At 38.6% G+C, this 144,179-nt stretch overlaps 5 protein-coding genes and 4 long non-coding RNA genes across 11 annotated transcripts; 4 read left to right on the top strand and 5 right to left on the bottom strand.

Annotated features, from left to right (window-relative positions):
* The first annotated feature begins 31,044 nt into the window (after positions 1–31,044).
* Positions 31,045–32,259, top strand: LOC119691126. Its single transcript, XR_005253833.2, has 3 exons — positions 31,045–31,202; positions 31,565–31,704; positions 31,968–32,259. It is a non-coding gene; the product is annotated as an uncharacterized LOC119691126 (long non-coding RNA).
* A 1,473-nt stretch (positions 32,260–33,732) lies between these two features.
* On the top strand, positions 33,733–34,336 carry LOC125489870. The gene is made up of 2 exons (XR_007267300.1): positions 33,733–33,925; positions 34,021–34,336. It is a non-coding gene; the product is annotated as an uncharacterized LOC125489870 (long non-coding RNA).
* An 11,422-nt stretch (positions 34,337–45,758) lies between these two features.
* LOC119694695 lies at positions 45,759–46,860 on the bottom strand. The gene is made up of 2 exons (XR_007267324.1): positions 46,319–46,860; positions 45,759–46,195 (listed from the first exon to the last, which is right to left on the bottom strand). It is a non-coding gene; the product is annotated as an uncharacterized LOC119694695 (long non-coding RNA).
* A 23,946-nt stretch (positions 46,861–70,806) lies between these two features.
* On the top strand, positions 70,807–71,849 carry LOC125489873. The gene is made up of 2 exons (XR_007267303.1): positions 70,807–71,268; positions 71,614–71,849. It is a non-coding gene; the product is annotated as an uncharacterized LOC125489873 (long non-coding RNA).
* Positions 71,728–73,993, bottom strand: LOC105388243 (nucleic acid dioxygenase ALKBH1). Its single transcript, XM_011559120.3, has 4 exons — positions 73,760–73,993; positions 73,320–73,646; positions 72,901–73,094; positions 71,728–72,125 (listed from the first exon to the last, which is right to left on the bottom strand). Exons 1-4 carry the CDS (start codon positions 73,892–73,894, stop codon positions 71,747–71,749), a joined length of 1,035 nt encoding a protein of 344 aa, XP_011557422.3. The 5' UTR covers positions 73,895–73,993; the 3' UTR covers positions 71,728–71,746.
* A 2,259-nt stretch (positions 73,994–76,252) lies between these two features.
* LOC105388244 (N-alpha-acetyltransferase 38-B, NatC auxiliary subunit) lies at positions 76,253–77,273 on the top strand. Its single transcript, XM_011559122.3, has 3 exons — positions 76,253–76,365; positions 76,569–76,701; positions 77,004–77,273. The coding sequence occupies exons 1-3, from the start codon at positions 76,321–76,323 to the stop codon at positions 77,147–77,149; spliced, it is 324 nt and encodes a 107-aa protein (XP_011557424.1). The 5' UTR covers positions 76,253–76,320; the 3' UTR covers positions 77,150–77,273.
* On the bottom strand, positions 77,252–84,068 carry LOC105388245 (cytochrome c oxidase assembly factor 6 homolog). Of its 3 annotated transcripts, none has more exons than XM_011559123.3 (7): positions 83,889–84,068; positions 83,164–83,255; positions 80,894–83,044; positions 80,385–80,532; positions 79,791–79,981; positions 78,870–79,108; positions 77,252–78,772 (listed from the first exon to the last, which is right to left on the bottom strand). In XM_011559123.3, exons 2-7 carry the CDS (start codon positions 83,233–83,235, stop codon positions 77,266–77,268), a joined length of 4,308 nt encoding a protein of 1,435 aa, XP_011557425.3. In that variant the 5' UTR covers positions 83,236–83,255; positions 83,889–84,068; the 3' UTR covers positions 77,252–77,265. The 3 variants fall into 3 exon arrangements, with proteins under 3 accessions (XP_011557425.3, XP_037970010.2, XP_048483267.1); XM_038114082.2 differs by lacking the exon at positions 83,889–84,068 and adding an exon at positions 83,349–83,463; XM_048627310.1 differs by lacking the exons at positions 77,252–78,772; positions 78,870–79,108; positions 79,791–79,981; ... (1 more) ...; positions 80,894–83,044; positions 83,164–83,255 and adding an exon at positions 83,410–83,751 and having other exon boundaries at positions 83,889–84,049.
* Positions 84,069–85,258: 1,190 nt separating this feature from the next.
* LOC105388246 (methylenetetrahydrofolate reductase) lies at positions 85,259–86,595 on the bottom strand. Its single transcript, XM_011559124.3, has 2 exons — positions 86,157–86,595; positions 85,259–85,799 (listed from the first exon to the last, which is right to left on the bottom strand). Exons 1-2 carry the CDS (start codon positions 86,473–86,475, stop codon positions 85,303–85,305), a joined length of 816 nt encoding a protein of 271 aa, XP_011557426.3. The 5' UTR covers positions 86,476–86,595; the 3' UTR covers positions 85,259–85,302.
* A 4,084-nt stretch (positions 86,596–90,679) lies between these two features.
* LOC105388263 (serine/threonine-protein kinase SIK2) lies at positions 90,680–142,099 on the bottom strand. The gene is made up of 9 exons (XM_038113903.2): positions 141,453–142,099; positions 123,100–123,216; positions 119,038–119,101; positions 116,375–116,490; positions 115,298–115,468; positions 113,920–114,043; positions 95,171–95,394; positions 94,066–94,253; positions 90,680–93,908 (listed from the first exon to the last, which is right to left on the bottom strand). The coding sequence occupies exons 1-9, from the start codon at positions 141,582–141,584 to the stop codon at positions 91,406–91,408; spliced, it is 3,639 nt and encodes a 1,212-aa protein (XP_037969831.2). The 5' UTR covers positions 141,585–142,099; the 3' UTR covers positions 90,680–91,405.
* Positions 142,100–144,179: the final 2,080 nt, after the last annotated feature.

Raw genomic sequence — 144,179 nt, 5'->3', positions numbered from 1 at the left:
AAGCCGTCGGTCAGTAATGCCATTGGCACGCTGTGTAATCTGATATTGCATGCATCGTCCGCCGTAGATTAGACGACTTCGCCCCAGGAGGGTCACTCTATACTGACGAAAAACTAAGTTTCGCAGATCAGCGCAAGCCACTGTGCCGATTGGACGACAGCTCTCGTTCTTTGGTTTTTCGTCAATGTAGAGTAACCCTCCAGCGCCTCTCGTGCAATATTCAATGAGACTGCGAGTGTCATTCGTATGCGCTCACACGGCGCAAGGGTTAACTGTAATGGTCAAACTGTAGTAGAAGTGGTCTGCTCGTCAAATTAGGTCGTTGCTTGCTGTTGAATAACTTGCCTACGATTTTGAGTAGGTGGTGGGGTAAACAATATTAGGGTTATGTTAGTGTCAACACTTTATGGTATTCAAATAAGCATTAAAAATAACTACTTATAATTAAGTATTGTAAAATTTTGGAAACTGAAAACCACTACAACATTTTATGCCGCATTAAGTCCATTGATATTTATCATTTTGCGGTATGATTTTACTTTTGAATCCATTAATCCTTACCGTATTCGACTGCTGCCCGCATATTATAGCCGCAGTGAATACTGCCCAATATTGCAAGGGAATATGACCATTATCGTAAGGTCCGTAAGTTAATTACGACTGTAATACAGCTGTACTGTAAATTAGCCGACGTCACAGTTTGTCACGGTAATCCGTCTGAAGCGCAAATGCAACTGGCTGCTATTATAAATCTGGGTCATGCATAGTTAAACCACCTTTGTGCAAGAGTGTTTCATAACCGCTCCAGAGCCGAACAATTTATGAGTTATGTATGAATGAGTCGGCTATCCGATGAATTAAAACAATGGCACCCAGGAAGCGAGGTTACAGCGGCGAAGCCTGCAATGGGGGGTGTGTGAAAAATTACTGTTCTGAATTCTTGATAAGAAGCTCACAACTTTATAAATCCATCTAAATCTTCAGAGCCTTCCTTTCGGTATAAGCTGAGGCGTTCTGACCCTGATTGACTGGGGTTTAATGCTGCCACTGAAGGCAACACATACACTCTGTTTAAGTAAAGAAAAACCACCCCAATTACGTTGGAACAAGGGTAAATAACAAACGAATGTGTTGCGGTAACTCGTGGTGACAGGTTCCTCCCCTCACGTGTAACTTATTGACCTTTTCTTGTTCTCCGGAGAAGTCTGAAATGCATTAGCTAAGAGCGAGGGACTTACAAAGATCAACGTAGTTTGAAACACCAAGTAACGGAGTCGGATGAAAAATTGTGTTAGTATACTTACTTGGAAAGTTACTTAAGCTCAGCTTATTTTCATCGAATCGTGAGGTCAATTTTCTATTAAGTTGAGTTACTTTTCATGTTTATTACTATAGGTATATGGCGTTTCTATTACATTATAGAGGTATTATTTGATAGAAGTATAAATAACGAGGTAAGTTATATCGGTACGGGCACGGTTCTTGCCAAATCATGACATGTTACGCGATGTTGTTCTACATTATAATAATTATGTATATTCAAAATTCCATTGGCCACACCATATACGCTACGACTCTATAAAAATCTTCAATCTAATCAAACCCCGCAAAGAACATAAACTCCACTTAACAAATTAACTGTTAAGTACACCTGTACTCGTTAACATCAGTTAGTGCCGAGACGTCCAGACCTCGAGCGCAAGTGCTCTGTAAAACAAATGACTGAGGCGTCGGTCGAGTCGCCTCCCCCTTGACCCCTCGGTGCCTTGACCGACGACAGATGACATAGCCTAGGGGACTACTCTATCTTGAGGAAATACGCACTTTCGGAACGCCACGACTTTATCTCTTCGATTGCATGACAGTTTTTCGTAAGGACGTATTTCGACAAGATAGAGTAGGCCCCCTGGACAGGACCAAGGAACAAGGAAATGGATTCACGCAACCTGAAAATACAGGCTATTCGCCAAAATCAGTAATGGATTGGGTCTGTGTGTGTCAGTTGTAACAAACAAATTCAGTCGTAAATCTGAAACATTCATCATAATATTCTAGCATTACATACCACCATATAGTATGAAGTGTTTTCTTTATTTTTATGTTTAGTTTATTGGGGAACGTGGAGTGGTTAATTTGTGTCACAAATAATAGTGGGTTTGGCTTTACTCGTTCATAACTTTCAGTAGGTAAAAACAAAAAATCTGTTCCATAATTTTCAAAACATTTTGGTAGTATTCGTGGTAAATCCCACCCCTTGTAATACCTGCATCTACATTTAACTTTAACAGAAGATTCTTTCTAACAATTTACATTCTAATTTATATTACTTATACAATATACATATCACTGCATGCTAACTTCTTCAATCAGTCATGCACTCTCGTGCATGGCATTGTAAAGCTCTGATTACGGTAGGTACATATAGCTTATAAGTACTTAATAAAATATTTAAACTAAGTATACTAACGAGCAATGAAAAAGTTCCAGTGACATAATATGGAACGGCAATGACAGGTTGAACTTTTTTATTGCTCTTTAATGTATAAAAAACATAATATATATAAGTACTTAATGAAACTTAAGAGTTAAGTCTCATAGAATACGAACATAATATTGGTACTTACACTTAGGGCCCCTTGCACCGACAAATTAAATCTAGATTTAGTGTCAAATATCGATTTAAAAAACGTCAGTCCATATAAAATTTGACACTAAGGGCCACTTGCACAAACATTTAAATCTAGATTTAGTGTCAAATCTCGATTTAAGAAACGTCAATCCATATAAAATTTGATACTAAATCTAGATTTAACACTAAATCTAGATTTAATATGTTTGTGCAAGTGGCCCTAAGTCGAGATTTAACACTAAATGCCTTAATATTCTATTTCAGACCTGAGCACAGCTCTCAAGGGTGCGCTAACATGGTGCTAACCCCCAAAACCCCGAAACCCCGGCTCATCTGCAACAACCCGACAAAGTGAGAATGCCGCGCGGGGCCGCCGCATTCTTGAGCGCAGTTTCAACAGCACCTGTGTTTGTTAACTTTGCCGAAACAGTTGCCGTCTCGTGTGAACAAAGCTTTACAGCGGCCTGCGGTAGGCTAACAAGAGTTGCAGCTATGACGCTGTAGTCACCTAGTCACACGTTGTCGGAAACAGGTTCGGGGAAATTTTAATGGATATCTGTTACTGGGCTGCAATGGGTTTGAGATTGGAAAGCTTTTGTGAATGCTTGGTGTCGCTTCTAGGCTGCTGCTCGTACCCTGATATCTCTGAATCATTATTTATTTGAGGTTACAACTACAAAGTGAGATGTTTCTATAATTTTTAAAGGTATTACGTGCAGTGGGCTGCTAAGAAGCCTGACCCAGTGGCAATATCACACTAAGCCTCAATTTTTCCATAGTCGGTTATCTAACCGACCAGGGTGTTGGTTCATCATGAGTGCTATATGTTAAATTAATATTGTAACGATTTGGGTTTTGTGTTCCTGTTATGTTACAATGTGTATGTGTAAATAAATAAATAAAAATAAAAATAAATAAAAATAAAAATAAATAAATCATTGGTTCATTACGTCATCTCCATATAAAATTCTTCACAGATGTGTCAAAAGTCAACCACTAATACCTGGTTATGCTCTAACCGACTATGGAGAAATTGGCACTAAGAGAGGTCAAGTTTCTATTTATTAGATTAACCAACCTGTTACCGACTCGTCTCTTAAAATTTGTAAAAACTTATTATTAACTATAAAAATATACTTATGCAATAACATGTAGCGAGATATCTCTATTTTCCCAACTCGATCGACTCTATCCTGAAATAACATTGTAATCCCTATAGAACAAGCGGTAGTTGAGATAACTAACCCAGTTCCGGTAATCGACTTACAAACTTCTAAGTGACGTCTCGGTAGATATTGGCATCTACGTCATAGGGAATCGATACAATGTACGCAACCTAGTTCTATTATCGTAGCACTTAGATACACTGGATATAGAACGGGTGGTTGTGAAAGTACAGAACTTTAAGGCTTCAATTGAAAATTTGGTTTGCGGCAAATATAAAACATATTTAAATGTACTGTAAGTATTAATAATTTTACTTTTAGAACACGTTGTGTAATGTGTATACATATTTGTATAATATACATATGTAGGTATGTACATTTCATTACCATCAGTATTATTTATTTCGCTCGGAGTTTAAATGTAACGTGTATGATATTAGATATGACAAATTCAAATTCAGACGGTCGAATGGCGTAGAGGTTAGTGGCCCTGACTACTATGCCGAAGGTCCCGGGTTCAATTCCCGGCTAGGGCAGATATTTGTTTAAAGACAGATATTTGTACTCGGGTCTTGGGTGTTCATATTTATACTTAATATGTATCTAAATCTATCTATGTATTTGTGTAGATATATCAGCTGTCCGATACCCATAACACAGGCTCTGCCTAGCTTGCGGATAGCCGTGTGTGAGATGTCCCCACATATAATATTTATAATAAATATTGCGAAAAGAAATGTTCTGGGAACCTTTTATATTTGAAAATGGTTTGTTTACTTTATCCAGAAAACTCTAGTAACTATAACTGACATTCCGGGAACTAGCATTTCGGGTAACAAATAAAATGTCCCAAAAGGACATAAAGGGATTTTTTTCGAATAAATACAGGTTACATGTTAACCAAATGCCCGTGATTTGATAGTCAAACGGAAAATCTTTAAGTTTTTTTGTCGATGTTCCATAAAAATACCTTCTGTGAAATTTTGTATCAATGAGAGATCGAAAGAAGTTAATTTCCTACTGTTTGTTTCTTTGAAAAACTTTTGAACTGTGCAATTTCATCATGATTGTGGTTTAATTATCCGGTATCACCACTTTGCCCTTTATTCAAAAATAATAGTTTACCAAATTTCCTATGGCTCTACATGTATAGATACAGAATAGATTTGGCGATGCATGTCGACCAACATGAATAGTGTGAGGCATAGCTTGCCTATTTTGAGAGCTACAAATACTGGGGGCCGTGTGTCGTATTGTCAATTCCATCCTGGCTGCAAGTGACGTAGCCAGAAGCCACTGAACCGTTTCGGGAGCTGCCCTCATGTCGACTAGGCTCAATGCTGTGTTTTCTATAACTTGCAGTTTGTTAGTTTTGTTTAACAGTAGATATTATATCAATACCTTAATGTTGGTAAATTTGGTATTGACTTTTTTCTTTGCTTTTATATAGGATGACGTAGATGCAGCAGTAAGCACTACTGGCCCTACGACAGCGATACCAAACCGAAAGTGAGTTCGTAGCACTTTGTAGCATGGACATTGTAATGTAATTTCAAATTAATCAGTCGGAATACGACGTTGGTTCTGGGTTGCAATCCTAACAATATTTTGAAATTTAAATATTAATATTTTTCTCGAGTCTTTAATGTTAAATGTCGTGTGATACTTCAACTCACCAGACAAGCGAATACACGTTATTTTTAATGTGTTTTGTCAAGTGATCGATTCGACTCAATACATACATACATATAAGTACATAAGTACCTATATATATTGGAAACAAATTATTGTAGGTATAACTTGTAATTTGCTGTAGATATTTTATCGCACGGTTGAGATATAAACAAATACGGGCGGCCTCGCTGTAATGTATCTGAAGGATTGACAGTGTCATTGCACTATCATCCAGAAGGCGCTCAGGCGTAACTATCCGGTAAGTATTTACATGTTCTATATCGCCCACTCAATCAGCTTTAAAGTGGCATGTTTTTTCAGTGAAGTGGGTATTTTGTTAAATTGATATACTTACCTACTTATATATTTTTTATACATTTACTTTAAGTTACTTTTGCTGGTGAATATTAAATAAGTATAAAGTTATGATTATAATTACAAATTCGTTTTATTTTTATGTCTTCAGTGAGAAAAACAAGATCCACTATGAAGGCTCCCTTTATTACACTATATACATATATTGCTATTGTTAAAATAAGAAGAAAATGTAATCTCGTAAGAAAAGGCTGTGTTTATAAACAAGCCAAGACTACTTCTGTAAGTGTAGAAGGCCAAAGCACGTCCGTGTCTATCCCACCTCAAGAACAGTATCTTACTTACTTTAAAAGAACCAACAACTACTTACAATGGAAACTAAAAGCACTAGCGTAAATAACAAGTTAGTGGGCAGCTCGCAACGTGGCTCGCACCAACTAGTTGTGGCCACCAACTTTTTAATTTTAAAAGGCTCTTTCCTTGATTAGCCCTCGAGCACTTACATTTCCATAAAAACTACATTCTAACACAAATCTTAACTCTGTTTTACTGTGTTATATTAATAGGTTTCGGGTAGACATAAGTTAGCGCGGGCTGCGTCCCGCGCCCCAGTCCTCAGTCGAATAAATGCTTGTTCATATATCGGTTGTCTCAATTATAACAGTGGCGAACGAGTAAATCAGAAAACGCGTGCAAATAAAAAAAAGAAATGGCTAAATTCTCGGTCGGGTCTTTAACGCTATTCAATCACGAGCAGCAAGATTGGACATTATATAAAGATCGTCTAGAACAATGGTTCTTAGCCAACGATATCGGGACAGGAGACGATAAAACCGGTAGCAAGCGACGCGCCATTTTGTTAAGCAGTTTAGCCGAACCAACGTACAAATTAATTCGGGACCTAGCTTTACCTAAATCTGTCGGTACCCTTAGTTACAATAATGTGGTGGAGTTACTCGATGGACATTTTGAAACTAAAAAGTGCGGGTTTGCCGAAAGATGTAAGTTCTACGGTGCCACGCAGGCTCGCGGCGAAAGTCTAGCAGACTGGGCGGCGCGGGTGCGAGGCTTGGCATTACACTGCGATTTTGGCGCATCGACTCTGGAGGAGGCTCTTCGAGACCGTTTCGTGCTGGGCATGCAGTCCGGCCCCGAGCGGGACCTACTCTTCACCAAGGCCATGGAAGGCCTGACGCTGAGCAAGGCGTTGGAGCTGGCGGATGGAGTGCGTGCGGCGCGCGCCGGGTCGCAGCAGGAGGCGCCGGGCCAGGCGGAGCTCGCCACGGCCCAGGTGCTCAAGGTGGCCGCCGCGGCGCGCCCGCAGACCGCGCGCCCGCCCGCGGCCGCCTCCCCGGCAGCACGAGCGGACCCGGCTGGATGTCCAGCTTGTGGCTACGATGGCCACGACGTGTCCAGGTGCAAGTTTACTCGGTACAGGTGCAAGAAATGCGGCGTGAAAGGTCACCTTCGAAGAATGTGTCCGGGAAAAGGCTCGTCGCGTCATCATTTCATTGAGTGTGGTGCCGACGGGGACGGTTACGATGTTGATGGTAAGCGCATAATTTGTAATATTCGTACGCAGCATGGTGAACCAATGAAAGAGACCATTCTAGTAAATAATGTCAGGTTGAATTTCGAAATAGATACCGGATCGGCAGTTACCGTTATTTCGGAGGAAATATTTAATAAATATTTTTCTACCTTAAAATTAAATCCGAGTAAATTAGTTTTACAAAGTTATAATAATTCAATAATACACACGTTAGGCTACGTCTCGTTAAGTTTCAGTTACAATAACCAAAGTCGAAACTTAGATGTATATGTAGTGCGTGATGGGGGCCCGCCGTTATTAGGGAGGGATTTCTTATTGAAATTTAAATTACAAATATCACCATTGAACTTATGTTCGGACGTATTGGACCAATTCGCACAGAGGTACCCTAATTTATTTTCGGATAAGTTAGGTTGTTTTAACGGTGGGACAGTGAACCTCGACCTTAAACCAGATTCTAAACCGATCTTTAGGAAAGCGAGGCCGCTCCCCTTTGCTATTCGCGAAAAGGTAGAACAAGAAATAGACAGGTTAGTGGAATTGGGCATCTTGGTACCCGTGCAATACTCCGATTACGCAAGCCCCATTGTACCCGTTATTCGCGAAGATAAGAAGTTGCGTCTGTGTGTAGATTACTCGACAACAATCAATAAACAACTGTTTATTGACAAATACCCATTGCCGAGGGTCGATGAACTTTTCGCAAAACTTCATGGCGGTCAACAGTTCTCGAAACTAGATTTGTCTAGGGCGTACAATCAATTTTGTCTCAGTGACAGTTCCCAAGATCTTACGTGTATAAATACACACAAAGGCCTGTATAAATTCACGAGATTAGTGTTTGGGCTATCGTCGGCCCCGGCCGTGTTCCAGAGAGCGATGGAGGCGCTGCTATCCGGGCTCGACGGCGTGCTATTATTCTTGGATGACATCTGTGTCACCGGCAAGGATAAAAAAAGAGCATAGTGAAAGGTTAAACCAAGTGTTTGATAGATTAGAAAAGGCCGGCCTTGTTTTACAAAAACAAAAATGTTTATTATTTCAGGACTCAATTTCATACTTGGGATTTGTAATTGATCGTAACGGAATTCATAAGTCGCCGGAAAAGGTTAAGGCTATTTTGAATGCGAAGACACCCACTAATGTATCGGAGCTAAAGTCATTTTTGGGGATGATAAATTATTATAGGTCGTTCATTAAAAATGCGTCATCTATTATGAGCCCGTTACATAAATTACTACAAAAAGGTAGTATGTGGCAATGGTGCCCTGAGCATGAGTTGGCAATTACAAATATAAAAACAATATTGGCATCGGATAACACCTTAGCACATTTTAATCCAAATGCCAAAATAATATTAACCGTAGATGCATCTCCTTACGGGCTAGGGGCGATATTATCGCAAGAGGAAAATGGTGTGGAAAAACCAGTTTCGTTTATGTCACGGTCATTGTCACCCGCTGAAAAACGTTACAGCCAAATCCAAAAAGAAGCAGCGGCCATAGTGTTTGGAGTAAAAAAATTCCACCAATACCTATTTGGTCGTTCTGATCCGTTTATATTGCGCACGGATCATAAGCCTTTACTATCAATATTTAACCCTAGCAAAGGAATTCCAGAAATATCGGCTAACAGGCTCCAACGTTATGCAATTTTCCTCTCCGCGTATAATTACAAGATAGAATATGTTTCGAGCGCTAATAATGCAGCTGATTTCCTAAGCAGATCTGTAGCCGAGAGTAGTTGCGCACTGCGCGCGGCCGCTAGCTCATGCGATAGTGTTGATGAATTATCGTATGTAAACTTCATTTATAATGGTCACACGCTCTTATCGCAAAAAGAGGTAAAAGAAGCGACACACAATGACATCGTCCTTAAGTCAGTTGTGAAGTATTGTTTGACCGGATGGCCCAGAAAAATTACTGATAAGGATATTGTAACGGAACATAGTCCGTCCGTAGCAGACTTATACATTATTACAATATTTATGTATAGATTGGCGAAATTTTTATTATAAGCAAAATAAGACTATACGCTGGTTGGAAAACACAACCATACCGCGATGTAGAAATGCCACACTAGTGCCATCTAGTTGGTTAGACTCGATGACGCATTTCCTTATATGGTAATGTTCGGGGGGTGTTGTGTCGTTCGAATCGACAGATACCTAGAATAAGTACAAGTCTTATTGTTGACGCTTAGAGTTTAAAGAGATATCATACTAGATTCGGTTATATTATGTTTCAACCGTTTATACGGCTCTGTTAGTTATTGTTTGATTATTGAAATGAATGACGCCATGGTGATAAGTTATTATTATGAGGATCAGATTTGCACAACACTAATTTACGCGACACTTTACGTACTACGCCTCCTTGACGCTCAACTGAGTATCTTTTAGTTCTAATTAATCGAATCAGGACTTAAAATTAGTAAATACTGGTTAAATAATAATAATATTAATTATCAATAATTATAGAACAATAGTTCATCGGTTTATTACCTTAAAAATATTTAATAGTTGTGTTATTGTCTAGCTCAGTGGCGCCACCTGTAGTCTAGGATCTGAGGGATGGAGTTGAATCGATAAAGTTCGATGGATGAACCGAAAAAAAAAAAAAAAGAAAAAAAAGAGAAAAGGGAGTCGATGGTCAGGAGAGGCTGAAAATAGGATTCGTGAAGAAAACTCGTTAACTCGCCCTTGGTCTTCTCGTGGAGTTTCGGGTGATAGGATGGAGCGTTTGCAGATGGGAGTGATAGTGGAAGTGTATTTTATGGCGGGGTGGTTTTGCAGCTTCGACCGGCCGGCGGCGGCGCCTCAGGATCCTCAGCTAAGTGTCGATAATATTTTGTCATAACCACTATTTAGAGGTATCACAGCATATCTATACTTCACCCCATTCTTTATATTAGGATATCTGTCTACTTTGTTCTGGTTTCAAAATTAGAATATTTTTCATAACCTAAAAATCCAATTGTTCCCCATTATTTATTGTTAAGCTTCTTGGCCATTTTGAAATTGAAGGCTGCTACGGTACCTAGGCTTATTAGGAGAGACCCAAGGAAACCACCTTTTACTTCATCAATCAGCCTTAAAGATTCTATCACATAAGACAATCAATTTACAAGTATAAGTACATTCAACTATGAGAAAATTACCCCACTTGTTTCATCAAGCTATGTTTGTTTACCTGGAAGGAATAAACTTAGTTACTTAAGTATATCAATATATTACAGATATTGAATAGTATGTTCTATTGAGATGATGACTAATGACTCAAGTATTTAAGTATGTTACTTTTACTCACAGCATTCTATCTATCTGAAATTGTTTCACCCAGCAATCTTTGCCTACCCAGTAAAGAACAGTAATTAGGAAAATACAGGCCATTAGGTGTACCTATGTTTCATTGTGGTGGATCATAATCATAACCTATGTTCCAACATATTTGGTTTACAAACTTACTAGGCCTACACAACAATCTGAATAAGTACCTGAATATTAATAATGGATGATTCATCAGATATATAACATAATTATGTGGAATACTATTCAGTGATAAGTACTTGCAATCTAAGTAAATCTATTAGGTAACTTATTAGATCATTCTGAAATTGTTTAAATTACAAGGAATTCATATTCCTAGGTAGTCTGTACTTATTTACTTATCTCCTGAGATACACAATATAAACATATTTCTACCAAATCCATCTAGTTCTCATGTAAGCATGTACCTACTTATCTATTCAGTCTTGAAACCAGAATGAAGAATATGCTTCAGGTTATTCATACTAAACTATGAATCCATTTAGCAAAATTGTATTCTTATTTGAATGAGCATTTCTATTATGTACTTAATTAATTAAAAAATCTTACAGCTAGCTCAATGTACTTTGATTCTCTAAGAGTGGTTATTATAAACATTACTTATAACTTGTATTCTTAATATTTGAAATGATTTTAAACATTTTTCCACCGGAATAAAAATGGGCCGAACCATATTTTCATAAAATACTATGTTTCTACTTGAATAATTACTGTGTGTACTTGTGTGATTCACTACTTTAATGATTCTCTATGGTTTTATTATGGATTTAGCTACACTTGGTAAATTCAAGTATTTGAAGTATTGTTCATCATCATACTTTAACAATTAGGCAGCAACAAAACTAACATACATTTAAAGGACACCAGTGTGGTATTGTTTGCAAAACAAATCTACTTTCAAAACATTAGTTCAGAACTAAGAAACCCAGATTCTAAATTTATACTTACTTACTAGGTATTTGATACTAGGTACATTGTGTAAAATGTGGGTTTGTATAAAATGCATTTCATCTTCAAACCAGTTAGATGCTAAGCCGGTAGGTTTAGACTATGGGAGAGTAGGTTATTGAATTGAAAAACATGCTATCCTTTTGTATCTCTTGTGTGGTGAATGTTATTGATGTATAGTTGGTGGATCTAGGCCTCTTACTCATTGATGTGATAGATATGATTTTGGTATTTACTTACCCATCTAAGTATGTAAAGTTTGCTTTATTGGAATTCAATAGGTATTTACTTCAGTACCTCAATTACTAGTTATGTATCAGAAAACAGAATAGAATTCATGTAATTTAGTGAGTATTCCTTTTATTCAATGGTTATATTGGCCATAACTTGTACCTGACTGACTGTGACTAAGACAATTCTTATATATTCAGCAAGTTAATGATAATTTATAATACTTAAAAACCTGCATTATACCCTTTTATTAATATAAATAAAGATTGAGTTTGCTTTAGAAAAGATGTTAAGAATATTAAACAAAATTAATAAATAATAGGGTCAATGAGTCAGTTGCCGACCTAGTTGAGCACCAACTTTACTTTTACTAAAGTTATCTACTCGTCTGATTAAATAAAATAAATACCTTCAATTAGATACTTATACCCGTAGGGTCAATGTGTTGGATGGCGGCCATAGGAGCACTAACACTATTTTAAGATAACTGAAATATTTGGAAAAGATAAAATAAATATTTCCATAGTGAATATTCATGCAATTTTACTTTTGAAGGTTAAATGGGTATCATTGGCTATATATTATTGACTGTGACCATGACAACTTTTACATATTAAGTGATTAGTAATAATTTATTATACTTATTATTCTCCTTTAATTCTGCTAATATAAATAATTATTGATTTGGGTTTGGATAAGATGTTGATAATATTAAACAAAATTTATAATTAGGGTCATTGAGGCGATTGGCGACCATAAGAGTTTCAACTGTATTCTATTCTAAATAAAATTTACTAAGTTTTGAATAAGATAGGAAAATATTTTCATAGTACATGAGTTACTTACTACCGATAAATAAATTGAAATGACTTCTTATCAGCTTGGGTAAAGGAAAGCAGTTGCTGAATTGGATTCTTCTTACAAACTTACCAATATACTATATACAGGAGGAGATGATGACAGTTAGTTATTAATAAGTAATGTTGAGCTTGACTGTGATGAAGTTAATTAGAGGCAGGGAAACCACCTCGAACAACTTGTAGGTACCATGGTAGATACAAGCCAGCATCGATAAAATATTAATTGTCACATAACTCTGAGATCTACAATATAGAGATACATTTGAGTGATTGCTCTTGACACAAGCTGAAATGGGAGATAATAATTATATTTTAATTATGTCCATTATTGGAAAACATTGTACTGTGACGATATACATGAGTAGACTCAGGAAATATCCGTGTCGAATAAATGTATAAGTAGACTCAGGAAATATCCGTGTCGAAAATACAAGAGTAGGCTCAGGAACTATCCGTGCCGAATTACTATTACACATTATCGATACATAAGTAGACTCAGGAAATATCCGTGTCGAATAAATGTATAAGTAGACTCAGGGAATATCCGTGTCGAAAATACAAGAGTAGGCTCAGGAACTATCCGTGCCGAATAACTATTACATATTATGGATACAGAAGTAGACTCAGGAAATATCCGTGTCGAATAAATGCTTAAGTAGGCTCAGGAGATATCCGTGCCGAATTGTGAAGCTGAATAAAATATTATTAACATCATCTGGATCCCAATCAATAGATCCTTTCCTAGGGACTGACTGACAAAAAAAAACAGTTTGAATAGAGCCAGTGGGCTAGAGAAGGTAGATGGGTCTGGTGGACGGATCTGGTCGTCCTTCATAGGGTGTGCGAGGCGGGGCGCACCTTCTATTCAAATTAAAAACCCCTTTTTATATATATATATAATATACATTTTTAAATCACTCTCAATTATGTATATTTTTTAAGAAATAACTATTGCTTGAGCTTTGTTCTGTTGTCCTAACAAATAGATAAACTAGGGATTATGAACTAGGGTTCTAGGGATTAGTGCTAGGGTAGGGATTCTCTCAACCTCCTAAAAGAACTTGAGTTACTTCGGAAATGTAGAGTCCTAACCGCTAGACTAGACGATCACGTATTGGCCAAACGAATAATGCAAAACACGTATACCGTTACAAGACTTCTCTTCAGTTCGTTTCAGTTTAGTTAGGGCGAAAAATACGTCTCAAATAGGTAGGTTAGAGTCGGAAGCGTCACTGCAGGGGGGGTATATTACAAATGGTGCCGTGACCAGGATAGGGTGATCAGAATTATTAGAAACAGGATCGGGTTATTAGGAACGTTATTTTATTTGTGTTTTGCATTATTCAAAAACTTAAAAGGCTTTTAGCCTACAAATGTTGCCGTGAAACGGAAGGAGATTGAGAGAAAACGTTAATAGAAAAATCATATGTGTAGGCGTACAATAAAATAGGCATTTAGAGGAAAAAAAAAACAAAAAAAAATAAATAATATAATGTGTACACTTAGGTACCTAATACATTTTGTTTGAACCATTTAAAAGGTCAATAACTGGTAACTTTACCCTTTACATAAAATTAAAAAAAAAAAAAAAAAAACTTAGCATAATATTTGTATACTTGTATACATTTTGCTTGAAACATTTGAAGTGCCGATATGTGGTACTTTGACCCTATTCTATACAAATTTGTTGCATTCAAACTTAGTGTGCTTAAAATACGTGTAGGTTGCCTACAAATGCATTAGTAAAACAATCAAATAGGTTATAGGTAGCGTCCTGTCATTATTATTTTGGTAAAGACATGACATTGTGATTTAGAAGCTGCGCACACTTTACATGGTTCATCTATACCGATCTTACCATGGTGCACTTGAAACTGGTAGGTTTGGCGCATGGATGTTGCGTCATTTTCTGTAATTATTTCATTAAATTAATAAAGGAAAAGGGGTACCTATAGTAAAATAAAGTAGGTACCTACCTACTAAGTAAACGAGAATAAACTAGTAAGGTCAAAGACCGTTCGAAGTTAGCGTGGTAGGTAGCTATAACTAACAGATGTTTTGGTGAATGCAAACTTTAGTAAGTAGGTACCTAAGTACTTGTTTACATATTTAATTTTTTCTACGACTACGATTGTCTAGGGAATAGATTTTTTGTTATTTATACATACATATACACATATTATAGGTAGATAGTAGACACATTTTAATAAGTGTCAGTTTCACAGCGGCGGATGAGATATATTTACTCATGGCAAATTTATTTTGATTGTGTGCATCCGATTTTAGGTTTAATTCCAAGTGTACTGTCTGTCTACTGTTATTTTATACTTCTACTTACCTTTAAATAAAAGGTAAATAAGGATACAACAGAAGAAGTTAGCTAGCTGTATTTGATGTTCGAACCTGTAGATATCAATGATTAATTGCAGTTCAAGAGTTTTAACACAGGTGGCGCTGGTATACATATTAAAATATTTTGCATTGTATAATTTTCTTACTCATTTATTTAGGTAGTCCGTTATGTGGGTTTAATTAAACCATAAAGGAAGAGTGTTGTTGTAGGTTTGGTGTATGTTTATATGCTGATATATTTATACTTTCAACGCTAGAGAAAGGGGTGTAATGAGAATTAGTTATGTATGACAAATAAATTTTGCCAGCATAGAAAAGATAGCATTAGTGTTGGGTCTTATGTCAAGATGACTTTTACCCACGATAGAAGGGGATTGGTGTCATGAATTTGGTATGGATGTAGGTGAGTTCTAGGTACCTAACGTGTAGGTACCTTACGGACAAAGGAAAGGGCTGTTATAAGTTTAGCGAATATTATTGTTATAAGTTTTGTGGATTTTAGTAATAGTATATTCAGCTTTCGTGGGGTTAACTGAATATGTATATAGTTACCGCATTCGTGTCGACAAAATTAAAGACTGTTTTGTACAGGTTCAATGACCTTCATGTATGTACCTATTTAATTAGGCAATGATAGGTAATGTTACTTCTTATTATAATGTCAGTGACAAACAGCTGTCCAGCTCCAGTGATTGTCACTAAGCGTCGGTGCACACGTGCCACAACCACACCACGTCGCAGCGACAAAATGTGGTCAAGCTGTGGTTACGTGTGAATTGTGTGACAGCGGCTTTTTGCAGTTGCGTTGTGGCAGCGACAAAATGTCGATGTGGTTGCGTTGTCGCTGTCATTGCGATGTGGTAACCACGTCGTCGTGTGCATTTAATAGGGAGAGGAGGTGGCCGCGGTGCCGCCGCCGCGTGGCGGCGTTGCCGTTGCAATGTGGTTGCGTTGTGGTTGCGATGTGGTTGCGATGTGGTCGTATTACACAGGTGGTCGATAACAACGACAAAATGTGGCACGTGTGAATTGGATTATTCATTGTCAATACAAAATATACGCCCAACCACACCGCGTGGTTGTGGTGTAGTTGTGGTTGTGGTGTGGTTGTGGTACGTCTGAATTGACCCTAAGGTGTTTGTCACCGTGGTTAAAAGATTATGTAGTGGGATCAGTTGTCGGTGGCTGTTTGCCGATGCCGGAGGCACTGTTCGTGTGTTGGGTACAGTGGATATGTCACTCCTTTCGTTGTACCTACTTCAATGGCATGTATGTAGTAGGTATGCGTTTTGCTAATACGCAGGTATAGGTAATTAGGTATATAATTGGAACTAGGAGGGGGAAATCGATACCTAGCATGTGGAGAAAGAGAGGTTATGATATTATGATCTTATGTTTCTACATGTATGTAAATACTTAGCTGGCTACACTACCGAATGTTGTGGTGGATAGTGACCTTGACTACTGTCTCGAGTTCGATCCTCGGGGTTTTGGTGTTCAATGTGTGTTGTGGTGTTAAATTTATGTGCATGGAGATTGTGGAGGTGGCTCTCTGTTGTTGGGGAATTGGAGGAGGTTCGTGTCCTGCCGTGTATACCTAAATACAGGCTGCGCGTGAGTGCGTGCTAGCTACATATAGTATAGGTACTGGATTGCTAATTGCGTGTAGGTGCGATTGAGTATGGATTGATATTGTGAATAATGTGCACGACATTGGGGATATTATGAGATAGAGGAATGATAAGATTACGGTGTAAATAAAATGAGCCAGTGAAGGAAACTATGTTCGTATTTACATACTTACTTATATCTGATTTTATCAATGTGTTAAATTAGGGTGGCTTGGGTTCATCATCATCGGCCGTAACATCATTAGATTAAAAGTTACACACAAATAGGTATTCATAGGGTTACTTCAATGTCGTCATCACATATAGGGGGTGTTTAGGACTGTTCCCAGGAGAGGAAGCTGGAAGGCATAAGATAGTGGGGGTGAGCCTAGTGAATGTATGTTACAGTTCTTTAAAAAATAGCTTGATTAGAATGACAGCTGTCAAATCCATACATTTTATTTGTCACTTCTTCGCTTTCAAAGGAAACCCAACTTTATTTAGCAGGCATAGGTCAAAGTCAAAGTCAAATGGTTTCATCATCAGCCAATAATCGTCCACTGCTGGACATAGGCCTCTCCCAAGGAGCGCCACAACACTCGGTCCTCGGCCTTCCTCATCCAACCACTACCCGCCACCCGCCTAGGGTCGTCGGTCCGGCGGGCAGGAGGGCGTCCCACGCTGCGTTTGCCTGTTCGTGGTCTCCACTCGAGAACTCGTCTACCCCAACAGTTATCGGTTCTTCGGCAGATATGACCAGCCCACTGCCACTTCAGCTTGCATATTTTGACAGCTATGTCGGTAATCAAATGGTTTAGTCGACGTAAAACTTTACAATTATTTGTCGATAGTCATCTACCAGGAAGATCTGTCAATCAAACGTGGTATATTTTAAAGGGCTCATGCTATATTTTATAAACTATAATATGTGTATTAGATTATAATGATGTGTTAGATTATGATGGCCAAGATTCATAATCATCGGGCGGTTCGACATAATATATATTAGGTAAATGTCACAGAATAGGTATCCTTAGGGCTGCTCCGATTTTATAATCATCATCATCATCATCAGTAGGGGGTGTTTACGAATAGGTGACATAAGAGAGTGGGGGTGTCTCTTAAAGTGAGTAAATATGGGCTGCTCCAATTTTATAATCATCATCATCATCATCATCATCAGTAGGGTGTGTTTAGGAATAGGTGACATATGAGAGTGGGGGTGTGTCTTAAAATTAGTAAATATGGTTTAAAAATGTAGGAATGTTTATGAATGAGAGTGTAGTGAGGTGATTGAATTGAGTCAATCAATACTATAAAATAGGAAAGACGGTTGTGATGTGAATGTGGGTTAAGTATTGTTCTGTTGTTACACACGTGGGGGTGAGAGTATTCATCTACAGAAATAGATAAGAGCTTAGGTTATTTGACCATTTGAATGCATTTTAAATTTGACTGTCTTGGAGTGAACGAATGTGCCTAACTTACCTAAGTATTTCATGAACAATAGATAAATATTTTAGAGTTGTTTAATTTTGGGGGTGATACACCATTTAAATCATTAGTACTCGACCTTTTTTATGTAAGGGCCACAGGTTGAGTATAGCTGATTTAAATTCTCATTGCACTCCTTTAAATAACTAATTGATTTTGTAAAGGATTTTGGGTTAAACTAAAAGTTATGGATTGGAATAGGATTATTGTTATTATGATTAGTGATTAGGAGAGTGGATAAATTCTTAAATCAAGGGGGTGTGTTGTGTACTTACACAAGAGGGATAGTAAATAAGTTTCTACTTGGATTTAAGTTTAGGTACAGGTTATCTGAAGGTACAGTGATGATGGTCACACCGTGTAACCGTGTCATTTATTCATTGGCCCTGTAAATTTTATACTTTTGGGCGCGCTAGTGTCGGTGACTATACTTTGGTATGGTAATGAAATGGAATGTAGTTTTGGAGTACTTCTTCCTATACTTAATAACTTTACCGTGATAGATTACATTTTATAATATATATATATATATATATATATATATTTTTTGTGAAGGTGATAAGTGGTGGTTTTTAAATTCATACCTACTGCTGAACAATTCGGATAAACTACTGATAGGCATATAAGACATTTGCCGAGCTTCTATAAGGGGGCTATCAAATGAGTTATCTAGTAGCATTGCTTATTGGATAATGATATCTTTGTCGTTTTTATTGTCTCGACCGACTAAGACTTTCTGCGATGGTCTACAGTGCGGGCTTTCAACGATCTCATATTTGAGAAGGGAATAGTGTGACTTTGGATCTCAACTCAAATATTTTTCATTAATGAGTTATTATTGATTTGCATAAATCACAAAGACATTGAGGAGGAACTAATTTAAATGTCACTCAATGCGCCGATCGTTCTAAGAAAGTACTGTGAGACATATAGAGCGTCTGGTGAGCTTCTATAAGGGGGCTATCAGATGAGTTATTCATTAGGCTAAAAATACAAGCCTCTTGAATAATGATACTTTTGTCGCCTTCGCGGGAGTGCTGGTTTGGTGGGGCGATATTAATCTGCAGTGGGGGATTCGAAGTTGTTCCGTGTTCGAGGTAGCGAAGGGCACAACGACTGTTATCTCGAATACTTTGTCTACGCTTACCACTGGTTACAATTTTAGTGTGCCGTAATTTATTAATTAATATTTACGTAACTAAGCTATAATTAAGAAGTAAGTACTTCCAGAGATGCATTTCTTTTCGTTAAAAGTTTCGTTCAGTTATTTGTTTTTCTTATAAACTTTTATCCTGTTGTCACTATAGCTTACAGGTTTACATAAAGCTAGGTAGGTTTAGTAAATGCTGAAGGTGATAAGACCCAGGGATTCTTAAATTTACCTTACAAAATTCTGTTGATAAAAGTGTTGTGAAGGTGTTGAAGTGGAGTTAATTCAAGTAGAAAAGTAAAACGATTCGGGTAAACCACTGATAGGCACATAGGGCATTTGGTGAGCTTCTATAAGGGGGCTATCGAATGAGTTGTTCAACAGGACTACTGATAGTGTAAGCCTATTGGATAATGATACCTGTGTCGTAGATGGTGTCTGCTTGACTGGACATTCGGTGGGGATCTACAGTGAGGGCTCTAATCGATCACATATTTGAGAGGGGATATGGGTCTCAACTCAAGTATTTAGTCTAACTTTGTTACTTAGGTTCTTTTCTTGATTGCAAAGACATTGGGAAGAAAACAGTAAGCAATTCACCCAATGCATCGATCGTATGGAGAAATCACTGAGAAACATATAGGGCGTTTGATGAATTCTTATAAGAGAGTTATCAAATGAGTTACCTGATAGGATTGATTATGTGCACGCCTGTCGGGTAATGACACCTTTGTTGTCCTCATTGGGTGCGCTGGTCGAGTAGGTGGCATCTATCTGCAGTAGGGGGCCTCGAACTCGTTGCATATTCGAGATAGCGAAGGGTACAGCGACTGTTACCTCGAATATTCTGTTTTTAATATTACTAAGTGACAATAAAACACTGGTTACAATACTATGAATTAAGTAAATTTAATATGAGAGTATTGGGGTTTATCACCTTCACTAAGATATAGAGTTATCATTGTCTATCAAGTTAAGTAGGTAAATTTTTATCCAATTGCATTTCCTAAAAATTTAGGGGGTGGTTGTAACGAAACTTATTTGTATTGTAAGGTTCTGATATTAGTTTGTTATTTTCATGTACCGTTATTCATGTATAATGTATAAGTCTTAGATAGGTAAATTTTTATCCAATTGCATTTCCTAAAAATTTAGGGGGTGGTTGTAACGGAACATAGTCCGTCCGTAGCAGACTTATACATTATTACAATATTTATGTATAGATTGGCGAAATTTTTATTATAAGCAAAATAAGACTATACGCTGGTTGGAAAACACAACCATACCGCGATGTAGAAATGCCACACTAGTGCCATCTAGTTGGTTAGACTCGATGACGCATTTCCTTATATGGTAATGTTCGGGGGGTGTTGTGTCGTTCGAATCGACAGATACCTAGAATAAGTACAAGTCTTATTGTTGACGCTTAGAGTTTAAAGAGATATCATACTAGATTCGGTTATATTATGTTTCAACCGTTTATACGGCTCTGTTAGTTATTGTTTGATTATTGAAATGAATGACGCCATGGTGATAAGTTATTATTATGAGGATCAGATTTGCACAACACTAATTTACGCGACACTTTACGTACTACGCCTCCTTGACGCTCAACTGAGTATCTTTTAGTTCTAATTAATCGAATCAGGACTTAAAATTAGTAAATACTGGTTAAATAATAATAATATTAATTATCAATAATTATAGAACAATAGTTCATCGGTTTATTACCTTAAAAATATTTAATAGTTGTGTTATTGTCTAGCTCAGTGGCGCCACCTGTAGTCTAGGATCTGAGGGATGGAGTTGAATCGATAAAGTTCGATGGATGAACCGAAAAAAAAAAAAAAAGAAAAAAAAGAGAAAAGGGAGTCGATGGTCAGGAGAGGCTGAAAATAGGATTCGTGAAGAAAACTCGTTAACTCGCCCTTGGTCTTCTCGTGGAGTTTCGGGTGATAGGATGGAGCGTTTGCAGATGGGAGTGATAGTGGAAGTGTATTTTATGGCGGGGTGGTTTTGCAGCTTCGACCGGCCGGCGGCGGCGCCTCAGGATCCTCAGCTAAGTGTCGATAATATTTTGTCATAACCACTATTTAGAGGTATCACAGCATATCTATACTTCACCCCATTCTTTATATTAGGATATCTGTCTACTTTGTTCTGGTTTCAAAATTAGAATATTTTTCATAACCTAAAAATCCAATTGTTCCCCATTATTTATTGTTAAGCTTCTTGGCCATTTTGAAATTGAAGGCTGCTACGGTACCTAGGCTTATTAGGAGAGACCCAAGGAAACCACCTTTTACTTCATCAATCAGCCTTAAAGATTCTATCACATAAGACAATCAATTTACAAGTATAAGTACATTCAACTATGAGAAAATTACCCCACTTGTTTCATCAAGCTATGTTTGTTTACCTGGAAGGAATAAACTTAGTTACTTAAGTATATCAATATATTACAGATATTGAATAGTATGTTCTATTGAGATGATGACTAATGACTCAAGTATTTAAGTATGTTACTTTTACTCACAGCATTCTATCTATCTGAAATTGTTTCACCCAGCAATCTTTGCCTACCCAGTAAAGAACAGTAATTAGGAAAATACAGGCCATTAGGTGTACCTATGTTTCATTGTGGTGGATCATAATCATAACCTATGTTCCAACATATTTGGTTTACAAACTTACTAGGCCTACACAACAATCTGAATAAGTACCTGAATATTAATAATGGATGATTCATCAGATATATAACATAATTATGTGGAATACTATTCAGTGATAAGTACTTGCAATCTAAGTAAATCTATTAGGTAACTTATTAGATCATTCTGAAATTGTTTAAATTACAAGGAATTCATATTCCTAGGTAGTCTGTACTTATTTACTTATCTCCTGAGATACACAATATAAACATATTTCTACCAAATCCATCTAGTTCTCATGTAAGCATGTACCTACTTATCTATTCAGTCTTGAAACCAGAATGAAGAATATGCTTCAGGTTATTCATACTAAACTATGAATCCATTTAGCAAAATTGTATTCTTATTTGAATGAGCATTTCTATTATGTACTTAATTAATTAAAAAATCTTACAGCTAGCTCAATGTACTTTGATTCTCTAAGAGTGGTTATTATAAACATTACTTATAACTTGTATTCTTAATATTTGAAATGATTTTAAACATTTTTCCACCGGAATAAAAATGGGCCGAACCATATTTTCATAAAATACTATGTTTCTACTTGAATAATTACTGTGTGTACTTGTGTGATTCACTACTTTAATGATTCTCTATGGTTTTATTATGGATTTAGCTACACTTGGTAAATTCAAGTATTTGAAGTATTGTTCATCATCATACTTTAACAATTAGGCAGCAACAAAACTAACATACATTTAAAGGACACCAGTGTGGTATTGTTTGCAAAACAAATCTACTTTCAAAACATTAGTTCAGAACTAAGAAACCCAGATTCTAAATTTATACTTACTTACTAGGTATTTGATACTAGGTACATTGTGTAAAATGTGGGTTTGTATAAAATGCATTTCATCTTCAAACCAGTTAGATGCTAAGCCGGTAGGTTTAGACTATGGGAGAGTAGGTTATTGAATTGAAAAACATGCTATCCTTTTGTATCTCTTGTGTGGTGAATGTTATTGATGTATAGTTGGTGGATCTAGGCCTCTTACTCATTGATGTGATAGATATGATTTTGGTATTTACTTACCCATCTAAGTATGTAAAGTTTGCTTTATTGGAATTCAATAGGTATTTACTTCAGTACCTCAATTACTAGTTATGTATCAGAAAACAGAATAGAATTCATGTAATTTAGTGAGTATTCCTTTTATTCAATGGTTATATTGGCCATAACTTGTACCTGACTGACTGTGACTAAGACAATTCTTATATATTCAGCAAGTTAATGATAATTTATAATACTTAAAAACCTGCATTATACCCTTTTATTAATATAAATAAAGATTGAGTTTGCTTTAGAAAAGATGTTAAGAATATTAAACAAAATTAATAAATAATAGGGTCAATGAGTCAGTTGCCGACCTAGTTGAGCACCAACTTTACTTTTACTAAAGTTATCTACTTGTCTGATTAAATAAAATAAATACCTTCAATTAGATACTTATACCCGTAGGGTCAATGTGTTGGATGGCGGCCATAGGAGCACTAACACTATTTTAAGATAACTGAAATATTTGGAAAAGATAAAATAAATATTTCCATAGTGAATATTCATGCAATTTTACTTTTGAAGGTTAAATGGGTATCATTGGCTATATATTATTGACTGTGACCATGACAACTTTTACATATTAAGTGATTAGTAATAATTTATTATACTTATTATTCTCCTTTAATTCTGCTAATATAAATAATTATTGATTTGGGTTTGGATAAGATGTTGATAATATTAAACAAAATTTATAATTAGGGTCATTGAGGCGATTGGCGACCATAAGAGTTTCAACTGTATTCTATTCTAAATAAAATTTACTAAGTTTTGAATAAGATAGGAAAATATTTTCATAGTACATGAGTTACTTACTACCGATAAATAAATTGAAATGACTTCTTATCAGCTTGGGTAAAGGAAAGCAGTTGCTGAATTGGATTCTTCTTACAAACTTACCAATATACTATATACAGGAGGAGATGATGACAGTTAGTTATTAATAAGTAATGTTGAGCTTGACTGTGATGAAGTTAATTAGAGGCAGGGAAACCACCTCGAACAACTTGTAGGTACCATGGTAGATACAAGCCAGCATCGATAAAATATTAATTGTCACATAACTCTGAGATCTACAATATAGAGATACATTTGAGTGATTGCTCTTGACACAAGCTGAAATGGGAGATAATAATTATATTTTAATTATGTCCATTATTGGAAAACATTGTACTGTGACGATATACATGAGTAGACTCAGGAAATATCCGTGTCGAATAAATGTATAAGTAGACTCAGGAAATATCCGTGTCGAAAATACAAGAGTAGGCTCAGGAACTATCCGTGCCGAATTACTATTACACATTATCGATACATAAGTAGACTCAGGAAATATCCGTGTCGAATAAATGTATAAGTAGACTCAGGGAATATCCGTGTCGAAAATACAAGAGTAGGCTCAGGAACTATCCGTGCCGAATAACTATTACATATTATGGATACAGAAGTAGACTCAGGAAATATCCGTGTCGAATAAATGCTTAAGTAGGCTCAGGAGATATCCGTGCCGAATTGTGAAGCTGAATAAAATATTATTAACATCATCTGGATCCCAATCAATAGATCCTTTCCTAGGGACTGACTGACAAAAAAAAACAGTTTGAATAGAGCCAGTGGGCTAGAGAAGGTAGATGGGTCTGGTGGACGGATCTGGTCGTCCTTCATAGGGTGTGCGAGGCGGGGCGCACCTTCTATTCAAATTAAAAACCCCTTTTTATATATATATATAATATACATTTTTAAATCACTCTCAATTATGTATATTTTTTAAGAAATAACTATTGCTTGAGCTTTGTTCTGTTGTCCTAACAAATAGATAAACTAGGGATTATGAACTAGGGTTCTAGGGATTAGTGCTAGGGTAGGGATTCTCTCAACCTCCTAAAAGAACTTGAGTTACTTCGGAAATGTAGAGTCCTAACCGCTAGACTAGACGATCACGTATTGGCCAAACGAATAATGCAAAACACGTATACCGTTACAAGACTTCTCTTCAGTTCGTTTCAGTTTAGTTAGGGCGAAAAATACGTCTCAAATAGGTAGGTTAGAGTCGGAAGCGTCACTGCAGGGGGGGTATATTACAATATTAAACCTTATTTTATGTGCCGAAATGAATTATCATTAGAAGAAGATTGTTTGATACGAGGGTCAAAATTGATCATACCAGAATGTTTACGTAAAAATGTTTTGGTCGAGTTACACAGTGGTCATTTAGGTATTAGTAAGGTGAAGTCTGAAGCGCGCGATAGATTCTGGTGGCCGGGCATGTCGAGCGACATTGAACGTTATGTGTCGTCATGCGACGTGTGCGCCACGCTGCGGCCCGCCCCCCCGCGCGTCCCGCTCGCCCCGTGGCCGCACCCGCCCGCTCCATGGCATCGAGTTCATTTAGACTTCCTTGGCCCGATCAATAATAAAACATATCTAGTGATTGTCGATGCCTACTCTAAATGGGTAGAATGTTACGATGTGTCTACAGGGTATGGATCTAGGATAGTCATAGAAAAGTTATGTGACGTCATGGCTAGGTTTGGCCTTTTTCACACAATATTAACAGATAACGGCACATCGTTTTGTTCGACAGAGTTTAAATCATTTTGTGATAGTAACGGAATTAAACACATAACTTCACCGCCATACAACCCGCAAAGCAACGGTCAAGCGGAAAGTTATGTAAAAATAATAAAAAAGGCTATCAAATCGATAATTTTGTCAGGGTCAAATTTGCGAGACTTAAACATTAAATTATGCGAATTTTTATTAAAATATCGCAATTCGAAGCATTTTACAACAGAAAGGTCTCCTTCAGAAGTACTTTTTGGTCACAGATTGCGTAGCAGATTAGATGTGCTGTGCCCTAGCGGGGCGCAGGCGCAGGCCGCCCCCGCCCCCGCCCCCGCCGACACCACACTCGGTGAAACAGTAACACGGAACCAGTCCTTACAGTGTAAAAATTATACAGGAAACAGGAAAGTTTCCTTCGTCAGTGGAGAAGTAGTGTTGGTGAAAGTGTTTAAAAATCAAAAATGTGAGTGGGCTAAGGCCGTCATTTTAGAAAAACTCGGTTCTAATGTCTATTCTATTCAATTGTTAAACTCTCAGACTGTTTTGAAGAAACATGCTAATCAAATTTTGAAATTTAAAGGGGAGGAGGATGTATCAGTTATACCTAACGAGTCAGAAAATGTTTGCGAATCTGAACTAGTGTTACCTCCTGTAATGTTGTAACGTTTCGCCCTACCGCCTGCCTACTTCACTCCTACCTATTGGATTTACTAAGAAGATATTTGAAAACACCTAACAAAACTAAGTTGAGTGAAATAAGAGTGAAACAAATACTGCTTTAGATTGGCCATGAAACATCTAGGGAACCCCTACGTTGTGTGTTGTAACCCAATAAACGAAAGATAGTGAATTAAATAAAACTATGACCTAGAACTGATTACATACTTCCTACCTGCCTATAGTTATTGACCTATATACTACAACTTTAATGTATAACTTTTATTTGTATGATAACTACATATTTACAGGTAAGTACATAAAGATAATAATATAGATAATAATGTTTTTTGGTGTTGGTTAATAAGGGAAGCCCCTCCATACGCTTTGTAGGCCTTGATCACTACACCCGATTGAATCAATATATAAGACTAAAATAGATAAATAATAGCAAATATTCAATCGGAGCCCTCGTGGAACACAACCATTGACTTGGACATTCCTCCGACCAACTTATTAATCACTTCCCTTGCTCCTAACCTTATATATTTACATGTTTGTCTTTTTTGTTCATGTAAATAAATCAACATGAATACATGTTATCAAAGCTAAGGGGACAATTTTATTTATAATCATAAATTAACTGAAACTAGAATAGTTCAATAATTTATAGTATAGTTAGTAACTTTATTAAATCATGAATTTCATAATAGATAAGTATTTGAAAATATAATAATATGACTCTAATTTTGTAGCCAAGTGGGAAGTGATTTATTATTTTAAAAAATTAAATATACTTATAATATGAAATAGTGAATATTCTTTGATCTTATTGGAATATAGGATAATTGTTATGAAATAGTGAATATTAAGTATATAATCTTATTCAAATATATTATAAATAGTTGTAATAAATATATCCTATCTAACTTTATTCCTACTATATCCTTGCTATCCTTTTTTACATAAGAATTTATTGCTTTAACAAGGAAACAAATACTTCTGTTGGTTAGAATTTACATAACTTTCTGAAAATAAGGAAATTGGACAGGAATCTGATCTACCTTCAAGTTATTTGTATTTATTGAGCAATATAGGACCAGAAATGATTTAGTTTAAGTATCTAGAACCCTTATTTGTGGTATCTTGACACTTTTAGAGTGATTTTCTCCGTTAATCAATTCTATCCCTGATCTGGTACAAAAGCTAATTATATTCAAAATCAAATAATCTTCTCTGCTATATAGATACTACAATAAATCATCTTTGAAAAGTCTATCTGAGTATGTATCTACTTTATTCTTTGAATAATTACTATAGCATAGATTCTATAGAAGTATTTATTTACCTAATGAAAAATCAATAATTTGAACAAAGAACCATAGAACAAATTTGAAGGTAGGTGTATATTTTTTATTTGATAAGAATTTATTATTTTTGAAGTGAGATCTATAGTCAGGTTTTAGCTATTTGATAATCATCATCATCATCATCACCAGCCCGCTTCTGCCTATTTGTATCTATCCAGAAGTCCCTATTCTAAACTAAAATAAGTTGAACCAAAGCTAAAATAAGGGAATGTGTAATGTGTAGGTTTTTCTCTAGCTAGCTAAATACTGAATGAGCGAGGTAGAAGACCTTTAGTGTACCTATCTAATCCCTATACCAGTGTGATGGAAATTGCAGCCGTGGGTTAGCGTCCTTCAAGAAATAAAATGTATAACTTCTCAATCATATACGAGAGACAAAAAGTAAGTAGAAAGGTGACTTAGCTTCGCACACGGTGTTCCGCCTCGGCTCCACGCGCCTGGTCCTCAAGCTCCCACGGCACCGATCACTCCCTCCATCTGACCGTCTGCTCACCACGGCTGCTCACACAAAAGTGAAAAGTGCCCACGCGCTGCTCGCTTACGTGGATATTATCCTCTACCCTCAACTCGCCGATATCAATATTAAGGCTCACCTACACTCAGAATAATTATCTTGATTGTTCTGTGATCCGAAATCGGTACAACGAAGCTTGGCACGAAGTTAGCCGACACCCTGAATGATTTAATAGACAACTTTTCCAAAAATCCCACGGGAAAACCCTTCCAAAGCGCAACAAATCCCTCGGAACATCCAGTCGTAGTTTAAATTCATTATTTGCGAAATAGTTAATGTTTCGGCATCGATGGAACATTACATTCAACCCCTTATATTTTTGTAGTATCGCAAGTATATTATAATTGAGATATGGAAAAAATATACACAATAATATACACCACCCTTTATTTTCGCAATTATCAAATTCAATGAATTTAAACGATGAAAATTTTTTAAAAGGAAATTCCGATTATCACCTCAATATGTCTGTTTGTGTGAGTGTAAAATGACTCAGATGATTAGCCAACAAGATCCCCAGAAATTATCAAAAATCATCGACCATCCCTATTATTATTTATTATTTACATAACTATTGATCGAATACTTAGTAGATTATTCATGCTCCAATAAACCGGGAACAAGGGGATACCCTGTCGATCAGAAGGATCCAATGCTAAATGAGAAACCACAGAACCTTAAATTTATTTTTAAGAATTTTGTAGCATCTTTAACACGCCCTCTTAGAGCACGAACTCTCCCACGCCCTATGTTTTCGACGATGCATCATCAATAGAAATTAATAAAGTTCAAGTCTCATTCTAACAATCCCCAGGAACAATGTCCACCAATCTCCGAGCTTGATGTAGAGTGTAGAAATATCAAGTATCATTTTACCAAAACTAGAAAGAGAATTATTATTGTGAACCATTATTGCATTCATGTTTACAACTGATTCACAACTTTTCAATCCCTCTCCAATTCAGCAAAATGACAAATTTTTGTGTTGAAAATAATGTATTTTTTTTCTTTAAGTAAGTACATGTTGAGTATAGAATATTATGAAGATACTGTACATACAACAGTATAATTTGACTATGCTGTCCTAACCTAACACCAAAATCTTCATAAATATTCTCTTTTGTATAGTGTTGTGTGATTAAGGTGAAATCGGAATCTTTCCTTCAGTGCAGGAGAACAGCCATGATATTTTACTAAAGCCACTCTCACTTAACTATATGATTGTAGGTATAATTTTTTTTCAATACATAGGTAGGTTCTTAGATATTCAATTCACCACAACTCTCATCCTCTTTCTCTGATTCACGCCACTCTAATAAACATCAAGGCCTTCTTCCTCCCCACTGATTAATCAATAAAATATCATGTATCTAATTATTAATTTTCTTTTCTATCACTTACCTACCTAAATTGAAAAGAAAATACATCTAGTTTATTTACACTTCGATCAGAATGTGTTTTTGGTGTAAAGTGTATTTGTTTTCCGTCATGATCAACTTTTGTTATGTAGATATTTTTCTAAGCAAATTGTTTCAAAGTAATTGTTTTTTTTTTGTGTAAAGTGTAGTGTGTCGTGTGGAGTCTGTAAAAGGTACTTTGTAAAAACATCTATAGCCTGTATAGACGTCTCATGTGTTACTGCGTGCATAGCTAACTTCAATAATAAATCGACTAAAGCGTTTGTACCACGTTTGTGCCCGAGTAGAACCGCCTTTCTTCGCCAATTTACTACAAAAGCAAGACTAAGAGTGTATGGTGTGTAAATTACTTGAACCAATTTGCACACTACTAACTGACGGTCCGATATTATACCCATATTGCAGGCTCTGCCTAATTTAGGGTCGGATGGTCGTGTGTGAGATACGAGTATCCCCACATATTATTAAGTTAGTAGTTTTAAAAAAAGTAAACTATTTATTTATAAAAATCTTTTTTTTTCTTTTAAGATTTTACTCAGTATTATTATTTTTAAATTATTATTAAAATACTTATTACATAAGTAGCAATAATTCTTGTATCTACATTAGTTGATCATTTGGAAAATATTTGTGAAATAAAGGTAACTTTTGGAATAAATTTCTTTTTTAGCTAAATAAGTACCTATATAATAGGTAACTACTCAATCAAGTTTTACAGAAACAATATACCAAAGTTTCCCTTATAAATGTGTGTGTGTGTGTGTCTGAACGAAGTATCAATAAACCCTTCATTTGCCAGTTGTATTTGTCATGATTATAAATCGCACTCAATATTAAATAAGTAAAACTTCATTCTTCATCATCCTTTAATCAACTATGTAAGACCTGGCCAGGTACCTTTAACATTCTTATCATTCAGACTTTAAAATGACGTTTAAAGTTCTTTTCTTCCTTCCACATTCTTTGCTCTTTCAATTTTTCGAAACATTATAATCACGACATAATCCCCGGGAAATGGCTTTGTAAATACCCTACTTTTTGTTATCTCTATAAAAGAAAATTATATCAGATCAATTTTACCAAAATTGAAAGTTCCTACTCTCTTGTAACAGACAAATCCACCCCAATATTCCATCGATACCAAAACATCAAAATACCGCCATCTAGTTTTTTTTTACAACCTATTACACTAATACACTATTTATTTTATCAAATATGTCTAACTAAACTACTACTTCTACTTCAACCATTTTCTACCCTCAGTAACTACCTAAGTCGAAAATAATGTTACTAGGTAACTAAAAATATTTCTGAGATATTACAACTCTCCTTCACAACCCCTATTTGAAAAACACGGTCACCATTATCCTTATTCTAGGCTGTTTGTGTAAATGTTCCTTACCTGTCTAACTGTCAAATTTATTAAAACTAAACTGTCAATGTCAACCTGACATAACCTTAACCTGTTTGGCTGTTTTTTTTTTTCCGCACTAATCAAAACAAAAGCATGCGTCGTTGTGTTCAACAACATCGATCGCACGAAGAAATCTAAAGTTTACCCGATTAAACTTACGAAACTCTAAAATAATGAGTGAATCTTACAGGTAAGTGTCATTATTCTTTCAAATACCCTGTATGCATGCTACTAAACTAAGTCCTCATGCCCAAATTATCGTGATTCAAAATGAACAACCTCTGAATTGTTAGTTATTTATACATACAATAGCTCTGTTTTACGGATCTTGTGTTTATAATAGACCTATTGTTATAAAAATCTAACTCAATTAAATATCTCCCATACAGTTTTTAATTGATACTGACAAGACTAACCAACATATTTTAACTTATTGTCAACCCCTCACCTTTTAAATAAGTACCTATCCTAATCCTATCATTTGGTCTCCAACTCCTATATTTACATAATTTTATTTGAATTATACCTATATCATTATTTGTTTTATTTCAGGACCAAACATAACAATGCAAACCCAACTACACTCTTTGTTGAACTAAAACCCATGATAAACCACTGATCAAACCATCCACTGTGACAAAACATTCACAATCCCTCACTAATTATATACCAAAGTTACTATTCTACAATAAGTAAGTACCTATTTCTTTTCTACATATGTTGTAATCCAATTTTAATTATACTACCCTGTACTTAGATTTTGTTAGATTGCTATGAAAATCATACCCCTGTAGATCCAATATTGATTACCATTCATAAAGCCATTCCCTAAATGTATTATCCTATTAGTCTACTTAAGTTATATTGAACTAAATAGTCATTTCCTGAATTTTTATAATTATGTAAATCATCACAATACTTAGCTTTTCTAATTAAATTCTATTCTTCTTTTCAGGATATGACATACTTTTTGAATGCTGATGATGATGATGATGTTCTATATTTGACAACCAAACTCTGAGATTATATACTATGAAGTAAACATCCTGACTCAGATGAAGAAGTGTATTGCAACCGCGCTCAAAATAGAAACAACTAAACTACCCACATAGTTCTTAACTTACAAAGAATATATTGATACTAAATGAGGTCCTAGCCTACTTTACCTGGTTTAACACTTTATCAACAACAATAACTTGCTCTACATTAATTGTTTTCTAAATTTATTGTTATGTCTGACCGCTACTCTTTCATCACTAAATATTTTTTTATAATTTTTTCTTTCAAATGAGATTAATGTTATATTTTCTTTTCTTTATTAACTGTAACTCATTGTATTTGTTTAGAGAAATGTCTGATAACATATTCTGCTACTAATTGGCTCTCTGGAATTTCATAATTAGACATTTGGGCTTTTCCGGTTACTCTAAGTTAGAATGATAGCATAGATAGTGTTACAGTTCTATCCCAACTCCTATGATCAATGTTGTATAATATATCTACTCTTTCAGACATTCAAGTATAATAATTTAAGAGCCTAGTTTTTAAGCACCTAGTCGATGACAAGCAAAGATCCGATCCAGAAGCACAATCAACCACATCAACAAACCAAAGAACCCGCACAACAAAACTCATACAACCAATACCAAACTGAACCAACCCAGCCAAAAGGATAATTAATAATTATAGACTAGTTGCTATAAGTACCGATTCCCCCGCAACCAGGCCAGTCCAGCCCGGAACCAACCATACAAGCTCCGCCACGCAAACTCCTCGATCCACCGATGCAGCCGACCGCACCTCCAGACCAAAATCCCCACCCCTCATCTACCTGGGCCAGAATTTCTTTATCTATTCTAATCATTTCAGGTTGTTCATAAGGACTAAAATGCGCCGCGTTTTCGTTTCATTTGTTTTTTTTTTTTAATATAATTTTTGATTTTAATAAATGTTTTACTGCTTTTACCTAAAATAAAACCATATCATTATTTTACCTACAACCCCTATTCACTTAAAATTCCCTAATCAGCTACATAATCAGAGGAACCGTTCATAGTGATTCAGAGCAACACTAATATGACCTACCTACTATGTTTTATGTTTTTCTCTTTAACGGTAAGTAGGTACCTTAAGTAACCTATTAAATTTTATAGATAATGTCCTGAATAAGAATCCATTATATCCAACCCCTGATGATGATGATTATTGTTTCCTCTCACTCCACAAGGAGCTTAGTCTTATACAACCCCTAATCTTTTGTAATTTTTTAATGAGCTACATAACATTACTACAACCCCTACTTATTAAGTACATTTTAATAAATGGATTATTTCCATTTCCTCACCCTAACTTTATCAACTACCTACCTATCTTCACAAATGCTTCCTTATAACGTTCCGTTCCAATACAAAACCTAGTCTCTTGCGCTTCCTATTTCATGATAAATAATTCTTTCGTTTATAAGTTCGATCACTCCACGGCAACAAATTGTGATTATATCAAGGATATAATCACTTTCCTACCCCTAGTATGCAACAAATCATTACGAACAAAATGCAAGAGACTTATTATAACGTAAACATATTGAAAGTATAAGTAAATTTAAAAAATATAACTTGCAGTGATTTTGTGCCGACATGAATGTAAAATAATGCACACAGCACACTGCCAAATATTATACTTGTCTGTGACGCAATAAAAGTTACTCTGTTAAGAAAAATAACCTTCTGTCTTTTTGTTGTTTGTGGTGCAATGCTGCATAAAGTTTTTCGAACTAAAAACAAACTTTTGAAACTTTCTTCTATCCATAAAATTAAAAGAAATGCCTTTATGTGAAAACCGCCATATTGAGTAAATAGTTACTTACTTATCGCAAAGGCAAACAAAAAACCTTAATGTTTTTTCGAGACAAACGTAAGTTACCTATATACTATGCAAAAGAGTGTTCAATATTGTGGTTTATTTGTAAATAAGTACTATCTTAATCAAATTGACTTGTAAAATTTCAGATAAAAGAACAGAAAACTAGCTGCCTGACATCTAACATGAAGAGATGAAGCAAATTCCCTAATATCCTGGTCTTTCGGTACCAAATTGTAACGTTTCGCCCTACCGCCTGCCTACTTCACTCCTACCTATTGGATTTACTAAGAAGATATTTGAAAACACCTAACAAAACTAAGTTGAGTGAAATAAGAGTGAAACAAATACTGCTTTAGATTGGCCATGAAACATCTAGGGAACCCCTACGTTGTGTGTTGTAACCCAATAAACGAAAGATAGTGAATTAAATAAAACTATGACCTAGAACTGATTACATACTTCCTACCTGCCTATAGTTATTGACCTATATACTACAACTTTAATGTATAACTTTTATTTGTATGATAACTACATATTTACAGGTAAGTACATAAAGATAATAATATAGATAATAATGTTTTTTGGTGTTGGTTAATAAGGGAAGCCCCTCCATACGCTTTGTAGGCCTTGATCACTACACCCGATTGAATCAATATATAAGACTAAAATAGATAAATAATAGCAAATATTCAATCGGAGCCCTCGTGGAACACAACCATTGACTTGGACATTCCTCCGACCAACTTATTAATCACTTCCCTTGCTCCTAACCTTATATATTTACATGTTTGTCTTTTTTGTTCATGTAAATAAATCAACATGAATACATGTTATCAAAGCTAAGGGGACAATTTTATTTATAATCATAAATTAACTGAAACTAGAATAGTTCAATAATTTATAGTATAGTTAGTAACTTTATTAAATCATGAATTTCATAATAGATAAGTATTTGAAAATATAATAATATGACTCTAATTTTGTAGCCAAGTGGGAAGTGATTTATTATTTTAAAAAATTAAATATACTTATAATATGAAATAGTGAATATTCTTTGATCTTATTGGAATATAGGATAATTGTTATGAAATAGTGAATATTAAGTATATAATCTTATTCAAATATATTATAAATAGTTGTAATAAATATATCCTAGCTAACTTTATTCCTACTATATCCTTGCTATCCTTTTTTACATAAGAATTTATTGCTTTAACAAGGAAACAAATACTTCTGTTGGTTAGAATTTACATAACTTTCTGAAAATAAGGAAATTGGACAGGAATCTGATCTACCTTCAAGTTATTTGTATTTATTGAGCAATATAGGACCAGAAATGATTTAGTTTAAGTATCTAGAACCCTTATTTGTGGTATCTTGACACTTTTAGAGTGATTTTCTCCGTTAATCAATTCTATCCCTGATCTGGTACAAAAGCTAATTATATTCAAAATCAAATAATCTTCTCTGCTATATAGATACTACAATAAATCATCTTTGAAAAGTCTATCTGAGTATGTATCTACTTTATTCTTTGAATAATTACTATAGCATAGATTCTATAGAAGTATTTATTTACCTAATGAAAAATCAATAATTTGAACAAAGAACCATAGAACAAATTTGAAGGTAGGTGTATATTTTTTATTTGATAAGAATTTATTATTTTTGAAGTGAGATCTATAGTCAGGTTTTAGCTATTTGATAATCATCATCATCATCATCACCAGCCCGCTTCTGCCTATTTGTATCTATCCAGAAGTCCCTATTCTAAACTAAAATAAGTTGAACCAAAGCTAAAATAAGGGAATGTGTAATGTGTAGGTTTTTCTCTAGCTAGCTAAATACTGAATGAGCGAGGTAGAAGACCTTTAGTGTACCTATCTAATCCCTATACCAGTGTGATGGAAATTGCAGCCGTGGGTTAGCGTCCTTCAAGAAATAAAATGTATAACTTCTCAATCATATACGAGAGACAAAAAGTAAGTAGAAAGGTGACTTAGCTTCGCACACGGTGTTCCGCCTCGGCTCCACGCGCCTGGTCCTCAAGCTCCCACGGCACCGATCACTCCCTCCATCTGACCGTCTGCTCACCACGGCTGCTCACACAAAAGTGAAAAGTGCCCACGCGCTGCTCGCTTACGTGGATATTATCCTCTACCCTCAACTCGCCGATATCAATATTAAGGCTCACCTACACTCAGAATAATTATCTTGATTGTTCTGTGATCCGAAATCGGTACAACGAAGCTTGGCACGAAGTTAGCCGACACCCTGAATGATTTAATAGACAACTTTTCCAAAAATCCCACGGGAAAACCCTTCCAAAGCGCAACAAATCCCTCGGAACATCCAGTCGTAGTTTAAATTCATTATTTGCGAAATAGTTAATGTTTCGGCATCGATGGAACATTACAATGTTGTCTAGTGTTAGCGCACCTGTGTCACCCGAACCTGAGGTACAGGCGACACAAACCGACGACGTCAGCGCGCCTTCAGCCACGACTTCCGTCTCTGACTCTGAACCTCAGGTTTTGGAAAAACGCAAGCGTAAAGTTATTAATTATAAAAGTTATTTTTAAATCATACTAGCGGATGCCTACGCTTTGCTTTTAAGTGTGTAAACAGATTTTGTGCCTATTGATTTAAATTGTTTTCAATAATAATTGTCAGGTTTCTTATGCAACTGCTTGCGCCTTATCTTATCAATGGCATTCAAATATTGGCGGAGGTATGTTATATTAATAGGTTTCGGGTAGACATAAGTTAGCGCGGGCTGCGTCCCGCGCCCCAGTCCTCAGTCGAATAAATGCTTGTTCATATATCGGTTGTCTCAATTATAACATACTGTAAAGTAGTTTCGTGTTTACAAAATGGTTACCGGTCGATATTGATTGCATCGCGGCGGGTCGCGATGAGCGCGTTTACACCCATCCATTTTGTCATCACCGCTGAAAGGTGTATCCGTAAACATTATATTCTGGCCGTAAAACATAACAAGCTTATAAAACCGCAACATAATCGGGGAGGGTCCTCGCTGCCCCTCGGGAGCCATTCCGCCGTCGCTCGCCCCGAAAATTACTCGCCCCACGTAATTTGAGCTTTTTCTTTTGTTATTCTTTAAAGCCTCCCGAGATTCGCTACGTTATGATCTCATTTTGAGTTATGAGAAAAAACTCTTAGGAGGCTCCGGCTCGCCAAATTATTGTCCATCGGATTAGGTGCTTACTCTGAGGATTCCGCCGCCGTTTTATGAGAATTGCCCTCAAACTCACGGCCCGCGGGACGGGGGGGCCTCCGGAATCATTTCCGCCTTTGATTCTTGCTTCCTAAATTTCTCTGTGGAATCATCTACCCTACTAAGCTGCTTCTTCACTGTTTTATTCTAGACAGGAACTTCTGTTAATATGTACCTATGCACCTTTTATTGTATGAGGAATTATAAAAATTTATAACAACGGATGAAAATGTTATGTTTTAATTTTTTGGTGTTTTAATATATTTTGAGTAAATGAAATAACACCGCTATAATCTATAGTTATTAAAATCTATTGTGAAATTACGGTATTTTTAGTACTTATTTAATAAAATGTAAAAATGTGACGGTAAGTATGAATAAATTTCTGTTTTGTTACCATTCTTGGGGCCTAAATAATTAATTAAACTTTAGGTATTCTTTCAATTTAAAGTATTTAAAGGAAAGCCACAGTCTTCTTAAATTACATTATCAAGGGAAAAAAGTCCTATATTCTTTAGAAATCAGTTAAAAATCCAATATTGTCTCAGTTTTGTTACCACAGTCAACAAATCAAGAATATTTTTTAATGCCTGAGGCGTAATTTAGACAACAACACATTTATAACTTTTACATAGGTTGGGGAATAACTAATATTAACTAATTAGAACCAAAAATATTATAAAAGTAAAGAGTTTTAGACAAAATAGTACAAAATCTTCGAACAGAATGCAGGGACAGCTACTAAACGGACGGTAACAAAATTGTTGGGCTTGGTTTACATGGCACCAGCACAAAATTTGAACATGATAAATTTAGAACATGGGCCCAATTTTACATGAAATTCACTTTAAACATCTTAATAATAGAGTTAAACTCTAAATTGGGTTATATCGCTCGAAAAACCACATTTATAACAAAAAAAAACAATAAATATACAGTCATAGCAATCCAACTTCCGTTATTAAAGTCGCCATGTAAACCTGTCGATTTTGTTACTTTTTCGTTCCATCTATATGTTACCCTACCCTCAGTAACAAAATCGAAGTAACAAAACACGCCCACCTAACCTTTGAAAAAATATATGAGCCGTTCAGTTACTAGCAGTGATAAACCAAATACAACAGTTTGTTTAGCATTAACCATGCCTTTTTATATTAATTTATCGTAAGAAATGTGTCAATAAATAATTGATTACGGTAGTAACAAACCTGACGACAAATTTGGCTACAGTTCGACCGGTAATAAAGACAGTCTCACTGAGCTACCCACGGAGGCCTTTTTATTTTTTTTAAGCCGGCAATGTCTAAGATCTTAGTATTGCCATATTTTAAAAACTAAAAATAAGTATTTGGTAAATTTTCTATAGGAAAAAATGCGGTAACAAAACCGACATTTCCGGAAGTATCAAAATCAGGGCCGAAATTGTTTTCGATTTAAAAATATAAAACGGCTATTATTCACACTTTTAATGATATCAAACGATAATTATTTAGTAGATCTTCCGTAAAAACCACTCCAAAAGTTCGGCTACTTAAGAAATTTTTGAATAAATTGAGCTACAAGTTTCATTTTATGCCGGGGACAGGGCAAAATGGTGGGTGGTGACTTATTAAAATATTTTTGAAAAATTCAGTTTAAGCAGGACTTAAATATATTTTAGTTTAAAATAAAGTCAATAAGTTATATTTGCAGTTAAAAGGCATTTTTTACCAATATAAGGAAAGAAATGGCTGCAAATAAATAAAGAAGTTGAGGGACATGCCAAAATGGCCGTTGTTATAATTTTTTATAATTCCTCGTATATTTTCAAAGTTTTTTTTTTCTAACCACTGTATTTCTCACTAAATATACTTAGGTACCTGTATGTGATTGCAAGAAGGTAAGGAGGGTATTTATTTATTTGAACAATATAGGTACTTACAATAAAAAAATGTTCCACCGCCACATGCTCCAGTTAATTTGATCGTATAAACTCATTCGGACTTGTATAAAATAAAGATTTCATTGTGAACATCAGCCAAGTAGACATAAAATAGAATAGAAGGAGGAGAAGGTAAAGTTTTTATTTTACTGCCGCGGGTAGTTTGTTGAGAAGTCGTATCTCGCTGCGGTGGCGCACGGCTCCTCAGGGCCACATTTTGACCAGTTTTTATCTTTCTTGTTCACTTCATACAACTCACCGGTGGCACTTGTGTAACCTGACTCGCTATTATTATTCTAGCGTTTTATGCACAGCGAGAGACTCGGTGAACTAGATGTTACAGACTTCGTCTCACTCGCAAGAGTTAGATTGCAACTGCTACTGAAACTTCTTGTTTTCTTTCTTTCAATGTTTGTTGCATATCAATTTTTACAGTGCATATTTTAAAGATTGAAATGCTGAAATATGTACTAGTAGGTATGATCGTATATTTACAATGCTGTTTTTTTAGTCACCATCGTCAAGGCAGCAGGGTGATAGTGGAGTAAAGAGCGCCACAGGACCGAAAAGTTGGCTAATTTAACACTGGGCAAGAAAGGGTTGATGATGGTGTCAAAATATGGTCAATACTGTCTGTATTGTCAAGTGAGAGAATCTCTCCACAGAGCGACAACATCCATCACACGATGCATTGTACATTTTGTACATGTATCATGGACATGGAGTGCAGTCCGCGTCCACAGCCACAGCCTGCGATTGTCGCCGCTCGTCGCTTGCGGCTGAAAGCGGCAAATCTGTTGTAACAGCGGCTTAACAGCTCTCCCGACCAATCGCATGTTAATCCACAAGCTACTAGCGGAATTAATCCCGGAATTTATGAAAAAACTGAGAATATGTACATTGTGCATGACATTATCATCATCATAATATGAGGGGTTACTTCACGAGATAGGAATCAAAGAATCAAAGAATATCAAAGAATAGTTTATTTCTTTCTACAAATTCAGTAACAAAGTAGTGACCAGAGCCTCACTTGTAAGTTAAAAGAAACCTGTGCCAGTGGGGCCCCGCTCTTCCGTTTAGTATACAATTCAATAAACTTAGGTAGTTAGAAATATAACAAGTAGTTGGTAAACAATTAAATATTTAAAATAAAAACAAGTAAGGTTAACATTAATTATTTAACACTTATTTAAGTGTGTATGTGTGTGTGTGTGTAGTGTATGTATGTGTGTGAGTGTGTGTGTGTGTGTGCGTGTGTGTGTGTGTGTGGGTGTGTGTGTGTGTGTGGGTGGGGGGTGTGTTACTTATTTATATGTATACATAATATATGATAACTGTTTCTTTTATGCTAGTCAGGAAGTTCTTTCATTTTATTAACGCACTTTCAGTTTTAGTGTAATCTAGAGTATTAAGCCAGTCTGTAATGATAGATTTACATTCTGATAATGTAAGAGAATAAATGTTAAGATTTTTATTAATTTTATTGTAAAGGTAGATGGAAATTGATACATATTGAAATTGGGCAAATTTAGTTTTTACTGCAGGGGCCATGGCTACATCAGGAATTCTTCTTGTGGCTCTGTTGTAAGCTACAAATGGAGTTGATTTGTGTCTTCTAAGGATTGTTGACAGTATATATAGTTTTCTAACACTAAGCACTTGCACTGTTTTATACAGTTCTGTTGTGGAAAATAACACAGGCTTAAACAATATTATCTTTAAGAGAAGTCTTTGAGCTCTCTCTAATTCAAGAAATTTGGTTTTACCAGCCCCTCCCCATACTGGAATACAATATAATAAAATAGATTGAGCTAGCGATAGGTAGACATTTCTGATAAGAGAAGGAGAGGATGCATGTCGAAGTTTCTTAAAGATCCAAATAAGCTTGCGGAGTCTGGATATCACAAGGTCTATTTGAGGATGCCAGGAGAGTCTTTGGTCTAATATAATTCCTAAATATTTAACCTGCGATACTTTGCAAATGTTGCTGCAGTTGCAATTTGTGAGGACTCTTGGATATTGCTCACAAGTGTGCATTTTAATATTAAAGTTAGTATCAGGTTGATGTGCGTCTAGAATCGAGAATGAAATATAATTAGTTTTTGATAGATTAAGGGTCAAAAGATTGTTGTGCAGCCAGCTGGCAACCTGTCGAAGTCCAGTTTCTGTTTTTGACTTTAGATCAGACCAGGAGGAGTCATAAAAAACAAGGGCTGTGTCGTCGGCATAAGTAAAAACTTTGCCATTTTCAAGACTCATACTGCATAGGTCATTTATATAAATCAAAAACAGGGTAGGTCCTAAGACACTACCCTGGGGAACACCGTACTCTATTGAGGAGCAAGAACTCAAAGTTTCATTTAGTTTGACTTGCTGTACGCGATTTGATAGGTAATCTTGGAAAATGTTCAAAGTTACATCTCTGATGCCGATTTTTTGAAGTTTCGATATAAGTATGGGAATTGACACCGTGTCAAACGCCTTCTTTAGGTCGAGAAACACAGCTAAGCATTTGGTACGTGAGTCCAGTTTTTCAACAATAAGGTTTGTTAGAGAGCATACAGCATCTTCTGTGGAGACACCTTTTTGAAATCCAAACTGATTGGGGGATAATATATTGAATTTAGAGAGATAGGAGACGAGGCGATTTAAGGAATAAGAAGGTACTGGTGAAAATTGGATTGGATAATGCACCTCTTTCTACACCCTATAATGAAGAACACTAGCTATTATTTATAAGGTCTATGTGTTTATAAATACTACTTTATAGCGTTTTGCTTCTACATTATATTTTCAACTAGGTATTTTACTTTCATTACTATTTCGTTTCAAATTGAAGAACTTTTTACTAGTTTGCAACAATGACCCTCCGTCGCTCGTGACTAGCGCCCCCTAGCATTCGGCGCCCGCAACCCGCCGTCCACTAAAATTACAGCTTTACTTGAACTGCGAACTTTCAGCGCCCTGTAACAAACAACACCGAACCACCCGCCCTGGGCCCGCACTTTTATGCCGTAAACATTGTACGATTTACTTTTCCCGTAATGGTTTCGACTCCCAACTTTATGACCTCAGGAAAACTGTAAACGCCCCCTTGTACCCTAGTTAGACATAGATCATTAAAGGCGTTGCTTATAATGAGTCTATTCACTATCACATTCACTTTGGCTGCTCAAGCGTCAAGCGTGTTAGTCTGGTAGGTCTTATTGCATTAAGTTTTCCTGTTACAAAGGAATATCGCGAAAATTTTACACTGAAGTTGCCGAGAGGGTTGCCAGGATTCAAAATGTCTGTATATCCTCGATATAGACAGGCACATACGAGTGTATGAAAGCGCTAAACATTTGAACTGGGAGCGACAGTTGTCCCGCAAAACATGAATATGGAGTATCTAACAGCGGCATTTAGTTTTAATATGTATGAATGTAACTTGCTAACTCGTCGAGCCCGGCAGATGGCGCCCGCGCTTCGCTGAAATGTTCCCTTGTTCTTTATAATTCAAAGATTTGCTCGCGTCGTATGAAGAGGAGTCTTTACTCAATTATTCAGGAAAACACAAGCCATACGCGAGGCGCGCGTCTTCGGGCCTCTCGTTCCCATTCTGCTTCTACATACATTTGCAATTTCATTAGGCACGCTCTTCATGGGAGATAATTTGACGTGGTTTTAAAAAAACAGCTACCTCCACTGATAGGTACTGAAATTACTTAAAGTGTTTTTGATTCGTGTTTGATTTTTGTTGCGTGTATGTTATTCAGAAACGGTAAAGGACAGGCAGCCATATTGCACAGAGCACAGTTTTCAGGAAATCTGTTTCCCTACAGAATTCCGCGGTCTAAAACTCGAGGTGAAACTTCCATGCATTATCGCTTCTCCGACTGAACTAGATTCAGTGTTGGAAATAAAATAACATTGAGCACGATGTGTCCGTATTCACCAATATTGAATAGCGAGTGCTCAGCGTCACATTTCCCGAATAGGAGCGATGTAAACATCGATGGACGATAAATCAGGTGCCATTGTCGAAGGAAACTCGCAAATCGTAAGCAAAATCGCAGCCAGAGCTGAATGCGGCGCGCCGGGAATAAAATCAAACGGCCAAATTCTGTAAATGTCGCCATTCGAAAGATTCACTTCTCAAAATTTTATCTAGTTGTTGGTGGTCTCTACTTAAATATTCAGTCCTTTACTTCTCTGTTCGCTGAAACGATGAAGGTTTTAGTAAGAATTTGTATATTTATATCTTCCGTTTGCTTGGCATTCCAATGAAACAAATCCGTATACAAGTAAATGCGTTTTTCATTCCATTTATATTCGACAACCGCTGGAGTAGAAAGGTTCTGGAGTGGAGACCCCGTGTCGGCAAACGGCGTGTCGGTCGCCCCCCAACCTATGTCCAACAGTGGACTACGGAAGGCTGAGAGAGAGAGAGAGAGATATTCGACAAAGTGCGGCCGGGTGTGAAATTCTCAAAGACAAAACGACTTTGTACAGTGACAAGCAGAATCGCCGTCTTCTCCGCCTGGGTGGCCGCGGCGCGTCGCTGAAAGAATAATATCACCGAATTGTTGAAATTTTGAACAGTCCAACTGTCTTTTCTTAAATTCTTAGGTGGCCAGTACAACAACTAATGTCATTGCACTTGATTATTTCTATCCAGATAATAAATGAGAGGAGAAAATATAACGTGTTGTACGTGAGTTATTCAATTACTCCAAGAGCTTGTTATTTTCGACAGGGGTATAGTTACAAGATGAAAGTACACTCGCGAGCAACCAAATCGACTCAAGCCTTCACGGCGCACATATACATTGATTTTCCTAAAACGATAAATGGTAAATATAAAAGTGATATGTCATTCGAAAGCTGAAGAATTAGGCTTTCAATTAAGATCAATACCATAAAAAAAAACTAAGCGCAGATTTAATGACGCATTTTAATTGCCCGTCAGTGTTAATTACCTCATTAGGAATCCACGCCTTGCGCTACCTGATCCCGCTATAAAACCTTTCCACATCCGGTGTACCTTATCAGTCGCTTGTTGCAAGTTGACCGGTACACATCTCGTTGCATTGTATTCCTTGTTTTCGCAAACCCATGGATACCACACCAGAAGAAGCTGCTCAAGTTGTTGCCTTGCTGCAACAAGGGTTAAGTCAGCGAGCAGTCGCTGCCCAGCTCCACTTGAGCCAGTCTGCTGTATCCCGAGTATACAGACGGTTCCAAGAGACTGGTGCCTTCAATCGAAGACCAAGAACGGGCCGCCACCGCTGCACTTCAGAGAGAGACGACCGCTTCATTGTCTCAACCTCGCTGCGCAATCGACACCTTACGGGCGTTGATGTGCAGCAAGAACTGAGACGTGTACGACAAGTGGCTGTCAGCGAGTGGACAGTGAGAAGACGCTTGAAGGAAGCCAACTTGACACCAAAAAGACCTGCATCAGGCCCCAAATTGACTGCAGGCCACCGACAAGCGCGTCTTCAGTTTGCTCGAGAGCATCTCGATTGGAGCATTGCGCAATGGCGGTCGGTCCTGAGCCCTTAGCACGAACTTTCGTCGAGGACGTGAAGTAAATCTGACACGATGAATTTTGTAGGGAAATATGAACAGCGCCCCTGGCGGGCAGTAGCAGAACTAAAATCGGCAGCAGGAACTTTTCGTCGTGTAGTAACGTGTATGGTAACGTGAAGTATTTTGCGGTTTGTATAGGAAATGGTAGCATGAATTTGATTTTGACATATCGTATCGTGAGTTTACTCGAAGATTTTCTCACTGCAAATTATTCAGTGACAACTATTTAAAATGGAAGTTAGAGCATTTATTTCTTTTGGTTTTCATATTTTTTATTCATTACCAATATGCTACGACCACGTAGATACCCTACTAAACTAAACTAGTATTTATTACACGCAGCAAGAGACGTAGATGAGGAGGGTAGCCCAGAGGCAAAATTTACAAAAATTCATGGGAAATGTAGGGTTGTGATGTGTGTGATTGAAAATCGATGGCGCTGTTTGGAGCAAGACCATTATACAACTGTTCAGTGTGCAAAATCTATTAAGTACAGCGTGCCGTATGTTGCATTACGTGGCCCTCGATTTTGGCGTGTCTGACCGTGATGACGTGGTGATTGAAGCTCATGATGAATACCTACTAGACTGGAAGTGCCGAGAATCCATCGTGACGGATGAGATCCATGGCATCCATGGCACCAATATCAGTAAGAAGTAGCAACACAGTACACAAACACCTATACTTACTCACGTTTTGCTTTGTAAGCTATAATTCGTAAAATTCTAATGTACCTAACTGTAGTTATGTGTAATTGTATTAATAAATACCATTATTGCTACTGTCTAGATGTGTTTGAACTCTACCCTCTCTAGAATAGTTAAGGACAGTTAGTTATTGACTATAAACTTTAGTGCCAATGTCTCCATAGTCGGTTATCTAACTGACAGGGATTGATTTATTAATTATAAGTCATATCCATATAAAATTCACGAAAGATGTGTCAAAAATCAACTACTACTCCCTGGTTATGCTCAAAGCGACTACGGAGAAATTGGCACTTAACCTAACTAAAGGTAATAAGTCTCTTGGTAGGCAGGATTAATAGACTTCATTAATGATAAATCATCAACTTTCTGGGCCCACTTACTAATGGGTATAAAGTTCTGGATAAATGAAATTACCACAAAATAAATAAAATATTTACATTCTGTTTAACAGTTTTTTATTCTTTATTTTACAAAAAAACATATTTATCTTAGTAGGTAGTATCATGTAACATTTGCAAACATCAGCATAGTATAACAAAATGTATGATTTATCTTTTCTCCTAAATGTATTCTTCACCGAGCAATCAAAATGCACACTTATAATTTATGCCTTCACGGGGGTGCACTTGCAGGCAGTGGCCTGGTCCGTGATGCTGGGTACAGGATACGCTGGTATAGCTGGATTGGGCTGGCTCCTCGTACCAGGCACATGTTCCATGCTGATTCTATATCTGTTCACATCAATTATATAGCATTCACCGGCAGCTTTCAATCTGACATATCCATTTTAGGGCTGAACCATCAACCATTCACTGTGCCCCTTAGGCAATTTGGGAGCATTTTCTCTTTGTATTATTCTTATAATCACTCCATACCTGCAAAACAAATGATAATTGCATCATTAAGAATAAGAATATAACTACTAACTATTTCAATGAAACATGAGTACTGCCGATGCTTTATCTCAAGGTAACTAGTTAATGCTTTTTTAAGAGTACCTAGGTATTAGGAAATCATTGAGAGACGAGGGGATAATCTGTCATGACAACCTTTTATGTTTAATGTTATGTTTCATGTTTAATTTTCTCCTTTGCTTATCACTCCTTGTCCCGTCCCTTCGCTATTGAGCTTGGCTAGTTCCTTCCACTTATTAAGGCACCACTGGCGACCTCTCCATCCGTGGGCCTTGGCGTTGGTATCCGTAGGCAAATATCACTGCGTTGAATTCAATAAAACAATAAACAAATTTAACAAATAATTATGAAAGCCGACCTGTCAGTGTCAATAGATAGATTGATAATTTGACAGATGACAGATGACAAATGTCAAAAAAAAAAGTTAGGATGTGCGTTCAAATTATAGTTATCATCCATAGACAATTGTTAAAGTGCGTTTATAAGGAATCGCTGCTTACTTTGAAATTATTATGAAGGTTTTGAACTTAACAATCTCAGTGTGGTACAACCTTATTTTAACTCTGGTAACGTTGTAACGACCAGCAAACGACGAAGGCTTATGCTGCCATTTCAATACGTTCAAAGTTAACGTGTAGTAATGAAATACGGAAACGATGAAATGTTCCTGCTAAGGGTACTGTTTACTGATGAGTGCAGAGTGTGTCTGCATGGCAGTGACAGGAGAGGCCGGGTCTACCGGCGTCCGGGGGAACGATTTGCCCAATGTTGTTTCGCTGAAACAGTAGCATATGGCGGCGGTTCCTGCATGATGTGGGCTGGTATTTCTCTAGAGGGAAAAACCGCACTTGTTTTCGTGCCTGGAGGCGGCCGAGGAGGCGGGTTAACAGCTGATCGGTACATCACCGACATTCTACTCGGTCATGTTGTGCCCTATGCAGAATTTGTCGGTGAAGACTTCGTGCTAATGCACGACAATGCCCGCTGCCACACGGCACGAGTCAGTCGGCAGTTTCTGAGAGAGAAGGAATTGCGCACGATGGACTGGCCTGCGCTCAGTCCTGACCTGAATCCCATCGAACACTTATGGGACGAGCTCAAAAGAAGAGTTCGGGCCAGGAATCCAGTCCCTGCAAGCGTGGACGAGCTGAAGACAGCTTTATTAGAGGAGTGGGACGGCATTCCTCAGGAAACTGTCAAAAAGTTGATAAGGTCTATGAGAAACAGGCTGCAGGCTGTAATTAGGGCAAGAGGGGGCAATACAAAGTATTGATTTAAATAAATAAATTTTTATCTTAACATTTTTTGTTTAATTTGTATAATACGATACCCATACCCTTTTTTCCTAAATTCCCGTTTTTCCTACAATTGCGTTCAGACATCATTTATTTCAAAAATGATGAATGGATTTCAATAATAATGATATCAAATTAAAGCTGACATCTTAAGCTTTTAAATGACATATCATTTTTATTATTTCTATTCATAATTTTACTTGTATTAATGTATGTTTGCGCCGTCAAGGCTTGAGTCGATTTGGTTGCTCGCGAGTGTAGTTTCGCTGAGATGACGAAGTACCTTTCACTATTTCTTAGAACTTACTATATATTTTTACACAAAATAATATTAGGTAGTAATATTTACACAGAGGATTTTTCCAACATGATAAAAGAAAACGATGGTAGGTATAAATAAAACAGGGTTATACCGTGGTTATACCACAATCCAAACCTAATATTTAACGTCCAGTGTTAGAATAATTAATTTGACTTCATTAAAATGAAAGACGTCATTAAAAGTCCGATCCGTCACGCTCATGCTCTTGCGAATATTTCAGCTTCAATCTTCATGTTTAATCGACATTTCAAGTTTGAAAGGCAAATCACGTTTTCTATTAAGGCTCTACCCGGCTCTATGGTACAAGGTCAGTAAGTCCGTGGACAAATCCAAACAATTCAGGGTAATTCAGACCAGTTTACGACCTTCCTGAAGTACTAACCTTAGAGACGTGTTGACTGCCCCAGTTTACTGCAGGGAAAATAAAAAATTTAATGAACCCCACTTTTATTTGCGTTAATAAAAACCAAACGCTAGTATTGTTCCTTTTGTTGTGAACTTAACGGTTCTGCAGGTTCACACGAAAATTGGTTTATTGTTTTGTGCATGAGATTTTGAGCAATAAAATCGTTGATAATACCTAGGTAATATTTTATAAAAATAAGAATTATACATGTATACCTATATACGCGTTATATTATACATAGTATTAATTGGCTTTCAGTGCTAGGTGTTTGAATGACATACCATGAAATATATATTGGGAGGAGTGAGAACATAAGAACATAACCTTTTATATATGACCGTCCACGGGATAACATTCTGTCCAATATTTAAGTTAAAGTAAAACTCGCGGACAAAAGCTTTAGGTACCATTATTCAGGCATAGATTCACACAGGTTACTTCAGCAAAATAATGTTTCTAAGGTCTTTTTAAGAAAGAGACTTCAATCGAAACAATGCAATCAACAAATGCCTAACTTTGAAGAGTATCCAAATTGAAAGCACATTGTTATAAAGAATTCGAAAACTTTGCAATTTGCTACGCCCGCTGAACACTTAAATCAATTTGTAAACTTTTTAATTATATGTTTGGGGACACTTACAATGCGAATACAATTATTTAAAGGTAGGTACTATGATTAATTGATTATCTATACGTTAATGACTATTGTCGTCATAGACATAACAATCAATACCAAGGTATGTTTAGATTATTTTCTCGCAGGGTAAATGGTAGGTATATTTTATAATACTTATATAAAGCTTTCATTCAATTTATCATCAGCGATCAAACCATTCATAGCATACCCTAGGAAATCTGGGAGCGCTTTCACAGACATATTATTATGTATCCCATCCCACGCTGCCCTACACCTTTCTAGTCCAGCCACTACCATATGGTTGCTGGCAGAAAGTTTAACATCAGGAGGGTTACTCTATACTGACGAAAAACGAACGAACGAGAGATGTTTAATATTTATATATATATATATATATATGTGTATGTATAAGTATATATAAATGTATTATTATATATTATTAGAATGTTAGGTATAGGTTTATATATATTTTTTTATACATGTAGATAATTATGGTAGATTTTGTGTAGGTTTTTTTTTTGTGAGATTCATTGTTTGATTGTGATTTTTGTTATTTTTTTGCACTTCCCTACTTTCTGCTCCTGAACCTCCTGCAGGTTGACTGGTAGAGAATGCTCTTAGCATTAAGTCCACCTCATTGTACATCTACTTTTGTAAATTGTGCAATAAAAGCATAAATAAATAAATGTCGTGCAATCGGCACGTTTAATACAACAAGATAGAGTCGTAGCTCACGCATCAGCGCTCCAAATCTTAGTTTTTCGTCATAAAGAGTGACCCTTCAGACCACTTTTTCAGCCGATGTTACGTAACGTACAGTCCCGCACACAACTCGTGAGTGGCACCGTAGCACGCGTCACGCGTACGTTAATTCCACACGCACCTCACGACCTCACTCTATTAACTAAATCTCTTTTGTAATGTGCTACTAAATCGCTTTAATTTGTCTACGCACCCGCTTGCCACGTCGGCTTCATCACGATTATTGCTTTATTAACTGAATTGGCTGAAGAGTTTTACGTAATTTTCCTGCGTTTTGCCCGAATGTAAATGAATTTGTTTGTCGCTTATTTTTATGAGACCCACTTTTTGTAACGAATAAACTGAAGCGCCAGTAAATTTGGTTTAAGGGCCCGTACAGGGTGACGTGCCGCGCCAATTTTGGGTTTTCAATGCTCTTCACATAGCACACGCAGTGACACGCACACATGTAAGTTTGCACAGTGGGTCGATAAACTTTTACTCGCCAACTTTATTGACAATTATTTTCAAGTAGTGATTTGAGGGTAAGTTTAATTTTTAATTACACTGGTAAGCACCAGGAAAGAGTAGAAATTAATAGGGGTGCCACTTTTCTCCATACTCGGAACCCGATTAGATTTCTAAACAAATGTGGTATTTACTTGTAGAAAGGTAACTACAGGTATTAAAGTGTAGATAATAAGTTATACTAAGGGTATACTAAGCCGAAAGGGGATGACTCAAGGGGTCATTCTGAACAACTTTAGTTCTACGAGTTTTGCAAAAACGCGAAAAAAAAAATCGTTTTCCATGGTAAAAAGTCACGTGTCAACAAAGTTTCTATGATAAAGGTTTTTTTGGTTAATTTTTTAAACTCGTAGAACAAAGGTTCAGAATCAGTCTCACTTGTTTTAACCCGACTGCCGAAGGAGGAGAGTAATGTTTTTTGATTGTATGTATGTATGTTTGTAAGTATATTTTTTGGTGGCAGAATAATATTTTTTCATATTTTTAGAGTTTCGTACCTCAAAAGGAAAAAAGCAACCGTTATAAGATCTCTTTGTTGTCCGTCTGTCTGACTGACTGTCTGTCACTGCCCTTTTTCTCAGAAACGGGTAAAGATATCAAGCTGATATTTCGCATAGACCCAAAAAAAATTGGGGTACTCCCTCTCCCATACAAGTAAATTGTGGCTGATATTTTTTCCGGTTATTTTGATGGTGTAGGTAGTAGGGCATGCAATACCGGAACTATTTTCAATACCGGTATTACAACTCAATACCGGGATCCCGGTATTAATACCGGTATTAGACTTCCTTGTAATAAATGGCATATACTGTCTTTAAAGGTCGTATACGTCAAAATAAAACAAGAAAATGCAATCATATTCTGTATTTTGTTGTAGATTTTTACGAGAATTCAGTTTTCGAGTTTAAATTTTAGAATAAATTATTTTTTTCATTCGGTGTCGGTTTACGCATGGTCAACAATTTTTTTTTTTTTTATATACAATAACAATAGATTTCTAGCAGCCGAAAACTGCATTAAACGGTTGGGAACAAGTGCGCTTTCACAGTATATAGGAACACAAGGCTAACTAAATCTTAATCGCTTTATTTATAGCCTAAAAACGTCCTATTCCGGTATTACTTCATTACCGGTATTAACTTTCAATACCGGTATTGAAAAAAGCTGAAATTTGGTCCGGGATCCCGGTATTACGGATACCGGTATTACGGTATTGCATGCCCTAGTAGGTAGGGTATCGTTGAATAGGTCTTTTAATATAATAGGTATAAAAAAAGGTTAAAATATAATTATTTGGCTTTTACCCTTAAATTTGGGGACCACACCATAGACAAATCCTAATTTAAAAAATGATTTCAATAGATGGCGTGATTTTATGTTGTGTAACTCAGAATAAGAAGTGATGATATCTCAGAATAATAATGGTTAATGGTGCTATTCCGCTGAGCATCGAAACCGGTGGGACGCTAATGAAAAGTGGTCATGGAAATGCACCAGGGTAGACCCTGCTCCTAGAACAAGGCATGAGTTTGTGATTTGTGTGCGTGAAAAGCGAGGATGGAATCTTTGAATATTTTCTTGTTTTTTTTATTATTGATGCAATAACATATATAATTAGTATTATTCTGAGTTACCCACCGAAGTCACCCCGTGGCAGGTTGACTAGATAGGTACTTTTGCAAATCACGCCGTATATCGTTGTTTTTATTAGTGGCTACTGTCTATAGAAGATATTCCGTCATTGACAATTTTACGTTACGAATGAATTTAGTAAACCCAGTAAACCTAACTAATCCAGAGGAAACCTAAAATATCTTTCTCTCTCTGTTTGAAAAACATACTTAATAGCCCAAACTCGATTCTATTCTATTCTCTGTGGGGGTGTAAGTACCTGCACCTGGCTCTCTCGAGTGGAACCTTTGTGCATATCCCCAAGGTCTAAACTGCCTTCCTAAGCTTGAACCATTTCCCACCACGCTGGTCCACTGCGGGTTGGTGGGTTCACATATCTAGATGTGCTAAATCTAGATATGCAGGTTTCCTCACGATGTTTTCCTTCACCGTTAGAGCGATGGTATACATTGTACTTAAGTTAAAAGAACTCATTGGTACATGTCAGCGCCGTGATTCGAACCCGCATCTCTTGCGTGAGAAGCGGGCGCTTACCCGACTGAGCTACCACCGCGCCCAAACTCGATGCTTTTAGCTATTAAATCTTTGAAATAAAATTCAGTCACCTCCGTGTTACTCCGTGCCCTCATCAGATCCTCACGAGACCATGCCTCAACCAGCACCATGAGACTGTGTTTTTGAATCCTAACCTAATCTTCCTACGTATTGTCATCACTTAGATCCATTCACTATATTCCTGCTCCTCATCCCAGGGCCGTGGGGAGGCACGTCAGCTTTTTAAAGACATCAGCAGCAGACTAATAGAAGTCTCAAGGGACCCTAGGGCTGGCACTTACCTATCACAAAGGCTAAGCATCGCTATATAGCGGGGTAACGCGGCCAGCGTCTTGGGTACCCTACCCGACAGTGGCAGCGATCTGGCCAGCATCTTCTTTTTAGTTTAATTTTAATTTTATATTAGTTAGTTTTAGTTAGGCATTAATAATTATAATTTAATCAAGAAGTACCATGGACTTAACTAATAAAAAACATTATCATTTAATTTATTGAATATAGTATAAGAATTATGCTTCCTCAATTTCAAATCAAATTATGTTGGTGTCATAAAAATTGAAAAAGTGCAATGACAACCAATGTGCAGTGATTTTGTGTCTGTACACAATTAGATCGCGAGCTGTCAGTGCCGCCTAAACCGACGTGACCCTTCTTTGGAGGCCACCGGCCGACTGAGTCAAACGTCGCTTGTGTTTATGATTTTAAAACACAGAAAGCCGCCATAGATATTTGTATGAAGATTTGAGGGAAAAAAATTGCTCAAGTTTGGGATTAATTTACACAAAATAGGTGTGTGTTTATTAAAAAACAAGGTATTTAGCGCCTAGTCCAAGCATTTATCTTTATAATTTGATAAGAATCATATGAAAATTCTTGATAATTACGACACAGTTGTTACAATACGGGAGTGTGATTTACTGGTTTTTCGTAATTAATTTACAGTTATCCATAAGCATTTACTTAAATTCGAATGATTCAGCACCTAGCTAGACTCTTCGGCTACCTGTGTGATTTTTTTCAAGGCTGTAGAGCATCATTTACTACATAATTCTATGACAATGCCAACCCTCGATTGCCTATTGCCGACCCTTAATATAAAGATTAATTATAATTTGACATTATGAGCTATATCCTATATATAGAATAGAATAGAATATACATAATTATATAATACATTTTATTTGACACCAAAAACTGCACACACAGATGTACAAACACATTTAACAAGGATAGGTAGTCGGCACTCATTATTCCATGGTTGGTACAAACAAAATGCATAAGTACTTTATTATTACATAGGTATTAAAGAAAACAAATATCTTTTTGTAGTTTACTAACAAAATTACTCTTCTTTTATAGGTAACTCTGCGCTGTATACGCACTGTACAAAAAATATATTATATTTTTGAAGAGAGTTTTAGCTCGATACGCGATTTTTATAACACTCCCGGTACACGCCACTCCGGCTGACAGTTAAAAAGTGCGGAGTGTGCGAAACAATTTCCACTCAACCGCCCCGGCACAGGGCACAAGATAGATTGCAGTATAAATCTAGCTCGACTTTAATTGACACGAAGGGTAAAAAGTTTCATTCATTGGATGGTACACAAACTTCACATTACTCGTTTTGTTGTCCGTAGGTTCGCCTGGCGTAAATAGGCATCTTACAGGATAAGGATAAGATTTTTCATAATTTCTGGATAATAATGTTATCCGTGGGATAAACTTAATTACACGGTATCAAAAGAATACTGTTACTCTCTCAAATTATTACTAATTATGTTTATAGACAAATACAGCATGCAGGTTATACTAACATTTTATCCAGAAGTTGTAAAACAGATCTAGAAATTCTATCTAAAACTATCTATGCCCCATATTTATATTGCTTGCATAGCTTGTAGATGGCGCAATATTGTTACATAAGCGTACGTTTTACAAATTGTATCCATCCATACAGTCTCCCAGCTTCTCGGCTTAGTCTCGTGTGATACACAGCCACAAAAGCAAGGTAATAGGAAAACAATTTCTCCTTCGCCAACCCGTGGCCGGGTCGCTACAAGGTACAAGATAGATCGTCGTATAAATCTCTGCAGCACTAATTGACGCGACGGTTGGACGGGGAACCCCCGCTCAGACTTCCACTGAGTCAGACATGAGTCTTGCTTGGAGTTTAGAACTACAGCCGCCATAGTACAGTCTCAGAAATCGCCTTTTATTTCGCCGTGAATCGTATTTGTAGAGCTGATCTTCGATGACTTTGTACCATAATATTAAATTCAAATTTGAATTTGAAATGACCCAATATTAATCCGAAATATTATCGTTAAATTTATAGTCGATTAGGTGGTAAAACAATCTACTGAGAGGATCTACCTTCATCGCAAATTCTATTTACCAAAGGCTCTAGTAAAACATTGCGTGGACTTAGTGAAATCTCATCAAAGCTAGTAAATTACAACGTCATTCTCCAAACAAATCGGCTTAAAGTGAATAGAATTGGTTAAAGTAACCGTATACGCCTATAAAACGGTTGTATTACACGTTGTAAGATAATCCTGAGTGGCAGCCCACGGGCCGGGCCGGCATTACTCGTGCAAGTTAACTCAACGATAGAAAACGTCGACTGCCAGAGAAAAATATGAGGCCATCCCTTACCAGCCAATTAAAGTCCTACAATCAGTTAGTCTTCGGCGCCGTGTGATGTACTGGCAGATGCGCAGGATTGTACTCGATTACAAATCTCATCTGTAATTCCGATGCTCTCCATTGCGATCCATTACTCGCTAGCTTTAATGAGGGACGCTGCCATTTAATCATCTTAAAAGGCCCATAAATCCTAATTACATGGCTTATTATTTCAAGATGTAAGTGAGGCAGGACAATACGGGCCGGGCTGAGATACTCGCTCAGGGCGAAACGAGCATTTCTACTGTCGGAGGCTGCGAGGATTGTCTCTGAAGGTAATGCCTTCGTGTCACGGCTTGACGCCATCTTTCTTTCAGAGCGGCAGATGGAATTAGATAGTGGCATTCTCGTAAGTTCCACTCGCGGCGCTTTGGTGCGGTTTTTCTTTGATTTTGTCTAGTAATGGCGGGGCATGCTGGTGCTGATGTTTTGTTAGTTTTTCAATTACGTTTCTTTTAACTTTAATGGAGAACGATTTTTCTAAAACTCAATATCAACTAAGTACTTTCATTTTTTTTTTCACTTTGACATGAAAAATACTTACCCAGAAATATTATAAGAAAAATACTATTTTAGGAAGTCCTAAGTAGGTATAAAAACATGGCAAGGGACTGACATCACAAATCCTGCCCGCCTCCATCGAGCTCCGAACTCATAAAGCGCTACGTGCCTCGAAGTTGAAGAAAAAACCAAGTCTTCGATTCTGGAGAAGAAACCGCCCTGATTGCACAAAGGCCCTCCTGGGAGGGAATTATCGTCACGTACTAGTGCGGAACCCTCTTCGTTAGTCCATTGCAGGGATGACGCGTCCGGCCCTCCCCTCCTACCCTGGAGGGTTACTCTATACTGACGAAAAACGAACGAACGAGAACTGTCGTGCAATCAGCACGTTTAATACAACGAGATAGAGTCGTGGTTCGCGCAGCAGCGCTCCGAAACTTAGTTTTTCGTAATATAGAGTGACCCCCTGTAGGGATGTTGTAGCGGTAAGAATAACGCTAATAACATGGGGCGCAATGATTACGTGAGGACCGAGGTACGAAACCATACACTAACAATGTCATTGTTGCGTGATTGGAAGAGGAAAATTCTTGGAATATTTTCCCCTGTGTAGGTACTATCTAGTTACATAGCAGGTTTTAAAATAAATATTTTTACTATAAATATAACCTTACCATATAACGTGATGAAATGAACACACAATTTAACTATAATCATCATCTTATTAATTGCCACTCGCAGCTATCTCGCCTGCAGCATGTCAATACAATGTACAGGGTGTTCTAAAATTTGCATCGGACTCATTAAGCGGTCGGAGCCGGGCCGCGCCCACGCCCGATGTGTATCGTAATCTGGTTACAGGCTCTCATTATCGTCAACATCACTCAATTACCGCTCTACAAGGGAAGCGATATAAGAATCACGTACAAACATCGCTGTCAGCAGCCTGTCAAATGGGAATCCTTTGATCGTACGTCAGATGGAAACCCGGTGATTTGATACGGATCATTTGGCGCACCCTGTAGTTACGTTACGGTACCATTTTTGTTATTTATACTGCTATACTTGGTGTACATACATAGATCCTTGTTAAACTCTACGAAAAAAAGATAGGTGTTATGAACTAGGTGTAAGTATATATGTAAGTGGCCACATAGAAAGTGTTATTATAATAATTATTTTAATTCAAATGGCGTTTTATTCAGCTTTATTTTTAACCGACTTCAAAAAAAAACCGGCCAAGTGCGAGTCGGGCTCGCGCACAAAGGGTTCCGTAGCAGCAAATATAATATTACAGTTAAATCAACCTATCTCAAAAACTATAAGAGATACTTTGATCAAACCAAAAATCGTTGAAAGAGTTAATTAGCATGCATCACCTCTATTTTTTTTAGAATTTTATACCCCGTAGTTATAAAAATAGAGGGGGGGGACATACTTTTTACGACTTTGAGAGCTGATATCTCAAAAACCGTTCACTTTAAGAAAAATGTTTTTTAGAAAACTTTATATCATTTTAAAAGACCTTTCCATTGATACCCCACACGGGTATGTACATCGAAAAAAAAATTTCATCCCTCAGTTACATGTATGGGGGGCCCCACCCCCAATTCTTTTTTTTACTATTTAGTGTCATATTTTTGTAGCGGTTCATACAACACATATTCCCATCAAATTTCATCACTGTAGTACTTATAGTTTCCGAGTAAATCGGCTGTGACAGACGGACAGACGGACAGACGGACATGACGAAACTATAAGGGTTCCGTTTTTGCCATTTTGGCTACGGAACCCTAAAAAGGAGGAGGTTCTCAATTCGTCGGGATCTTTTTTTTTTTTTATATTTTTTTTTATGTATGTTCACCGATTACTCCGCCGTTTATGGACCGATTTTGAAAATTCTTTTTTTGTTGTATTGGGTTGAGCTCCCAGGTGGTCCCATTTTTTTTTTCAGAATTTTATCTCACCCCCAAGGGTGGGTAAAGGGGTAAAAACAGGGTATGAATTTCCATTTTGGGCACATATTAACCGATTCTAATGAAATTAAGAATGTAAATATAGTTCTTATAACAAAAAAATATGATGGTGACCTTGACCTGATCTGATGATGGAAACGGAAGGCAGTCAGGGGAACTCCTCAACGGTATATAGCAACTACTTCGTGTTTAGGCTTGAATGATTCGTATTGATTAGTAGGACTTTTTGGTATCATTTGCACCTTACTTTTGATTGAAAAATATTGCAAATAAACTAAAAACTATAAAATAAAATAATAATTAAAAAAATTAAAAAACCGACTTCAAAAAACCACTAAAATGTAAGAAATAATTTAAGGTTTACACAAATTCTACTCGTATGTGACAGTACAAATATACCTAAGCAGGAACTGTTCTCTTTTGATGTTGGTGCGGTGACAAAGTAATCTGAAGAAATATGGCACCAATATGGTGCCATATTTCTTCATTTTAGTGGTTTTTTGAAGTCGGTTTTTAGGGTTCCGTAGCCAAAATGGCAAAAACGGAACCCTTATAGTTTCGTCATGTCCGTCTGTCCGTCTGTCCGTCTGTCCGTCTGTCACAGCCGATTTACTCGGAAACTATAAGTACTACAGTGATGAAATTTGATGGGAATATGTGTTGTATGAACCGCTACAAAAATATGACACTAAATAGTAAAAAAAAGAATTGGGGGTGGGGCCCCCCATACATGTAACTGAGGGATGAATTTTTTTTTTTCGATGTACATACCCGTGTGGGGTATCAATGGAAAGGTCTTTTAAAATGATATAAAGTTTTCTAAAAAACATTTTTCTTAAAGTGAACGGTTTTTGAGATATCAGCTCTCAAAGTCGTAAAAAGTATGTCCCCCCCCTCTATTTTTATAACTACGGGGTATAAAATTCTAAAAAAAATAGAGGTGATGCATGCTAATTAACTCTTTCAACGATTTTTGGTTTGATCAAAGTATCTCTTATAGTTTTTGAGATAGGTCGATTTAACTGTAATATTATATTTGCTGCTACGGAACCCTTTGTGCGCGAGCCCGACTCGCACTTGGCCGGTTTTAATTTTACTATTTTATCCGTCGTAGGTATAACCTCAAACTAAAGTAAAGAACTACTCAAATCGGGATTATCTACCTTCATGGATCCTTTTACCGTTGAGTCGATTATCTGGCCTGCTTTTATATCTCCTTTTATAACAATAAGAGGTAATGTGCTTATGCTAAACTGCGATCAATAATAAAATAATATGGAAGTGACAAGAGGCTATCGAAGTCGACGACATAATAAACGCCTACGTCCAAGGATCGAGTAATACCAAGCTCGCGTGTTGACAATGACGTTGTAGTGCTTTAGGCCAGGTTCAGCTGCTATCTAGATCTCCTAAGCACTAAACACTAGTGTGTGGGTGAGTATTTATTAGTACCGACACTGTTTTACATTGAACAAGGTAGTGCGGGTTTATAAATCCAGTGGAGTGTGATGCTGTCGGCAGTGACTAGCAAAAGGAAGGCCTTGAGGTTTTTAAGCAATGGCCTCAAACACATGCTATGTTCTTCGAAAGAGTGTATATCCGAAGCGTTTACCGCTAGCCAATAGGTCGGTCCAGGTTGCCTCGCGGTCTACACGGGGTTGAGCTATGGTGAGCCATCGGATCGAAAGAACATGATCAAAATCGGCCCATAAGCGGCGAACATCTCAATGGAGATACATAAAAATAAAATAAAGTACAGCGAATTTAGAAGAAGTGGAACGATTTTCGAAGTCGGTTAAAAAACAGCTTCCTAAAGTAAGGGGGAAATAAGACACGACATTATGAAGTAATTTCACGAAATAAAACCATCTCTAGATACCTACATATAAATTATGCGGTAGGATTACACAAGTGTACCGGATATGAAAAGGAAATGAAGCCCGTAGCGACCTGCGCCTTTTTTCAGAAGTTGCCAAATGTAAGCAATGCGAACGAAATGTCATTATTACTTAGGTAGGTACTGCATGATTTAATCGGGGTGAAAAGAGGATGGGCAAAAATATATGGGAGCTGGGACCACCCTCCAATAGCAATAAGACTAGAACTAGAACTTATAAGTCAAATATCTCTGAACGGACAACTGTGACAACAAAGCTGTCAAAGCAAAGGTTATTCCTATTGACAAGACCTATCCAACGACATTAGTCTTACTGCTATTGGAGGGTGGTCCAGCCTCCAATAGCAGTAAGATGAACTGACGAGTATCGGAACTTATAAGTCAAATATCTCTGAACGGACAACTGTGACAACAAAGCTGTCATAGCAAAAGTTATTTCTATTGACAAGACCTATCCAACGACGTTAGTCTTACTGCTATTGGAGGGTGATCCAGCCTCCAATAGCAGTAAGATGAACTGACGAGTATCGGAACTTATAAGTCAAATATCTCTGAACGGACAACTGTGACAACAAAGCTGTCATAGCAAAAGTTATTCCTATTGACAAGACCGATCCAACGATGATAGTCTTAATGCTATTGGAGGGTGGTCCCAATCTGCCCATTGTCATTTCATCATTGAACTCGTCGTTGGTACCTCATTGATATGATAGTGACAAAACACTATAGGTAATATTGCTGTATTGATCAAAATAATATAAATATTGCAATAATATACAGTCGCAATGACACAGTAGCCTTACCGCTAAAAGCTATTTCTTTTTTTATTTCATGCTTCACTTTCTAGGGATAAATACGTACATCAATAGCTTTGTAAATTGGTCCAAACTTTATGTACACTGGGGCACTGGCTAACCGTTAATATTTTTGTACTTCATTATCATTACCGTTTTCATAAATTTTTGTTTGCTTTTTTTCTTGTGACTTCCACTGTACAAAGGTCAACTAAGTACGCCAACCTGCTGAAACGTAGTAATCATCATAAAACATTACGCCGAACAGTATAACCGTCATAACTTCATGTTTTCATCATACTTTTTCAGCACAAATAAAATTTTGTGCCCACACATCCACACACATTTTCCATTTCGTGCAAAATTCTGCTCCCTTTAGTAATCAACTTCACTCTTTCACTGTAGCATACGGTCATGAAAATCATGAATCATAAACGTAAACTAATTATAAAGTTATGTATATAGTCTTCTGGAAAAAAGGTATACTAACCAGTAAATGTTGTTCGTTCTGAAAAACGTTTGTTGAGAATAGTTGCTTAGGATTACACTTTTGTAACACTCTGTATATCTGAAACCAGTTGAAAGGTGGTTACAATTAGAGTAGAACCAAATTATCAATGCAGTGCGAGTTCGTACTATAAATTATAATCAACCCCTAAATGCAATTTCCGAATAGTCCCCGCAGTTGCATTTGGAAGAAATGAGAGGGGGCACCCGGCTTTGTACAATCAGTGGGTTTTATTCTGCGGCAATCGCGGGACAGACTGGAATACGTGCACCGTAATTGGTTGATCAGATCATACCTTTGCAAATGCCACTGCAGATACAAAATTATACCTTTCTGCGGTTGCTATAAGATAGTTAGTATGGGCTAGGGTTGGGGTCTGTCTTATATATTATATGGCTGAAAAGGTCCCTTCTGATCGACTTCAGCAATCAGCATATAAAATCATGTAGAGAGAAAAAAAATGAGGAGTCGAAAATTTTATGAATCTCACCGGAATCAAATAAGTATCTTCCCGGGTTTTTGTCAAATATTTCAGAGCAGCACAGTAACAGTTAAACAATTAATTCAACCTGCAATAGTTAAAGAATCGGGCGAAGTTGTTGAAAACATCATTAAGCGCATTTTCGGCGACGTAAGATGGCGCTGGCGGGGCGAAAGTTTCCACGTTAGAAATACTTGAAAAGTCCATTACACGCTCTGAGGCACCAGCAGCGCCGCGGTGCTCGCGACAGAAGGTCCACTTTACAAGGGGTGTCATAAGTTGGAATCTTTCGATGTAGGTATATAAATCGATAGCAATAAGGATTCGGAAAAAAATATTTAGGTAAAGTTTAGCGATTTAAATAGTCTATAGCAAACTTAGCCTGTATGATTGTAGGAGTTTTTAGTATATAGAGAGTATATTATATCCTTCCGTCCGAAAGTTTTTAGGAATAAATAGCTTTATTGTGTAAATACTACCATTTGTACTTACATATAAATATATCACATTACCTAAGTATTAAGTTATATCTTTGTTTTTTGTACATTAATAAAATAATATCGACAACAGAGACGTACATAATTATAGCTACGTAAAAATTAATTATATCTAGGCTTGTAAGTACTATTTACGTTGCGACTCAGATATTATGATAACCGGGTCAGTCGTTGACAAAATCTACATATTTTCGTCACGCACTGCACCTTCTAGTCTTATGTACTTGGTGTCTGGTGTCCTGAAGCTTTGTTGTCGGTAATTACACAGACATAGGCTCCGAGATTTCATTTAAAGTTTGCTACAGGCGACATCTTGACAGATGTTCCATTTTCACAATGAGACCATGAATGAAGTCACCTTCGTATCGCACTATCAATGAACTTAAAAATTCGCTACCTATGTAAGTACCTACTTCGAATTCGCTCTCCAAGGCTCTCTGTCCATAACTGCCGAAAATATCGGTGGACATTTTTATTAAAAAAATATAAAAATTTACCACAGACACGATGAGAACCTCCTCCTTTTTTCGAAGTCCGTTAAAAATACACATAGGTACGGTGACGTTCTACATCTGCATAAAAGGCACCTGGTTTAAAAATATTTCCTCAAAGCAATTATTAAAACCTCTGCAAACGAATTCCTAGTTGAGGGCAAAATAGTAAAAAACACGGATTTTCTATTCATACATATTTTTCTCCTCGCAAAAACAAACAGCAAATCCCAAAATAACTACGATAGCTATGTATAATGATTACATACCTACATATAGCAGATTACAGCATGGCACGAGTCTGACATAGATCTCAAAAAAATTGGTCCCAATTAAAATTTGTACGCTGTTCCCGCAATGACGATAAAATCTAGCCATAATTGCTAAAACCTAGACGAGGGCTTTCATTTAAATCACTGGAGCACAGATTTCGTTCCGATGTTTTTTTAGAAGCACGAGTTTCGGTATTTCGGCATAACATTTTCGTAAATGTTTGAATAACGAGAAATATTCCTTTCCAAATACACCTATTTATTTATTTTCTTGCTTATATCTAGGTATTGAATTGTTAATAAGAGAAAATAATATTAATGGGCGTACTTACGTACCAAAGTAAATTAGCAAAAGCTTATTATATTTTAAGACGATATTTCTAAGACGATAGCACAAAAACAGTTTATAGCTCACGATGGATCAATCTTTTAACTTTACTTTTATCTTGACTCAATAAAAAATAAAAATGAATTCTTTACAAGTTAAAACAAAGTGAAGCGCCATCATCATTACCATGATTGATAAATTGTGGCATAATTAGAATGGACGCTGTCGACTAATGAAATTCTGGAGGTTTCTCAATTTATCTTAGCCACTTTATTAGCGTATCTCAGATTTTCTTTTATCTATAGGTATAGGTAGTATACCAAGCTATCTATAAGTATACACGTTGTTGCAAAAAGAGTATACTAAGCCGAAACCTACGTGTGCAGCATGTTATATCTAAGCCCGAAAATTAAATCAGAATTTCAAATAACACGAAAAAAATGTATTCATACTTCATAGTAAAAAGTTACGTGACCAACAAAGTTTCTATGGAAAATGATAAAGTAATAGATGATGATGATGATCATGATCACAATCGTCACCAAATTATACTCACTAATTGATTATTAAAAGAAAACCATTCGAAATATGAATAAACTGCCGTTCACAAATTTATTACCTACGGCCACCATCGGAATAAATTACCAGAGTGGCGTTTAATTAATATTATTAATTAATCATTTGTTTATAGTGGATCAATTACGGACATTGTCAAGATTGATAAATTTGATCACGTTGTTGTTACGGTGCCTGTACGTCCGGTAAGCGTTCTGTTTACTCAATAAGTTTAGGGCATTCCCCTTTGCATTCCGGCATCAGAATAATAACTTCATTACGGCATACCTTTCGTGGTTGAGATAACTCAAACGAGGAATCTGGATCCAGAATATTGTCAAAGCTTTGTACCTACTTAACTACTTAAACCAGTTTTTATTATGTATTTTGAATATACTTTTATTAAGTACCTACTAGCTAAGTACTATTTATTTATTTATTTATTTTATTTTAGGAAAACTTACAGCACAATTTAAAGGTATAACAATAGAATGAGCAGTAAAAGGTCTTTTACAAGTTTCCACTGATAGAAATAACTTAATAATATTTACGCTAATACAAAGTAGCAAACTAAAGTAGGTACATTAACATATTATCTACGCCTAATCAAACGTACTAAACTGTATATATACAAAGATGTTTAATAACAATTACACTGTGAAATTATATTATACCTAAACTATTAGACATCAAAAAAGGTACAACTTAGAATATTTCTCGCCTTATTAATGCTTGTATTAAATATATCAATGTCCAAATTATTCGATACGTGGTTAAAGTTGTTGCAAGCACGCCATAGATACGAATTCTGTCGGTAATTGGTAGACACCGTGGTGTTACTGAAAGTCGGATTGAGGCGACGGGAACGATTCGGAACATAAAATTTTAATTTTTCCAATAATTGAGGACAATCAATTTGGCTGGTGGCAATTCTTAGGAGGAATAATAAATCACAAATTTCACGCCGGTTTATGAATGGTAGAATGTGAAACTGGCGGCAACCTTCCTTATAGTTTTGTAAGGGATACCTAACACGATAACTTAAATACCTCATGAACCTTTTTTGTATACGTTCGATGCGATCAATGTATACCGTATATCTAGGGTTCCACACCTGTGATGCATACTCTAAGTTACTTCTGACATAGGTGCAGTACAAGATTTTAAAGGTTTTTGCCTGTTTGAAGTTAGTTGAAAGCCGCATTATAAATCCAAGAGCCTTGCTTGCTTTAGCCGTAATCGCATCAATTCATGGAGTCAATTCATCAATCATTCATCACATCGAGTCATGGATTACACCAAGGTCTTTGATTTTACTGTCTCTTCCGATGGCATGACCTTTTAAGAAGTAAGTAGTTAAAGTAGGTTGTCTTTTTCTAGTGAAGGTGATGGTAGAACATTTTGATGGATTTAAATCTAATTTATTGTCGTTACAGTATTTATCTAGGTTATTTAAGTCATTTTGTAATAATATAATATCATTTTCATTAATAATAGGTTTAACAATTTTCATATCGTCTGCAAATATGTAAATACTAGAGTTACTAAAGCACGAATCAATGTCGGAAATAAACAATAAAAATAGCAAAGGCCCTAATATAGAGCCTTGTGGCACACCACTTGGTATTTTAACCCAGTCAGACTGAAAGTTACTGGCCACGACAGCCTGGGTGCGGTTACTGACATAAGACGAAAACCATCTGAAGAGATTGCCACGAATTCCCGCCTTGAAGAGCTTGATCAGCAAGAGCGAGTGGTCAATACGATCAAACGCCTTGCTATAATCTGTGTATACGACGTCAGCCTGGTAACCTTGGTCCATTACTATTAAGTACTATTTCGATGTTGTTGAACTGCAAGTTATAAATATAAGGAATTACTTACCTACTTGCCAATCGATAAATATATGGGGAACCGAAAATGCCCAAAACCCCATATTATTATATGCTAAATAATAAATTGTATTTTGATCACTTTTAAGTATGTAGCACGGACAATGAAAAGTTTCCACTGAAAAAAACACCAAATTACTCCTAAACGGAAAAGGCTAGCTTATTGACGCTTTCTGCAACATTGAAGTACATTTAACAGAGCATCAGGACCAACTAAAAACAATAATATTTTGTTCTAGGTATTTTTTTATTAAATGTTTGACAAAAATTGGGTTGTTTGGTGTCGGAATTTCGTGAGTGGAACTTTTTCATTACCCGTGAGTGTAGTTCTCTGTAAGTGCTTGTTCATTATGTAGACATTTATTATTGGCCTTGTTTACTTTTAATTAAGTATTTGGTTTCCTTAATCTTAAACTAATACACATCATATTAAAAAAGTAGGTACTTTCATCATAGGCAAGTCAATTTTAACTAGGTTAGGTACTTTACACGGAAGTCATTCCTGGCGATGATGACGGGCTAGCTTAGCCCGTTTCTAGCCAAAAACAACGCATCAAAGCGGAGTAAACCTACCAATTTTGCTTTGAGACCTATAAGGCCGTTTGCAAACACGCTTTGTAGATAGTCTGTGGCTCCGCTACAAACAGTCTCGCCCATTATTACAGTACCGTGTGCAATAAAGCCCCCGGAATTAATATAGGCGGAGTATAACATTCCCACTAGTGTAGCCTTAGTTCGGGTTTGACTTTCCGCCAAATAACGTATACAAGTTTTGAGGGATTACAATTATTGTGCTTAGCAAATGTGTTCTACATTTAGGTACATACCTAATTATATGCATGTATATAAACGTAATAGATAAGTACACGTAAAATATACAGAGCACTAATATTAGTGTTGTTGGATAAGACTTTCGCAGTGGCAAAGTTCTCGCTCAGAGGTTTGAGAAAAGAATCACGGATGATTATTAATATTCGTAATGCGACAGGTCCTAATAGGACACATTATCACTAATACACTTTTCCATGTGGCTGTAGTGTAAAAGATGACCTCAAGTACCTTCTTACCTCTGCTTGAATTGATTATGTCCAAATATCTTGATGTGTACAGGTAAGCAGATACGACAAAAAATACCCTCAGCAATCCATATTATACAATACAGCAGGCAATATTTTTTAAACATCAAGATTTCAGATCATTACTTTTGGCATCTAGACGTTGAAAAAAGGTGATCCTTCAGATAAGTGATGCCATACAAAAACCTGTCTGTTTTACAGCGTTTTTATCGGATTATCAATATTTTCTTTAAAGTGCGTGTGCGCTGCATAATGCAGTAGAATATTTTTGCTGGGCTGGCAATGGCTTCTTACAAAAAAATACTGTAAAAACTACAGGTTTTAAATAAACTTAACACCTACAGTAGCTTGTAAGGTACTTTAGCTTCCACTGAGTGTCGGCAAACGAGACGAAGTGATTGGCTCGAGAGAAACGAAACCGACAAACTTCCTTAATTAAATTGTTACTGTGCTGCAGTCCGCCTAACGCTTGAAACATTAACTTCATATTTTCTCCAGTACCTACGTAGGTACTTATTTATTGTCTGACCATTTTGTTTTATCTCTAGCTCTAACTTATATAAACTGATTATAACTTGGACGCTTTAAAAGCATCCATATCGAGCTACTAACATCGTTACAGATGATATTAATTGCCTGTCTATAGAGTCCGTCTACAAATTTCAGTAATTTCTTTGGCTGCTGACAGGCGGCTGTATCCTCTGCTGCCTTATTAAGAGAGATCGGGAGGAACATTTTAAAGGTTGGCAAAAACGCACCCGTCTCTCATGAAAGTCAATGGACGTATTACGCACCCGCCTAGCTGACTGACAGCCCTACTCGATCACTTATCTCGGATTTATCTTCATTTTTTAAATACATGGACACGGCAATGTCGGTACCAATCAATGTGAGGATGCCGATTATTTCTTGATTAGTTATTGCTTATGTATTATCTATATTTCAATGTCGAATAGAAACCTCAGTGCATTTCCACGGAAAACCCTTAAAGCGATGTGAAAATTCTGCGAAAATTTATCGAACTTATTCATATAATTTTATTATGAAAAGCCAGTTGGCAGTGTAAGTAATCATACAAAATGGGTATGGGTATGATGAGTTAGCATAGGTAGGTTAACCGGTTAACTATAGGTATTATTTCATTATTTGTTCTTTAATCCGTGTTTATTTAAAATTATACTTACTTATGAGTAAATATTCTTTAAACTTTTCTTAAAATTACAAGCTTTTAACAGTTGGTTTTGATTAATATAACCCTTATAACGTTCCAGCGCAGTGACCCACAAAAACACTCAATTTAATCGATACGTTTTTTCAATGAGGCCTCTCAACGAAGGTTTTTTCAATCGTCCGATCCGTTCACCCATAAACGAATGCTGTCAGCCGTCCCCATTGAAATCGGTCTCCTTTAATTTTGAAGCCAATAAATTTCGTAATCCGCCAACGGAATTTATATCGACCATTTAATGTCAATAAAAGCGGAGAGGTCCGCGCTAGTGCTTTTTGCAGCCCGCCAAATGTCACCGGACTCATTTTACATACAAAGGTGACGTGTCAATGATTATAATGCCTTTTGAGGACACGCAGCCAGCCCACTGGCTCGGGGATACGGCGACTTCAGCTAGGCCATTCTTCGAAGACAGACGCAGAACTGGACAATGAAAAGTCCTTTACATTAATCTTGAGAGTTAACGACCGGGATGAATATAGAATAGAATGCGGATACTTTGTTGCCGCTTCAATTGGCTGTAGCATTGCTTTTCTCGCTTCTGAATTGCGTCTGTGATAGAGGTAGATAGGTACCTAGTACCTAACGGTAGCCCTTACATTGTATGTAGGGCTTAGCTGGAAGAGGTAGTATATACTTAAGCACAGTGAGTAAGATCTTGACACAGCTTTACACTAACTAAGTATGTGATGTTATGTAAATTATGCATGCATATATACCTACGTAAAATGTAATAGGTACTTAATTATTATATTCTTCCTCTTAACCTATAAGCACTAACCTCTTACTGATGATAGTTCAAAAAATATCATCTACACATCATGATGCTAGTTAAGAGAAAGCCGTCTAAGGATCTTCCCATATTTATGCGAGCTCATTACGCCGTATTGTCAAGCCACCTCCCATCTCAATTATCAGCCCTAGCTTTAATTTAGAAACTCCAATTAATTGACGCGATTGTTTGGCTAAGAGTTGCCACCCATTGTGTGCACATTCGCACTTCCGGGGGTCGAGCCAATTGTGTGCCGAATGGAGGCAGGGTAGTGTCAGTCTCCAGAGATTTGCGTATAGCGCTCAATTACACCGATGAATCCGAGATACGGCGTTTTATAGTCAGCAGCGCGCCGTCTGCAACTGTCACTGCCACTGTCCGTCAGCATTATTCAGCCGATCGCCGGCGAAGCCTCCTGCTTACCCCTAAAAGCCGAAGCTTTAAAGCTTATTTTCGTTCAGCAAGATGCTCTCTACGGCGGCTCCATTGAGTCGTTCGCATCGGTTGCGTATGACACTGTTCGTTGTTCGATAATCATCGGAAAGTGCTCGAGACGTACACGACACGACAAGCAAATTGCATAGTAGTCTGCCCGCTAACGACATTGTACCTAACTCAATTTGCCCGCTATTGTTCGTGATGATTGTGTGTAGTTAACAACTTACACAAATCACGTTAGCGCGATATTGAAACGTACAATTAATTACATTGTTAGGTATCTTCGTGTGCTCAGGTTCTAAGTGATTAGAACTACATTTCAATGTTTGTGCTGGTATAGTTCAACGACGCTACATAAATATTCTAATACTTAGATAGATAGACGACCGAATGGCGTAGTGGTTAGTGACCTGACTACTGAGCCGATGGTCCCGGGTTCGATTCCCGGCCGGTGCAGATATTTGTTTAAACACAGATATTTGTTCTTGGGTCTTGGATGTGCCCGTAAAATGGCAATAGGCCCGCCCCCTATTACATTGGGACTAACATACACTCTGGCGAAAAGTGGGTGCAGCAATGCACCTCTGCCTACCCCGCAAGGGAGTACATTAGTACAAGGCGTGAGTGCGTGTTTATTATTATTATTATTTATTAGATAGATAGCATAGAGATTTGTGTATGGTACGAGTCACGAGTAGTACCTATACCTACACACATAGATAGACTATATAGGTAAGTACTTAAGTTACAGTAGAGTGGGTAGTACCTATTACCAGTTCAGCAATATCGATTATCAAAGTACCTTTATAGCATTTGAGCCGGCTGAGTGCCAAGTCAGAAGCATTTACATTTCAGCTTACAATAACGCCGACTTCTAGCGAGTCGGTAACAAAGGCAATAATGTAGGATCGGCAATCAAAGCTTTTTGCGTATAATCAACATATTGAATCGAAATGCCAAATGGCGTTTCCATTGAGAGGCTGGGACGTGCCGCTTTGTCGTCGGGTATGTAGAGACGTAGACGGATTCAATGAAATAGGACTGTGTGCGATAGGAGCCACTTCTGCCGATGGCACAGACTGAATACTGGCATAGAAAAAAATGAGACCTATACTCTAGCTAGATAGATTACAGGAATATTGAGCATTTATTCTGTGTGTGTGTACCTAGGTATATCTACAGGGTGTTACAAAAAAGGTAAGTAGGTACCTACCACAAGTACCTACCTATAGTAAACCGAAGGGGATTAATTTAGGGGGTCATGCAGATAAGTACTTCTGTTTAACTTAGTTACGTACGACTTTTGATAATACGCGTTTTTTGCCTTCCTCATATACAGCGTGTTGCAAATTGGGTATACTAAGCCGAAAGGGGTGATTCAGTGGTTAAATCTGAACAACTTTTTGAAAATTCAAGAAAAAAATATCTACTTATTTCTTTATTTGGAACAATAATAATAATAATAATCGATTCCCGGCTGGGGCAGATATTTGTTTAAACACAGATATTTGTTCTCAGGTCTTGGATGTGACCGTAAAATGGCAATAGGCCCGCCCCCTATTACATTGGGACTAACATAACACTCTGGCGAAAAGTGGGTGCAGCAATGCACCTCTGCCTACCCCGCAAGGGAGTACATTAGTACAAGGCGTGAGTGCGTGTTTTTTTTTTTTATAAAGATACCTGGGAAGACTTTACTACGGGGGAAAACACCTTAGTGTCAATTCACACGTACCACAACCACACCACGTCGCAGCGACATAATGTGGTCAAGCTGTGGTTACGTGTGAATAGTGTCGCAGCGGCTTTTTGCAGTTGCGTTGTGGTAGCGACAAAACTTCGATGTGGTTGCGTTGTCGCTGTAGTTGCGATGTGGTAACCACGTGGTCGAATGCAGTTAATAGGGAGAGCAGGTGGCCGCGGTGCCGCCGCCGCGTGGCGGCGTTGCCGGCGCGATGTGGTTGCGATGTGGTCAACACGACCACACAGGTGGTCGATAACAACGGCAAAATGTGGCACGTGTGAATTGGATTATTCATTTTCAATACAAAATATACGCCCGACCACACGGCATCGTTGTGGGGTGGTTGTGGCTGTGGTGTGGTTGTGGTACCTACGTCTGAATTGACCCTTATTGTATTTGTATGACGGTACATTTGTCATGCAAAGAGGATTTAAAACTCCGTCCCTAGTTGGTCTGAGGCTGAGTCCATACCAATGACGAAAGAAAAAGTGCCTACCAACATGTCAAAACTGACAAACCTAAACTGAAATGTTATAAAAATCTTTCGTGTTTTCTCTGCTTCTTAAATTTAAAGTAAATTATCAAAATTCGCAATGTATTTACGTAAAGACAAGGCCTACAATTGCCGGCACTGTTTCAAGCCGCCCGTGCGACGTCTAGCTCTGTTGCAGACTACAGACGACTATGAATGTTACGCCGAGAGCTATGTGAAATGCTTCTGGGGAATGTGCCACCAGCACAAGAGCGTTGAAGCATTCACTCTGGAGAATGATAAGAGAAGTAAGTATGCAGGGTCACTCTCTAAATTGACGAAGGAACTAACGAGAATCGTCACGCTAACGAGATAGAGTCGTGCTTAGCGCAGAGCTCCTTAAACTTAATAAAAACAAAACTGCAGCGCTAACCACGACTCTCGTTGTATTAAGCGTGCCGATTTGGTCAATTTAGAGGGTGACTCCGAAAGTGACTGGAAAAATGCAGTAGGTAGGTACTATGACCTACATAGAAGGGTGGGCGCTAAGTAACTCAATGGCACCCTGCCATAGACATCACAGTTAAGAGAGAACTTGACACAATTTATAGTAATGCCGTAACTTAATATATGTTTCTCACCCTTTGTTTCAGTCATTACAATGCAACCCCGAAAACAGAGGCTATACTCTGATTTGCCGCATTCAAAATAAACAAGAATTAAATTATTACCTACCTTATAAAGTTAACCAACTACAAAAAGCCAAGTGTTTAGTAACAATTTATTTCAGGTATCATCAACCAAATCTTTTAATGTATTTTGTCTGCCTTTTAAGACTTGTCTTACATTCATATTTATTCTTGATTCGGAAATATAATTATTAAATCTATTCCATTGGGTTGAATCTAAATTTCTATTCATTTCTGTAACAATTTGATTAACATTGGTAATATACTTGAATTTTGCATCCAAACTGTGTTTTAGATTTACTTCCTCAGTATGGTTCCAAGGTATATTTGAGGCTGGTAATATCTTGGGTACTGCATGGTAGCACAGCCTGGCTTGCTCTGACATCACTAGGATATCCCCACTGTTGAGCAGGATGGCAGTTGGATCAACAGATTTGTCCGTCCCACCGATTAAAAATATTGCAGACTGGCCAAAACTGGAAAGAGCAAACAACAATTTATTAGTAATTGCAGCTACTCAGTTGATTGGTGGCACATTTAAGATTATGGGACAGAGTACTCATATATTTTTTATAAAAAAAATAGGTAGTTAAAGTTTGTAGCGTTGTGGAGGGTAGGCTTGGGCAAAAAAATATCGATATATCAAAATATCGATATTTTTTCAGAAAAATATCGATATAAATCAGCGATATTTTTTCCCGCGATATATCAACTTTCGATATTTATTTTTAGGTATCAAAATCGATATATTTTTTAAAGCTCTGCTGTCTGCTCCTGCGTCACATCATGTCTTTGACCAATCTGATTTCTTAAATTTAATTCAAACGCAAACAAAAATTACACTTTATAGTCTATGACCTGCTTGTCTATAGTGCTCTTGATGTCAATATCAGACAAATACTGGTTAGAATAATGTAATTTTTGTTGTGTTGATGATGTTGTTTTTTTCTTGGCTTTATGTACTTATTTTTTAATAATAAAACTGATGTCAAAACAGCCAGATGTGTATTTGCTTTAAAATTTCGAATATTTTGACAATTTTTATAGATAATTGCTTATTGCGCAGAAAATATCGATATATCAACATATCGATATTTTTTAGTCAATTATTATCGATATATTTTAAAAATATCGATACGATATATATCGATATTTTTTCCCCATTTGCCCATCCCTAGTGGAGGGTCATCTCTGAGAGATACATTTTTCAACTTTCATAAATGACTGGATTAAATATTAATTTTAAAATACCTAAAGGACAGCAGGGGGGCTTGTAAGTTGACTTCAGAGTGGTCCGTGTGTGGAGACAGAGTGGAGTCCATGTGGTAGTAGTTGACAATGGCAGCCTGCGCCTGGTAGCCACTGAAGCCGAGGTAGCCAGCCACAACGTCGCTCAGCTCCGACAAGTCTTCAGGAAACGGTGATCTGTTCTCATCTGTGTATACCTGGAAATTTTGCATAGTATTTATTATTAGTTAGGAATCTAATCATAGGATATACTATGAAATTAAAAAAGAGAAAATCGTTTTCATTTGCCACCTAACATCCAAAGAAAAATTAAGCTGATAATTTTTGCTCTCTCACTATACTATTAGTATTTCGATATATATTTATTACTTATTTATTTATTTATAAAAAAAACTATGAAATTAATAATTATATTTACCTACTTTTGTGTCCCAGTTGTGGTGGTAACCCAGGGTTGTCCATCTTAATTTCTTTTGCAGTATTTTATCACACTCTTGTAGCTTGAAGCACTCTGACCACCAGTCTTGCACATCCACTTCAATATCTATATTTCTTTTGTTTGGTTTCTTAGGGTATTCTTCTAAGCATCTTCTGGACCAGTATCTTTGGCCTAGTGGGGTGAAGGGGTTCCTTATCATCAGGAGGCCCGGGTGTTGTTTAAAAGAATACACTTTCCACGTGAGTGTGGATGAGAGGCCCAGTGCGGCTGCCCTTTTATCTTCTGCGACCTCTTTAGGGATAAAGCTAACCTATAAAAAAAACTTTGTTATGATAGCATGGTTTTAATGAAGGAAATAGGCAATTATAATAATAAGTACTCGTTACGGTATAAGCATAATAAGGTATTATTATTAAATCTTACCGTGTCAACGTTATTCCCATCGTCGTTTAGTATTAGTACTTCGCTGAGTGAGGGTTTCGGTTTCTTCGATTTATAATATTTAAACTTGCTCCTAAAAGCATCATTGTTGTTGTTTTCTAATGGCATTTCCATCATTTCATATACAGTTTAAAGGTTATTTATTGTATTTTTCAGGCATTGGACCAAGCCAAGACAAAACAAAATTCCCACAAAATTGAAAATTTTCTGAAATTTTCACAACAATCAACAGCTGATTTTGACATTGACATACGTCGCATAGAGTACCTCATACCTCTATTTAGTCTGTGACATACATACCTCAGAATAAAATCCATCGGCTCAGGACGCCGTCACACTAGCGGACGTGGCTTACGGACGCGGTTGTCAGCCGCGACTGATAATGTGCACGGTCTTTTGGGACAGTTCGTGCCAGATCGCTCTCGGATGTAAGTCGAGGACGTAACCTTGGACTGACCTTCAGCTTTCAGACGTCCGAGAACGATGTGTAACGAACTGTCGCAAAAGACCGTGCACGGGTTCCCCTCATCTCGCCTAATCTTTATTGCCCTAAACTCGTTTGGCATAACACGTAAGGTCTAATCTTTTTTGGTAGAATCATCACTTCGCCAAGACTTATGTGGCATAATATCATACATCATAGATCAAAATCTCAACTTTAAAGAACACATTTACTGCCTATGTAAACGTTTAAGAAAAACCGCAGGTATTTTAAAGAAACTAAGGAATTCAGCTGAACCCAAACTTCTTACAAGAATTTACTTTGCTATCTGTCAATCTATCGCTTCCTACTGCATCCCAGTATGGGGCAGCGCAGCAAAAACCGTAATTATATCCACAGAAAGGGCACAACGATCTGTACTTAAAACTATGTTAAAAAAACCGTATCGATACCCAACTCAGACACTCTACAGTGAAGCTAAAGTTCTTACTATACGCCAACTTTTTATTCTTAGGATTTGTCTTTCCACCCATAAAAATATATTATCATCCGATCTATACGAAAAGCTCGTCAAACAACGCGTTTTTAAAATGCCTGTAACTTTTTTGAATACAGCTTTTGGTCAAAGGTTTGGCTCATATATCAGAGCTCATGTATATAACAATATGCTACAATACTGTAATCTTAAGAACTATTCTGTCCCTGAGGCTAAAATTAAGTTGAAGGAATGCTTACTCAAACTAGATTATTATTGTACTGAGGATATCCTATAATAGGTACTCGTAGAATTATTACCAGCATTATCTATTGATTGATTTAAAGATTTTATTTAAGATTTTATTTCTATAATTAGTTACCATAACAAGAAGACTGTTTAAGATAATTTTATGTTTTGTTTTGTTTTTGAAATTTTATTTCACTCTTGTGTGACATAGTTACACTGTTTATGTTTTACTAATTAATATAAATTCACTTTAGTCAAGTCATTTTTGGTACCCCAAGATACGGGCTGAGCCTAGTTTGGGGACCCCTGCTCCTTGTGATTAATGTCCAATTCAGACGTGTGCATAGATATAGTTTAAGTATAATACCTTGTTTAGTATATAGTAAATATGTAACATTTCTTTTGCGCAATAAAGATTTTTATTATTATTATATTATTATTATTATTATTATTATTATTATTATAAGGCTCGTTTCGTCTAAAACTCTTTTGGCACAAACTTGAAACACCTAAGCCTCGTTTGCTCAAATTGTTCGTATTGGTATAATCTTGTTTTCCCTAATATAATCTTAATAAATACTTAATATAGTATTTATTAAGATTAGGTATATTTGTAAATTTATGTACAAATTCTGGTATTTTTCTCCCACATCTCGAAAATCACGATATTGAATGATAAAAATGTCGAAAGTGAATGACCATTATAATTATTACAAACGCCATTAAACCCCATGGGATCGAAACCTAATGATTGGTGCGACGACGAGCAAAGCGAGGAGGAGCGTGTTAGGTGCACATGTTCGTCAAAAGCAAAGCGGAGCGCAGCGAAGCGGAGCGGAGTGTTTCCCACATAGCGGTCACAATACAAGGCACCAGTTTGCGCTATGTAGGGAGACGCTCCATCAAAGTTAAAGCCAAACGAATATTATTACTTTGTATAACCTATGCCATAGCATTATTAGGCTATTCAAGATTTGGCCATTACCATTATTAGGCTAAACAAGATTATGCTAAATAACTTTTTACTAAAAGAGATTTATGCCATACGATTTTCGGCGAAACGAGACTTTGACCAAATGTTACTATGCAATGTGAGATTCGGCAAATAAATCTTAGACCAAAAAAGGTAGAACCGACCGTGCACACTTATCAGTCGCGGCTGACAGCCGCGTCCGTAAGCCGTGTCCGATGGTGTCGACACAAAAATATTAAAGGCGCCGACGCGCCTTTAATATTTTTATTTTTCTTGCTCTGTGTCTTTGTCTGTGATAGTTTGTTTTGACAGTTGACTATTTTCATTTTTCAGAAATTCAATAGGTACTGTAATAAATTGTACAATATTTCTGTCTCCTAAAACAATAACATTAAACTGTAATAATGAGTAATACCGCTGTCCTAGACACCACTTCTGATTCTACTAAGGTAACTTAGTATATTAAATAATATTTTCATTGTATATTTCATTTCACTTCATTTTTCCTGCACACTTTGTACTTTATCGAAACGATTTTGTACTTTATTGAAACTTGCTTATATCCAAGGTACTTAGATACCACAAACATTGTAAGAAGTGTAGTTATACCCTTAGTGCAGCTATATCTTTATTAGACCATTTGATTTTTCAGGATATTGATGTAACTGATGGGAAGGCGAAGCTAATGAAATGGCTGAACATGAATTTCCGGGTTGAAATTACTGACGGCAGAGTCTTAATTGGAGTATTCCTTTGTACTGACCGAGATGCTAATGTCATTCTGGGTAAAAATTTAACAATTCCAATTAATGGAACTTGAAGACTGATTATACCTATTTCTAGCTTTTCCCTCAAGTTTTGTTATAATTTTACTAGTTGGAATTCCAAGTCAAAAAGTAGCCTACATTTGATTCCGCTTTGTTATAATAATACCTACTGTAAAGATACATCTGAATCCATTCAGTACTTTTTGCAAACAATAGTAACATTCAACATACCCACAAACTTTCACCTTTGTAATACACACACAGAATGAAAACGTTCCTGTGGCATAGCAACTTACCTTTCATTGATTTTATGTTTACAGGTGCCTGTTCGGAATACCTAAAGAACAGTGATGGTGAGACGGAGGAGCCCCGAGTGCTGGGGCTGGTGATGGTGCCGGGTCGCCACATTGTCTCCATCCAGATCGACGACACCACCCCTCCGCAGAAGTACTTCTATGATGAGTGACTCTTCATGCTCTTCATTGTTAGTATCATTATCTTGTACATTATTCTTACAATTTAAATTTAAGATTGATTTATAAATAATATATAAAGATAGAAACTCAAATACAGCTTAAAAATTTAATCAACATCAATGTGTTTTAAATTGTCCAAGAAATGTTGGATCACATCTACTTCAATGTAAATGTTTTTGGAATCATGTGCAAAAGGGTTGTACTCGTCAATCTCTTGGCCAGTTTTTGAATAGCTACACAGGGCAAGATTAATGTCATGGTGCAAAATCGGAATATATCTCTTTGGTTCCTTTAGTACATTTGATAAGAACTCTTCAGACATTACCCTTTTAATGGTAATTGCAGGGTGTGGTGCTGCCTTGATTTGCCCGACATGGCCAAAGAAATTAATACTTAAATTTCTTATATCTTCATCTTCATCTTGTAGAAGAATAACTGCAGTTTTTATGGCTACTATTTTGACTTCATCTGACAAACAGCTGATGTTTTTGCCCAATTCATTGGTGGCTAAAGCTGCTATGTATCTCATTTCGCAATCTTGCTCAGTAAGTGCAAAAATATGTTCAGCCAACAATTTCACATAAACTTTATCTTCAACTGATTGAATAACTGAAGCCATAAATGGAATTATAAACCTTATTCTATAAGGAACAGGGTTGTTACTGAGATGTTGCACCAGTTTGGCTGCATCTTCTTTATCAACAGTGATCTTTGATGATATCTTATGAAGGATTTTCCATACCACACAACTATTATAGGCATTTTCAAACTTGAGAAGATGTTCACTTATTTCCTGCACAACATTCCTAGATTCATCCATCTCCCTTGTAATCCTCAGATACAAATATTCACAATAATCTTCCATATCAGTCTGTTTCAGTAACATTTGTAAAATGGCAGGAATATCTTCCCATTTAGACTCATTTATAAGCCTCTTCACATGCATATTTACCCACAAGTGAATCCCAGGTGCATGCTTGTTCTTTCCAAGTTCGTCAAAAACTTCTACTATATTTGTTTCCTTACAGAAAGTCTCATCAAAGATTGCTTTATTTATAAACGAAGTATTTTTGCCCTCCATTGCTTTTGTAAATAACTCTTCCAATTCGCCAAATTGTGTTTCATACAAACTAGTTGATGCAAATTGTTTGCGATAAATAGATGTCAATATAAGGCATCCATGCAAGTAATTCTCAGTCATATATTTGTGTTCCTGTAAGGCAGTGTGCACAACTTCAAAAGCAAAGTTATTATAAATGCACCTGGCAGTGAGTCTTCGAACAGTGTAGATTGGGCTTCCCAATAGGCACATAAGATTTCTGAACATTTCTGCATAGGATTCCTCAGATATCTTCTTATCATGTGCGAAATTGTACCTTACTGCTGTGTTAGCAAGCATATTCAATATAGGCACTAAGTCCGAGTGAGTTAGCACATTGTCAGTGCGGTCTTTACTTTTCAACTGAGAGCACATGTATTGCCACAACTCAGGCAAATGTGTTCTGACTTCATCGGAGGCCACAGTCGCGATGGTCTCTTCATCCTGACCCGACGATTTTCTCTGCCCAATCAGCTTAGGTACCAGGGCACCATATAGTTGGAGAGCAGCGTTTCTGTAAATTAATTTTTCGTTTAGAATCTTTATTTCACAAACATTGCACTTATACGTTTTATAATATTTTGTCTTCGCGTGTGTGTCAAACAACCTACCTTATTTGCCAGCAGTTGCTAGTGAGGTTACTGAACGCCAGTTCGCCTAAACTAGCGGTATAATGCATCATGTCGGAGGCCAAACTGCTGTCTGTTACGATCCTTGTAAGGAAATGTATGTAAATAGCTTTTGGCAAGTCTTTCTCGTTGTCAATGTCCGTATTGGTGAGAGTGGCTGGCATATCTTCTGTTCGGTTGCAAGTCGCGAGCAATGTCCTCATGAAATGGTGGAATAGGGGCTGAAAATAATATACAAGTTTAAAGTAGGTACTATAAGGGAATATTTTCTCGTATAATATAAGTAGGTAGGTAGGTAATAGTAGCTATAATTCGAGGAAGACCAACAAACATGGATTAGTGATAGTAATACTAAATTGACCAAGAAACAAAACAGGAGGATATCTTCACATCAATCTAAACGTGCGTATTAGTAGGTAGGTAAATTCAATACAGGCAGGCAATATGTTTCGCATTTTCACCATTCGAGCACGTATAGGTATAGTAAGTATAGCGTAGGAGAGTCCATCTAGCGGTTCATCGGTGTAATGTAAACTCTCTACGCATGCTGCTGCCGCTACACGAGTTCGTTATCGACGTAAATAAAAATCACTATATCTCGATTCGCCATAAATACCTTTAACATAGTTTCTCCTGTACTTCAAGTGGGTTGACTGGTAGAAAATGCTTTTAGCATTAAGTCCACCCTTTGTACACTTATTTATATATTTGTGCAATAAAGGATTAAATAATAATAATACGGCGGGCGCTGTGATTGGTGGAACGCGCTTTAAACGAGTTCATCGGCGTCTATAACGAAACCGTGTAGCGGCCGCTGGTATGTCGTAAATATACTATAAGTCGTATGTACACGTTCCATAATTAACCATGATTTGTACGTATAACATTCTCATAAGCACCCACCTTTCCTTTCTTCATATCGCTGGCGACAATGCGATGCACCATGATGGAGAGACCAGCCCCTCTCCTGGTGATGGACGCCATCTTGCCGGCCTCAGATATCAGCTCATTTAGCTTGCGTTTCAGTAGGCTGTACGGCAACTGCGATAGCACTGACTCTTTCGGCAGGCTCGTCAAATGCCGAATGCTTAGTCCTGTAACAGTAATTTAAGGATTTAATATTTCTCTTTTACTTAAACTATCCCTAGTAAGCTACGATTCGCCTTAAAAAGTTTTCCCGTAGGGAAAACCACATAGTAATGTGGTATGGAACCGTTGTTCCATACCACATTACTATTCCTTTTTGTATTTTTTACGTGACAGAGTAAGTACCTATATCAAACATCCATAGAAGGATATTAATTTAATTGTTCCGTGCAAACATGACGGCGTACAGTTGAGGGCGAACTACGAACACAAGCGCCGAGTTGGACAGAAGCTAGAGCAGTTGCTGAGGACTGGACAGCGTGGCGCACTCTTGTGAAGGCCCTTTGTACCACCGGGGTAAGTACCAATAGCACAGCAACATGAATTATTTATATAATTTATTGGTATTACCTAAAGCAGCACCCGCAGCTTCTATAGCTCCTTTGTGTCTCGATGTTTCTAGGACGTGCGTGATGATACTCAAAGACTTCCCGCAAATATCGGCGTGAGAATCCTCGTGATGGTATCGGATGATGAGTGAGGACAGTTCACAGCATGCCTTTAAAACACAATCAATAAACATTATCATACAAGCATTAGAAACTTAATACGTACTTTCGGTCCATAAAGAAAATTTCCTAAAATTTTCTTTCTTTTTCTGTTACGCAGAAGATGCATTGCTGCATCTACTTGATGATTATGTTATAAGTATGTCAGTTTTAATAGTCATAACGTTAATAGGAGACCCGGTACATAGTTAATAGCCATCATTCGGCCAGCCATAATCTAAGAACCAAAGCCCCGTCAGAGAAACGAATCCTCGGCGCACCAACAATATCGTTTGTAGAGAGTTTTTATTAGGTAGGTATTTAGAGATTAGGTTTATGTAATGCCGGTAAAAAATATCAATAATTATTTACCTTCACATTTAGCCACATAGAATTGAGTACAATCTGATGCAAACCAGATATTTTGCTTTTATCAATCTCATCTTGCGGATTGTACCCTGACTGCTGGATCAAGTCATCAACGACGCTGCTCATTTTAGAGAAATCTGCGCTTATTGACCCTTCTCCGTCCCAAGCGAACTGGTTAGAGATTCCATCCAAAGTTTTTAACAGTTCTAAAATAACAGTTTCATTGACCTGAAGTTGGTACGTCTTTTCAAGACAAACTTCCAAGACCGTGATAATAATGCTTATGAAAGAGTGAAGTTGCCTTCCTTTTTCTATCGACTCCATGATATTTGTTTTCAATTTATATTCTGAATTTAACTCTTCACAGCCATACAGAAATACGCCTTCAACACTTTGAAAAGTGCCCTCCAGTTGCTTTTCTTTTAACAAAACATTTACTACTAACTTGATCATGCTCTGACCACAGCTTATTTCATAGAAGAATTTGCTCTTCAAGCTCAAGAGTGCGGAATTTATTATTTCACTCAAATGTGTTTTTATCTCGTAAAAATAATGTTTGTATAATATATTTATTACACTTTCTCTAACATCATCAGCGGGGTCTTGAAGCATACTTATTAGTTTTAAAACATGAGCTTCATTTGATAATTTCCACCGTCCTTCCTGTTTCAATACTTTAGCTGTAGTAAACTGGTTAGTCGACTTTATTTTCTGCTTCCTTTTAGGTATTTCGGTAAAGTTTGACAGAATGCAATCGTACATTTTGAGTGATGATATCTTCCTTTGATAGTTTCCCTTCAAGTTCAAAGAATATATGACTAACTGTTGAATATCTTCACAAAATTGGGCTAGACATGTTTCATTAAATGAATCTTTTGGAGAGTAAAAATCATGCAGGCTGGTGTGTATTCTTGTCAAGAATAATTTAAAATTGCTCAGCATGTTCAGCCTTAATACAGTCGAGTCTGAATTGATGTTATATTGCAGATATTCATAGACTGAATTAAATTCTGTGTCACTGGGCACTGCCTTCCCTTGAGATACACAGATAATCTCAAATGCTGACATTCTGATATTCACTCTATGATGTTGCAATCCTTCCATAATTTCTGGTATTTCTTTTTCATTTATCATATTCCTTTTCCACAAGCCAAGTTTGTTAGCTTGTTTTGTGATAGAAAGGAAGCTATAAAGTTTATTGCTTGAATCTCCATCAGTAATGTTTAACTCTTTCAGCAGAATGTCTACCAACAGAGGGAATTTTTTGAAAGTAGTCAAACCCCAGTAGTTAGTAAAATTTTCAATAGCTTTTTCTGTTCTGCCAGTAAAAATGCCAATTATTTTTCCCAAAAATAAATCGCACCAATCTTGGTCTGATCTCAAATTCTTCAGTATAGCAAAATACATGTCAGCACCAGCAGACACTAAACCTGGTTTATAAAGACTGTTCACTAGGCCATGAACCCAGTCCATTTTATTGTGTGTAGTCATGCCTTTCACTTCTATTGTCTCTGATAACATCAAGTATTTTGCTTTATTCCAATAAAAGCCATTTATTTCTACAATTACAAGTTCATAAACTTCAGGTTCCATAACAGATATTAATGTCTGAAATATTGTTTTGTTTAGATCCCTCACTCCTGTGATTGGATTCTCCCAGTTATGATTCACCAAATTTAGCAGTTTTATCTGGTTTTCAGTATTAAATATATGTTCCTGCATATGTGTACCATGTACTTTCTTGAATGAATTAATTGTTTTAAAGACCAGAAAAGTGTACCATGCATAGTCGTAAGCCAGTTTAGTCAGGATATTGAATGTTGTCACTGTCACTGATACTATAACACCAGTCTCAGGTGTTTTTTGTAGAAATGCTGACTGATACATTCCATACATAAGTGATATGAGGAATGAAGTTTTCACATAATTACTACTGTCCCATTTCTCTTCAAAATATACTAAGACTTTATTTAAGTATATTTCCTGCTTTTCAGTTACAGACAAAACTGTAAAGAAACTTGTAGCACATAGTAATTGATCATCATAATTTTCCAGGCCATTTATTAAATGTTGCCATAGCAAATCCAGAACTGGCTTCCAGTTGTGTTGAGTGATCTGCTTCACACGAATCTGTTGTATTCTTAACATCACAGACTGAAAATTTTAAAAACATATTGTAAATTATATTAAGTACTTAATTAAATTAAAACTACACTAGGTGTATCTGAGTAAATTAAATATATGCATAATAATATTGTAAAGATAATTATTACCTGTAGTTTATCACTTTTCAGATTGTATGTTGGAATATTAAGTTTAGCAACAATTTCGTCCATTTCATCCATAATATTATTTATTTGGGGTCCTGAAAAGAAAAAGAAATAATCTAAATGAACTATCAACAGTAACAAAATCTTAAAATTATGTAAATTTAACAGAAGTATTAAAATATATTTACCATTTTCATTAATTTTACATTATCATAAAATTTATGGGATTGTTAGAAATAAAAAACAAACTTTCAACAAAAAAAATAATTTACTCAACTAAATAACATCTACAATTATGTACAGGAAATGTCATTTAAGCTAAACTATTGTTTAACAGGATCAAATCCCTCTTTCTGCATTTTCTCCTTGAATACATTAAAGTCCCGTTTCCTATCAAAGTGTGTGACCCACTGTGCAGGGCATGACTTCTCAAATAATTTTCTAAATTCTAGACACTGCTTGGGTTTCTCTCTACTGTCTTTGACACTCTGTTTATCGAGACACTCCCAGTATTTGTCTCTGGAATCCCAACATTGTTTTCTTTGCTCTCTATCCGGGAAAGACATAGTCTTAGCTTATTGTAAGTTACACCTAAAACGATAATAAATATTTACCAATTGAATAGGCTGACTGAATTCTGATCGGAGATCGTACTCTTACGAATTCACAATGACTATGACTGTAGGTCCCACTAAATATTTTCTTAATAGAAACATCCTCATACTTACTTAAATAAGAACCAGTTATTCCGAAACTCCTGGCGATGCTCACTTAATTCTCCTGCTTACAATAATACACTTATCTTAATTATTACTTTACTTTAGAACCAACACAGTCTAACCTCAAAAGTCCACGAAAAATCAATGCAATCACTGTCAGTCAAGTGTCACGTTGACAGACGGCTTCGCCGAAATAATCTGTGGCTTTGTGCTGGTGTTGCCATGCTCAGTAATTTTTTTATGCCTTGTCTACACGCGTACGAAGTATAAAGCAAGCCCCATAACGCTATTTTTTCTTTGTTGGACAAATGAATAGTAACTTCAATCTATTTTAGGTATTCATCATCATCAGCTCGTAAGCGTCCACTTGACTACTGACCCCAAGCTAGGCAGAGCCAGAGCCTACAAAGGAGCTCCATGGAGCTCCACAACACTATGGCAGCGTTCCCACTACGCCGGACCGGCAGATCTGCCGAAAACCGGACACCGGACAGAGTGTTCACATTACATCGGATCCCGGAAGAAATTCAGACAGTCCTCAGTTGAATTTGGACCTGCGCGCACAATGGACGACGAAATTGTTGTGTTGTGGTGGTATCTTAATAGAAGGCAAAATAAAGGAAAACATTGGGTACACCCTATTTTACGGGAAAGATTTTCCATTCTTTTCATTTTACATCCAGGGGCGAGGGGAGCACGAGCGGGGCGAGCGGGGGACAGATACCGGCACAAACTCGTTCACATTACTCCGGGCCCGGTCGTTCTACCGGCAATTCGTAGTGACAAAACGTTCGGTAGAAATGCCGGGCTCGGCAAAAATGCCGGACCCGGGATAATGTGAATAGCTTCATATAAATTGTACAGCCACTAGCTCTTCCGGCAGATTTACCGGCGCGGCAGATCTGCCGGTCCGGCGTAGTGGGAACGCTGCCTATCTCTTTTGTCTGGTGCTATAGTCGTCGGTTCCCGAGGGTATCCACGCTATGCTTGACTGTTCGTCGTCTCCTCTCAACTTTATCTCAACGGTCATCACGTCAGCCAGCAGTTACAGATATGGCCGGCCCACTTCAGCTTGCAGATTTGAAATCGGCAGCTCCCTTTGTAGTTATTTACCTTGCCTAGGTTTAATGGCGGGTGCAGAATATCAATTTCCCACTAAGTATTCAAAAATCGAGGCGTGTGAGGTCGAGTGTTGCGGTGGTATTAGCGAGGTCTGCTCAGTTTTGATTAAATAATAATTAACTGGTTAACTACATAGTTATATAATTAGGTCCAATTCAGTCCACCCTTTGTACTTTTATTTGTAATATTTGTACAATAAAGAGTTCAATAAATAAATAATTTATGATAGGCACTTAGTTAAATAAAAATTAGTTATATTTAAAATAAACTCATTTTTATTTAAGTAATAGGTACGTTTTAGTCACACTAGTAAAGCACTTGCTTCCAGAAAATCACATACATTTTGCAGTCGATTCAACGTAAAAAAATGAAATTTACTCTTTGTAGCACTCGTAATTTCTTCAATCATGTTACTGACCAATGCGTGTCCAGTCACAGTTGTGCCGCCACTCTCGGCATATTGCATCAATGACTGCGGTACATTCACTTTACACAAATTAGCAAAACCCAAGAGCTGTTGCGGAGAGTCGAAGAGGAATATGCCGGGTATGATAGGCACTTGTGTGCCTATTTCTTTGCACTTGTCCAGAAATGTTGAATAAACTGGATACTCAAAGAAGGCTTGAGTAATAACGAAGTCCGCACCGCTTTCTACTTTGTCTTTGAGACTAGGTAGCCTGGACTCGTCGCCCGGATATCCGGCGACTCCTATGCAGAAGTAACCGGCTGTCTCCTTCCTAATGTACGCAATTAGCTCCTTGCTACTTGCGAATTCTGAACCAATTGGATTGTATCTTTCTGTAACAATTTACAATGGGCCTTCAATAAAAAACTACATAGGTTAGTACGGTCATGTGCAGAGAAACCTGACTCCCCTGTCATACTAACAATGCTTCTGAGAGGGATCAGATTTCTCTGCCTTATACTATACTTGTATTTACCTAAGGCTCACCATTTCATATTTTTATGAAGTTACAATGGGGTTGCATTTCTCCCCATTAAAATAAATACTTAATAATAATAAATACCTATACTTACCTAGATACCAACTTAATAAATGTAGTAAAATAAGTTTGATCCTATCGATATGTTGGTTAATAAACAAATAAAAGAAATGCCTAGGTACCTAAGCATTGTTAATATTCGTTAACTCACCTCCCTGTACAACAAACAAATTGCAGATGCCTCTTTCTTTAAGATAATTCAAAACTTGGTCCAAGTAGGTTCGCTTCAACTGGTCACAGGAGATGTGTAGGAGAACATCGTATCCTTCGCTTTTCAACCGGCTAGCTAGACGTAAAGGAGCTATATCCAAGTCTTCACAATGATGCATCCGCGCATGCCAAGTTATGGACACAAACAACGGTTTAAAATTCAGCTTCAACAACTCTTTTACATCTAAATCCGGGGTCACTTCTAGTGAAATGGTTTCACTATCCTGTTTCAGTAAATCTGTGATTTTGTTTGAAGTCATTGTAATTGAAACTATTTTTTTTAAACGTACGCTTTGTTAAATAATATACCTACGAACGCACGTGACTGTCTATACTCGGTGGATCGATACCAAGCGTTTCTCAGACACTTGTCGAGTGTCGGAACTCGGAACGTTATCGACCTCATGAAGATAACACTATGCGAGATATTATGACTTTGGCCTTTATTGGTTGTTTTGTAGGTGGGGTAGAATAAAAGAAAATAAATCATCCATTAATATGTATTATGACCTTTCCAGTACATTCAATAACAATCAGCCATATACATATCACAACCAAAATTAAGTACAAACAACGTAAAAATCTTATGTAAGTAGGTAGGTACGTAGCGTAACAAGTTACCCTACATTTGCTGATACATACTACCCTAAAGCGGTCTTCAAGCAATTTTAATGTAGCGTTTCATTGATTAAGGTACACTCCATTACGATCCTATACCTATGTGCTACCTTCCAACATTTTTATTTGGTAAGTAATGATAAAATTGACTACTTATTTAAAATGATTTAATAGTGATGGTTAACAATATTTATATTGATCTAATGGCAGAATCTACATACAATGACTATTAATGGTGTAACCCTAATTGTGTAAAAGCATCGAAACACCTATAACTACGACTGACTAGGTAGTTATAAATACTCACTAGCACGTTTATTTGAAGTCTATAATATTGTTTAAAAATGCATTTTACTTACGTATTATGTAGATATAATTAATATTATTGTTACATTCGATAAAGCTTTAGTGTTCATAGCAAGCGATGCTATTCTCTTGATATTTTTCTAAGTATACTTATAAGTATAAGTAGATTAATATAAACAATAATTTATGGTAACGTTATTGTAATTCGCTATTACTTAACACTTAGCATAAATACGGCAGCATTAAAATGTTTTATTTAAAATTCGGTTGGTGCTGTTATTTTACAATCATACTTAGGTAGGCGACATTTCAGGCAATTCATAGACATAAGTCCTTACATAAGTTATACATGGTAATACTTACCGTTTAATTTATTCACTTAACTATGCCTACCATACAAAGACTTTTCCTTCATGTGATGTTCAGTAAATATATGTAGTATAACACACTATAATAGGTTGGTACAATACCTAAATTATTACCTTTCCATAAAATTAATTTGATGCACCTATTTGTTTTGTTCAGTAATGTGAATGGTTACAAACGTAGGTAATAGGTACACCTATTATTTCCTTTATGGCAAGTTGGTTGTAGTCTGTAATCTGTATTATGTTGTATCTGATAAATAACTTATCAATCTTATCATACGATTAATTTCATGGTGGATAATAAGTACTACTACACAGTAAATCATAGGCTATATCCCATCTCGTTATTTGCGTGCTGAGTTGGGAAGAAGCCTTAATTTATACCTAATTCATAAAACGAGAATCAATCTGTATTTCTAGACATACCTTATGTTTACGACAAAATTAGGTAACAACTCCTAAATGTAATATACACGTTTCTGATATGTCTATCAATCATTAAAATCGGGATCTCTACATAGTTTTCAGCTACATTTTAATAATTAGGTTCCTAGGTTCCTACTGAAAATTGAAATTACCTATTACATATTTTTATTAAAGTTAGGTCTTTGGTGAACTAATACGTATAATATACGAACATACACTTTAATTATGTACCTAAGCTTTGATAATGTGATGATAACTTTTAGTAAGTAGATTGTTTTAAAAACTGAACTGGGTGTGGTGGTTTTTAATCAGAATTGACACTGAATTTCAGTCTTGTTTCAACGATAACATAGAGGTAGTTTATTTACAAGGGATGTCCTTATCTAGATTAAAGAGTAACAATATTGTCATTTGGACTTGGTTTCCATGAGTTATGTAGGTGTACAGGTAGGTATATTATATGTTATATAGGTACCTAGGGTACATTAATGTAATATGTTACGGGCTACGGCTAAAGGTACATGTGAAAAGTGTGTGAATATAAACCTAAGATTGTCCGGGAGGGGCGGCCGATGTTATATCATATTTTATAAACTTTATACTTACCAAAGTAATTTAAAAAAAATATCTATTAGGTGGTAATAGTAGATACTATCGAACACCTAACAGGCTAACATTAACCGAGCCTCATGGTTAATGTTAGATTTAATCAGCTAATCTTAAATTTATCTCCACACCTAACATTAGCCGTAACAGACATTATGAAATCCTGACTTCGAGTGCTTGCACACTCCTCCTAGGTATAGGCAATTAGGCACAGGATATTAACATCATCAACAGTGGTGGCGTTAGTCCAATACCAATAGTGATTGATTCCGTGTTTGTGACTTTGTGATACAACATGATAGTTAAAAACACTTCAGTTTCATATACATATTATGTCGGTAGATATAATTATACACACACAACGAAGTGTGTTATGTTATACCTACCTACCTACCTACCTAAGTAATTTATGTACAAAAGTATCCGAATTCAAATATTGTAAGTATCTAAGTACTTAGATATAAGTATACTTCGTAACAATTTTACCCTAATTTTGATATTGTCACATAATTGAATTCTATATGTAATCTTACAAAATATCTACTTAAATGTAATTCCTAAATCGACTTTCATAACATGACCCTTGTTCTCTAACTAAATAATTTACAATAAATATAGAAAAGAAATGGGATTAAATTTTAAAATATTGGAATGCTTAGATATAAATAACGTACCTACCAAACTACCTATTTGTAACGGCATTCGATGGACGGTTAGCAAAAATTAAAACGTAAATACAAATTATGTAGGTACTGTTACTAACTATGTTCAATATATGGTCATATTAGGTACTTTATAAAACAATTCTAAGGTGCAAACGTATTTGACATAAAAGCACGAAGGTTACATTAAGGTTACACAAAAGATATCTCGCCGAATAAAACGAAACAAACTACCTATAAGTATTAAAATAAATCATAATCACAGTAGGTATATACTTATTAATTTATATTAATTGCTGGCGTTATTATATAGGATAACTTTTACCGATTCTTAAATTCAAAAATCAGTAGAGTCTATCCAGGCTATACCGTAAAAATTGGTTAAAATTTAACGTACAATTTCAATTGGATATGTAGAGCTGGTTAGTAAAAGGCAGTATAACGTAACGAGTGGTACCTAGGTACATTCCTGGGTCACTCAGGCATTACTACACGACACTGAGCAAAGGTTTGCCACCACAGACGTTTTGACCATCTCCATACATATACAAGAATTGTCAAAACAAAGCTTCAGATTTGCTTTTCCGAAGTTAGGGTGCTTACATAGAGAATTGGGTTCCCTGTATCTACCTGTACCGGTAACCTGATTATGCGAAAGCGCTCATTGACATTTAAAAATCCGGGAAATGCTCCGTGAGTGAGCGCTTTCGCATAATCAGGTTACCGGTACAGGTATATACAGATTACACAGGCAACCCGATTCTCTATGTAAGCACCCTTACAGAGCACTTCGGCTCTATCTCGTATGAAGCGTGCCGATTGAGTGTCAATCCTCGTTCGTTCATTCGTCGATATGGACAGGGACCCCCCCGGGACCCTACCTATTACCCGTGTATTTCGTAATAAGTAGCAGCTCAGAATTACAGTCATGGCCCTCTAATGTAAAGCCATTATAGTGTCGTGGAGTAACATCATATTCGTGACGCCCGAAATGAGATCTTCTATATGGACTCCATTTGTTCCGTCAGTTCTTGGATGGGACTCTCGCTCAGTGGCAGCATACCGCCGGCAGGCAGCGGGTGCCCTTGCCAGTTCGACTGGAATGTGAAAGTAGACTCTACTATTATGGGGCTAATAATTCTAACCCCCTAATTCACAGAGCATTTTGTCACTTTACAGCGTCTGTGAATTTGAGGGTAAGTCAAGAGTTAATACGTGTGTATAAAACGGCCAAACGACACAATTGTAGTTTCGGCAGTATAAATAGACAGGTACGAAGTAGACTCGCGACCTAGGTATCACCTGAGTACAAAAAAAAATATGTAAATAGGTACTTTCAGCCAAAAACAGGTTGCGAGTCCCGTACTACTACCAACTTACCTGCATTCTAAGTGCATGCAATCGTGATCCACACTAGAGTAAGCATCTTCTAGCATCTAAGTGCGAAAAACTAGGTGTAAAATAAAACAATGTCTAGGTAGTATAGATTTTACATTTATTTAAATTATAATCGGCTTCTAAATCAAGCTTTCACATCTTAAATACATAATTACATAATATATTATCATCTTTATAGTTTAAGCAAATAATAACAAAACAATTAAGTATATCTACAGACTTATGAAAACGATAAAAACGATTGCTAATAATAATAAATAATGTAGGTATGTACCATGAAGTACCTATAGATACTGAATCAGTAGGAACATTTTTAAGTGATGTTCATAGAAATAAAATACTAGTTTTAACAAATTTAGGAATGCGAAGTAGGTAAGTTAAAAGCTCGGTTTTAATTGTATAATGGTAACAATTAATAGATTCTCAATGGCTGATAGAAAACATGAATTAAAAACCATAATTTACGGATAATTTGTTCACAATTTAGGTTCATAAATTTGGATACGAATTTATCTACTGCCTAACGCTGAGACGTTGGCTTTTTTAAGAATACCTAAGTACTTACTTAGGTTTTTATTGTCATGCACTTTCACGAGTAAGGGAAGTCCAATGATTACACTAAGTCCATACAAGGTGCTTGTATCTTACACTGAATAATGATTCTACTTACTATCTAACTAATTAACGGGAACCACAGCTAGCAAGTCGGCGACGACCTTCGGAGTCTAGCAACGTAACTAGTTCAGCCTCTACAGCGCGTGCACACATTCGACGAAACAACATTCTAGACTACTCTATGTGAAGATCTAGTTGATCTGTTGGAATACCTGGAAGCAGGGCTGCGGCGGGAACAGGCCGGCCGCCCACTGCGCCGGCCACAGCGGCGCGTCCTCCCCCTCCGCGACCCCCGCGGCCCCCGCGGCCCCCGCGCCCGTCCGCGCCGCGCGCGCCTCCGAGATCTGGCACGCAGTCTGCAGGCTGGACGGCAGGTTCGACCACGTCTCGTTTCCTAACCTATCCTTGTTCATTATGCTTATCTCCATCGACCCCTGATATGCAAACTTCGCGAGCTCCTCCTGGCTCTCCTCCGGCTTGTGCTTCGGGGAGCGGTTCGGCCCCTCCACGATCGCCTGGAACGCCAGCAGGTCCCGGTTCTCAGTCTCGGTGAGCGGCAGCGGCGGCAGGACTTGCTGCTGCTGCGCGATCTTGTAGCTCTGCTGGCGCAGCATCTGGCGGCGGCTGAGCCCCGCCTGCAGCGAGTGCAGGGTGCTGAGGTCGTGCGCGGTCATGGTCGCCGGCGCCATCTGCTTCTGCAGCAGCTGCCGCTTCTGCTGGTAGAGGCGGTGCTGCATGAGCTGCTGCTGCAGCGGCGGCTTGCTGCCCGGCGCGGGCGGCGCCAGCAGCTCCGGCTCCGGGATCTGCGCCACCATCTTGGGGCTCGCGGGCATCGGCGGAGACGTGCTCGAGTAATTGAAAGACTCGGGAAGACTTATTCTCTTTGGCGTGGGGGTTTTAGTATCTAAGTAATGTGGACTGAAATTGGCAGCGAATTGGTTGTGTTGCATCTGGCGCTGTGTCATCTCCTCCGCGGGCAGCGTGGACTGGTACTGCGTCTTTAGTTTCTGTGCTTCTTGTTGCACTAAATGAAGCTCTAGAACTCCTTTTGCTTTGTCTTTTTCATTCAATCTTTGACTGTTGAAGGCCAAGTTTGGCATTTGTGACTCGTTTGACTGTGCCGCTTGCTGGGCGACTAGTCCGTCGCTGGCTCGACGCCCCTCTCTGAAGTCTACGGGGCTCCGCGTCATGGCTCGGGTGCAATTTTTGTTAGAAGACTGGTAGTTCAGTGGATTGTGCCGAGCCAGTAATCCCGTTCCTGGTGTTTTACTATTGTACGAAGAAATATAAACACAAGGGTGCATAGGACTCGTGTTCACTATAGAGCTGTTTTCGTAAGCCAACTTATCTTCCGTCGATGTACAACTGGGCAAACTGCTGGCGAGCTCACTGGAGCAATCCGAGAGCTGGTAGTCTAGACTTTCGAACGTGGAGAAGTTGCTCTGCGAAGAGTCGCAGCTGAGGTTCTGGCTGAGGCTCTTGTTGTTGAAGAAGGTGACGACGCCGCTGCTGGAGCTGGAGCTGGCGTACGAGCTCAGGCGGTTCTGCGCCGCACCGCCGCTGCCGCCGCCGCCGCCGCTCGGCGCGCTCGCTACGTCCTCCATATCTGTCTCGCACCCTTCATCTGTTGAAGACGAATACTGTTGTTGAAATTTTGTCGGCTCACTCGTGGTCGTACCTTGAATCCCTTGAAATGTCTGTCCGGTGCTGAATCTGTTCAATGAAAATTTACTATCTGGCCTGTACAGTGTATTCGGAAATAAATCACCGGTAGCTGATGATGTGGCAGTATAGGGTGCGTCTGTGGTGCTTGTCAGAGTTGGCAGGACAGTATTTGGCAAGTGCGAGGAGTACGTCGGCAGATGATGGTTCATGTACTCTTTAAATGGAGGTGTGCTGCTCTGTAGCCTGCTCAGGTCTTGTTGTTGCGCTTGAGAGACGAGCCGGCTTGATTCAAGCGGCGTGGGCTGCTCTAACACGCTACACAACTTAGTGTCAGTGAACTGTGGCGGTATTGGACTAGTGCTTAAGTTGATTGTTCCCTTCAGTGGCAATGGCGATTGTTGTAACGTATTCATTAGCTTGGCCGCTTCTGAACACATCGTGAACGTCGTAGAGCTAGGCAGCTTCATTGGTTCCAGATTAAAGTTAGTCGCAGAGGCAGAATTCTGCAGAAAATTTGCTATGGCATTGTGTTCTGTGTTCAGTGAATTCCGTCCACCATCAATAGCGCATTTAGAGTCAAAGCTGGACGATGTCAAGAGTCGGGTGCCGTCGCCTGTACTTTTACTGGACTCGGATCCTACCGTGGTCGACTGCTGCAGAAGTCTTCTGCAGTCCTCACTGGATTGTTTGAGGATGTTCTGTTGCTGTTCGTAGGTGGACGACAGGAGCCTGTGTGCCGGTATCGCGTTGTCGTTCAGCTTCCCTAACCTCTGGTTGGACTGTGCTACCTCGACGTTTCTCATGGAGAGGAGGCGGGTGGCCTCGGTCTCGTGGTTCCTATTGGGCAGAAGGTCGCTGTTGACGAGGAAGCTGGCGGAAGGGTCGGAGTTGCGCTGCAGCAGGCGCTGCTCCGTCATGTTGACTCCGGCGAGGGAGAGAAGCCGTTGCGTCTCAGCGCTGGAGTCTCCCGCCAGCGCCGGCGACGCGCGGTTGTAGTCCCGCGATTGAGATTCCCCACTGTGGAGTAGCCTGGAACATGGAAAAGTGGAAATTCTTTAGGTTTTTTCTATCGAATATAAAATTATGTGGATAGTACAAAAGTCAAAAGTAAACTAATCTTCTTAACCACAGCCACAGATCATATTATTCTTTAACAATCTTCCAACATATCCCAAACTCCACGTACCTCGTATGCGGATCCCTTCGCACATCCAGCCCGTCCCTGGAGAGCGCCTGGTCGGCCACGGACGAGGGTCGCCGCGAGGGCCGGCGCTCCCCCGCGCTCCCCGCGCCTCCCGCCGCCCGCGACCGCAGTCGCTCCAGTAGGAGCAGGTAGATCGCCGCGTGGTGGTCGTAGCTGTTCGAGCGGAGACTCTGGAATGTGGAAATGGATGAATTTAATCTGTGGGAACCAAATATCACAGGATAATCGCTCAGTTGTAGGAGGTTAGAGAATGAATCATCGAGTTTGAATCTGGAAACTTCTCTACAATCGATCACAAATCACAATATCCATTGCTCAAAACAAAAAAAACTGTAGAGGTATTTTCCTTAACGTTTAAATAGACAAATATAGGTACGTACTAGCAGTACCTACAGTCCTGAAACTTAAACCCACACTTTTATTCGGTGAGAATTTAAAAATAACACCCTGAAAGGTAATCTAATAATCACTTGGCGACAACCTTTCCTGATTAATCTAATTTGCGTCACGACTGAATAAATAGTCTGAATAGAAAATCTTTTAGGTATTCATTAGGGATTAACGGAGTTACGCTTTGAAGTTATCATTAATTTATAGGTACGCGCACAAAACCGTCCCTTCGTGTTATTTTCAGACTCATTATCGCTCTTTAATGCAACGTGGGAGAAGTGATGGATTTTGATAGACTGTACACTTTATACCTATGATTATTTTATAAATAATAAGTAAAGTACCGCTATAAATCTGAAATAAAAATGTCTCTAGAATTTTAGAGTGGTCCGGTTCTCGCTATGAATAGATAATGTACTTTTCCACACTCGACAACATTTTTCAATGTAGGTATTCCATGATTTCATGAGTGGGTAAAATATTTCAATTCAAATCCGACAGCTACACATTTTGAATGACCAGACTGACTGAAAACCATCCCTTACAATACTCGTAGACAACCACAGACATGACAGTCTCTTCAACCTGCTCTCCTCGCGAACATGGTAGCATCACTACCTACCAGTGGTACCAACATTAGAACAACGCGGGCTGGAGGCAATCAATGGTACCAACTCTACCTTCACACTTTCCTCACCTCTTTGGTTTTAACCGGATCGATGCCGAGACTCTGCATGAGCCTCAGCACCTGTTCGTTGTGGTCCTGCGCAGGCGCGTGCGCGGGGCTCCGGGCCGGGTCCGCCGCTGCCACCGGCGCTGCGTAGGGCTCCGCCGACATCCACCGGTGCTTCTTGATCTGCTCTATGGTGTAGCGCTTCGTGGGCTCTAGGACTAGCATCTTGCGGATTAGGGATTCACAGTCTGGAAGGAGAAAGAGAGAGAGATTTAGTATTTTTTTCGAGAAAGAGAAATTACTGCCAGTTTCAATAACCACCGATATCTAGTTACTTTTCCTACTTTCATGTAGATACTTTTTTATTTTAAATAATAATACGTAATCATTTGTTTCATGTATTAACTAGGTAAGTACGAATATTGCATTAAAAATAAATACAGCAAACGAGCACATTATGTTTCAACACAGATGTATCTGCACAAACATCAAGCACATAACACCAGAATTTTCGGGATAAAAATGTAGAGACGGCGCAGAATTAGGATCTCCTGAGGGTGGGCCTGAACGGGCGAGTCAGGTGGGACGCGTGACCTCGTTCACGCTAGTAATTAGGTACCCCAGGCCACTCCCTAACACAAATGCGAAATAAAATAACTAAGCATTTCTGTACCTTCTAATTACGAGTAATACTCGGTCTAGTATAGTATGTTGGAAGTGGTTTGTTAAAGTGAATTTATCTTATGCTACTGAATGTACACCGTAGAACCTCGTAGCTTACGGTTGTAGTAGCAAATGAAACGATTCATTACCCTGCGACAGTATACGGGGCAAAGCTTGTGGATGGCTGTAATAAATTACCCACTTAATTCAGCCTATATGCCGAGGTTTAAGTGTACCAGAACTGATCGCATTTTTTGCTTGGTCCAGTAAAACGGTTGCAGAGTGATTTGCATATTTGGCCGCGTTTAATTGGAACAGACGTGACTGTTTGACAAAGTGGTGGGCGGTGTCAATCATTCGTTAGATAACTGCAGTAGAGGTCAAATGTAGAGGAAATGTAGGGGATTCATCACACCTGAAACTGAAACTGCTATGTCCTACTCATAAGCTATCCAAAGTGTAACGCTAATCCCGGATAGAGTTCTATAATAATTGTAGGTATAATTTTGCATGTCGATGACAAACACTAAAGTTAAAGGATTGTGGTCAGTCAAATTGGCTAAAATGTCTGTCTATTCAGGATGCGTCGAATTTAGCATAAGGTAGTATAACCTACCTACAGTCGTAATTTCACTCGGGGAGCCTTTCCTACAACTCAAGCTCTCACAATGAGTAGCACCATAAGTACCTACAATTATTATTAAAATAAACACAATACTATTTTTGGTAACAGAAAATTCATATGTTTATCTATCTATTAAATATTCTAGCTAGACACACGACACCTAGTGTACAATAACAAGCCTCTCCAGATAAGCCGCTCGACCGACGCCAGCTATACATAACGATACCTAATACGAAAGGTATCGAATCTAGAACGTAACCACAGTGGAGTTGACGTCATACAGGTACTGGCTACATTCTGAGCGGATTGGAATAGGAAAGTATTAGAAAGCTAAGGTCAGGGCCCGACGGCGGCGGCCGGTTGACGTCAACGGGCCGCAGGGTGACATGCTGACACGACCAGCTGAATAAGAACGATCAACCACCCCCTCACTATCAGCTTCAGGTAATATACAGGTGGTACATATTGGTAATTTTTTAATATACAAATAACCTATGTAGTAATTGTGAGCCCCATATTTGGTTAACAAAACTATGCTATTTCCATTCCTAAGCCAATTCCACAGTATGAGTGTGCAATTAGCACTGTAAATAGCAGCTTAGATCAAGTCACGTATGTTCGCGAGATGTGTGTAATTGGCAAGTCGTTCGTCATTCCCAAAGATGCAGAGTTCTAATTGAATTAGATCCTCTGCGCTAGGTGGCTGGAGTCTCGAGAGTTTGTGACGCAAATGGTGCGCTTTAGAATAGCGTTGTTATGTGAAATGCTATTTATTCCAAGCCTTATTTATATAATATGTAAGCATTCTTGGGGCAGATTGAATATTAATCTATTTATATTATTATCCAACGATATAAATTGGCTTGATTAAGCTTGGCAGGGGAACGTTACCAACAAAAATAAGTACGTAATCTATTTACAATGAATGGCTTACCTAATAACGGTACCAGAGAAATAAATTAAGCAAACAATCACATTAATTTCTCGTTTGCGTAGGAATATGTTATTACAATAATCATATTTCTTTCATGAGTGTCTCAAATTATCACTACTAAGAAAACTTTCTGCCCATGCGTCATCCCGGTGAAGTTAATTGCGTTCATCCGCTGATTGCCGCTGACGATGACGCCCGCCGGGAAATAAATAAGCTCCGAAAATAATCACTAAACAAATACCTGCTTCATTCATACCGCTCTCCCAAGTTAGCTTCATTACCTCTATCTAACACAAATTAGGTTCTGATCTGAAGGACGACTATAAACGCCGGCGGTCGATCCTGAAATAGCAAATGCGCATTTTTGCGTAAACAAGCCGCGCGGCCATTTCGCCCAACTTTATTTACCTTCGTCGGATCTTTCTAAAATAACCGTAGTCGATGAGTAGTCAGATTTTCAGCAGGCGTTGCTATAAATAATTGCTCGGACGCAAATATCGCGTGCTTTCCGAGTACTGACGTAATCGCGTGAAAAATGTGCGCGGTTATTTAATGGAAGTGGCGGGGGAGAGTCGGCGCCGCGGCCAGGGGAGCACCCTGGCGGGGCTAGCTCATGCTGTGCAGGCTTAGACAAGTAAATGTGCATTACATGCCACACTCCCAACCTCTAACCCTGGTGAATGGCCCTAGGACTGAACAGACACCCAAGTTCTAGGTTAGGTTAACTCAAGGGTGAACTGAAGTCAATATAGGCGGTCATACACATTATAGAATGTTCACTTAATTAAAATATGAATTGCGTGGGCTCTCGTCTAGACAACAAGGAATTTTAATATGGCATAAGCGAGTGGGTATCATAAAACAACAATGTATAACATACACAATAGACATTTATGGTCACTTCGGTATCCTTTCTTAGAGACTCATCAGATTATGGTGATGTGTGGGGCGGACGCTTGCACCTCGCGAGTCGTAAGTTAGGAACTGCCAACGAGGCACTAATTACGGCTCGTAAAACACGAGTAAACACGGCATGTCGCGGCGCGGCCGTGTGACGCACTTCCGACGCCGCTGACAATCCGTTTCATTGCCAATAACTCATCATTTATTACAGTTTCACGATCTCGCCAAAAAACAAAGAAAAATATGTATTTTCTATAAAAATTACATACTGGTTTTCTTTTGTACCTAATTATGTGTTTGCTATTATGTGCTAGACGTTATACGTACAGTAAAAAATATATAAAAGTGTCTGCATTTGCATGATATCGCTTCTTGGGATTAGGTAACTAAATTATACTTCCTATTAGTTTAATCATGAAACCGTTGCCTGGCAAATTACAGTATTAATATGTATATTTAATACATACATACTTAATATAATTATTATGTATCGTTTCGAGATTGCGTAGGTGGGAGATACGCAGTGGTTCACACTCGAATAGTCGGAGTCGTTAACAACGTTGGCAAATAAAATAATCTTTGTGTTTTCCCGAGCTTAGCGTTATGATGACGTCACTAGCGGCGAGCGATCGCCTGAAGAAAATAAAATTTTCAATGCGTAGCGGCGGCGGAGCGTCGGCACGCAAGGGGCCTAAAGTCGGTTTTGGACAAATTTGTTTTTGTTGTAAAACGTTGTACTCGCTACGATAGGAGTACACTCTGAACTTCGCGAAGATTGGATTTTAAATTCTCCTATGTAGCTGGCCATTTTTCCTATGTAGCTGGCCATTTTTCCTATGTAGCTGGCCATAAAACCTATACAGTAACTACCAACAACACAGGTGTATGTCAGTAAAAAAAGTCTTCTGTTGCTTTTTTTTTATTTCCCTCACTAAATTTTAGGTTCACTCATAATTTTCTTTGTACGGCATACAGTGTCTCATTTACTGTATGTTTTATATTGCCTGGCCCGTTGGGTAGACTAGGCACACATGCTATTTTTTTTATTATATACGACGTTATACATGTATACTAATGTTATACACGTATTGTATACTAAGCTCAAAACCCGCATGTTTACATAGTCATTATATAAATATATCCTATAGTATAAGTATTTTCTTATATTTACGTTTTCTTCTGTTACCTGTTAAAAGTTCAATGTTATTAACAATTTATAGAAACTATCAAACTCCAGCTAATAGGCTTATAGGCGTACTGGTTTCAATACTTAAACTTTCATGATAAAACGAGCTTCACATTCAGAGCTATAAGTAAGCTGACGTTAGCTGACTTACGAGTACATAAAGTAATCCATGAAACGAATTATTACGAGCACAAGCCTATTGTTTCTAATCAGTTAATTGCCCGCCTTCTTACATGAAATATAATCAGTAATGGCCACGATTACATACGAGCAGAAACACAATTAATATCGCAAAAGGAAACGGGACGCACTGTACCAAGTTAATTGAGGATGAATTACCAACACGCGATAAGTATACGAAAACGCTGGATTAAAGATTGCGATCGCGTGCACACACTGATAGACTGGTAGGTACATGAAGCTATAGTATTTTACTGGAGGGTTACACTAGCTTCACATAAAACAAGCGACTGAGGGGTGCCATACTATTGGAATGTTTAATAATTGTACTTTTATTTGTAATATTTGTACAATAAAGAGTTAAATAAATAAATAATTAAAGATAGCGGCAACGTTTTTCGCAAGATAGACTGAACCCGCTGCTTGGACTACATAATGAAAATGAACGGATGCAAAATCTTTTTCTTGAATTGTTTGGAAAGCAAAAAAATATAATAGAACTATGAAATATATTATGTATACTTGCAACCTTCCTTATGTATACTGTCTTATGTATGTATCTTCTTCTAGTGATGTAACGAATGTGAGTTTTTGAACATTCGCGAATGCGAATGCGAATATCTGATATCGATATTCGCGAATGCGAATGCGAATGCGAATATTCAGTCTGTGTTCAAATTTGGCGACATTTGTATGGTTTGCTGTTCTAGGCACATTTCAAATCAGACTAGCCAATACTAGACGCAGTTTTTTTATGAAGTAGTAACACTTTTCGAGGCGTCCGTGGTCGAACTAGCTTCAGTGATCGTAACTGCTGATCACTGAGGTTAAGCAACACATGGCACGGTGATTGGATGGGTGACCGATTTTAAGTGTTTTTTCTGGACGCTTCCTTGCTTCGGACCGCACGTCAAGCCGTGGGTCCCGGTTGCTGCTTCGGCAGCAGTCGTTAAGCCTTGTCAGAGGCCTTCGGGCAGCTTGAAAACATCTGACAGTCGGGTTGCCCACTTACCAGACAACTTTCTCAGCACAAGCTTGCTTAATTGGAAGGAGACTTGTGCCCCAGCAGTGGGGATGTGATGGGTCGTGATGATGATGATGATGATGACACCTTGTTTTAGCCCCGTAACTGTTACGACACATTGCGACTGTTCTCACACAGACGGCCGTCTGACTGAAGGTATAGTGCCTGTAGTTTATGGCCAAGTCGTCGGGAATTACAGGCACTATAAAACAATACGTAGTTTAGAAAACGGGTATCGTGTTCTCACACAACAGTGTGTTGTTTTTCGGACCCGGCAAACTTTAAGGGTGGATTCTACGAGTAATTTCATCGAGAAAACACCCCCATATGTGCGGTCAAATCTCAATACTTATTCTAAAAATGGCGACCATTTAAAGTTTTAGATACTTACTTAGTTTTTTCTTCTTCTTCATAAAAAAATCCTATCTCGAGATTTAAACGCCTTACGGATATGAAATTCATAAAATATAGACATTTCTATCCAGTAAAAGACGACCGAATGGCGTAGTGGTTAGTGACCCTGACTACTGAGCCGATGGTCCCGGGTTCGATTCCCGGCTGGGGCAGATATTTGTTAAAACACAGATATTTGTTCTCGGGTCTTGGATGTGCCCGTAAAATGGCAATAGGCCCGCCCCCTATTACATTGGGACTAACATAACACTCTGGCGAAAAGTGGGTGCAGCAATGCACCTCTGCCTACCCCGGGAGTACATTAGTACAAGGCGTGAGTGCGTGTGTGTGTGTTTAAAAATAATATCCACAACTGCTAAAAAGGTACATAAAATAAGTTAAAAGTACCTAATCTATATTTCTTTGACGAAAAAACATAAAAAATCTACATTTAAGTACTTGAATTACTTTGAAAATATCCCCTTTTTGATGATATTATTAAGTATTTTTTAATGTATTTGAAATAAGCTAAACAATGATACCAAAATCGTATCTCTACGTCGAGGTAGTCAAGAATTATTGCGAGTTCAAAACACACAGTATAGGAACGCAGTCTCAATTTTGTTCCGAGATTTGCCGAGCGGATATAAACTCATCCGACAGATTTATCATTATAAATAATAACAAATGATAAAGTAAAGACTGAAAGTGTGAAGTTTCTTAAAAAGGTTATAAACGAATGGATTTTGATTTTGTTAACGTATCATTATTTTTAAATAGATTTTTTCTAATTAATACTGACTTACTGTTCAAGACTGTTTAGATTAGATTATTGATTTAATTGTTTATAATTCGAATTGTTTAAGTTTAATAAAGTTTATTTGATTATGTTTATAGGTAGGTAGAGATCTAACATAGTTATTGTTTGTAGTAGGTATAATATCTGGTAATAGTTTTAATAGTTTGTAAATATACCTAGTTATAAGTTGTTTATTAATAAATAAAGTATGAGGCTTGAAGGCGCGATAATAGATAGTAGATAGTACCAATGAGGGCGCTTATGGTGCAAAGCGCTCTGATTGGTCGACGCATTTCTTGCCCCGCCTCCCACCGCCCGCGCGGCGGAGAGCGCATTTAAATATAGGCGGTCCGGGCCGCCTCGATCATTCCGCTCGCAGCCTCCAAGAAGCAAAGAAGCCTCCAAATAATAGAAGAAAAAAGCCTTCTCATTTCAAGCACCTGCCCTGCCCTACAATAGGAAGAAAGAAGAATCCCTGCTTGCTCTTCGATCAGCTTCACAAACGATTTTCACAAACGATTTTCGCAAACGATTTCTACAAACGATTTTAATGTGACGTGCTAGATCGAAGGGGTGCGTCACATTTTCTGGTCCATTCGAGCGCCGGATTGAAGATCAAGCATGGTGAACACAAGAAGCGCCTCCAAGTCAGCCTCGGTAGCCGGTGCCACGGACAGCACCGGTACTGAGGCCACCGCGACGACGGCAACCACGAGCAGCGGGGATACCTACACGTCGACGGGAGCATCCACGGACACATCGAACGAAGCATCAAGCACTGCGGCCGCCTCAGAAGTCACGGCGCCCGCCTCCGCTACAGCCCGTGTCCCTGCCCCCGCGCCCCCCGCGCCTACCCCTGCGACGCCGAAGCCCGTCAAGCCGCACACGCCACGTCGCGCATGTTCAAATGCGTCTTCAAAGGGTCGCCGCCGGGAGTTGCTGAAGGCCAAGGAAGAGCTTCTGAAGAAACAAATGGAGTTAGCCGCCGTACGGGTGGCCATGCTGGAAGAAGAAACGGACGATGAAGAAGAAGAAGACGACACCTCCACCATAAGGGGTGTCCGCATGTCCGAGTGGGTACAACAAAGTACTCTCGCGCTGACCATGCAACCACATCACGCCGTGCCGAGAGAAGACGCCGGAGCGACAGCGGGCCTCCCACGCCGGACATCGATGCCAGAGCCGCGCATCGAAGCCAGTCCACCGGGAGCCGCACTGGAGAACGCCGCGCCGCCGTCTGCACGTCGTGAGCCGTGTCCCATGGGTGCCGACGAGCCGAGAGTACAGCTGCCACCGAACCCGTACACGTCAGAGCCGCACGTGTACGAGCCGCCGCGTCCGGTGCAGCATCGCTACGACCCACGACCGAGCGCCTTCGACTACAAGGAGCTAGCCGAAGCCATCGCCCTCGCTGCACGTGCGCTGCCGTCGCCGCCTCAACATGTCGCCGCGCCGCGCCATGTCAACGAGCTACCAACGTTCAGCGGGGCATCGAGTGATTGGCTGCCATTCAAGGCGGCCTATGAAGAATCTGCGCAGTCCCTCACGGAGCAAGAGAACCTGTCTCGACTGCGCAGAGCCATCAAAGGAGCAGCGAAGGAGGCCGTCCACTGCCTGTTCATCGGGACGCCCTCTACGAGAGAAGTGATGGAGCTGCTGTCTGCGCAATTCGGGAGGCCGGACGCACTCATCATTCACGAGATGGAGAAGCTGCGCAGACTACCGAAGATCGTCGACACTCCGAAGGCCATCTGCGACTTCGCCGCGACAATGACCAACGCGACGGCCACGGTGGTGGCATTGAAGAAGGAGCAGTACCTACACAATGCGGAGATCGTCAACAACGTCGTGGAAAAGCTGCCGGCCACACTGCGCAACGAGTGCTACACCTACATCACCGAGCAGCCTGAAGACATCCCCGACCTAGTCAAGCTGACGCAGTTCGCCAAGCGGGCCGCGGCACGGTGCAGCCGCTTCGCGCCCATGGACATCGCAGCGAGTGACCGGCGGGAGCCCGCGCCAAAGAAGACTGCGCGCACGTACCACGTCGACACAACTACAGCTGCGAAGCCTGCGTGCCCCATCTGCGGCGAGAAGCATGAAGCTGCCGCCTGTCCGACACTGAAGCGAGCCGAAGTACCTGCGAGGTGGGACATAGCGAAGAAATACAAACTATGTTTCCGCTGCATGAAGATCCGCAAGTACCGACACTCCTGCAAGCCGAAGCAGTGCGACAAGGACGGGTGTACCTACATGCACCATCCGCTGCTGCATGGCGGTACCTACGCATCGACCGCCAGTACCTACGCAAGTTGTCCAAGAATCTGAAGCGGTAACAACAGCGCGAGAAGAAAGAAGTGCAACGGGGCTCCTGAAGATACTACAAGTACGAGTCACCGGGCCAAAGGGGTCGCTTGACACCTACGCGCTACTAGACGACGGGTCGACGTGCACACTCATCGAGTCAGCAGTCGCGCAGCAGATCGGAGCGACGGGACCGCCGTCACCCTTTTACATAGAAGGGGTGTCGGGCATGAAGATCGACGCCAGCGAGTCGCGCCGAGTCAACTTGAAGATCTGCGGGCGTAACACGAGCGAAGTCGACATCTGCGCGCGCACAGTGCCGGACATCGGTGTCTCGCCTCAGACGGTGCCTGCGGGGATCATCGAGAGCTGCCCACACCTGCAGGACATCAAGGAAGACATCCTCTACGAGCGAGGCGCCGCCACCATCCTGCTCGGGCAGGATAACTGGGAGTTGCTGCTCACGCACGCTTTCAAGTCGGGTGCGCGCGGACAACCTGTGGCGTCACTCACGACGCTCGGGTGGGTGCTACACGGCGTGCAGTACCGACAGCCGGCAGTGCAGCGCGTGCACCACCTCACGGTGCAGCCGCTTCAAGAAGAGACCATGGAGAAAATGATGCGGGACCACTTCGCACTCGAGTCGCTGTGCGTCGATAAGAAGAAGTCATACACAGAGGCCGAGCGACGCGCGCTTACGCAGCTAGAAGAAAACACGCGCGCACTACCGGCGGGAGGCTACGAAACATGCCTCCTGTGGAAGGAAGACGACCCTCGGCCACCAGACAACTACTCGAGTACAATGAAGCGACTCGAGTTACTCGAGAGGAAGCTGGACAAGAACGAAACTATGAAGACGCGGTACAACGCACAGATGCAGGTGCTGCTCGACAGCGGCTACGCTGAGGAGGCGCCGCGTGAGAAGAACGAGAAGATCTGGTACCTGCCTCACTTCGCTGTCATCAACCCTCAGAAGCCGGAGAAACTGAGGATCGTCCACGACGCCGCCGCTCGAACGAGAGGGACAAGTCTCAACGACATGCTGCTGCCCGGCCCAGACCTCCTGCAGTCACTCCCGGGGGTCCTCATGCGGTTCCGGCAACATGCAGTGGCGGTGAGCGCGGACATAAAAGATATGTTCATGCGCGTTCACATCCGAGAAGAAGATCGCGACATGCAGCGCTTCCTATGGAGGGGAGATCGACGAGCAGGCCCGCCTACCGAGTATCGCATGAAGAGCGTTATATTCGGTGCGACTTCATCACCGTGTACGGCTATTTACGTGAAAAATAGCAACGCCGAGCGCTACAAGGACATCTACCCGGAGGCAGCCGAGGCCGTGGTGAGAAATCACTACGTGGACGACTACCTGGCGAGCTACGAAACAGAAGAAGAGGCGGTGCGCATCTCCACTGAAGTCAACAAGATACATCACTTCGCGAACTACGACCTGCAGAAGTGGACGTCGAACAGCCGCATCGTGCTCGCTCAGCTGTCGTCATCTGAAGCTGAAGACCCTAGACTGCTGCAACTGGACCCAGGGAAGCTGCTGGGCATGGTGTGGCACCCGGAGGACGACACACTCTCCTTCAACTTGAACAGACATCGCATCCCCGAGGCAATACTGAGCGGCGAGCGCACACCTACGAAGAGAGAAGCGCTGCGGACAGTCATGTCGATCTACGACCCGCTCGGACTCGCCACGCCGGTCACCGTGCAAGCGAAGCGCATCCTGCAGGACGTCTGGCGCTCCGGCATCGACTGGGACGCGCAACTCGAAGACAACGAAGCTCGAGCATGGAGGAGCTGGATCGAGCACGCGCAACAGCTGCCGCGCCTCGCCGTGCCGCGCTGCTACGCCTCATACAGCGGCGCGGCCACCCGCGAGCTCCACGTCTTCGTCGACGCAAGTTCGTCTGCATATGCTGCTGTCGTCTACTGGAGGGTCGTCGATCAAGAGGGAAACACACACCTGTCACTCGTCAGCGGAAAAGCAAGAGTCGCACAGCTCAACAAGGTGGTCTCCATCCCGCGACTTGAACTGCAAGCGGCCGTGCTGGGATGCCGCCTCGCACAAGCCGCCATCGAAGAACACGACTTGAAGCCGAGTCGTCGAGTGTACTGGTCGGACTCAAGAACAGTACTCACGTGGCTACGAAATGGCCCACGTACCTACAAGCCGTTCGTAGCACACCGCGTAGCCGAGATAAGCGACACTACGAAAACAAAGGAGTGGCGCTGGGTACCTACAAAGGAGAACACAGCCGACGACGCGACACGCGACACGCCCCCGGACTTCAACTCAAGTCACCGGTGGTACCGCGGCCCCGCCTTCCTATACCTACCGGAGGAGCACTGGCCGCGAGAAGAGAAGATCGTCGAAGAAGACACGGGAGAAGAGCGAACACTCGTCACTGTCGCCGCCACACGCTTGTCTGAGGCCCTGCCAGACATAACTCGCTTCAGTAACTTTATGCGAGTTATTCGAGCGACGGCACGGGTACTACAATTCATCGAGCTACTACGTGCGAAGAAACAAACAGTGCTGCATAAGCGCACTAAGAAGAATGAAGAGGCCGACCCTGCATGGACGAGTACTACGCCGAGAACAGCTACGCGGGCCGCTACGCCCGTCGTGAAGACAGCTGTGCGGAAGTACCTACTTCTCAGCGCTCGGCACATGCACCGCGCGCGTCAACTGTGGCTACGATCGCAACAACAAGAAAACTTCGCTGAAGAAATAGCTGCGCTACAGAAAAGCGTCGCTATACCTACTACGAGTCGACTGCACAACTTATCAGTCATACTCGACGAAGAGAAGATCATTAGACTACGTTCAAGAATAGCGACTGCCGCCGACATCACCCCATCGCAACGTGAACCGGCAGTACTCGACGGCAATCATCGGTGGACCCGACTGTACATCGCTTGGGTACACAAACAGCTTCACCACGGCGGGTTCGAGACAACTGCGAATGAAGTCCGGCAACACTACTGGGTGCTGAGACTACGACACGCCGTGCGCAGCGAAGTGAAGCAATGCCTGGCCTGCCGCATACGGAAGGCCACACCTGCGCAGCCGTCGACGGGCAACCATCCACATACACGGCTCGCGCATCATCAGAGGCCGTTCACCTACACCGGACTCGACTACTTTGGCCCTCTCATGGTCACTGTGGGTCGTACGAAGCAGAAGAGGTACGGCGTGCTGTTCACGTGCCTCACCACTCGAGCAGTACACCTCGAGGTCGCCGGCAGCCTGAGCACGGACTCGGCTATCATGGCGCTGCGACGGTTCATCGCGCGGCGCAACTGTCCCTCCGAGCTTCACTCCGACAACGGGACCAACCTGCGGGGCGCCGACGTCGAGTTGAAGAAAGCAGCGCTGGCGGCCATGGAGGAGGAGGCGTCGGTGCGCTTCATCCAGTGGCGGTACATCCCTCCGAGCGCGCCATTCATGGGAGGCGCGTGGGAACGGCTGGTGCGGAGCGTCAAGAACGCGCTGCAAGTCACACTGCACGAGCGCGCGCCGAAAGAAGAGGTCCTCGCTACACTACTGGTCGAGGCGGAGCACACCATCAACAGTCGGCCACTCACCCACGTGTCGACCTCTGCAGACGACGAGGAAGCCCTCACGCCGAACCACTTCCTGCTGGGCGCGCCGTCACGAGTGCCGCTGCCGGGAGCCTTCACCGAGGACGACGAGGCCGGCCGCAAGGACTGGAGGAAGAGTCAACGCCTGGCAGACATGTTCTGGGCGCGCTGGGTACGAGAATACCTACCGGAGCTGCAACACCGGCGGGAGCCCCGAGCCACCAACGGGGCCATCAAGAAGGACGACCTCGTGCTCATCGCGGACGGGACTCTACCACGGAACTGCTGGCCACGCGGAGTCGTCGTGTCTACCTACCCCGGTCCAGACGGCGAGGTGCGAACAGTCGACGTGCGCACCAACAGAGGGGTACTCCGGCGGCCTACGAAGAAATTGGTCATCCTGCCAGTCAACACTTGAACACGCAAGATTCCAGCTACAAGAGCTGCGGCGGGAGAGATGTTCAAGACTGTTTAGATTAGATTATTGATTTAATTGTTTATAATTCGAATTGTTTAAGTTTAATAAAGTTTATTTGATTATGTTTATAGGTAGGTAGAGATCTAACATAGTTATTGTTTGTAGTAGGTATAATATCTGGTAATAGTTTTAATAGTTTGTAAATATACCTAGTTATAAGTTGTTTATTACTAAATAAAGTATGAGGCTTGAAGGCGCGATAATAGATAGTAGATAGTACCAATGAGGGCGCTTATGGTGCAAAGCGCTCTGATTGGTCGACGCATTTCTTGCCCCGCCTCCCACCGCCCGCGCGGCGGAGAGCGCATTTAAATATAGGCGGTCCGGGCCGCCTCGATCATTCCGCTCGCAGCCTCCAAGAAGCAAAGAAGCCTCCAAATAATAGAAGAAAAAAGCCTTCTCATTTCAAGCACCTGCCCTGCCCTACAATAGGAAGAAAGAAGAATCCCTGCTTGCTCTTCGATCAGCTTCACAAACGATTTTCACAAACGATTTTAATGTGACGTGCTAGATCGAAGGGGTGCGTCACACTTACTTACTGACATTCGCAAAACATTCGCACAAATTTTTGCGAATGCGAATGCGAATGCGAATATCCAAAAAAATGCGAATATTCGCGAATGCGAATGCGAATGCGAATATTCGTTACATCACTACTTCTTACATAGGTACGTATAAATTACTGTTTATTTAAGTGTACTTTACGTGGTCGCTAATGTAAATAGTAATTTAATACCAATCGATAGAGTGTGTTTAAATAATGATTGTAAAGTATGCGTCTTTACCAAAGCATATTTGCTGAAACCATAAACGTAATTTTATCCTTTGTTTAATGTTACAACGTTACAAGTACCTACATGCATATTGCATAATTAACACAATCGTATAATTACGTCTTAGATAAATAAGTATAGTATGTGACCAAGTAATTTTATGTTTATGTTTAAGTTTCGTAGGCAATGTAGCGTTGTATACCATTCAACGTAGGTACTTATATTAAATTAAAAAAAAGGATAAATTAAATTTTCAATATTCGTGACGGCATACCATTACAACGACGGCTGCAATTTATAACTAAATTTCCCGAGAATTTTCCAATCGCGCTCCTGCTGCTTCCGTGAGTTAATAGTAATTTAGTACAAAGTTACCCAAGGGATGAAAGCCGCTTATTTAGACACCGAAGCGGGGTTTGGCGTCTGAGAAAAATGCTGCACGAATGAACCGTAACTCATAGTCTCATAGGACCTAATTTTATCAAGAGTCTCTATATCCAATATCTAACGTACTTTACCTAGTATACATGCGATGCATATCCTGTGTAGTCATAACAACTATATTTAGTGCGAATGTTGTAACCAAATCACTGTACAATATACAGTGTAGATAGGTATAAGTAGGTTTTATTCTAAATGGAGAGACGTAAAAGTTAATCCCTTCGTTAGGCACGTTTCAGTACAGTTTGTACTCTGCTTACGTCCCACCTACACTGAGCTAACAAGCCGTCCGTCGTGTGGTCTCGGTACAACAAATACTACTCTAATAAGCCACACTAACTGGATGGTTGTTTATTGAAACGACAGATCTATTTGCAGGATCTTCTTTACATAAGTAGATAAGTAGTACATATTTAAACATACACCGACAAGTTAAACTTCCCTCTTTTTCCATCGGGGGTTAAAAAGGGTCTTGCTTGTCAGACATTCACAAGACATCGCAAATCACAAAGTGATGAGGTTTCGTTCTTACCATTTGAGGTGTGGACCGTAAAAAATCGCTTTTGAATATTTATTATGAGCTTGACCCGACAAATTTAAGTGTGCATTCGAATCAAAGTGCGGTCACCTTCATCAAATCATCACGGTATCATCATCATTCGCCTTTAGGTCTTACAACAGTCTGTGTACCTATAAGCGGATAAGGACTATTTTCCTTTAAACAATATAGTTCTTCGCTGGAGCTAAGTCCTCGGGCAAGTCGACCAAAGGGGGTTAAGCCCCACTTTAGAGCTAAATAAAAACAGAGGATAATTGTAGGACGTTCGTGACGAACGAACTATACTTTTTATTTTATCCTATTGAGTGGGATGAGACTAATAATACCATACTGGGGTCATGATATTCTAGGAATAGATTCTGATACAATATGAAGAGATGGAGACTTATTATCTCGTAATGGGTCAAATTATGGTTTCGAAATACGGCTAGAGGACAATAAAGCCTGCAAAATAGATATCAATGTGTAACTCCCAAAAGAGTGTAACGATTTTGCAATTACTTATTTTTTGGATAGGTAGTTGTATTCCGGCTGTTTTTAGCCATGTTTCATGAAAATATTACAGTAGAAAGCTGCACATCTTATAGGTATAGGTAGTGTAGGTACGCATGAGGTACGATACTGAGGTGTAATATCTACCTCTTCAGAAAGAAAATTCGGTTCTACGAGAAACCTGACCGCTCTCTTTAACTCTGAGAGGGGGTAAAGTATATTTATAAGAATAAGGTCACGCCTTCTAAGGCGGTCCTTCATGTATAAACGGTTTAGAAGGACGATGATTGCCCGAAGGTCGTTTTGTGCCACAGGGTGACGACACGTGGGAGTTGCGGTTCGTTTAGCGGTCAGCCCCAAGTAGGTAGGAGATAAAAGAGTAATGAAATCGATAAGTGAGCTTGCGTCATCGCCGGCCGACCGAGTCAGGAGGGTCACTACTGAAAACTAAAAAAAAATCTGCCTTCAACTTGACAATAATTAGAAACTAAGAAATAGTTAAATTTTGAAACCAATTTTATTCCATGTGACAGCACAAAAATCGGTATGTTTAATGCAACGAGATAGATTCGTGGTTAGCGTTCGTTCATTGGATTACTGTAGTGACCCCCCAGGACGGCTGTAGGCCCCGGCAATCAAGCGTCCCGGCGGTGATCGTCTGTGACGGACTTCCTTGCCTAGACTTTATTATGTGCAGTACCTACCTATCTTATATTATTATTATACCAGTTATAATTATAATTTGTTTGAACGATAGAACCTTCGCCTTCAGAAGGTTATCGGTTGAGGGGGCGAGATATCCTCTGGTTCTGTCATTGTGTTCAGACGCTGATGACGACAGCAACAGAAATAGTCATGTCTGACGTTTACCGGCGACCGCCAACCACCGACGTCGATATAAAATCAATATACCTACCCCACCTTTGACGCAAGCCAGCTAATGATTTCTATAAACACTATCCATAAATAGCAGACGGTAAAAGCCGGAAAGGATTATTCTCTTTTATTTGAATGAAAACTGAAAACCTCTTTATTTGGAAGCGTAGTGGTTGAGTGCTCGGGAGTTTCGAGCACATTTCTGTTGATAACAAAGTTGGGCTGCAAAGAGGCCATTTGACGATTGGGCCGCAAGGCCGCACCTTGCCATTTCTGCCTATTTTCACATTGCTTTAGCGCTACAAGGGTAGTGTGAAGCCATACGAGGCCGATGGTTAATGCATGGATGTAATCTATTATTGCGGTAGGTCAGTACTGTTGTCGTAGAGGCTAGCTAATCCTATTAATACGATTAACACTAGTATTCTTGTGCGACTTGGCAGTCACCTGAGATAACAGAAGTGAATGTTATGCCTGTTTCACCGACAGCAAAGTATTTACTACAAGTGTAGGTACTTGTAGTAAATACTATATGTTAACTGAAAAATCTGTCACTACCTGGATAGTATCGAAATTATTATAATGCTTACGAGTCTTTAAATGGAAAACAATACGTAACAGGTACAAGTACTTCCTGAATTTTTTGACTTGGAAGCTTTGCCAAATTATTTCTGTACAGTATGCACATGCAGTACATGATTAAGGTATACAAGACTTTATGTATTTTCCCACGTCAATGAAGAGAGAATATTCAATTATTCAGTATTTGATCACTTCAATGAAGATAGAATATTAGATTATTAAGTGGTTTTGTCTAGCCCGTTTTTTCAGACTATCCAGAGACAGTTCTTGAAACCTACCTACTAACATAATTAACCTTGTGTCATAATAATTATACTTAGATATAAGAAAATATATAACAACCCTGTCTCAACAGCATAGCACAGACTAATCTAATCGATAATCGGTTAAAACGAAAATTAGTTTAAATTTGGAATGCACAAGATCGCTCCAGCCCGCACGCCCCAATCGCGCCCACGATTAATTGTTTTAATTACTTTGCTAATTGTTTTTTTGATCCGATTACATTTTTGATACCGTTTATTTTTATTTTTGTTTATTGAAGTTATTGTCCATCATCGTCAGCTTATTAAATACTCATCTATTGCTAGAGATACTTACATAATTATTTAAGTAATACTTACATGTATTTTTGGGATTCTTTATTCATAAAAAACCTAACAAAAACTTTAGAAGAATTTTCGATTTAAAATTAAGACGAGAGCAGAAAATGATGTCTCAATTTACCCGATATGGTCCCCTCAGACGGGATGACGCTGCGGAGCGGAAATATGCAATTTGTCAGGTTTATCACCAACTCAGTTAAAGTTTGCCAAATTAGGTCACGAAGACGACCCAGGTTTTATATTACCTATGCATATAGAGTTTTAATTTTAACGAAATATGAATCTTTTTATACTCGTATTACATACCTAGGTATTATATATATACGGTGTATATTATGTATGTAGAAACTTAAAAGTTTTTCATCATTAAAAACTATTCTTAGTCAGTCACTATAATACCCGAATACTGCTCTGTAGATATGCCTGTAAGTAAGCTTGGCTATCTAATCTCCTAAGAATAACTCAGTTACGAACTAGTATTGGATTCATTATTGCACTCATTATCACTCCGGCTTCGCAACCAATCCCGAACTCCAATCTCCGGGCAAGACCCTCTATTCTGTAAATCTGGGATCTTAGAACTTTGGTAATCTTTTGGATGAGACTTGGAAAATGAGATCAGATAACGTTGGCCCTAACAGTTACCTTTATAAATTGATGAAGTGTGCTGCAGATAGGTACAGCAATGTTATAGGATAAAATAAATACAGGGTGGACCTATTAATATTTCTCTTGGTCTTTCAAAAAATGAAAAAGACGTATAAGTACATGACTGTCCTCTGGAATATTCTATACTCCACATGTAACGGTCGTCCAACTTAATATTTTTCATTAAAAATATTTGAACAAATGCTTATAAAAAGTATCTACCGAAGGTGTATTCGGTCACAGAGTTCAATAGATGTCAAACATACAGCCTATAGACGTTCATGAGGTGAACGCCTCCACGTGACCTCCACTGCGTGACGCGACGACGAAGACAATAAAAATAATATACAAAATTAATTATGAGCAGATTGTTTGGTAGACTTTGCATTAAAAATAAAAATATATACTTAGTCATTTGCCAAACTTATGGCACTAACAAATTGATTGTCTTAAGTATTTGAATGATTAATAGCCGTAATTAGTTTAAAATTGACGTAATTACGATAAACCGTCCTACCTCAAGAAAAAATATATTGCAACTTTAGAAGTCATGGATACTTATTGATATTTACGTCGTTCGTCCTTCAACCGGAGATTTTACCGAATTCCATAAAATTTGACCTTCATCCGTTATCATAATGTCATTGATACGCGATAATGCCGGCATAACTCCACGTGACTTTAAAACTGGTTTCAAATGAACAAGCAACTCACCTTCGCTCATAAAATAAGGTATCCTAAATCTTCCGGACAGCACTCGGTCCCGTAGGGACTGCAGAGTGGACCCGTCGAACGGGAGAGCGCCGCACACCAGCACGTATAGGACCACTCCCAGACTCTGGAACAGAACGAACCTTTGTTAGTCAAATGTGATTTACGTCTTCATAGGTGGTCCAATTAGTATGAGCCTTGCGGAATATTGCATTCTAGAGCTATGTAGTAATTATACAGGACTGTAATGACAATGAATAGTTGATAAACGTTTCGATCAGTTGATGTTTCGCTGCATATACCTATCCATACATTTGTACTTATGATAACAAATCATTTACTATTTTTTTAAGCCTTCTAAGCTATAGTTATTCAATGTATTTCCGCATTTAAAATGCTGATCCTTGGATATTTTCAAGCGAGTTTTCCTGTTTAGTCTATTTCACTTGTCCTGTTCCAGACGTTTCATGAAAATTTAATATCAAGAACATGGAATTACATTAAGTCGATTCTCCTTAACCTACTTTCCGGCGGGAGCAGTACGTAGCAAATAGTTAGATTACAATACTTTGCATTATGATTTGCCGCAGCATCGGAGCCAAGGCAATCGTTGTAGATCAGGAAATGTCAGTCTACATCTTCGTTTATCAAAGGATATTGCTATTGCACATCTTCACAACAAATTACAAATCAATAGTAAAATGTGCAGCTTACTTTTTAACTTTTTATTGAATGCAAGAGTCTTCAATGCTAACTAAAATTCTAGTGCTTCCACCTGCACTTAAAAACATTTACTCCAGACCAACTAGAATGCTATCAAAGTTTCTTCTTATTGAATGAAATGTGGTTACCCTGAATATTTCGGCGTCTCTACAATTTGAATACAGTACGCCAATATCGTACGGGGCCAATATCGGCGGGTGGAATGCCAATAATTCCCTGACGACACGAGGCCAGTTTCTCAAGCTAGTGTTAGAATTCTGGCTTTTGTATATAAAAAATCATGTCTAAAACTCAGAAGTTCTACACTAGCTGGCTATCCTAGCACTAAATACTAGCCTCGCGTAGCGTGGTCTCAAGTGACGCAACATACCCATTTCTCTAGACCTTGAGGATATGCACAAAGGTTCCATTCGAGAGTACCAGGTTTAGTGGGGTCACTCTCTTATCGGCACACTCAAACAACTAGATATGTAGAGTCGTGGTTAACGCTGCTGTTTTGTTTTTCTAAGCTTAAGAGCGCTGCGTTAACCACGGTTGCATCTAGTTGTATTATTAAGCGTGCCGATATCGTGAAAATTCTAGTTCCTTAGTTCCTCGATTTTGATAATAACTCCCTTGGTACTTACACCCCCACAGAAAACAGAACAGAACAGCATACCCATATATCAATCTCGGGCCCGGTGTAGCGCTTGCCCTCGAAGACCTCGGGCGCGGCGTAGGGCGGCGACCCGCACCAGGTGGCCAGCAGCGAGCCGCGCGCGTAGTAGTTGCTGAACCCGAAGTCCGCGATCTTGATGCTCATGTTGGCGTCCAGCAATAAGTTCTCGGCCTGGGGGGAGAAGGCGAGATAAAGAAATAAATAAAATAAAGTTATTTGACCAATAACACACAGAAAAATAAACAAGAAATAATAATACTTGGAGACAAAAAGGGGCATCTGCTGCGGACTGCAGGGCAGAAAAGTCTAGGAAATGTTGCTAGTGATTTGGAATGCAGAAGAACTACAGTAATTTTGGGAAAAGTGTTCCTTCGGATTTTGTTGTTTCCTTGCTTTTTTATAAAACCATTTTTGAATGCAATTCTAAAGGTGTAATATTATACGTAAAAAAATGTGACACCTTTTGAGGAAGTTATAAATTGCGTTTTTTTTTTATTAGCGTGAATCTTAACTCCTTTTAAGTTGCGCAGGAAACAATAAACACAGTAACGGAAGTCACATAATGTTTAGGGTTCATTTTTAATCTGTTTCATATAATAAAATGCACCTTCGACATTCAGACATATTTTCGGCGCATTCACCTTGAGTTCTGACGTCAATGACGATTATTTAGTTCTTCGAACAAAAGCCCCTGAAGTCAGTACACTCCATATAAATATTGTAATAAGAAATAATAACTTATTAAGTCCCTAACTTCGTCTGTCTTCACTTGAATCAATCCCTTTGCTTTGGCATGTCTAGTAGAAATGAAACATCGGGCCAAAAGGCCTTCACAAAAAGGAAATTCATATCGCTTATTACTGTTATTGCACATACACTCATTCATTGTGCTTAAGTTATATAGTTATTGGTATAGGTCGACAAACGGTCCACCGCACTAGACCAGCATATAGTGGACTAGACGTAACCCCTTCCTTCATTGGAAGAAAACCGACCCCAGCCGTGTGGACGTGATGGGCTGTGACGATGATAGGTATATTGAGATCCCATGTAATAGGTCGTGATGTTGATAGGTACCTTGAGATCCCTGTGGACGATCCTCCGCTCGTGGCAGTACTCCACGGCAGACAGGATCTGCCAGAACTTGCGCCGCGCCGCCTGTTCCGCCATCCGGCCGTACCGAGCGATGTAGTCTGCAACCATACGAACAATTAGTAATCGATGGGGATTAGGGTGGGTTTTGATTTTGCACTGACAGATTTTTTTATGCAAGGCTGGTCTTTTAAGATTTTAGCGTGTTAATCATATGTTTTTTTTATCGTACAAAGATTAGTTACCAAATCGATGGGGATTAGGGTTGGTTTTCTAAAGATTTTGCACTGCCAGAGTTATTGATGTAAGGAGGATTTTCTAAGGATTTTAGCGTGTAAGGACGTGGGGAGTAAGAGTCATGTGGTATTTAAGTGTAGTGGCCATCATGTTACCTATATGGTTCATGATCGTACGAAACTATATAAGTATTGTTATATTGTAGCACCTACCTAGCTACTTGGTCGTCAGCCTTTTATTTTACTCTATCATCTTCAACATCACCATACGAAGTTTGTATTCTGCAAACGCTTCACGTCCTGATTAAGTAGGTTCCTCACAGATTTCGTATGCTAATATTTCCCTATTTATAACCAAATCTCACTCATACGAGTGTCGATTAACATAATAATAGATTTGTTGACAAATCAATTAAGTAAATCATGAAATAAATTCAATCTGCTCGTATCTAAGAGTGAATTTATTTCAGGTATTATAATATATATAGCTATACTGTTTCTTTTCAAAATATTACCAAGCAGTAGAATACATGCATTTTGCTGGCTATCATTGACGATTGACTGATCTTTCAGCGAGCTATAACCATTGTGGCGGTCAACAGTTTCCGTTTGTGCGTTAGTCGTTTATCTCGGTATTGTAATGGAAATAACCGGATCTGCCTTTCAGCTCACCTACACAGCAAAGCTACGTTCAACGTACGTCAAAACGAAGAATAGATCATTGCTATTTGCGTCATAGCGTCATTGAAGCTCATTAGCTCAAAAGTTAGCAGTTACAACATGCTCACACAGTCCTTTTGTGGTGAAAAAAAACCATTACAATGTTGTACCTATGTACTTAGGTACCTACCTATGCTCAAGTAGATACTCGGTAAAATACCTAATTCAAAGAGCTCGTAGATATAAAAACTCGGTGCCTACGTAAGGACATAAAAAAGATAAATGTTCATTGACGTAAGCACGTCTTGTTAACGTTATTTTATCGAGTGTTTATGTAGTTTCAGGGGACGCTCAAGTGTATTGATACAAAGGATTCACGCCCACGTTATCCCTTCCTACTTTAGCAGTAGAGTCTTCTTTCCCTGTATTTCATTATTATTATAAAGTCATGATAAATATTCTTCTTATATCTTATCTCGGATTTCAATATACCGACGGGACGTTATTGGGAAAGTATACTTATTTGATGTCAGGAAGACGTGGTGGTGGCGTAGCAGGAAGACATATGAAATTGTATTATTGCTTTTATAATACGTAAGCTACCGATTTCTTTTAGCTAGTTAATTTGATTGATATACAGAAATAAGTGTCAAGCCTAGTAACAACATAATAAATAACACAATCTTGAAGGCTTACCTCTACGGAAAATCATCAAACTAAGTCTTTGATAATAATATTATATGGAACACGCCTACACCAATAGCACATCGGCGAAATCTCTTTTCATTTTCAGCATTGCAAACGTTCCCCGAAAAGCTGCTTATTTCTACACGAAAGCTCGCTCCGACTTTACAAAAGGAATTCGTGACGTTTCGGCGGTTTATTTTTAATGTGGAAAATTCGTGCAACAAAGGGGGAGTCGGAAAAGGTTCCCTGTGCCTCCCCCCCTTACTCCTCGGGCCCTGGGAGTGACGTCACGGCCCCTTCTGACGTCATGGCTGGGGCGGCCAACGTACGTAGTGGCCTTAATCGATGTCTAGGTTACGGTTTGGAGCAAGATTTCTATCGTGTTTCTGTAACTTAGTTTCGTTATAAGTAGTGGCTGGTTAACTTGAGTTAAACTTTATCCAGATCAATCTATAATTAAACTTAAACCTTTTAAGAAATAAAATATTAGGTACGAGTAGGTACTTATTAGAGTACCTACAGCCTACAGCCTCTGTACCTATAGTCAGTGTGGTAATAGCCTCTAAATAATCCCAAAATTATAAGATAAAATATAAAATAATAAGTAAGTACCTATAAAACTAACTTACCTTTGCATAAGTCAGACCAAATACACTCACGGGCAATGAAAAGTTTCCACTGCGAAAAACACCAATTTACTCATAGACGGAAAATGCTAGCTTAATGAAGCTTTCTGCAACATTGAAGTACATTTAACAGAGCATCAGAATATTACCAACTATAAACGGTAATATTTTATTCAAATATTAAATGAAATGTTTGAAAAAATTTGGGTTGTTTGGTGTCGGCATTTTGTGAGTGGAACTATTTCATTGCCCGGCAGTGTAATCACAAAGAGAGATAATTGTACAAATTACAGAAGTCCTTCAGATAAGCCACTTTTAAGATAATTTCATCATCTCAGATTTTTTTTTCCTGTTCACTATCAGTATATGTCTACGTCAGTTTAATATAGATAAGATTGTATATGAATTTGTGTAAATAAATAATCGAAATGAAACTTACCAAATATCTCCCCTTTGCTAGCGTATTCCGATACAATGTAGATCATGTTTTTTGTTTCCATGACCTGTGAACAAAACAGATTTTACGAATCATATCATAGCTTGTTGCTACATTAATCAATGATATCATATATAAACCTGTAACTTAAATATAGGTGTGTATTAAATATATTATTATGTAATTATATATAGGTAGAGTTTCACGAGTGTAAATTACCTAAGTAGGTACAGCAGAAAGCTTCATTTAGGTACATCTACACTTTTGTGCCTTGTCAAACTGAAAAACCGACTATACGATCTGTGAGTTCGACAAGTAAGACACAGTTAGTAATCGTCATTTATCTCTTTCGTTAACCGTACAATAGTGTAGAGCTACTTGTGTTGCTGGCGGTACATGCGCAAGCGCAGCCGCGGTCACTCCAGACAACAACACGGTGAATCACGCAGTATTTATAGCAAGAGTTTACATTTTTACTGCCCGATGATCGTCGGTTCACGGGCACGGCCTAGCTTTCAACCAGATTCAACTGTGTCGCGGACTTAAGTTAGTATGAAGATAATACACGCGTACTATCAACAAAACACATACTAAAACGTAGAATAGAACATGAACTCACTGCTGCAGTGACTGAACGTAAACTGATTAATTAAACTCAAATACTCGACGAAAGTTCCATTACTTACTGCTAAAGATATTTCGAAAATTTTAAGTGGGAAAGTTTTGTCTTCATTCTGAATCAAATGTAACTTTTGCTGTGCTTTTGCTTTTTGCCGTTTCGAAATTCATGATTGGCAAATCTCAGGATACTCTTATCTAGTTCTATCTCGCGTTTTAATAGAATCCTATGCCTATAATTTAGCAATAACCCATATCCGTTTAGTTTAAATACAATGGCATCATTAGCACAAGTGCTCTTCCTAGTACTCCGGATGTGTTTGTTTAATTGTTAGCCAGCCTCTTATTGTGCGTTGGCACAACTGTACTTTGTATCAAAGCAAAAGTGGCTCTGTTAGAGGGCAAATAGAATCGCCAGTGAGTGCACACAGTCCAGAGTAGTCAAGCGTAATATGGATAGATTGTAGAGATAGAATCACAACGGATGCCTCACAGCGTGAGCCTGGGGGTCTCTTCACGCTGCTGCTTCTCTGCCAGCATTCATAATAGCTCTCGTTCGTTTGTTTTTTTTTCAAACTAGTAGGGTTACTACTGGCATCCTACAGCCCCGATAACACAAACGAACACCTCGTTTCATTTTATATACTGCCATGGTGTAGGTATATTAGGTAAATACATTTATATATAAGTACCGTTTATAACAGCTAGCAGGTTAGGCTCTTAATTGTCTGATCCGATTATCTTATACTTTGTTCGTAAGTAAGGTTATGAAGTAGTTGCGATGCAAATATTAAAAACTTATATAAGTACCTAAGTGTGTGAAAACACGCCTGTGAATTATTATTTCTAAAGTTACAATTTTACCTTGTACTGCAACTGATTACCATCTTTGGATTATATTATAATTAACAAAGACAATAATCACACGCACTCAATACATCGTGGCTTTGTGTAGAGCGGTTTGCAGTCAGTTTGCTAACAAACTTCAGCCCATTGAAGAAAGTTTCGCAACAGTATTTGTGCAAGTCATTGTCTCATTAGTTACTACAGCCTATTGTCGCCCTGTTGCAACTGCTTACAATTTCGTTCATTAAACTTCGTCTGCAGTAAATATCTGCGAGTAACTGCCCATTGTGTTCCGTCGGTAGATATACCTAACTGCTCATTCATAGACAACACACAATTAACTGTAAAGGACATCGCCTCTGACACAGCTTGTTTTTCACATTTCCCAATTCATTAAGTTCCACTGACCCCGAATTTTTGGCAACATCCCACTATCTGGTATGATGACAAAAAAAAACAGAAATCTTGATATCTTTTTATCGAAATCTGTCTCACAGACCAATAAAGTAAAACAAGAGAGTCGTTTGTGGCTCCCACGCGCTTTCAGCCTTTTAATGTCCAATATTGTTGTAAATTATTCCGCATAATTTACTAATGTGTGCCCTGAGCATCTAGGTAACAGTATGTAGGTATAATTAAATAAACCGTCGTAGCTTGCTTTGCAAAAACTCACTAACACTGTACACATTAATTACCCGGATCATTATAACAACAGGTTATCTAACAGAGCCGGTAACTCTACATATTTGCTTCGCGACCGGGTCACATTTTTTCACGTCAAGTCCGTCGCGTGTTCAGGCTGTAAGCGACACACTCCAATAACAAAGATGCTATCGGCCATTGTAAATCACAAGTACCTAGCAGTAACATTTGTCCTGCTCTAGATTTTCGGCTAAACTATTCAGTCGTGACATTAACATGTGGATGCTCAATATTGGTCTCGCTCGGAGTGTGCCCCCATTCTGTCGCGGCAAGTGACTCCGGTCCCGAGGGACACTCGCCGCCACGCGACACACGCAACCATTACAGTAAGCATAAAAGATTCCTCCACATAAAATGGTAACGGGTTCATTAAACTACGGTGTCTAACTGTCTATTTAACTAACAATTGTAGACACGAAGACGTCACACGATATCTGGCATTGTTTGCATATCGCGATATCTATCTGTGACGCACACCTCAATATTAATGTCCAAAATTGGAAATAATGAGAATTCCGGTAGCACGCCACGCTTCACGGCCCGCGGGTGTAATGCCGGATGATGATACATCACAAATTCTGTGCAATTTACCACGGCCTTGTTTGGCTGCCAATTTTATCGCGCAATCACAGGAATAACATCGCAGCTAACAGTATGGCACCTGACATGATTATATACATAATGGAGTAGAGGCAACATTCAGAGCGCGGCGGCCGTCGCCGGCGCACGCTTCATCAACTGCACCAGGCACTATGTAATACACCACAATCTGTTCCACCGACGACTAACGGATCTCTCCTTAAAACCGCTACTGACCCTCAAGTCAACGAACTAATGCTACATTAGTATAAGACACAAGACATTCACACGCAATGACTAAACAAATCTCAATGTCCAAAAATTACAACTAGGTAATTAACTAATTTTCCCACAATCTTTATTCCAAGTATTTATCGCAATCATCATAATGAATACGAAGAGTTTTCCAAGCGGTAGAATGCAATCTCGAATGGTAAAGTCTGGGAAGCTATGTGAACCATTCGTGAAATCTGCCGCTTTTACTCGACGGAGGTGGGTCCCGTCTGCTAATTGTGATAGCTAAATTAATGGAGATTGACTAGGATTTTATTTATTTTTGGTTTTAAAAAGGTAGGTATCATTCATTGTGTAGGGTTTGCCCGAGTGCCAATCATTGTTAAAAGAGAATAAAAGCCGGTATGTAAGTTGCCAGTCGAATGTCATTTTACATATTTAATTTTAGCTATATCTGTAACTGCTTAGGATAAAGAAGCCTAACGGAAATAACCAAATTTCTTATTGATGGATTTCTACGTGACAAAAACTCTACATTACCGCAATAAAAGCTACACGGGAGAAAATGGGAAAGTTCTCGGAAAAATCGCTGGTGGAATATATTTTCCGAGAAAATTAATGTTGCTTTGTGAAGCAAATGGAAATTGAAGTAATTTGTTTCATGGTCATGATCCATCGATAGGTATGAAAAACCGACCTGTGCAGTTAATCTACTGTCACTCACTGGACTAGATGCTAAGACCAATTCTTGCTAGTGTGAAAATCCCAACTTAAGTAAGTAGTAATAAGTATTTCCTAATTCCATGGAAAATCCAGAAAGTGTCTCTATTATAATGTTACAACCTGAACGCAAAAAAACAATACTGTTAAAAAATCCGCTGTGTAGTTTTTCAACTAATTAGGTGCCAATATTGCCAATACAATTTTAAAGTTAAATTATGCTCGGGCTTGGCTGCTTTAAATTACACTCACGTGCAATGAAAAAGTTCCACCTCCCATTAACGTTACATAATATTATGTCAGTGGAACTTTTTCAATGCTCGTGAGTGCAGGTATTAAAAAATTTAGTGTAAACAATTGTCTTACCTGATAAAGCTTAATAATATGAGGATGATCCAGTCTCTTCATGATGTCCACTTCCCGGTACACCTTCTGAAGATTGCTGGCGTCTAGTTGAGATTTATCTATTATCTTAATTGCTACCTGCAACAAACATATACAATTTATTAGTAAAAATAGTATGAGTATCAGTATCCTTAACTGAGGTAGACATACGTATAAGCATTTATTTTTTACTCCTAAAAGGTAGCGTATTCTAGCGATCTTATGTCTCTACAAAGTACCCAGTTGGTACGTAGTCATAAAATAATCTGTTGTGAATTCAAGGTGAATTATTTGCCCGCTTGTCTGCGGTTTCAGACAATAACCTGATGACGTCAGCTCAAAGGCAATACGTATAACCTGGATTATGTCCTATCTGTGTGCAGACTTCGTGTTTTTCAGGCTGAGATCATTCCACCAAGCTACATTAAACAACATGTTGAAGTTCATCGACGTTAAAAAATCATTATAATGTATGAAAAAAGTTTGGTCCGAAAACACGAAGAATACATAAGTAAGTACATACGTAAGTACTTTTCTTCTGCATAAGTTTTTTACGAGCCCTTAAATTTTATAAAGCATTTTCATACTGATACTCTAAATAAGCCCGCTGATTCAGCCTACACTATGTTTTTGTAATACTATAAGGTCCAACCTCAAGGTACATTCGGAAGTAAGCCGGAGCAGTTTGAGGCAATTGGCATGATTGGTTGAGTAACCGAGCAGCAATAGAGTCACGTCAGCAGAGAAGCCCACGGTCCGGCCATGTGATGCTGAGGAGGACAACAGGACAAGTTGCTATGCGCCGGTGATATTCCTTGCTTCTTTTATTTTATACAATATTTTTTATTCAGATGAAACATTTTGAAGTTCGGATTGGAAGATCGCGATCGTTGGACAAACCATAAGGAGGCCTTTTCCCAGCATTCAAACACACTAGAGGTTATTTAAAAAAAGTTTTTTTAAGCAGTGCAATAATCATTTAACCTTTGCTGTTGATAGTTGATAAATTTGATATAATGATAATACTACGCAAATAGTTGTACCTACTTTTAGAATTATCAAGATTCATAAAAATAAATTTATAAGTACATTTATATAAAAGATGATTATGAAGAACATAGGTAGATACTTCAAGAAAGTGCGTGGTTGATAAAATGTTTATGTTTCATATAAACGACACTAAAGATAAGCGATTTTATCGGCGCATACGCAATACACGCGACACGCTAGATCGATCTTTTATCGACTGTTTTAAAATACACAAGGTTAATGTAAATACAACAGCTGTGTGTTGTCATTTCCTATATACAAGAACTACGAAGTAGGAACGTTTGATACCGTTTAAATTACTTACTATTACTAGGATACATAATTAATGAAAACTACATGCACATTTTTATTACCGGACTGCCAGTGCCAACAAAAAAAGTGATATTTGAAACGGCATACTTCTTTAATAATTTGTTAGGCTAGGTTAGGATACTAAATTGGTACTCAAAAGCGCCCTTTATCTGATGATACCTAATACACTTTCCCTATAGACTTGAATGATAAAAGTCATTGAACATGCACAGAATTCATCATTCAGCCGACTCCGACACGCGACATATTGACATTGACCTCATTGAGTGGTACTCACTCTAACGTGAGCAACTGCGTCACTCTAGTCACAAGAAGAACAATGTATAATGCACTATGCAGACTGCAGACTGGAAATTTCTCTAAAATACCGAACTACCTACAATGCAATAAATCTGCCTCTATATGATGCGTTCTCGGTTTAGGACGGATTAGATTTTCAAGAGTTTCACACCTGAGAATCTAGAACTCAATTTTTATCGTTGTTGTAGCTTATTCAAATAAGGAATGCAACGCTGAATTAGTGTTGACTATTGGGACTTAAGTTCAAGCTTACGTTTATTACCGCATAAGAAACTGGGTAAGAATGTTAAAAAGTTCTCGCGTGATTTGTGTCTCTCGAACCGATTAGTTTATTCATTAATGGGTATTTTTATATTTAGAATCGATCAATACGGGAAGTTAATTAAATCGTTGGCGGTTCTACACCGCGCCCTCCAACCCCAACATTCCCAGGTCAATTTCATTTTCTCATTTTGTTTTTCATAAGCCTGTGGAAATATACTTTTATGTCTTTGCATTTATTAAATCTGATCATTTCCTGTATCACGTGTCTACTTCGATTTGAAGATATTATTTGGTTAATTTAACGATTCTTTTCTCGTGTACGATTATTTTATTAGTCTTACTTATTTACTAGAATTTTTTTATAAATTGTTTACTTACAGGAGTTTTTCCAGATCTTGTATTTGACAAATTGTTGTGTCCAATAACCATAATAAAACAAAACAAATGTACGTATATTAAAGTATAATTACTGGTAAAGGAACCATAGAATTGATTAAACTAACGTTATTATAATTAGAGTCCAAGATTTAGATTAAATTTCCTTAACAAAACCAGTACATAGATATCACATAATTAATACCAATGTTCATCGGCAATTCTACCCATCCACAGAAACCGAATCTCTAGAAAATAAATCTTAATGTTTCATTATATACGCTCTAAATAGACAAATACTAATTATAAATAACGAAGCTAATTAAAACCAGTTCTTTGTTCACGCGACCGGCTGATAAAAAGTGGAGAATTGGATCTAGTGCTCTTGAGAATTAGGTAAATAGTGCTTTCTACTAATTACTAAGAAAACGCAAGTGCTAAAGAGATAATTCAATACGGTTTTTATTGGGTGCTGGAATACTTTTGTAGAACATATTATAAACTGCATGATAATTATGTTTCTTGTGAGGGAAAGTATTTACATAGAACACAATATGTAAGTAAATATATTGTATAATCGAATGATAAATTATGTCTATTTGCAAGCCTTTATATTATTTTGGTAACAACCTACTACTAACAAGTACAGATTGAAGATTTCATAATTATTAAAGAGTGACATCATTTTCTTAATCCTAATATTATGTTTGATATGTTGTTTATCTCTTATCATTTCCTTTGTTAATGCGTTAAGTGTTTGTTGGATTATATTTTCTGTGTCACTCCACAAATATAACTTGACCTACTTGAGAAGTAGGTGCATATCGCGGAGTATCACCTGTGCTGGATAAAATTGACTTACTCATTCTATTTACCAAGGTTTCCATTTAAATATTCTCGAAGTATGGTTAACTGTTAACAGGAAAAAGTATTTTCTCTACTTACAATCTAACTTGGCTATAATTTCCATATGACTAATTTAAGTAAGTACCTTAAAATACAGACGGTGGGTGTATTTTATTGCAAATCTCAAGGATTTTCATTACATCTTTTTATGCTTACTTATCAATTTAATTATTTACCATCACATATAAAACTACAATAGGTAAGTAAGTTCATAATAAATGTTCCCTCTAAATCAACAGAGGTCGACGGCATTGTAATTAAGTCATTGACCGACTGAAAGATGGTTGGTGTAGACGAAATACTATATAAGTTCTAAGTACTAACCTTGCTTGCGGGCATAGATACCTTCTACAATTACATAATGGACATAAGGCTAGACATACATAAATAATATGTGCTTGGGTAATAGCAGAAAGCTCAGAAGCATTTTTTATACACTACCATAGAGCGAATTCATAGAGCTTTTTGTGACTTTAAAAGAGGTTTACAAATGACGTTTAACAATATACAAATTAACCTGCCTAGGGTTAACGAGAGAATCTCTGAAAAAGCCATAAGTTACTGACACTGCTGTAGGACATTCTATTTTATGAAATACAACATACGTATACCTATATAATATGTGGGGTACCTCTATAAATAGTACTTATATTTTATTTTAGCTCTCTTACTCCATAATTATAGGTATAAACAAAACATGCTTAATCATTTCATTGAATTTAGTACCTACTCAGGTATTTTAAAATATCTCAACTGAAATGTCTGAAATGGATGTTTACAGCCGTGCGTCAGTCGGTCCTTATCTTTGAAATTGCGATAACTCTCGTGTAAACTTCCAAGTGTTTGGAAACAATGAACACATTTGGAACACAATTAAAACTGCTCGAATTATTGCTGTTCAAGAGGCTAATTAATTTTATCATACATTGTGTAAAAACATATTTGATACGCGCACGCCGCGCCGGTTAGTAGAACGTAAAGAAACGAGCTTTGCTGCTCATTACAAAGTTATGCAAGCGCAATTAGGTATTTAGTAGAATTTTAAATTGTAAAAAATCCATCAAGCGTTACCTACTTCCATCGTAAGGATTTTGCTACAAAAGAGTAGGCATCAGGCACACAATAGATTCGAATGGCCGAGCCGAGGTCTTCGCTCTCATATTGTAAGGCGGCGGAGGTTTGTGTAACACCGAGCCTCCTGAATTCAGGCGCGTAAAGCTCCGGGCTGCAATCAACAAGTCTAGACTCGATCAATATAAGCAGGAAAGCGAGACGACAGTGCGTGCGAGCGAGATGCATAGAGGGCTCTCAGCCGTCTACCATTTCCATGGGCTTCACCCAGAGGTCCTTGTGTTAGATTTACGAGTCGCGTAATACATAGTCACTTTTTAAAGATCCAAATCGCGGCGAATAACGTACTAGGCTCTGATTGACGCATTTAATGGCACTTATTAATTAATCTGATAGCAGATACTTTAGATAACAAAACAAATACAGTGATCAGCTGATACAGCATTGAGGCCAAATGTATTTACTAGAACGTGTAAGTAGTATATAGTACGTATAAAAGTCACACAGTAGTTTTCCAAGTTTACATTTTGATAAATAACATTTTCACTTATACTATTCTGGTGCAATAGGTTTATACTTTACTTAATAGTAAAAGAAAATTATATAGTATAGTATAGCATTCTGTCTGGTACAGTGACTTGGCATAATCGTCCTGCCCTCTTAATGTGCAGAGGAAAATGACCTTTCAGCCTTTGCAGTATCGATTTAGGGTGACAGCTTCTAGCTGAGAATCCTTGCTTTCATATTCAGCGTTCGATTTTTACTGAGCTTTTATTTGAAGAATCATGTTGGCAAGTCTTTCTTTATAAAACTGATATTTCACTGCTTCTTAAAAAGTCCATGAATCAATCGCATCTATCTGAACCTTAAGTCAGTGGTATTCCCACAAGGAAAATAAATCGCAATACGCTACCGTCACGAGAAAATGCTACGAAGTACCAGGCGAATATAGAACTTAGGAGCTGAAAAGGTCGTTTGCTGTAAAGAGCATCGCGTAGCATATTCGTAGGCAAAGTGGTTCTCGTAGCTTAGCGTAGCCGCTACGCCGCGCCGTAGTAGGTGCCCTCCTAGTATCTCAGCGTGCTTCAGTCGAGTCGCCGAGACTTCTTTTTAAACAAAATGCAGTGAGTCGTCACGTGCACAGTCCATCGTCCTGAAACTGAGTATTTTTCTGAGCTGCCATGGAAATAGCACTCTTTCATTTGCATAGACAGTAGACAGCCTGCGCTCCGTAAAGGTTTTTCGGATTTTCAGTTTCAGTCGTACTACAAATAAAGTCACTAGAAAGAATCGTATAACTATAAAGATAATCTTAAACACTTTTAGCTTTGTTTCTAACGTATTAAATCTTATCCGCATAACATAATCCTGAACGGCTTAGTATGAACTGAAACTTACAGAGGGAAAGGTGGTCGACTGAAAAGCAGTGAAGCGGATTTTAAAGCTGGCTTGCAGCCTGCGCCAGTGGGTTTATCCAGCTTTAATTCTAATCTGTGGTATTGCCAAACCACTGTGCAGACTGATGCCCTCTCTGTAGCCTGTTCCTAGGCTTTACCGCAGACTAATACCTACTAGTTACTAGGCTAGGCTTTACACGTAACATGAACTGGATGGAGTGCTGTAGAGTTTGATGGAATATTAAAACATTCCACAACATTAGATTAAAATTTTTTTGAAATCTGTGTTTAAAAATTATTTGTTGAACTTTAAACATAACATAATTGGGATAACGAGTATGACCGTGTGTTCAAAGTTACTCTCTATGCCATTTATAAGTAGGAAGGTGTCCCTTATCACTATATCAAATATATGTGTGTATACTTATAGGTAGTCCATAACCTTATCTCTTTAATATCTGTTTATATTAAAATAATGTTTGTCTTCCCTTCAACTTTAACTTCCTGCGGTGTCCATAAACTGTTAGTTTGATACGTATATCACAAGGATATGTATATACTTATATAAAATATACGTGTAAGGAGATTTTCTTTTTCATTTTTTTCGGTAGAAAGGTGAATAATTATTGTAATTTGGAGAAATTGCCAGCATTTATAACATGCAAATGGAAATTAAGAATAAAAATAGAATTTTAAAATCATAAGTTTAATATATCGAAACTAAGTTACCAGGGCCATATAGAGCGCTAGTAGATAGTTATGTCGATTGACGTCACTCAGATATATGCGATAACTGGTGAGTAAACACAGAGAGAACACGTCTGCGATATGATATGACCAATACCACAATATCTGACTACCACCACACGTGACCACTCAGGAATATTGTGAAACTATTATGAAATTTCTAAATAATACTACTAAATCTTTGCTACGAATAGAAAATTTCCAATAACCCGACAAACTCGAACGTATCACCATCTGATATAAATTTTACTTATATGATTGAAAGCGCCATGGTTGCATTGTGACAGGCAAGCGGGACGGTCGGGTCCGCCGGGCGCTCCCGGGCCCCAACACGTGTTGGCCGCTGGCCCTTGCGCATAAAAATCCTTTGTGTCGCGTTGCCTTTTGTTAATAAGTAACCGTTGTACGAAAGCGCTTGAGTCTTTATAAGTTATTAAGTGATCTCTTATTTATTGATAAAGTTTTGGAATGTGTATACTAGAGTATAACATTACCTAATCTCTTGCCTTGTACCAATATAGTCATTTAAATAAAGTGTGCGGTTCTAGTGTATGAGTGAAGTGTATAATTATAGTGTGACGCAGCCCCTTTATAGGCGTGATAGAAGTTCGCCAGTCGCCACCGTCACACCCCAAACCTAAAGCAACAATCGTCGCGAGAATCTGGTGAGAGAATTCCAATCCCGATCTAGAGACCTGCTGACGCTGCTTCGGAAATACCAACTATCCGCACCACCGTAGTTTACCATCTAGACCCTTGAGGCACCTGACAGAAAGCATTCATTATATTTTATTAAAATTCAAAAAAACAACACACACACACACACGCACTCACGCCTTGTACTAATGTACTCCCTTGCGGGGTAGGCAGAGGTGCATTGCTGCACCCACTTTTCGCCAGAGTGTTATGTTAGTCCCAATGTAATAGGGGGCGGGCCTATTGCCATTTTACGGGCACATCCAAGACCTGAGAACAAATATCTGTGTTTAAACAAATATCTGCCCCAGCCGGGAATCGAACCCGGGACCATCGGCTCAGTAGTCAGGGTCACCAACCACTACGCCATTCGGTCGTCATTCAAAAAAATTAAAGAAAAATTCAAATTTCACAAGAAATATAAAAAATATGGGAATCTCTGTGACAAGGCAACTTTCGAGTTACTAAGAGAAAGAGTTAAACGTCTTGAAAAACAGTGCTACGATAGTTACATGAGTCGCATCGAAAATTCACTTCACACCAACCCGAAGGCTTTCTGGTCTTTTATAAAGAACAAACGTAAAGGGTCCTCATTCCCATCCACTATGAACTATCTAGGAAACTCATCTTCTTCTGGAGATGAAATAAGCAATTTATTTTCCTCCTACTTTCATTCGACATTTCTTCAACCGGAGCCTGATCAAAATGCGGATGGTGGTACTGTGGATGATGCGACTCCTAATATTGCGGACGTAAGCTCTATAGAAATAACCGAAGACGCTGTCCACAAGCTATTGAGTTCAATTGATCCCAATAAATCAGCAGGACCAGATGATCTACCAGCGATATTCCTCATCAAATGCTCAAAGTCGCTATCAGTCCCCATAGCCACTCTATTTAGAAGATCCTTAGCTGAAGGCGTAGTTCCTGTGATCTGGAAATCGGCTTTTATCAGTCCTATTCATAAAAAGGGTCCTAAAAATCAGGTAGACAACTATCGACCTATTTCAAAATTATGTTTAGTAGCAAAAGTATTTGAACGAATAGCCTATAATGAAGTCTACGTTTCACTTAAACTTACTTTTAATCACCAGCAACATGGTTTTTTAAGGCATCGCTCCACCGTTTCTAACCTGGTACTGTTAAATGAGTTTATTAGCAAGGAAATGGAAAGTAACAATAACGTTGATGCAATCTATACTGATTACAGTAAGGCGTTTGACCGCATCGATCACAAAATGTTACTAAAAAAGTTACTTATGGCTGGCATTCGAGGTGATCTGTATCGTTGGTTTTCTTCATACATTTGTAACAGAACTCAGGCAGTAGTACTAAATGGCTATAAATCTTTATGGACAGATATTCCGTCAGGAGTTCCTCAAGGATCATTGTTGGGACCTTTATTGTTCGTTATTTTCATAAATGACATAGATACTTGCTTCCGTTACTCCGACTTTCTCCTCTTTGCGGACGATATGAAAGTATTTAGAGTAGTTAATGACTCTCTAGATTGCTCTTTGCTTCAGGATGACCTTGATAGAGTGGAACAATACTGTCGCCATAACAAATTAGACATCAACGTATCTAAATGCTTTTCTATTACATTTAGTCGGAAAAGAAATATATATTTAAATAGTTACAAGCTGAACCACCAATCAATTTCCAATTGTTCCGAAATAAGAGACCTAGGAGTAACAATGGATTCCAAGCTTATCTTTGATACACATGTTCAAAATATAGTAAAAAAATCCTACAAAGCATTGGGCTTTCTTATTCGCTCCTGTAAAAATTTCAAAATGATGAAGTCCATAAAAATTCTATACTGCTCCCTTGTCAGGAGTAATTTAGAATACGCGAGTCAGGTTTGGAATCCACTATATAATGTTTACATATCACAGATCGAATCAATTCAAAGAAAATTTATTAAATACTTAGGTTATAAATTCAGAATCCCTAAAGGTCAATACGAATTTATGTGTAACAAATTTCATTTATTGCCCCTCTATATACGGCGTGACGCAGCAGACATCGCATTTATTTTAAAGATCGCTCAAAATAAAATTGACTGTCCGGATTTATTAGGTAAAATTAACATATTAGCCCCCGATCGTCAAATGAGACAAAAGACTATTTTACATGTACCAGTAGTTCACACAAACTACCGACAGAACTCATTTCTTTTAAGAGCCTCACGATCATTTAACTCCCTGACCAGAGAATACCCAGGTCTTGACTTATTTGTTAGTAACCCTAAAATGGCATACTTCTGTCTGACCGACAAATTCAGCTCAAAATTTGTTAAGTAGGTAGATATTTATATAGATATTTTGTGTAATAGGCACATTCACTTCATTTATTTGTAATCTCACTTTAGTTACGTAAAGTTATTATTTAAGGCTATTTTAATGTTTTTTACTTTTATTTATTACTATTCACTGAAATAAGTAGAACTTATTAGGCATAATGGCAATATATTGTTTCTTACATGTGGAAACTTGTAATTGGCTGTCTGTCTCATACTTTGCTATTTTTACTGATATCTCTAGCTGTAAGTTTTCCTTTAAATAAATAAATAAATAAATAAATAAATTATCATCCTTCCAAATGCTAAATTTGAAATGTATCTCAATTTCCCGAACGAGAGAATGGCAATATATTGTTTCTTACATGTGGAAACTTGTAATTGGCTGTCTGTCTCATACTTTGCTATTTTTACTGATATCTCTAGCTGTAAGTTTTCCTTTAAATAAATAAATAAATAAATTATCATCCTTCCAAATGCTAAATTTGAAATGTATCTCAATTTCCCGAACGAGAGTGGTGGTTACTTTCGAAGTTAGTTTTCTTACTCTAGTAACTAAGAAAAACGTGATGATTAATGCGTATTTTTTTCATCTCATATTGCTTTTATTTTACCATGTATTTATCCAAATAGCACAGTATCCAGCAGAATATCATTCAATGAATTTACCTTTAGTCAACAACAAAAAATCTCAAATTCTTTATTGCATGAACAGTGTGCCTAATGTATAATAAAAAAAAATATCTGTTCTATTTTGAAAAGGATTAATAATTAAACTAGTGCGTCTGTTCTGTATCCAAAAATATCTAGCACGACGCTTACACCATCTAGCAAAATATCAACGAATAAATTTAACTTTAGTTAGTAAATTAAAATATCCCCAATTCATTCATTCATTAATCCTGGACACTAACGTAGGTATCCTATTATACAAACACGTGCAGGGTTTAGGACCATAAACTAATATTTTTCCCACAGCAAACGTAATTCTTAAAAATAAGCTCTCTTTCAGACCGGAATAAAAAATTAAAATAAACTCCGACAATAGACCCATTGCGCTAAAAGAAACAGAACATCTGCAAGCCATAAAATAGACCCAAACTGAAACAATGGGGTAAAATTAGACAAAGCCAAAGTTGGTTAAACAAAATTCCCACATTGCAACAAAGATACTTTCAAATAGAATATAACAAAAATGTTATAGACAGAAACTGCACCCTTAAAACAATAGCTCACCGAAGATGTTAATAGAATTCTTTCAAGTATTTTTTTGACCTTGTTTGCTATATGGACCTTGCTTGTTATATGGAGAGATGTAGCTGTCTACATCAACGAACGCCATTCAAGGGAAACTGAAAAATGAACACAGGTTAAAATATAATAAAATCAATATATTAACTATTGCATATTGACATGCAACCGCTGCCTACATACGAGCCAGCTAGAACTAAATAATAAATAGAAGACAACAACCAATTTATTTTCCATCAATTATCGCCACCATTCGAAGACGCATACAAACACGGAATAAGTCTCATCAGTCCCGCCCACACTACCCAGCCCAGAAGTCACAGAGGCAAGGCATAGGAACGCTACAGGACATAAATATAGTATCAGACACAGGACCACTTCAGCCATCTTCAGTCACTACACTACAGCATCAGCACAGAACCACTTCAGCATCAGCATAGGACCACTCCAGCATCAGCATAGGACCACTTCAAAATCAGCACAGGACAACTCAGCCATCTACAGTCACACTACAGCATCAGCACAGGACCACTTCACCATCAGCACAGAACCACTTCAGCGTCAGCACAGGAACACTGCAGCATCAGCACAGGACCACTTCAGAATCAGCACAGGACCACTCAGCCATCTACAGTCACACACTTCAGCATCAGCACAGGACCACTTCAGCGTCAGCACAAGACCACTACAGCATCAGCACAGAACCACTTCAGCATCAGCACAGGACCACTCCAGCATCATCACAGGACCACTCCAGCATCAGCACAAGACCACTTCAGCGTCAGCACAGGACCACTTCAGCATCAGCGCAGGACCACTTCAGCGTCTGCACAGGACCACTGCAGCATCATCACAGGACCACTCCAGCATCAGCACAGGACCACTCCAGCATCAGCATAGGACCACTTCAGAATCAGCACAGGACAACTCAGCCATCTACAGTCACACTACAGCATCAGCACAGGACCACTCCACCATCAGCACAGGACCACTCAGCGTCAGCACAGGAACACTGCTGCATCAGCACAGGACCATCCCAGCATCAGCACAGAACCACTCCAGCATCATCACAGGACCACTTCAGAATCAGCACAGGACCACTCAGCCATCTACAGTCACACACTTCAGCATCAGCACAGGACCACTTCAGCGTCAGCACAAGACCACTACAGCATCAGCACAGGACCACTCCAGCATCAGCATAGGACCACTTCAGAATCAGCACAGGACCACTCAGCCATCTACAGTCACACACTACAGCATCAGCACAGGACCACTTCAGCATCAGCACAGGACCACTTCAGCGTCAGCACAAGACCACTACAGCATCAGCACAGGACCACTCAAGCATCAGCATAGGACCACTTCAGAATCAGCACAGGACCACTCAGCCATCTACAGTCACACACTACAGCATCAGCACAGGACCACTTCACCATCAGCACAGGACCACTTCAGCGTCAGCGCAGGACCACTTCAGGGTCAGCACAGGACCACTCCAGCATCAGCATAGGACCACTTCAGAATCAGCACAGGACCACTCAGCCATCTACAGTCACACACTTCAGCATCAGCACAGGACCACTTCAGCGTCAGCACAAGACCACTACAGCATCAGCACAGGACCACTTCAGCATCACCACAGGATCGCTCCAGCATCAACACAGGACCACTCCAGCACTAGGACAGGACCACTTCAACATCAGAACAGGACCACTCCAGCATTAGCACGGGACCACTCCAGCATCAGCACAGGACACAAGAACTACATCGGACACCTTACACACGGATCACTTCAAGCACCTACAGACAAACGGGAGCATCGGGTACCTACAGACACACGGATCACTTCAAGCACCTACAGACAAACGGGAGCATCGGGTACCTACAGACACACGGATTACTTCAAGCACCTACAGACACACGGAGAACATCGGGTACTTACAGACAAACGGATTACTTCAAGCACCTACCCCACAGACACACGTACTACAGCGAGCACCTACAGACACAGGGACTACAGCGGGCACCTACAGACACACGGATTACATCGGGCACCTACATACCAACAATGATTATGCCAAAGATGGCTTTTACGCTCTCCGAAAACCTATTTCCTACCTTTACCTATTCTCCTAGATTGGCTAATTAGGGTGCATACTCGGTCGATGATATTCACTTTCCTCACCTATCCTTGAGCGTGTGTTCCTCCTCCCTTCAAAACTGAGCGCCCCCCAGTAGGCGCGGCGATTTCCGTGATACAGGGTGACTCCTGGCTGGTGGGGTGCATTCATTCATTCATATATGATTGAAAGCGCCATTTCTATGCATTGTATTGGAAGCCTTGAGCGGGATTTTCCAGCTATAAACCTACTACTCGTTTACACTAGTCCACTGGTAGACATGGCGTCCCCCAAGGAGTGCCACTACACTGCCCTCAGTCTTCCTCATCCAGACACTATCGGCCACGGCACGAAGCATCCATTGAAGGCCTCTGTCTTAAATTTCCATATAGGTATTTCCATCCAATATTTATAAAGGTGAAAGTGCCGACATCACGTTACAAGATTTATTTACTACTAAGGTAGGTACTACTTAATCTCTTTTCTTTCTTCTATTCTTGATAAAAGTTAACGCCGTCATTTTCTCATTTTGTCGGATAAAAAATTTAAAAGGTGAACTAATTTGATCCCTCTAATCGAAGTTCCGAAATATCCAGTTACTGACAAGTTTGCTCTTCTGAATGTAATCTTGACAGCGGCTCCTAATAACTTCACAAACAAATAATTGAAAACATCACAAAAAGACGATCTATTTTTAGTCTTATCTTTTAATCAAGAAACAGCTGACGTCAACGGTTAATTTAAGAGTACAAATGAATTAGTCCTGCTTATTTATTATTTTTTCTGTTTCATATAAAAATATACGAAATAAAAACTAACGTTACATAAATAACCTGATTTTGACAATGACTTGGTACATATTGTACAATATTGGTACTTAAACGACCGAATGGCGTAGTGGTTATTAACCCTGACTACTGAGCCGATGGTCCCGAGTTCAATTACCGGCTGGGGCAAATATTTGTTTAAACACAGATATTTGTTCTCAGGTCTTGGATGTGCCCGTAAAATGGCAATAGGCCCGCCCCCTATTACATTGGGACTAACATAACACTCTGGCGAAAAGTGGGTGCAGCAATGCACCTCTGCCTACCCCGCAAGGGAGTACATTAGTACAAGGCGTGAGTGCGTGTTTTTTTTTGAGTGCGTGGTACTTATATCCCTATCATAATAATAATGATGATGAATTGATCACAGTATTCATGATCATGACCATCATGTCTGATGCTATCGACTGATCGCTTCACGGCGACGACTGTCCAAAGCCAAGTTGCTTCGCGATTTCTCCTCGCCTGTGACGCAGAACTCCAAAATAGATAACGTATTTGCGTCAAGATTTTTTTTCGGCGCTCGGTGTAAACGGAGCGCATACCACAAGGAAAGATTTCCCTGCGAAATATTTGGTGAGACTTATCATGAGTATATCTGAGACGAATATCACGCGGTCGGGTAGTGATCCGACCAAACGTCTCCAGCTTCGTGTCACACATCATCATAGCCTTGTTAACATAAACTTTCGCTTTCGGAAAGACCACAATGTCTAGCACAAGATAATGTTTCTGCTTAGTTTCCGTAATGCACCATTAGCTGCATTCTCTCGCGGCCTTCCCTCCACTTAGCGTTTGCCTCGCAAGCGTGTGGATGTGACACGTCCAGTGGCACTACGTGATGGATGACACATCGCGTGTTCTGAGAAATCGAATTAACTCGTGACAATAAACTACGACGCTACTGATACGGTGCTTAGGCACATTGCACTCGAATCTTTGAATTACTTTCTCAATTAATATTTCGCTGGCACGAACATCATTAGACTGTGTTTACAGTGAGAATGCTATTCTTGTATCATGAAATTCATGAATAAAGATAAAAATGATATCTGACGGGTAGATATTTAACTATTACGCAGCTGGATGCCAATTTGGTGGGTATTTGTTCCGAGCAAATATCACGCCCGGCACGCGGAAGGAAAATAAATCGTCGGTAACCATGTGTACGTGTTAAGAGTTTAGAGAATGAATGAGTCTGACCGTCACCTTGGTATGGGCGAGGCGTCGGAAAAACGCGAAATAACAAAAATAACGCGTGCATCCGCAGGCAAGGTCGATGCCGGCGGTATTTCTGGAGCCGCGGCGCGTCACAGCACCCGCCGCCGCCGCCGCCGCCGCCCGCATACGTGGCCAGCAGCCACTACCGACAGCATAGCCGCATCAATCGTGATTTAGTGGAATGCCAGTTGACAACGACTAGTAGGTGCCCAATGTAGAGCGACTAAACGATGCGTAGCAGAATCTGGAGCATCCTGATAGGTGAAAGAGTAAATGACGGGAGCAAATTTCTCAGCTTCGTCATACCATTATGACCTTTCGAAAGGTTGAGAATCTCTGGGGAAAACAGTCTAGTCGAATATTAATGTTCCGTTTCGTCCATATGGCAGCCGTTCAACATAGAGTAGTCACGCAGCGGCGAAGGCCGAGGACGCTTGTTCTATTATTTCGATGCATTCATTCAGATCCGTCCTCAATCGTCGGCCACACATTTGTGTTTGTACAAATAGTTTGGAACCTTGCATCCAGCCGCGCTCGGTGCGTAGTTCGCTGTGAGTCACGCGGCCACAGTCGCCGGTATTCGGCCATCGACCCACTTCGTTCGGCGCTGAAGCGCGCGACCGTGGCTTGAACCCTACAACTACACGCAACAAACTAACAAGCCACAAACACCAGCCAATGCGCTAATAACCACGAAAGGTCACTCATTACCACCTTACACTACAGTGGAAATGCCATGAAAAAGGCGGTGAACTAAATATTTAATCGTGTAGAGCTAAGCACCCAAGCAGCCTTGCATATGTAGAAAATGGTTAACCGATTAACTCGACCTGAAGGGCTAGTACGGGGCGCATTTAAGATGTGACAAGAGTTTTGCATCGCGGTCACTCACATCGCGCAGCCTCAAGAGCGAGCGCGACGGAGAACACTTATCACGTCTTAATAGCACCCTGTGCTACAGGGCCTGAATTAGAATGCGTATAAAATGTTAAGTAATAAGTGGATACCTCTAAATGGACAATCATTAGGCATAATTGATTTTTAAATGATGCTCGGTATCCGATTTCTTTGCCATTCGTTAATGATGAGAAGGGTTTGATTGAATGGTATTAAAAGCTACCAACGGGGATTAGGCCATGATAATTATATAGGGTATAGGCTGACCTGAAAACATTTAATTGAGACGCATTTTGTTAAGACAATGGTGTGACAGGATAATCAAACTTATTGAAGTAAATATTGTCTCGACGAACCTAACTAGATAATGAAATCCCCACCACTAATGTATGAATGAATGGTTCATCACTGTTCTTCAGCCATTGTTTAATATCGGCCAGTAATTTGCGTAAAACAACAAACAATCTGAGTTTGGTGAAACAAACAAGTTATATCCTAATACCTACCTATCTGTTAATTTAAACAAGCTAAAGTATGTACAAGCCCGATGTTATGTGGGCAGCTGATTAGCATACGGAAGAAATCCGGTCTCACGTTAAAAGTTAGGAAATAAACCAAACTTGTTGGATCACCAGTTCCCATATATCTAGTTTTGGAGACCTTTAATAATAAATAAGTACACTCTTAGTTTGATTCACACAGTCGATGTTTTTTTAAAAGATCGTTGGCTAAAATAGGTCTGTGGAAAGCCGTGGGCAAGATATTTAAATTTTGAGAGTTTATTTTAGAAAACCAAATTACGGATAAGTTAGTACTTTAATTATCGAAATATTGAATATATGTATGTTTGACAGGCTAGCGTCGCTGCTTATGGATTAATGGGTACCGTACGCAGGGTACGGTAGCTGTATGTATCTTCAAATATAACAAGGCATACTTAAATAAAAAATAAATCTCCTGGTATCGAAGAGAGCGGCGAGTGTTCCCGCCATTAGGGCGACTCGACGTGACTTCACGTGACGCCACGACGCAGGCGTTGCATCGTTATCGGCTTACTCTCGATCTAGAGGTCACTCTAGCTTTAAAAAAACATACGAGCCAGAATTGCCTTACAATCGGTACGTTTAATACAAGGAGATAAAGTCGTGGTATCTGTAGCAGCACCCGAAATTTAGTTTTTCGTTAACTGGAGTGACCCCCGTGTCGGAATGCTGTCGTATCGTACAGATATTAGGTAAGTAGAGCTCTAAATACTATTTGGTGGGTATAGTGAAGGTACAGTCCGATATGTAGCTCCATATTTGATATAAGTACTTAAGTAGTGAGGGTACAATCCGATTGCTCTTAGAATTATAATAATTATAAGTAAGTATGTTAAATTGTTGGATGATACCTGTCGATTAAAGCTAACGACGTTTCCTACAATTTCTCGTTGTATCAATCAGTAGGTCACAAAATTAAATAATTTAAGTACTTACTCATTAATTTTCAGTCATTTTAAGTCGTTTTTTGGTATTTCATAGGTACTTTACCTATCTACGTATGTAAAACCAAGGAAAAACGTAATTAAATGATGCAGTACCTACCTACATAGAAAACTATAAGTAGATAAATATAAGTGCAACAAAATTTTGCTTAGTCAAATAACTGACATAAGCATTATGTTAACGTAACGTAAACGTAGCTTCCTATTTAGGTATCTATACCTATATGTATGTATAACTAATATGTAAGGTAGGTGTATGTATAATTACTGTGATTTAAGTTACATCAGCATAACAGGTAAGTATAATAATATGTAATGAGACTCCCCACATAGGTTTCCAACTTGATATAGTCATTGTTGTAAACACACTTACAGTTCGGTACCTTGTCAAATTATAACTTCAGGAATTTTCTATTAAGTTACAGTGCTCCAAAATTGATAATGCGCATAGAAATCTTTGACAGATCGGTTGTTTTCGATTATGTGACACATGATATTGACTCCTATTTCTTTCGTTCAAGGTGCAAAATGCAAGTGTTTTTTAAGGCTCGTACGATTTAATGATTCGGGTGTGAAGATCTGCATGTGCATTATTAATTTTGGACAAGTGTACCTTCGGTGTGTTGTAAATAATATAGGTAAGTATAGATAAGTACTTATGAAATTTTATTTAGAAAATGTACAAAACACTTCTCGGCTACCCAGTACTTATTTATGTTCCTTGCCTCTATAGGTAATCTGTCCAAAGACTCCAAAGCCTGAAAAGTCATTGTAGAAAGATCGCTCGGTACCTAGTAAGCAGGTTCACCTTATTTACTAACAAAGTATGTAACTTAGTAATTTGACACAATTTTAAATGTTTAACTAGTAGGCATACTTAACCTTATTTTTAGTTGCTAACTGCTTAACTTATTTCACATTCACTATAGCAGCCAACCTTTTTTAAAAATCCTGAAATCCTCTTGTAGGATCTTTGATTTCTTGTTACTTTAAATACCAGCATGTTATTATAAATTTCCGAAGCGAAAAATAACTGATAGGTTCAAGGTTGATACCGATTATGAAATCTTCAGTCAATGTTTATGTACTTAGTTAAATATGATTTCTCACCTCAGTCTTCGTAATTCGATGTCGAGCTAACTTTACGACGGCAAAGTTGCCTTTGCCGATGGTCCTCTCGATGTCGTAAAAACCCACCCTAATCGGGGTTTTCGCATTCGCCGGACGATCCCGTTCCGCCATTGTTCAGTTTTCTTTTTAATTTTCACTTAAAAGACGTCTATAAAGCACAGTCAAAGTTCTAACATTAGTGTAATACTAAATTGAATACTAGAAGTACGGGTACACTGTTAAATCCATCCCACGGTCAGCTGAGCCCCGGCTCGCCAGTGCTCGAGGATCGAACTCCAGTCTTGAACGTCATTCGTCAAATCGGATTATACTACAGTAAACTATTGATAAATTCACACACGGCAGTAACTTCAATGGAGAGATGTAAATCATATCAAATGTGTAACACGCAGGTCCGAGGGTTCGTATTTTGTAAACACTGGCGCGCACTCAAAATATTTTGGAAACTGCCGGCCGTACACTTGAGGCAGTGCCGCGGAGCACGTTAATGTAAGTATAAAATGTATTTATTTACAGTGATTGATCGCGATCAGGCGGCGCGCGGTTCAGCAGTGCGTCACGCCGCCTGCTCGGCCGGCTGTCAACCGGCTACTGAACTCCGTACAATCTCACATAGCTGTAAGCAACTATAGCCAACTTGGGGCACGCGCTCTTTCAGCCATGTTGCGAGCTCCTGACGTCAGAACAGCCTGCCGACTGTATCGGTCGGCTGCTACCTAAATCATTGTACACGTGAACACACATAAACACAGCCATAATCCATGCAGGACAATCCATTAATCAGTCAAGACGCGGCTATTATGAGACGTCCCCAAAGCTAACGACCTGTGTCAGATATGGACTCGCCGACGACAACCGACGCGTAGCATTCACAAATTATAAGTACGTAGTTAGCTAAGTATATCGGTACATTGATGTTGATTCTGAAGGCAGAAATTCTAATTTTAACGCTGTCAAACTAAAAAAATTGCTAGCATAAAATGACATTTACGGAAACACTCATAGAGTCGAATTTTAAACAAAGAAATTAAGGTTTTGACGTCTCTAAATTTAAAATTTCCGCCTTCAGAATCGATATCATTATGTATCGTTTCTTTGTTAGTACACAAAACTCTTTGGCGTCATCAAATCATTTGTTATTGATGTGACATAAAATAAATAAATCCACAATAATCAATAATCTTTCGAGCTAGATAAGATTACTCTACGTTCTCTGTTGTAGACACTTTCCAAACCTTCTCGTTAGAGAAGTACTTATTCTCCTTGTTCCAAAGTCAGTCACTGACATGACGTCAATGCACTGTGTCTTCCATCGGTACACTAGGGTTCTACTAACACCAGGGTAGAACTGTTAAGTTTCAGGGATGAGGAACTTGGTCAGTGTCACATTTGATAATAAGTAGAATCTACATCCTGACCTTTATCATCAAAGTCACCATCACACATCCTAGTCAAGTAGAGCTAGACTGCATAAAACGTAGTTATAGTGCCACAAACTTATCTGTTCCGGTGAGAGCTCACGTAAATGTCTAATATTTCTTCATTCTATAAGATTTTAAGTTTGCTAGTAGTGGTAATTCGCTCTTGTGGTTTTTAATAAACCCATCTAATCTATATCACTATATAATTCATTAGTAAATAATGAGATATGTATCAATTTAGTTCGCTCTCACCGGAACAGATAAGTTTGTGGCACTGTACTTACATTATTTTGTACAAATCCTCTACTACCTTAGAAGTTAGAACATTATGTAAGTCGAACTTTAGCATTGCTCGCAGGTGTCTAATAATTATTTAGGTACATTAAAATTATCATCACTCACGCAGACTCAAAAGTATAAATTATCACCTGCACTGCACAGTGCACACCTATTTTATGGTTGGCTATTATTTGCAAAACAAGAATCGGTAGGTACCTGAAATAGCATAAGTATCAATAATGAAAATTATAGGAAAATTCGCATTCGAATTTTCAGCAACGAATTAAAAAGTCAAGACTTAAGGTGACTTGCACGAAACATATTTTAAGTAAACGTATTATTTAAATCTATTGCTCGCTAGCTTTAACAGTAGAGTGTCAGTGCAAGACAGCCATAGATTTAAATACGTATATTTCGTGCAAGTCAACCTTTGACCAAAAAGTCTTTGGTGACAAACAAAATTTATATGGAGAATTTAAAAAACACCCCCTGAGTCACCCCTTTTTGGGTTAGTATATTATACGGGTTCCCCTCATCTCGCATAATCTTTATTGACCAAAACTCATTTCGCATAACTCGTATGGTCTAAACTTTTTTGGCCGAACCATCACTTTGCCAAGACTTATGTGGCATAAAGCTCGTTTCGTCTAAAACTCTTTAGGCACAATCTTTAAACACCTAAGTTTCGTTTTTTCAAATTTATTTTTGTAAAGGTATAATATTGTTTTTCCTATTATTATCATAATAAATAATATATTAAGTATGTAGTACATGTACAAATTGCGATATTTTTCTCTTGCATCCTGAAAATCACGATATTGAATAATCAAAAGACGAAAGTGAAATGAATGACCATTATAATTATTACAAACGCCATTAAACCCCATGGGATTGAAACCTAAAGATAGGTGCGACGACGAGCAAAGCGAGGAGGAGCGTGTTAGGTGCACATGTTCGTCAAAAGCAAAGCGGAGTGTTTTCCACATAGTATAAACAGTACAAGGCA

This window comes from Plutella xylostella, chromosome 18 (genome assembly GCF_932276165.1).
Source record: "Plutella xylostella chromosome 18, ilPluXylo3.1, whole genome shotgun sequence".
Classification (NCBI taxonomy): Eukaryota; Metazoa; Arthropoda; class Insecta; order Lepidoptera; family Plutellidae; genus Plutella; species Plutella xylostella.
This window is presented reverse-complemented; position numbering and strand designations above follow the sequence as displayed.

Coding starts and splice junctions, on each gene's coding strand:
- LOC105388246 (XM_011559124.3), bottom strand. CDS start 86,475: ATGACTTCAAACAAAATCACAGATTTACTGAAACAGGATAGTGAAACC. Junction 85,800..86,156: donor TTTGTTTGTTGTACAGGGAG/GTGAGTTAACGA, acceptor AAATTGTTACAG/AAAGATACAATCCAATTGGT.
- LOC105388243 (XM_011559120.3), bottom strand. CDS start 73,894: ATGATGGAAATGCCATTAGAAAACAACAACAATGATGCTTTTAGGAGC. Junction 73,647..73,759: donor ATGGGAATAACGTTGACACG/GTAAGATTTAAT, acceptor TTTTTTTTATAG/GTTAGCTTTATCCCTAAAGA. Junction 73,095..73,319: donor ACCACAACTGGGACACAAAA/GTAGGTAAATAT, acceptor CAAAATTTCCAG/GTATACACAGATGAGAACAG.
- LOC105388263 (XM_038113903.2), bottom strand. CDS start 141,584: ATGGCGGAACGGGATCGTCCGGCGAATGCGAAAACCCCGATTAGGGTG. Junction 95,395..113,919: donor ACCTTATTTTATGAGCGAAG/GTGAGTTGCTTG, acceptor TTCTCCTTCCAG/ACTGTGAATCCCTAATCCGC. Junction 93,909..94,065: donor CGAAGGGATCCGCATACGAG/GTACGTGGAGTT, acceptor TCCATGTTCCAG/GCTACTCCACAGTGGGGAAT.
- LOC105388245 (XM_011559123.3), bottom strand. CDS start 83,235: ATGGATGAAATGGACGAAATTGTTGCTAAACTTAATATTCCAACATAC. Junction 80,533..80,893: donor CTATGTGGCTAAATGTGAAG/GTAAATAATTAT, acceptor TGTGTTTTAAAG/GCATGCTGTGAACTGTCCTC. Junction 79,109..79,790: donor GCGATATGAAGAAAGGAAAG/GTGGGTGCTTAT, acceptor TATTATTTTCAG/CCCCTATTCCACCATTTCAT.
- LOC105388244 (XM_011559122.3), top strand. CDS start 76,321: ATGAGTAATACCGCTGTCCTAGACACCACTTCTGATTCTACTAAG. Junction 76,366..76,568: donor CCACTTCTGATTCTACTAAG/GTAACTTAGTAT, acceptor TTGATTTTTCAG/GATATTGATGTAACTGATGG. Junction 76,702..77,003: donor AGATGCTAATGTCATTCTGG/GTAAAAATTTAA, acceptor TTATGTTTACAG/GTGCCTGTTCGGAATACCTA.